Genomic DNA, 144,179 nt, shown 5'->3' on the forward strand with positions numbered 1-144,179 from the left:
TATGGGTAGATCGCCACAAGGGAAGTATGGGTAGATCACCACAAGGGAAGTATGGGTAGATCACCACAAGGGAAGTATAGGTAGATCACCACAAGGGAAGTATGGGTAGATCACCACAAGGGAAGTATGGGTAGATCACCACAAGGGAAGTATGGGTAGATCACCACAAGGGAAGTATGGGTAGATCACCACAAGGGAAGTATGGGTAGATCACCACAAGGGAAGTATGGGTAGATCACCATAAGGGAAGTATGGGTAGATCACCACAAGGGAAGTATGGGTAGATCACCACAAGGGAAGTGTGGGTAGATCACCATAAGGGAAGTATGGGTAGTTCACCACAAGGGAAATATGGGTAGATCACCACAAGGGAAGTATGTGAAGATCACCACAAGGGAAGTATGGGTAGATCACCACAAGGGAAGTATGGGTAGATCACCACAAGGGAAGTATGTGAAGATCACCACAAGGGAAGTATGGGTAGATCACCACAAGGGAAGTATGGGTAGATCACCATAAGGGAAGTATGGGTAGATTCCCACAAGGGAAGTATGGGTAGATCACCACAAGGGAAGTATGGGTAGTTCACCACAAGGGAAGTATGGGTAGATTCCCACAAGGGAAGTATGGGTAGATCACTACAAGGGAAGTATGGATCGATCACCACAAGGGAAGTATGGGTAGATCACCACAAGGCACACCCCTGAAATGTCCTCTAACCTACAAAAGTATTGAAGTTTTTGAAACCTGCAAAATGTTCACATTCATACAAGGGTGTCACTATATTCTGCATGCATCTCGAAAATTTTGTTAAACAGTTGAGGACAAAAACAGCTCAGCAAGATTTTGAACTGTATTTTTATGTTTTCAGTGGCTGAGAAAAACCACAACATTAAAATTGCATGCCGCGATTTGCTGTGTATGAGATGGCCGAAAACCCCTTTGGGGAAAGTCCCATCCGGCTCTATAGACCTTTATCACGGTTTAGCCATCTTGATTTTACTCAATTCCAAATCATTGTAACCAAACTGAGGCTAGGCGAAACAAGAGCTTGGCGCCATAATTGCGCGAAGAATATTAGCATTCATTACTTTTATTGGAAACAGGGAACATGGCCAAGATGGTGACAGCGTGATAAAGGTCTATTGTTATGGCAACCAAGTTTGTAAACTCCATACTTTAGCAATTTTATTGAATGAATGTGTAACAATAAAAAAAACCCGAAACATTGCTATTTAACTATTAAGCCTATGACATTTCAATTTGGAATATTGATTTTGATGATGCACCTCACAACAAGGGAAGTATGTGAAGATCACCACAAGGGAAGTATGGGTAGATCACAACAAGGGAAGTATGTGAAGATCACCACAAGAGAAGTATGGGTAGATCACCACAAGGGAAGTATGGGTAGATCACCACAAGGGAAGTACGGGTAGTTCACCACAAGGGAAGTATGTGAAGATCACCACAAGGGAATATGGGTAGATCACCACATGGGAAGTATGGGTAGATCACCACAAGGGAAGTATGGGTAGATCACCACATGGGAAGTATGGGTAGATCACCACATGGGAAGTATGGGTAGATCACCACATGGGAAGTGTGGGTAGATCACCACAAGGGAAGTGTGGGTAGATCACCACAAGGGAAGTATGGGTAGATCACCACAAGGGAAGTGTGGGTAGATCACCACAAGGGAAGTATGGGTAGATCACCACAAGGGAAGTATGGGTAGATCACCACAAGGGAAGTGTGGGTAGATCACCACAAGGGAGCTATGGGTAGATCACCACAAGGGAAGTATGGGTAGATCACCACAAGGGAAATATGGGTAGATCACCACAAGGGAAGTACGGGTAGATCGCCACAAGGGAAGTATGGGTAGATCACCACAAGGGAAGTATGGGTGTGCACTGTCCTATTAAAAGTATTCTAAAAATTAAACCAACTCCTGTTCTGTAGATTTCTTTCCAGGGTTTCATCGTTGATAGCTTGAGGCATGGTGGTAGACTCACTGTAAGCGCAGAAACACTCTCCGTCTGGATGTAGCTCATACCTAGTTGATGAAAAAAACAAATACAAAGTAATATTTAAAAAGCCGTACAAAGAAAACATCAAAATAATTTGAAGGAGCGTGGATGGCCGCTATTATTGCCCAGTTTTGTTCCTTAAATACTTCTGATGTCAACCTACAATGTGATTTCACCGTTACTCCCTTATTTTAGGCATTTCAAATCAATCCAAGTACTCTAATCCTTGCAGGGCTAGAGTTCTTCTCACAAGATTTTTCCAGTTTGTGAAATATTCTGGACTCAAATATTTGAAATTTGGACTAATCATTCTGCATTGAACCAAGGTAACCAGAATGCTTTTGTTTGTTGTTCATCTTTGGGTTAAGCCCTGCGTGCAAATGAATTAAGGCATTCTAAATGGTTTTATCGTTTAAAAAGATTTGTGAATTTAATCTGAAGTCAAGTTCTTATAAGAACAGATGACTTAGGGGTTCGGTGGCAAAGTGGAAACCCTACAATTGTCTCTAGTCAGTATGTGAGGAACTATTTATCGTACCTTGATGGTATTGTAATTCATGTCTCTAGTCCATCATGTACATCAGTCTCTTATACTGGTGACATCAGAGCGCTTGGGCATGGTGAGATCTGCATGGATCATGTGGGTTTGCTTCTTCTCTCTGTTTGAAGGGTGATTCAGCAAGCAGTGGTCAGTGGATGCCAGGGTTGGGATGGCACATCAGGAAGGGCTGATGAAGCTTCATGAGATTGAGGGCACCACTGATGAAGACCATCTCAAGATTTCATATTGTCACTGATACGTACTGATCTATGAGAGAAAGCAATGAGTTAATTACATGTGTGTAAGGGTTACATAAGGTGTGTTCGACTACTAATCCAAAACTAACAATGCAGGAGGTTCACAGACTCTGTGCATCAAACTACTCACAGGCTGATGTACATACCACTTGTTAACTTGTCCACTGCATTTTGGCTACTAAAACTTTGCAACCTACTTGTTTATAATGTATTTCAGGGTTGCTTTAAAACCCCATCGACCCCAACCCCCTTGACTTATGCTTGCGGTTTGCACAAATTTTGTTTCTGTACATCAAAAATAACGAAGCACACATTCTCAGCCAATCACGCACAAAGTCTCCTTTATTCTAGGCACAGAACCTCTCAGATGTAACAAATCATGAGTTTCATAAACTCTGTGCATCAAACTACTCACAGCCTGATGTAAACACCACTTCTTTACTTGATCTTTTGGCTTACTGAAAACTGTGCAGCCTACTTGATTTTAATCCTCATATTTCTTCCCTTTTCAGACGTGTAAAATTGATATTATACAAATGTGTTCGATCATCTAACAGTGTGCGAATGTAATTCAGTTTGACCAATAAATTGTCATCTCAGCAATTCGAACCCATCCCAGGCCTGTTTGCTTCTTGTTGAAAGGGCAAGGGCACCAAGACATTTTTTTCTTGGTAAACGGCACCCTATGATGAAATTGCAAATTTGTACTGGATCATTTCGATGGCACCAAGGCAATGACCAGGGGACACGGAGGCAATCGCCTTCGTTGCCTGTGGAAGTATCCTGCCTGCCATCCCGATGACTTTAACCACCAGAATTTGAGTTGAATGCCTATCAACATACCTTGCTTACACCATGGGCCCCTTGCATTCTTGTTCCTGAGTTTGCTTGGATGTCATGAGAGGTAATGAAACACAGTGGTCACGCAGTGGGAAGCTGCAGTAAGGTTTTTGGTGTCCCAAGCAGAGGGTGACAAGATCCTTTGAGATGTCGCTTGGGTTCATCTGTTATAAAGAAAAAGGCAAACAATTAAATATCTGCATCGTTTATTTGAAACCAAGCCACAACAATTATCAGTGCTACAGTCTAACAAAATGTTATGATGACAGGGCTCGAATTTCACAGCAGCCACTGACGTCGTTGCCCTTCCAAGTGGCAAAGATGTGCCTTGAAAATAACCAAACATTACGGCCAAGTTTGCCGTGCCCTTTTACCCCATGGCCTTTTAGCGCCTTGTTCACCTTTTAAATCCAAGATCCACCGCCGTCTATCGATCTGACCATGCCGCCAATTAATCCACAACATTCGGGATCAGTGGTTTTGTTTATGCTGAAATGGTTTGCACAAAAATGTTTGCACAATCAGTCGATCTACCAAGAAAAGTTTGTGCACTTGCCGATCGTCGTACAGGAATGGTTTGTGCAATTGCGTGCAGGAATAGTTTGCGAAATTTGCCAATCGTCCAGGATTGGTTTTTAAAACATTTACCCTGTGAGCATAAAATGTTTGTGCTTCGCTTCAATTTTCTTGTTTTGTAAATATCGCAAGTTTAAACATTCTTTGCCCTTGAACAATTTTCTGTTTGGCCTTGGTGCCTAGCTTTCCTTTGGCCTTGGTGTCCTTCAAAGATTGCACCTATAAGGCCAAAGTGATGAAATTCCAGGCCTGTGATGAAGAAGAGGTCATCCCCTTCTGCAGTATCCTATCAGACACTCTTAGACGCTGAAGAGTTTAAACTTAGTACTAAACTGGCCATGGTGCAGAAACATGGACCCTCCTCAAATCTGACCACAATCAACCAGAATCGTTCCACATGAGGTGTCAACGATCAATTCTCGGCATCCAGTGGTTTCACTTCGTCAACAACAATGAGGTCACCCAAAGAACATGTCTGCCCCCCCCCCCCCATCAACCAACTAATTCAACGCTGCGCTCTGCCTTCTTCGGTCATGTCGCTCGCCTTGATGACAACATCCCAGCTAAAAAAGCTCTAAGCATCTTTATCAACTCTAGGGGAGGCCTAGCACCATCTCCTGGCTGGAAGAGACCTACATGTAGAGGCCGCCCTCGATCATCCTGGGCCCAACAACTTGGCCGGAATCAACCACATGTGGCTTGAGGCTGTAGGACGTAGACACAGGAGATCGGCACGATGGACCCTTGCTGTCTCTGCGGTTGATTGATTGATTGACTCTTAGAGATATTCCTGCACACAACGTGGTACCAGTACATGTAGGTGGAGATTTCAATGCTTAAAGGAACACGTTGCCTTGGATCGGTCGAGTTGGCCTTTGAAAAGTGTTCTGTAACCGTTTGTTATAAAATGCATATGGGTGGAAAGATATTGCTAAAGTAGAATACAATGCTCTACACAAATATGCCTCGAAATTGCGTGGTTTTCTTGTTACATCGTCGACTAACACGGTCGGCCATTTTTTGGAGTCAAATTTTTGACTCCCATAAATGGTCGACAGTGTTAGTTTGCGACGTAAAAGGAAAACCGTGCAATTTTGAGATACTTGTGTGGATCACATTCTACTTTTGAAAATCTTTCTAACCATATGCATTTCATAACAAACGGTTTCAAACGCTTTTTATAGACCAACTCGTCCAACCCAAGGCAACGTGTTCCTTTAACTAGGTGGAGAAGATGTCCTACACTCTTTCCACCCATCAACAAACCGGAACAGCACATACCTAGTGGACTTTGTAAATATAAGTTCAACCTTGTTGCATCAAACACTCAATTCAAGAAATCAAGCAGGAAATTATGGACCTCACAACAAAGTTTAACTCAGTTTACGTGCTCCAAAAGCCAAAACAAGCATAGCACGCTCCCTGAATTTCAAAGCACTCAGCCAGGGCCCAATTTCATAGAGCTGCTTAAGCACAAAATTTTGCTTTTTAAGCAAAAAATTCATTGCTTAGTAAAATCAGATTACCAGCCAAGACTCCACTCAATTGTTATGCTAAGTAACAACAGCTAAATACTAGTCATAAGCAATGTGTATGGCATGAAATTTTGGCCAGTAACATGTGTAAAATAAGCGAGCTATTTTCGTGCTTAAGCAAACTTTTTGCTTAAGCAGCTCTATGAAATTGGCCCCAGGACAAGCATTTACAAGATTTGTACACAATCCGAGTATCCAACTTCTTCGACACACTGATTCAAGAGGCCGATACCATGTCAAACCAAGAGCCAGGCCTGATACTTCACGTCCCCTAGTCATTGCCTTGGTGCCCTTAAAATGCTCCAGTACAAACTTGCAATTTCATCATAGGGTGCCCTATACCAAGAAGAAAATGCCCTGGTGCCTTTGCCCTTTCAAAAGAGAAGCATGCAGCCCTGAAGAGCAGTACATGACCTTCTCCAAACATCCTGTGCAAAGGCAGTGAAGGACAGGCCTGATACTTCACGGAGGCAACGAAGGCGATTGCCTCCGTGCCCCTGATCACTGCTTTGGTGCCTTTGAAATGCTGCGGTAGAAATCCTGTGAATGTAATTTTAAATTTATATAAATACTAACTGAGTCAACTCAGACTACTTTCTAATTCTTACCTTCGGTTGACCCAAAACAGCGGCCAGCCAGCGACCCAGTCTTCCCCTGGCAGTGAAGTCTGAGAACCAGATCCTCTATCAGAGTTGTTATCATCTAAAATAAAAAACATTACATTTATGTAAAATAATAAGGAAAAGTTTCCGTATGGCGCCACCACTTTTTCACTTGATATGAAATAATATAGTATATAATTTACCTCAATGAGATATCCCTTTTTGTAAAAATGAGTGAAAAAATGGTGGCGCCATACGGAAAGTTATCCAATAATAATTATAAATTACTGGGCTAGAAACATACACTGACTGCAGGCACGTGGCCAGTGATTTTAGTGTTTGGCCAGTACCTGACAAGGGCTGCAGTCTAATGTTTTTAAATTGAGTCCTATAAATAATATTGGAAAAGTTTCCGTACCCTGCCTCCACTTTATAATTTATAATTTGCCCTAAAAGTAAAATTTGATTTCCTTTGTGAAAAATTTTTGACAGGATACAGAGAGTTTTCTATACAGCATAATATCAATTCAAAGACAATTTTAAAAATCATTGACTTTGATAGCCCTGGTAGGACGTCAGTCAGTGCCACTGCCACCCTGGGTATCAAGCTTCTTTACAATGCGAAAACAAATTTGACTCAAACTTGGTTTGTCCAAGCAGCAACACCAGTGCGCCCTCTAGTTCATAATATAACTCTATAAAAATAACAAATAACAAAATTAACAAACAAGGACCTCCCTCTCAAACTTTTCAAAAAGTCTGAATGAGCAACATGTTATTTATTTTACTTGGCCTAATAAATTCCAAAATATCATTCTTTTTCATCGTCTGTCCGACTGACCATTGACTGATTCATCAATTGATTTACAATACAGGACTCGTTCAAACAAGAGCAAAAACGAGGAATAATTTATCTTGACAGCAACTTTGACAGCTCGCATTTCCAGGGTTCGATCGAGCAACAAGGGCACGAGGTTGCAACTTCCTTGACCGCTGTTTTGACCCCCTCAAAAATATATCAAAACATTTGTGGCACCGAACAAAATAATTAACACAGAATTTAACATATTGTTATATCAGAAATAAACAAAACAAACTTACCATAATGTTCTCCAATATGGAATGAACTGCATTGTGTATGTTGGTCACATAATGTGATTCTGAAACGTTTTGAGTTGTCCGAGCCGTGAAAATTTTCAACTCATGTGATTTTGGACCGCTCAGCGCCATCTTGCGAACTGGCCGCGATTCACACATCTTTGAATTAAATACATACGCCGACCATAATCAAGTTCCCCTACTGTTTTAAATTTTTTCTTAAGTCTTTGAGACATTTTTTTGTGCAAGAAATAGAAAAAATATGCAATTTCTTTTTAATGTTTGATTGTTTACATCAAATTTGACAGCAAAGACTTCAGGCGAAAACAAAATCTCCAGATGGCGGAGTGATATTTTTTTCTAAAATGTTGGCACGTAATACGAATTTAATTTTTTTCGTCGCACATGTGTTGTTATTATCATTTTTTTAATACTTGAAGTAATGTTTACTAAATTATTGGAATAGTGAAATTGTGATTCCTAACTAATCATGCCTTAGATAAAATATTGTAGTTCACAGGTGACAATTTACATATTTTTCTTCTTTATTATTTATTTTTGTACAATTTATTTTACTGCAGTATAAAAAAGTGACTTTTGATTATGCTGCTGTATACCAGTTCCTACATAATAGAGCTATAGAGTGTCCGTGACAACCAGTGAAATAAAAGGTGACTGCATGCTCTATTCCGTCATCCCTATGTTCCGAATCCCCTGGTATAATTATCCAAGGGTTCCGGGATTTGTATTGGGAGGAATGCACTATAGGTGTGTCGGAATATAGGGATGTCGAAACTTATTGGTGCCGGAACCAAATAAAAGATTAAATTAATTCATAATTTGTTTATGTTACAGTTTCACATCGAGGTTTGTAAAGAATAACGGGGTGAATACACGTTTAGCAGGCCTGTAACAGTGTACTCAATTCCAGAGTTCCGAAAATGACAAGTCACAGACAATTACTCGGTGGGATTCGAACAGTTCATTATTGTTTATAAAACAATAGAGGAGGCCAGTTCACTGGCAGTGTATGGGCACTAGTTCGGTTTTTATTTCCCCCTTTAGAAAATAGTTGTACATACAGACCTCAGAGTCACTAGAATAAACCCTTACAATTATGTGACTAAGGTTGCAGAAGAACAAAGAGCAAGTTGCTTGGGCCTACTATATGATGATTTCTATCTGCAGTTATTTATAACATATCTATAGTGCATTGCATGACATGCAAATTGCTTATTATTACTTGTACATAATGTCATTTAAAATTTATGGCAAAACTTTGCAAATTATTACTTTGAAACCCGTTTTCTACACTGAGATTATTAATATCAAAAAGACTTAGGCCTGTAAACATGTATAAAGAGTCCGACTAAAACGACTGATTAATTAATATCGTTTAAATAAGACGGAGATATTTTTGTGCTCAAAACAAGTTTTTGGTATCAGTGCCCACTCATAAAGCACAGACTTGATAAGCACGGAAAAGTGTTGTTTGACAGAAAACAGGTCACCAGCCAAAACTACATTACACTGTTGTGACTGGTACCTCAATCAATTTATGCTTAGCAAAGAAATTTGTCAAGCGGTATTTTTTGCTTAACAGCTTTATGAAATTTGGCCCATCTCAGCCTTTATGTCGAAAAAGTTAATGTTTGAGCCCTGTGAGAACTTGGCTTATGAAACTTTTCATAGCGCCCTCTATTGTCAAATAGGTCTTCTATTTAATGTGTTCACAGTGTTTATAATCACCTTGAAAACACAAACAAATATTTAACCCCTCCTCCAAGTTTGTTATATTTTATAAGTTACGATTCTCCTTAACTATTTTCTGAAAATGGCAAGCCTTTTACTCTTTCCGGGAATACTAATCCTTCCCTTGAACTAACCTTGTGCCATATTTTGCCCTTTTTCGGCACATTGGCACTTGACAATCGCCACTCGATCTTTTTGCAGATATGGGCCTAATTTCATAGAGCTGCCTATTGCAAGTACCTAAGCACAGAAACATTGTGCTCTCCGGAATAAGGTTACCAGCAAAAGTATCATGTCATACAGTGTACAATTTGCGACCTCCTCATTTCAATTTTTGTGTAAGCAATCTTTTTTTGGAACTTGGCCTATGAAAATGTTCATAGCGCCCTCTATTGTCAAACTATTGTGTCGACACTGTTTAGCACCTCAAAAACACAAACCAAAATTTAACCCCTCCTCCAAGTTTGTTTTAGTTACGATTCTACTTAACTACCTGAAAACGGCAAGCCTTTTAACCTTTCCGGTAATAGGCCCTACTAATCATTCCTTTGCACTAACCTAAAGCCATTTTGCCCTTTTTCGGCACATTGGCACTTGCGATCGCCAAACGGTCTGTACTGCAGATCTAGGCCTAATTTCATGGAGTTGCCTAACCACGTAGGCCTACCTAAGCACAGACACATTTATGTGCTTAACCAGAATAAGGTTACCAGCCAAAGTATCATGTCATGTGTACAATTTGTGACCTGCTCATTCCAATATTTGTTAAGCAATCTTTTCTGCCTATTTGAAATTGTGGGCCCTGCAGCCGATTTCACGAAACGCTAGGATTAATCCTATCTCGCGTTAGGACGAGCAACCCTCCCTTACTTAGGATGGGTTCAACTCGTCCTAACGTATTGGATGGCAGAACTGAACTCGTCCTAATTCCTAAGATTAATCCTAAGTTAGGAAGAGTTTGGTGAAATCGACGGCAGGTCTATAGCCGGGGAAAAGGAATGTTGAAACCGTCACGGGTTCCAAAAAAGATAATAATGCTAAGTCATTTGATTGACATTATAAATGGCTATAAAGTTTTATGTAGCTTATTTTTGTCGTAACTAATTAAGCAGGTGGCAGTAGATTATTATGTCCAATCCCCTTCTGATATAGCGCCCTCTTTTGAAGCATCCTCCTAAAGCCATAAAAGTTTCCCTTTATTAGGGGACAGAGTGGACAGATTTCCCTGGTACACCGGTATGATCGTAACATGGAGTATAGTACATGTAGGATGGCATCATTAGACAACAGGTTATGAATAATTCTCACTGACAAACTTATTATTTCAATTCAACTTTGGTTTCATTACAATAAAAAAACGACAGTTCGTGTGATAATATTGGTACTTATTTATTTGTTAATGATGATGTAGCTGAAAAGCAAACTTGAAATAACACAGCAAAGTTTTCCCGTTCCTTCAAGACTAGCAGCTCCAGATCGACGAGGAAGGCGAATAACTGTGCAGAGAACAAAATTAATGTGGTCAACAAAAAGAAAGATTATCCGTTGTCGTTACTGGTGTAAAAAAAAAATTTGTCCCGAGGGATTCTGCCCCCTTAATTGTGTATCTGCAGGTGTTTTCATCGCCATGGGACTCCCCGAGACATGTGGGAGTGGGGACTATACTTGGGTCTGCAGTCTTCAATATCCTCGTCATTATAGGCCTATTTATGCGGTTTATTTAATGGACAGGTAAAAAAAACCTTAGGTACTGGACACCTTTGACAATTTCTAAAGACCAATTCCCACTTGTTTTCCAAACATTATACGACATTAAAATAAACATCTGTGAAATTGCTGCTCAATTGGATATCAAATTTAAAAACTTTAATACATACCAGGTTTAGTTGTCATCATTATTCCATATTTTGATATCATTGATTGCGTGGTCGTTGGAACATTTGCTGCAAAAATGTAGACAGAAATCAGAGTTAATTGAGTTTCGTTTAAATTTTCGTAATTAGTTCCTGTATGGTCGTGTAGTCCTCTCCATTGATGGTAAACAAAGTGTGCCAAATGTTAGCAAATTAATTTAGCAAATTAATCATGTTAAAGGCACTTGACACTTTTGGTAGTTGTCAAAGACCAGTCTTCTCACTTGGTGTATCTCAATGATGCACAAAATAACAAATCTGTGAAAATGTGAGCTCAATTGGTCGCCGAAGTTGCGAGATAATAATGGAAGAATAAAACACCCTTTTCACACGAAGTTGTGTGCTTTCAGATGCTTGATTTTGTGACCTCAAAATCTAATTTTGAGTCATCGAAATCGAATTCTTGGAAAAGTACTTCTTTCTCAAAAAATACTTCAGAGGGAGCCGTTTCTCACAATGTTTTATACCACCAACAGCTCCCCATTTTTTGTATACCAAGTAATTTTTTATGCTAACAACTATTTTGAGTATTAAAAGAAATTGTGACCAAATTCAACAGTTTTTGTCTATCTGGCCATAGCCACTCCAGAGCTGTCTATATTGTCAAGTATCTACCAAGGTGAGTCTGGTGCATTTCAAACTTGTATACAAACTTCAAAACAATGCATGAACTTCGTGAGGCTTAATTAAAACAAAAGGTAATCAGAATGGTGAAATTACACACTGTTTTCATTAATTTGATTTTGGGGGTTGAACAAAGAATTGACTAGAATTGAAATTTACCCGGTCAGTTTCCTTTGTGGTTTATATGATAACTGTTTTAATTACAAACATTTAAGACTTGAATAATTCTATATGACATCAGCTGTGGGAATGTAAAAAGTAACTTTGTTGGAGAAAAAAAAAAAACATTGAGAAATGCAATCTGATAACAGCGTTTTATTTGGGGCGTCGTCTAAATGTATAATGGGGTCTAAAAGTTTCTTGGGACCTCTCTCATAACGGTAAATAAGATTTAAATAAAAACAAAGCCTTATCTTACCAGTAGTTGTGTAAAAGGTGAACATTGATACATCCCCATTTCCGTATTGGTTTCTTCCATAAATACTCAACTCATAGGTCGTGTTTGGCCTCAGGTCACGTATGATGTAACTGTAAGATCTTTCGTCACCACGGACACGTACCACTTCTCTCAGAGGGGTGTAGTGTGAGAACACTATCCTCTTTGCCGTCCCTCTCATCTGCCAGGAAAGGAATTTTTTATCGCTCTTGTGTCTTTGGTTTGTACACAAATTATTAGAAAATGAGGGATTTTGGACACTAGGTGGCAGCAGACATATCAGGATACAATTCACATGACGTCATCGCAGAATAACCTTGTAGGGGCCAGTCAATTGCTCATCCAATCTCTATTGCCAGATAGAGATCACTTGGGCCATCCAAGTGTGTAACAGAAGTTTGAATATTTTGGGGGAAAAAATCAATCGAGCATTTAAAAGAAGAAATAAAATAACCAAAAACAAAAGAACTTTAATAATTATTATGAAATGCAAACACTTGCCTCTATCCACCATCCTCTGAACATGATGACGTAAGCACTGATTGGTACCTTCTGATTGGACGAAGATGTTCCTGGTTGCCATGACAATGTATAAGCGTGGCGTTTACGACCCATAGCTTGGCTTGTCACTGTTGGGGCTACAGGTCGACCTGCAACACAATATTAATGAAATAAGTCAAATTCTCTATGATATTTTTGTCATGGCGAAAATTAGTTCGTTCAAATTTTGAATCTTGTTTTCTAAATTAAGCCAATTGCAAATGTGAGACTTTTGGGGTCGATTGCAGGAGACTTACATCTATTTTTTTTGCAGTTGTGACTTGAAGAAGCTCAGAACTATGGCCCTTTTTGAATCCACGGCTTCGGCTTCAGGCTCCGTCCTCTCGTCTGAAGCCCTGAGCACGAATGCAAAGCACGTGCAATTGTCAAAACAACCGCGGGCCATACTAGCCTGACCCGAGTTGGAAGCCGCAGCCGTGGTTTCGAAAAGGGTATACGTAAACAAGGTATTTTGATCTTATGACTGCTGCCGCCTAGCGTTCCAAAGTCTCCCATTATTTATTTATTTATTTACTTCCTCAAAACCTCCAAAAATGGAGAAGATAAAAAGATTAATGAAAATTACATCAAATACCCATTATAAGGGACATAATTAACACGTAAATAAAGAAACAGGTTAACCCCGACACTCTAGGACGACCCCAGACCATCTTTGAAGATTACATTGAAGGTCTTACCATGTAATTCAACAGTCGTTTGTGATGTGCCCATCATGTTTGACGCAACACAAGAGTAGTTGCCATAGTCGGTGTCTGGCATCACTTTCACTAATACATAACTTGGAATACAAACAGGCAAACAGTTCCATCATTACTACAAATTCAAATTACTATTGGCAAACTTTCATTTTCTGTCAGTATATTATGGGCCAAGTTTTATAGAGTTGAATAAGCAGAAATGTTGTGCTTAACAATTTGTGCTTGGAATGCAAGTGACATGACACTTTTGGCTGTTAAACTTGTTCTGGTAAAGCATTGTTTTTGTCGTGCTTATTAGCTACTTTCTGTCTGTGCTCAAGCAGTATGATATTGGGCCCAGGATCTTGGTCAGTCTTGACCATAAGGGTTGTTTAAAATAGGTCACTTGAGAACGCTGGGTGGCAGCAGAATTACCAGTCAAATTTCAATTGTTTACAAGCCAAATGACATAGGGCCTACAAATAACAATGGATCTACCTGGTAAGTCTGCTGCCACCTAGCGTCCAAAAAGTCCCCCATTAGTGTATTAAAATAAAAGCAATGCGTAATTATTACTCGGCAGATTGCATCCCGTTGCGGAGAATTCCCCTGCCGTTATTTTGCAGTACCACCTTGTTCCTCTTCCAGACTATTTCGGCTTTTGGGACGGCTTTGACGTTACATCTTATTGTTACATAGTCATCTCGACCTGCCCTGATCGTGGGGGTTGGGGACACGACCACAGGTTTGTCTACAAAAGAATGAAAATTCAAGACGAACGTCACCGCTTGTTAATTTTTGTACGGGGTTAACTATAGAGATATGTATAATATTGTTATTAAGCTTAGTATCGTAATGGATTGGCCATCCTAGCCCAAATGTGACAATGAACATGTGACGCCCGCAATAAGCACAATTTGTACAAACCTAATGTCACAAAAGAGAAGCTAGTGAGATTTCAAAATATTATATCAGAGAGCAGAAAAACGTCAAATTCTATCATCAAGTATAGAGCTACTTATATAGATCCTCTTTAAGTAGCTCTACGAAATTGGGCCCGTTATGTCATAAGATTCAAGGTCACTCGTGAGACGTGTACTAAATTCAAATCCTTGAGATACAAGTCTACAATTTCATAGACTATTGCTCTTTTATCAATGCTTATCCTGGTAATTAGCATTCACCATATGCAGGGTTTTCAGTCTCCCTTCACGATGGAGGCAATTAAAGGCAGTGGACACTATTGGTAATTACTCAAAATAATTATTAGCATAAAACCTTATACTTGATAACGAGTAATGGGGAGCCGTTGACATAGTATAAAACATTGTGGGAAACGGCTCCCTCTGAAGTGAAGTAGTTTTTAAGAAAGAAGTAATTTTCCACGAATTTGATTTCGAGACCTCAAGTTTAGAATTTGAGGTCTCGAAATCAAGCATGTGAAAGCACACAACTTCGTGTGACAAGGGTGTTTTTTTTTTCTTTCATAGTTATCTCGCAACTCCGACGACCAATCGAGCTCACATTTTTACAGGTTTGTTATTTTATGCATATGTTGAGATACAGCAAGTGGGAAGACTGGTCTTTGACATTTACCAATAATGTCCACTGGCTTTAAAGGCAGTGGACACTATTGGTAATTACTCAAAATAATTATTCGCATAAAACCTTTCTTGGTGACCAGTAATGTGGAGAGGCTGATGGTATAAAACATTGTGAGAAATGGCTCCCTCTGAAGTGCTGTAGTTTCCGAGAAAGAAGTAATTTTCCACGAATTTGATTTCGAGACCTCAGATTTAGAACTTGAGGTCTCGCACACAACTTCGTGTGACAAGGTTGTTTTTTTCTTTCATTATTATCTCGCAAGTTCGATGACCGATTGAACTCAAATTTCCACAGGTTAGTTATTTTATGCATATGTTGAGATACACCAACTGTGAAGGCTAGTCTTTGACAATTACCAATAGTGTCCACTGCCTTTAAATAAATGTGATATCACATTGTGTAAGCATAATTATTTTGTTGTGCTGAGTAGCTCTATGAAATTGGGCCCCGTTCTGCAATGTCAAGGTCACGCAGGAGACGTGTTCTTCTTTAAGATCATTGTGAAGTCTACATCTTCATCGACTTGGGTATTTCAAATGCGTCTTGGTCATTAGCATTCACCATATGCAAGGTTATCATCAGACCCTTGACGATGGGGGCAAAATGTGATATCACATCTGGATTATCTACGACTAGCAAAACAGATCAATTTCTAATATATTGGCTCTACATTATACATCACAAGTTCGTTTTGCATGGATGCTTACGGGTGTATTAAAGGCACTGGACACATTTGGGAATATTGTCAAAGACCAGTATTCTCACTTGGTGTATCCCAGCTTTATGTATACATTAACAGATCTGTTAAAATTTGGCTAAATATTGGTCATCGAAGTTGCAAGGAAATAAACAAAGGAAAAACACCATTGTTTCACAATAATGTGTTCTTTCAGATGCCTGAAAGAGGGGCTTCAGGTCTGAAGTGTTTTTCAGATTCAAATATTTTAGTGAGAAATTACCTCTTTCTCAAAAACTACGTTACTTCAGAGGGAGCCGTTTCTCTCAATGTTTTATACTATCAACAGCTCTCAAATGCTAATTACCAAGTTGTTTATGCTAACACCTATATTATTTTGGGTACCAAAGAATGTAGAAGCCTTTAAACAGAAAGTGTTATTCCATATAGTGTGTTGACCGTTGATGGAGTTTGGCAGACAACCTGCTCTATAGAAACCTTTTATTCCAATTCCTACAAATGTTTGAATGAGATGTGCTTAATGATCTAATATTCGTTGCAGTGGGCACCGCAACACGCGCCTAACTGAACTGCACTGACAGATTAAAGCTGCAAATATTATTGTTACTTTTGTAAAAAAAAACAAAAAAAAAAAACAGCCACAATCATTAGTACACATTTTTGTTACAAATACACAAAATGATACACAACATAATATTAAGTAACTCTGTGAAGATAATACCCGTTATCCAATATAGATGTAAATCGTAGACATTGGTACAAACATTATGTTTGAATGTCCAATGTCCAATATCGAAGCAACATTGGTATTCAATGTAAAACCTATTTGAATCACCAATGTCCAAATGAGATGTACAAGGTAAACATCCACTTTACAAACCTCTTTGCATGTTCAGTGTCCAATATCGAAAATTGACGTGTACAAACATATTTGAATGGCCGATGTCCAGTAACGAAAAAGCAACATTGATATTCGATGTAAAAACCCAAATGAATGTCCGACATCCAATACCACGCTAACTTTACTGCCATTTGCAGATCTTGTGTTCGACAAACTCAACAGTGATCGTTTAAAATTGATATATTTAAAATAATAACATTGAAATAACTACTACCAGTTGTTTTCAAATTGTTGTTCACAAAATGGATACGAACAATAATTTCAGGCTACAGGTAAGCAGTGAGTTTATAAATCTTTCAAGGAGCTTGGCCGTGGTCCAAAACAAGTTTGAAGTGGATTTATCTAGATAACTAGCTGCTACTGCTTGTTCTTTACAAACAAACCCCTCAGTCCCAGCCATAAAGGTGTCATAAGACAGTGACGTATGGCAGTGTCATCCTAAGGGAGCATGAATACACGTCTCAACTCCGAGCAGCTACCATGATTTGCAAGTCTTCACTACCGTCCAGAGGCGTCAAAACCCCCGCACAGGGTGTCGCTACCGAGGTACGTGGCACGGTAAGATCTGTCGTAATGAGTGCTTTTCCCAACCCACCTGTCAGTCTTGGATATGAATATTATTTGTCAATGTCAAGATTAACAAATGACGGATAAATGTTTTACATGGATCCAAGCGATTAAAAATAGATGCTCAGTGCTCCTCACCAATTTATCATACAGTATTAGCAAGCAACCTAAGGGAGGCAGTGCTTGACACAATTTCACAGAGAAATTTCTGGATCTGGATTTCTACATTTCTGGATCTGGATATGTTATACTCCGATAGAAACGGATACCCGAATCGCATCAGAGTTTTATTACCTGACCAATGACCTAGTGGAGATGTCTAAATAAAGTGTGCTTTAATTGCTGTCTTAAAGGCTTTATAATCTTTCAAATCTAGGATATTGTGGGGGAGTCCATTCCAGTGTGGTATAGTCCCTGTGAAAAAAGTGTTGGCGTAAATTGTTGTCCTGGCTTGAAGTTGCATGAGTGAGAGTGGATGGGTTCTTCTAGTTTGGCGTGTTGCTTGGTTTAATGAGGTGGGTTTCGAAACCCACCTCACAGGTTATATCGACGAGGTTGTGTAGGATGTGAAACATCATAGAGAGCCTTGTAATTTGAGACGACACCCCTCAAGCTGGTGCCAGTTGAGTTTGGTAATCATTTCTGAGACACTATAGCCTCCCTTGAGTAGTTGTTGAAACATAGTCTCGCTGCGGCTCGCTGAATCATATTAAGTGTATGTTTTCCTTCTTGGGTTTTGGGGTACCATGCATTTAGTTATAACTCTGAAAAATAATGGCAATAACAACTTTTTGCTGGAAGCCTACAGCAGCTTTCGATAGTTTAAGCATTTTGAGAAATATTTCACTTCGAAGTAATGTGGTTATGCAAAAATATACAAAATATACGAGAAGTGTTACTGGATCAGTAGGTGTTGTTATTGTTGTTGGTGGTGTTTTTATATATACATTTGGGTGTTAAAATTGACACCAGTGGTGTTGTCACATATAGATACCGCAGACTAAGAATCAGAGTAAACATATTAAAGTGTTTAAATAACACCAATACGATTTTGTTGTAGAAATTGTTGGTACTTGATTATCCTTTGTCGGTATTGTGACAACACACATGGTGTCAATTTAACACCCCAATTTTTTTGCAGTGTAATCATCAGTATATATATATTAAATACAATTAAATAGTCAACTACACGATTGCCCGATTCAAATCATGGTTATGGTTATGATTATGCAAAACTGTGCGGAATCGTTACGTCGTCTATAACAGTGTGGCCTAAAGCAAATTGTGACGTCATACTTACACTGAACCACAACCTCCACTGATAACTCTACGTCGCCAACCCCGTTTGAAGCCGTGCAGTTATACGTCCCAGCGTCTCCAGCACTTACGTTACGTAACGACACCGTATCGCCCCACAAACCCAGCCTCCCATTGGACGAATTGCCATCCACGCGCTCCCACGTGACATTGGGCTCTGGGGAGCCTGTTGCGTTGCAAAACAAAATGGCGTCCGATGTGGAGTTGAAGTAGCGCCGGTTTGGGTCTGATGGGATGAAATATGGAGACGAGCTTGGGTCGATGGTGAAGATATTCGGTAGACCTGAAGATAATAAAAATAGTTGTTTCTTATAATAGTGCGCATATCCGTCACTCAGTGACGCTCAAGGCGCTTGAACATACAGTACTTTCCTGCAAGGAATGTGGGACTATGAGACCACGTAGCATCATGTAATGGTTAACAAAGTGCTGTGGCGCAATATGCTGCCAACCAAACTAGTAACACCTGGGGCGAACCCCTTCTCATTTCGACAAATGCACTGTTTTTTTGGTGTGGGTGTTATACTACACACGGGACTAACGGCCTTACGTCCCATCTGAAGGACGAATCAGCATGGTTAACCTACACTCTGCTGATCGGGACAGCCCCGAGTTTGAATACGGTTTGTTCTATACCGGAGATATACCCTCTAAATGTGCAAGATTGAAAAACACCAGTTTTAGTTGTCCCTCAAATGGCTCTTTAAAGACACTGGACACTATTGGTAATTGTCAAAGACCAGTCATCTCACTTGGTGTATCTCAACATATGCACAAAATAACAAACCTGTGAAAATTTGAGCTCAATCGGTCATCGAACTTCCGAGATAATAATGAGAGAAAAAATACCCTTGTCACACGAAGTTGTGTGCGTTTAGATGGTTGATTTCGAGACCTCAAGTTCTAAACTTGAGGTCTCGAGATCAAATTCGTGGAAAATTACTTCTCTCTCGAAAACTATGGCACTTCAGAGGGAGCCATTTCTCACAATGTTTTATACCATCAACCTCTCCCCATTACTGGTCACCAAGAAAGGTTTTATGCTAATAACTATTTTGAGTGATTACCAATAGTGTCCACTGCCTTTAAAAAGAGTGGTAGTTATTTCACTCTTTTAGAGGGGTTTCACTCCACGACAGAAATGTGAAAAAAAATCACTCAAAAGAATGCAAACTTCAATAAAAAAAAAGTGGAAGACCACTCGAAAAAGATTTTCCCTGATATGGCTCTTCAAAGAGTGCCTTTTCACTCTTTTGCATTTAGAGAGTTAGAGAGTTAATAATTGAGTAATCGTGAACCTACGGGAGTTTCAAGCGCTCACTCGTCCGTCAACAAGACCTACATATGACAGCATTTTTTTCTTTCTAAAGAGAGATTGTCATTCATCTTTTAGTATCCGGGAATTTCATGAATTATTTGGGACTACCTTTGTAAAAGATTCAAAAGCTAGTCCGTATATCCTATGACGCCTTTAAAAAGTAATTATTTAACGAGCTCTAATAGAGAGGGACATTTTGTTTCGGCCAGGAGATTGCAATTTCGGGGGGGGGGGGGATATCGCAGAACATTGTTCCTCAAAGGGGGGGGGTGTGTTTCTGTTAATTACTTGCAACAGTATTTACGCAAAAAGTATGAATTAAAATTATTTGCCAGTCTCAAAAATTATCATAGAAAACGCCTAGCTATGTTCACAACATCAAAACAATACTCACAGACGTTTTCTGGAACGGTTATAAGACAGTTTATAAATCTGCATTTTAAAGACACTGGACACCTTAGGTAATTGTCAAAGACCACTTGGTGTATCTCAACATAATTTTATGCACAACAAAACAAACCTGCGAAAGTTTGAACACAATTGGTTGTCGAAGTTGCGAGATAATAACGGAAGAAGAAAAAACAGCCTTGTCACACAAAGTTGTGTGCTTTCAGATGCTTGATTTCGGGACCTCAAAATCTAATTCTGAGGTCTCGAAATCAAATTCAAAGTTTTTAGTGGGAAATTACTTCTTTCTCAAAAACTACGTGTCTTCCGAGGGAGCCGTTTCTCATAATGTGTCAACAACTCTTCATTGCTTGTTACCAAGGAAGTTTTTATGCCATCAGTTATTTGTTTGTAATTACCATTAATGTTCAGTGCCTCAACAGATTTGTTCAAAGTCACTGGACAATATTGGTAATTACTGAAAACTAATTGCTAGCATAAAAACTTACTTGGTATAACAAGCAATGAAGAGTTGTTGGTAGTTACAACACTTTTTATTGGCTTCTTCTAATCCACTCTGACAAAGAGTATGACGTTAGTGCCACACTTCGCGACGGAGAAACTGGTTACCCTCCAAAAGTCCATCAAGTTTACACTGTTGTGACTGGTGCCCAACCCATTTTTTGCTTAGCTTAGAAATGTGCTAAGCAGTTCGCAGTTTGTTCTGCTTATCAGCTTTATGAAATCGGATCCTCCCACTTACTTGGTACCTCCAGTCTGATGATCCTCTCGATGGTTGAGGTTCTAGATAGTACTTGGCACTTGTAATCACCGGCATCAGACTTGACGACTCCCTCAATACGGATACTAAAGGTAGAGTTTACTCTCTTCAGTTTGAAGCGTCTACCGCGTAGATATGATGTCTCCATATGACTCAATGCTATGAATACAACAAAACAGTAATGTTGAGTTATTAGGCCCTATCATAAGCCATTTTGAGATACCATAGCTGACACTATCATTATTTGGTTGTATAGGTAAATCTGTCTGTATACACCTTAAAGGCAGTGGACACTATTGGTAATTACTCAAAATAATTATTAGCATAAAACCTTATACTTGATAACGAGTAATGGGGGAGCCGTTGGTATAGTATAAAACATTGTGAAAAACGGCTCCCTCTGAAGTAACGGTTTTTTTTAAGAGAGAAGGAATTTTCCACGAATTTGAGTTCGAGACCTCAGAATTAGATTAGATTTTGAGGTCTCGAAATCAAGCATCCGAAAGCACACAACTTAGTGTGACAAGGTTTATTTTCTTCTTTCATTATTATCTCGAAACTTCGACGACGAATTGATTTCAATCTTTCACTGCTTCGTTATTTTGAGCATAATGTTGAGGAGATACACCGTCCAGTAGGCCTACTGGTAAAGTACTAAAACGCTTTATAGCTTTTAGAAATAAGGCCGAGGTGAGCATGACCATTGATCCAGTGGTACACCTGATCCAAATTGAAATGGAAACCTGGTAAACCATTAGGGGTCTATGTAGGTTATGCCTATACACGAAATTGGGTCCACCCCAATTTATTTTCATATAAAGCTATGTAACAAAACAGTCTCTCAGATAAAAAATACTACGAGTTTTGGTAAATGCTTTAATACACAACCAAAGGGAATTAAATAAAACTGAACAATTCTCTCATCCCCAAATCATCTGTCACGCTATAATTCTCCGCATAATCGCCCAACTGTACAGTTATAAACACCCTAGCCCTATATAGAACTCTTTCTCTGTACACAGGAACAGAGTCCTACGTATTGAGGCCCGTTTCTGGGGCGGAAAAATTTCACAGCTTCATAACTTAAATCTTACTTGCAACAAGCCATTAATTTCAACAGATTCACATTCCATGGCGGCATACAATTTTCTGCGGTGGGTTTTGGTCCTCATATTTTCCTCACAAATCCGTCATTTTCGTGAAATAATGCAGCTTCCAACGCTAAAAAAATTCCCGTTTCGATCGTTTTCTCACAGTGTTGTCTGTTGTCGTGCGTACGCGATATACATTCGCGTGCAAGACGCATGATGCAAGCTTAGACGCATGAATTCTTGGTCACCGTATCTTGACTGCACAGCGTTAACAACACAATTCAAAATTTGCGCGTTGTGCGTCTTGCGTACACACGGCAGACTGTGAGAGTACGAACAAAAATTGGAATTCCTTAACGTTGGGAGCTGCATTTTTTCATGAAAATGACGGGTTTGTGAAGAATATATGACGATCAAAACCCACCGCAGAAAAACATATGCTGCCATTGAATATGAATCTGTTGAAATTGGTACTTTCTTGCAGGTAAGATTTGAGTTATGAAGCTGTGAAAGTTGTCCGCCCCAGAAATGTACCCTGATGTCCAGGACGTCACTGTAGTACAAAACGAAAGTGTGAGGCCGCCAGGGCTATAAACACCCAGTACCGGTGTGCGCACTAACCGTACGGTTCGCCACACGCAAACAGAGCCCGTAAAACGACTCTCACACCCCGGACCAAAACCTCGAGCGTCGAGCTCGAGGGACCGGTGTTCTGCACTGATTACAACCGGGCGCTCTCCGTGTCAAAACCTAATGAGTCGGAATACAGTGTTCTCGGTTGACACATTCTCTGAGGATTTTCCACTTTTTTTCATCTGCAGACCCAAAACTGCCATCGACTTTAAATATTTTTCTTGTTTATATAAAGATTCGAATGAGGTAAAAAACGGAGTCACCCTAGGACCCGATGCAACGTGAACATATTAAAATTATTGCAAAACCTAATGAGTCGAAATACAGTGTTCTCAATAGATTTATTCCCGGATGATTTCCCCCTTTTTTAGACCACAATCTGCCATCGACTTTTAATATTGTTCTTGTTTATATAAAGATTAGAATGAGGCAAACAACGGAGTCACCCTTGGATCCGATGCAACGTGAACATGAATTATTGCAAAACCTACTGAGTCGAAATACAGTCAGTCATCAATGGATTTATTCCCTGATGATTTTTCCTTTTTTTTTTTTTTTTTGGCAGACCTTTTTAGAGCAAAAACTGCCATCAACTTTTAATATTATTCTTGTTTATTTAAAGATTAGAATGAGGAGAATGAGGTAAAAAATGGGGTCACCCTAGGACCCGATGCAACAAGCAAAACATGAATTCCTGCAAAACTTAATGAGTCGAATACAGTGTTCTCAATGGATTTATTCCCGAATGATTTTCCCCTTTTTTATTTGCAGACCCCAAAACTGCCATCAACTTTTAATATAACAACGAGTGGAATGACGTAAACATGGGGTCACTCTGCAACCGAACGTTCCCAAACCTAATTGTATATTTTGCCTTTAACAATGATTAAACACACAAAAATAAGCATAAGTTTGTTCCAATTTAACACAAGAGTTTTTGCTATGTGAATACTATGACTTACTTTTTCCCTGTCTCTTCCATGACACGTCCTTGTTTCCTAGATTGACTATTTCACATTCCAATAGAGCCGTACTGCCCTCCTCTGCAACCAGCAACTCAGAATCTAAGTTGTTAAAATAAGTTTCATTTGGAGCTGAGAAGAAAACAGAAAAATGAGAAATGTATAATGTTTTATAGCTGCAACGGGGCGCCACCACTCATGAAATGGGGGTAATTTCTCACAAATAGATTAGGCATCTGAAAGCTCACAAAAGTAATGCATCGCGTGTATTTTGCTCTTGCATTATATTCTCTTGCAACTTCGATGACCAATATCGAGTCAAACTTTTCACAGATTTGTTATTTGATGCATAGAGATACACCAATTGACAATAAACAAACGTGTGCAGTTCCTTTAAACAACACAACTGATAAAAAGTAAACAGTTGAACCACACCAGCCAGCGACTTGCGCAAGCTAAGAATTACGTAAGACAATGGAAGTTACCTGATAAGTCTGCCGCCACCTTGTGTTACAAAGTCTCCCTTTAATCAATGGTAAATGTATTCTTTACTAGTTTAATCAAAAGTGTCCAGTGCCTTTAAGATCGTTGATGGATCCAAGATGTCTTACCTCGAGTAGTAGTCATCTGCCGAAGACACTTCTGCATATCGCCGCCCGGGTTGGCACTGTTCCTCACCCTGAGTCGAAGCATCTCCATACATTTCTGCACCCGCTCCGTCAGTGAAAATGTAGTAGAGCCTATGACGATGTCTTGCCTCTTGGCTGCTGTAATAACTACAACCAAAAAAATATTATTATGAAACTTTGGAGATAATATCAACAACATTAATAACAGGTTTTGTATAGCGAAATTTCGCTCTAGATCACGGGTTCGAGTCCCAGTCGTGACACCTGTGTCCGCAAGGCATTTAACCATTGATTTGTCCTTCGCATGGAACGTAAAGCCGTTGGTCTCGTGTGTTGTGTAACGCACGTAAAAGAACCCAGTGCAGTTATCGAAAAGAGAAGCAGCCCACCCCGGTGTTCCTGTCTCAGAATTCATAACTTCAATAACCTATCTTTCTGTAAAAATGTATATATAAGCGTCTTTGTAGTTACTTGCGCTATATAATACTTCGACATTATTGTTACAGTCGTTTGACCAGTTCTGGATCACTTTTTGAATTCACATTGTTTTTTGTTGCAATCTCTTTGATATCTTAAACAAAAAAGTTTATCAGTTTACCTAAACATGACATAAAACTCACCAAGTATTCACTGACAAAAAAAGGTTAGTTCTTTTGAAGAGGCTTTAAGAAAAGTATTGTCACCTGTTTGACCAGTTCAGGATCAGTTGAATCTATTCTGAATCAGTAGAGTGCCCTTTATTGCAAACCCATACTCCCATTCATAAAACTGTCTCTCAAGGACACAAAACTTCAGAGTGTGTTGGCATGGACTTGGACTTCATTTGTTTAGTGAATGTCATGCAAGTGTCTTCAATAGCAGCGCAAAAACCCAGTGACAAAACCACAAAACAACAGCAAAGGCAAATGAAAAAGTGAAGCGAACCTAAAAAGCATTATCGACCCCTCCAAGTTTAAATTTCTCAAAAAAAAAAAAAATTTAAAAGAATTTGTTGAAGTAATGTTTCTCAAAATCATCTGAATAAACTTTCTACTGCAGTAGTATGATTTTACCATACTTAGTAAGTTAGTGCGGCACCATTTGACGCAATGAGATGTTGAGTGATCCCGAACTGGTCAAGGGTAAGTTGCCCCCCTAAAGAAGATTTTGGTAACTTCGTCTCCTCAAAAAAACAAGGTGTCTGCACAGTATTTACAGGAATGTTTTTTTACACATTTTTATCATTTTACATAAATATTTTTTGCCCCGGCACTCCAATTCTAAAGGTAAGAAGTTTTAACAGTGTTTTTCAACCAACATTTTTACACAAAAAAATGATAAATTTCGCAGACAACCTTCAGGAAAACAGCCATAATTTATTTGCTGATGATGTTTGGCACCTTATTTTGGGTTTGTTGGTTTAATGGGTGTTAATCTTCACATTTATCAACAGAAATTGGTAATAATGAGAAGTGATATAACTATTTGGTTATTGCAAAGTTGAAGTGATCCCGAACTGGTCAATGATCCCGAACTGGTCAAATGACTGTATTATAAAATCATAGCGCTTAGCAACAAGAGTCAATGAAAAACAACAAAAAACATTTTAAGGGCAACTGGAAGCAGGTGAGTTTTTAAGTTGTTTTTGAATGACGAAACAGTGTCAAGTGATCTGATGTGGGATGGTATAATCTTCCAGAATTTCGGACCATCAGTTGTGAAGGGTTTGTCAGTTCAATCAGGGTTTGAGGTGAAGCATGAAATTAATAAAACTCTATATTTACATGGTGAAACTAATGGTCTATGAAATGAGAACATTGGCACTATGTTTGACCTCCTGAAAACACGCAAAATGGTCCCAAGTTGTAGCCAATCAATTTAACATCAATTTTTCGCCTAAATGGCAGTGAAAGTTCACCTCATTTTAATGAGCAGTCACTCTTTTTCAGAAATAAAAGCCCCTGGAACTATAATTTTTGCAATTTGTTTCCGAGCAAACCTCAAGCTTCTCTATATACGAATAGTCCAGGGCCCAATTTCAGAAACCGAAAATTATTGCTTAACAACTCTCTGCTAAGCAGAAATGAGCAGAATACTAATTACAAATGGTACATGTTGTTTGGCTGGTAACCTTATTCTTGTCAGCATACTTTGGCTAATGCTTAGCATCATTTTGTGCTTAAGCAGCTCTATGAAATTGGGCCTCTCTTATTTATAATTACAAAAATACCTCCACGCTGAATCAGAGAACAAGTAACTGTAAAGCCACAATTTATACCTCATAAAAAACACAAGGCTGAGAAAGAGTTATGTCCATGTCAAAGTGTCGCTCCACCCCCTCAGAAAAAAAAAGAAGAAGAAGAAGAAGAAGAAAATACTTTGTGACGCACGAAGTGTCCTCAACCATGCACTAAAAAGGTGTTAGTCGGGGGTGGCAGTCCAAAGACGATAATAACCAATGATTTAGGTGTAGTTCAACATGGCTTGATTATGATAAATTAATTTGTTTGATTTGTGGTCAATCTTTGTATAAATGAATAAATTAGAAGGAAGTATATTTTATGTCTGAGAAGACAATCAGTGTGACGTTTGACTGGTAACTAAGTTGTTCATATAAAAGCTATACGAACCATACCTTCTGCTGTTCGGCAAACTCTCCTTTACAATCACTAGGTAAAAAGTATCGTCTACAAAAAGTTAGTTAAAGATACTGAACCTTTTGTGTAAGCTTTATAAGCAATAAAGGTATGGTGGAGATTCACATTGGTATACAACCCTGTTAATTATTCAGTTGCAGACCAGGAAAGACAAGCATCGAAACGTCGAGTTGTAAACCATCGGTTATTTTCACAAAAACTCAAAAATATATTATTTTCATGTCATTTTGATACCACAAATTGAGATCAGATCAACATCTCCCTTGATTGGTTGCTCTGTTTCCAACAAATTCAACACTATTTTTAATATTTGTGTAAGGTTGTTACAAAATTAATAGGTTTAGCCTTGGTTTTGATAGATGTAAATTTGCACCGGGGAGAATAATATTCATTTTACCTATAAACACCGATGTATGTATAAGTAAGGTATATCTCAGTACTTTCCTGAGTTCTGTGAAAAAAATTATCTGAAATATAAACTGTTTTGGTTATGCATTATTTGGCTTTCCATTATAGTTTTCCAACCTTGGTTGGCAAAGACATGGGCTTTCACATTGTATAATAGAAAGGACATGACTGACTGTATGATATGGTAATCACTGTTTTCATTGCTTCTTATGAGCTTCATTTCAACTTTAACAACTTAAGAGGTGCGATAATATAATGTTTACCTGCATCTATAGATCCACCTATTTGCATGAATAAAATGCATACATAATGAGCTTATGCGTAAACTTTGAGTCCACAAATCATATCATTGCATGAATAAATGCATGCATAATAAGCTTTGAGTCCACCAATCATATCGCTGTATTATAACTTTGAGTCCACCAATTTGCATGAGTTACTGCATAAATTAATTTAACTTTAAGTCCACCAATCATATCGCCATATTTTCACGAATAAATGCATAAATTAAGCTTACGTACACTCGTACTTGGAGTCCACCAATCATATCACCCCAAACGCGCCCCTTTGTAATAGATGTGGTTTTACCGCAGGCGTATCAAGGGTAGAAATGTTATGCAAATATTTTTTAGGGAAGTGTGACAGGGTTTCCCGGTCAAGTTTTCTATAATCTATATCAGTTATGTATAGTAAACAATTGGTGTGGAGGAAGTACAAGTGTTAGATTTGGCGCCTTGACGTATACATTTCATTCTGCTAAAGGGGGTATAATCAAAACAACAAATATTGAGTATGAGACGAGAAAAGGATGGGGCCATGTTCAGTCCACTGATCAACTGTAATTATTCGGTGACTAATTCGGGTTTTAGCCTACAGACTCGTAAATTACAAATGCTAACCAACCACAGAGCAACATTTCATAGAGGTGCTTAAACACAAACAGTAGCCTAAGCACAACACATTTTTGCTTACTAGAATAAAGTTTGCAGACAAAATACCATATCACATGTACGAACAGTTTGTGACTGGTATCCTGCTCATTTCTGCTCAGCAGAAATTGTTAAGCAATATTTTCTGTTCAGGCAGCTCTATGAAATAATTGATCTCGTTAACTATTTTTTTGGGGGGGAGCAGTCATTTATATGTAGGTTGGGACAATAAAGCTGAACGTCTTTACATTACTCGATTTTGTTTTCTTTTCTGAACTTCAAGCTTACTCGCCACAGGTTGAGTAACAATCTGAGTGTTCTTTAAGACACAGAACCATGCGGAGTAAACACGTGCATTAAGGGGAGCAAATAGACAAGATTCAAAATCAAACAGTATAATCCTCTACAATTTATATGAATGGGAAAACCCCTTTAACGTATTCAGTTTAAGTATAGGCCTTGCTTGACCACTGCCATAAAGAGGATGTCCAGTAAACCACGCCTATTCCTGACACCCCTCAATGAAAGTACACGGCTGTTTCTCCCTTTGGGAATATTAGGAACTCAGTTAAACTTTATGCAGACTGCAAATGAACTGACCAGGCTGTGTTAATTACATAGACAGACCTAGAATGGCCCCTGCTGTCCTCAGTCAGTGCAATTGTGTGTGTAATTTAACCTCTGACACGATTTTTTTATTTACTGAATAGTTGCGCTTTTTAATAATTAAGACGCTCTGTATCAGAAATAAATGTCACAACTTTGTAATTCACACGACGAAAAGTAAGCTTAACTAATAGTTTACAAAATAATGCGTTAAAAAACCCGATTAAATTCTTGTGATTGCCCCAAAAAACGCAATCATTATTTTGTGTAATCACAACAATTAAAGGAATATTACAAAATTGAAAAAAAAAACACGTCTAAAGATCACAGATTTTTCATAAAACTTTACACGGTCAATGATAATGATAGTAGACAACATCCCTTGAAATATTCGTGTCTGAAATGACGTATTTGATGAGAAATATATAACTGCAAAAATTTATAAAACTAATTTCCCATTCGAGTTTATCGCTCAGTGAGCGTTTTATTCGTATGACCCATACAGATGACCGATCGATCTCCTCATACTCCTACAGTTTTGCCAGTTTATATACTTGGTGGATTACATTCATAGAGCTATAATGATTACATATAGTGCTTATTGCCACCAAATGTTTTATTAAAAAAAAGAAATTATGTAATGTTCCTTTTAGTAACGAAAGTATAAAAAAAGCATACTCACAAATGTATGTTTACCAGAATAAGGTATCAGCCAAAGTACCACATTATTTTAAACAATTTGTGATTGTATCCGGCTCATTTCTGCTTAGCAGAAATCTGTCAAGGAATTTTGTCAGCATAAGCAGCTCTATAAAATTGTGTCCATCCAGGGCTCTGTTAGATTCAAACGGTTAGATAAATTCTAAAAGTCAATGGAAGAGAATTTCTACTTACTTATAGGCACTGTAATAGTGATTAACATCGTAAGGAGAAGCACTCTCTGATGATCCATGTGTCTTGCCTCGAAGAACTAACGGCTCAACAATGAAACAATATAAGATTGTTACGCTTGATATCATGCACTTCACACGAGCTCTTTACAACATCATACCCACGAAGGTTATGTAGGAGTGATGAAAACCAACGGTATTAATAGCTGGGGTTGATGAGATATGAGTGTCGCAATGGGGTTAAGTGTATTGCAATTGACGGTATGTATACTTCTCTCCACAGCGCGAAAGTGTCATGGTGTGGGTGGGGGAGACTTCGACTTCGCGTTTCACTAGAGCCCTTCTGGCGCGTTCTGATAACGACACAGCTATATAAACCCCTTTGTCTGGTGAGCCCCTTACCATGTCAGGTATAGTGAAGATCTATTACTCTCTTGTTTTATTCATAGGACAATAGCGGGACAATCAATCGCAACACCCTGATGACATGGGATGTCCTTTCCCTGCGTGTTAAACCCATTCAGCCTTCACTGACAACTTAAGGGGTTTAATAGCCGGGCTGAACTGCAATAATGGATGAGTCAAGATTTAAAGTGACGTTGGAAGTCAAAATACCTTTATCACGGTGTTGCCATCTTGATTTTTTCTCCATTCCAACTCATTGTAACCAAACTGAGGCTGGACGAAATAATAGTCTGGTGCCATGTTTGTGCTATGAAGCATTGTGGGAACAGGGAACATGACCAAGATGGTGACAGCGTGATAAAAGTCTATAGTTCGCGTTTGTTCATCGATTTCGGATGGGAGGCCGTTCGAATCGGACCACGTGTCAATGGATGTTATGCATTGACGTCATCACGCCGCCATTTTAGAGGTAAAACAATGATGACACAATGGAAAACGCATGATCTTTGTGTGCGCGACGCACAAGGTGGGCCAATGAGCAAACTTCTTTTTATCCGCAATGATAAAGACAGGGACTTGTTTTACAGACAGTGATTTCATTGGATACAATGATTTCATTTGACAAACTTGCAATGACGTAAGATTAATATCTGTGTTTGATTGGTCAGAGATGGTGTCTGACGGCTGCATCATTAAGTGCGGTCGATCGTCTGCATGCAGCGTGCATAATGTGTATACATGTACGTAGGATTTGACTGCGAATCTCAATGTGAAAAGAGTGCAAGGTTGAATGTGCTTTTTGAAGGGGATGGTATTTGGCGTAATTCACGAGCCTCGAAGTGTGACGTAAGATGTTCAGTCTATTGAGCAATCTTCTTTTGACCGCTGGCTGAGGGCACCATATTAAAATTATTGATATTATGCAATATAAGGACTAGAATGTATAGTCATGATGTAAGACTAAAATATTAACATCACCACAACACCACCACCACCACCAAAAACAGCAGCAGCACAAACAACAGCAACAATTTACAACAATATTTCTAAACCAGTTTGTAAGTTACGGTTGTACAAAAGGGGTTCGAGTTCAAACGACAACTCGAGGTGAAAGCAATTTCCTGTATTCAAGGGTGCCCTTACCAAGGAGAAAATTGCTATTGTTTAGCATACAGGCCTGCAAGATGTGATTACCATTGAGCACCAAACACGCTCAAAAAACAAATAGCAAATGTATTTTAGGTGTTTGGAGAGAAGGTCGGGGTGGGTGGTTCATGCTCTGGTGGTATCGTCGTTCAACACCTCCTAATTCTATAATATTTCTGGAATTGGAACGCGGCATTTAAAATGCAACTACAACAGGTATGACTGTTTTCATATGACCCCGAGTCAGCGCTTTGAAGGTTAACTTTAACTTAAAAGTTTGTTAAGCACTCTTTAAACTGATGGCAATAATAAACATACTTGGTTAGAAGTACAGAATATTCAGATAGTGTAAAGCATTTTGAGAATATTCGAAGAAATTTGGTTATAGAAGGACAAAATTTCTTCGAATATTCTCAAAATGCTTTTCGTCTTCTATAACAAAATTTCTTCGAATATTCTCAAAATGCTTAACACAAAAGCAGGACAGTTCCTTTTTTTTTTTTTTTTTTTTTTTTTTTTTTTTAGAACTGAGAAGTCTCCCGAAATCAGAAAACTACTCCTCGGTAGTATCAGGCAAGACAGTTCTCTAAAGAGCAAACTCTACCTGGCAAGTATAGACACACACATGGTGTTACCGAAAACCAAATATAATATATTGATTCCTTATATGCAATGCCTCAAATCCCATGTAAAATATATGGTAAAACATATTTATTGGTCCCAGTCTGTTTCATGATCTGAGAATAACTTGATATCCTAAAGGGGTTCATAAACCCAGACGATTTCTCGTTATAAATTCACTGAATCTGTGTGAGTTATAATCTTAGCTCCCTCTCGGTGCCTATGCATCCATATGGTATCCATCACTCCACCCTTTCATCGCCTGCAAAATAGCGCCAAGGCATGATTCGTATACGGTCATTTTGCATAAATAAGTAATTGCTGTTCTTGAGCGCAATTCGTCTCTAGTCTAAAAATGTGTCAAGAAAAAGGGACTGTTTTAATACATTGCTTTTATGCAGCCGCCTTGGAGCGTGTTTTATGACATGTGATTATAATGGCGAGGTTTGATTGGTTGCTTTGCATTTCATAGCTTTAAAGGCAGTGGACACTATTGGTAATTACTCAAAATATTTATTAGCATAAAACCTTTTTTGGCGACGAGTAATTGGAAGAGGTTGATGGTATAAAACATTGTGAGAAACGGCTCCCTCTGAAATAAATGTATTGAAATGAAATGAATGAAGTGCCTTAGTTTTCAAGAAAGAAGTAATTTTCACGAATCAACCATCTAAGCTCACACAACTTCGTTTGACAAGGGTGTTTTTGCTTTCATTATTATCTCGCAAGTTTAATGACCGATTGAGCTCAAATTTTCACAGGTTTATTATTTTATGGATACGTTGAGATGCACCAACCGTAAAGGCTAGTCTTTGACAATTACCGATAGTGTCCACTGCCTTTAAAGGGAAGGTATCACTCCAAAAATTAATGACCAAAAAGGCACTGGACACTATTGGTAGTTACTCGAAATAATGGTTAGCATTACAAACGTACTTTGTACAGAGCAAAGGAGAGCTGTTGATAGTATAAAACATTGTGAGAAACAGCTCCATCTGAAGTAACGCAGTTTTTGAGAAAGAAGTATAATTTCTCTCTAAAATATAATGAATTGAATTCGAGACCTCAGCTGACGTCTCGAATTCAAACATCTGAAAGCACCTTTGCGACGAGGGTGTTTTTTGATACATTGTTCTCTCGCAACTTCGACGACCAATTGAGTTATTTAAATGCTGAAATACACCAAGTGAGAAGACTGGCCTTTGACAATTACCAAAGGGGACCAGTGCCTTTAAAAACTGACTTGGTATGATAACTGGAGAGCAGTTGATATTATAAAACACGTTTAGAAACTTGAAGTAATGCAGTTTTAAGAGAAAAAAGGGTAAAATATTTCCAAAGAAATTTGAATCTGAGAAAGGCTTCAGGCATCAGAAAGCACAGCACAGCACATAATCTATCCAAGATTCAATTAGTGAGAAATTACCCCGACTTACTTCAGAGGGAGCTGTTTCTCACAATGGTTTATACTGTCAGCTCCCCATTACTCGTTACCAAGTAAGTTTTTATGCTTTTTGAGTGATTACCAATAGTGTCCAGTGCCTTTAAATGGTATTCAGTGAAATAACTCAGTGGCTGTTATGACGTCATGAAGGGATCACATGACAAGATTCTCGTTCAGATTAATGACTTTAAGTACATCTGGATGACATCCGTTTCTTGGTAAAAGCAAACTTAACCGTATGACCTTAGAATATAATCACAAATTTATGGCTAAGGGCGTTTTTATTTTCATTTTAAAATCCCGTCTTTTTTATAAAAAGTCATTCATCGGGCTCCTTGTCTGCACTTTATAATTAACTTAGAGGTCACCAAACTGTATTTTGAAACACCATTTTGTCAATTAGTACCCGAGAAAAAGCAAAACAACACGTTTTAAAGTCAATACATTTAAACAAAACCATCTTATCAGCTTAATGATTAGTTTGCTCTAAATGTAAGAGAACTAATATGAAATCCACTGTTAGAGACAACAACACTAATAACTGCTTTTTACAAATCTGTTTAGTTTTGAATGGTGTACCAAACCAACAAAACTATCTCATCACTTAATAATTAGTTTGCTATACTGTAAGAGTACCCAAACTTGGGAATTAACATTAAATCGACTGTTATTTTAGAGACAACAACACTAATTACTTCATTGTACAAATTCAATTGGCTTTGAATGATGTTCCAGCCAACAAAACCATATTATCTGCCCACTTATAGTTTGCTATAACTGTATGGGAAACCCAAACTATAACTGTATGGGAAACCCAAACTATAACTGTATGGGAAACCCAAACTATGGAATTAACATTGAACTGAGAGATTATCAAACCAACAAAACCATCTCATCAACTTAATGATTAGTTTGCTATAACTGTAGGAGTACTCAAACTAGGGAATTAACATTGAATTGACTGTTATTTTAGAGACAACCCTACCAATTAATAATAATAATAATAATTACTGCATTTACAAACCCAATTCAATTGGCTTTCTGTCATTAACTACAGAGAATGGGTATTCATCTTGCCATTTTCAAGGACAAAATGAGTATTAATACAATGACCCATACAAGTCTATTCCATGAGCCATGACGAAAACTCCATTGAAGCTTTTCTCTTAAAGGCATGCACTGGACACATTTGGTAATGGGAGGCTTTTGGGACGCTTGGTGGAAGCAGAACTACCAGGTAAAATCCATTGTTCTCGGTCACGTGCGCACGCTCAGAACTACGTAAACAATGGAAATCTACCTGGTAAGTCTGCTGCCACCTAGCGTCCCAAAGTCTCCCATTGGTAAAGACTAGTATTCTAACTTGGTGTATCCCAACATTTGCATAAAATAACAAACCTGTAAACATTTGGGCTCAATTGGTCATCGAAGTTGCAAGAGAATAAGAAAAGAAAAAACACCCTTGTTGCACAAAATTAGTGTGCTTTCAGCGTCTCAAAAAGGCTTCAGGCCTGAAGTCTTTTAATTGAATGAGAAATTACCTCTTTCTCAAAAACTACGTTTCTTCAGAGGGAGCCGTTTCTCACAATGTTTTCTATCAACAGCTCTCCATTGCTCGTGTATACCAAGTAAGTTTTCATGCAAACAATTCTTTTGAGTAATTACCAATAGTGCCTTTAACTTAGGTACTGATGATCATTAGAGAAAAGTCGTAAACGAAATAGCTATTAATGCATTTTGTCAGTGACAATAGACAGTTAAAATTAATGTGCAGACAATGCTAATTTTCGTGTCGACCAAAGAGGATACATCCCCAAAGGCTAATGACAATACAAAATACAAATAAAAGTTAGTTTGTCGAAGGGAGCGTGAAGGGATGAGCAAAATGCAGCCAGAAAATCCTGTATGGATGTGTTTATGACGACAGTGTATTTAAACCTCCGTTTCAGTATTAGAACTTGGTCAATGATTTCCCCAAGAGCGAACTTATTGATTTTGAAGGAAACAAGTTGAAGAAAAAACGGCGGAGTAAACAATTGTTTACAAACGGTCTTCAAAGTAACTAGGTAATTGACCACCTGATAGAGAAGCTGGCGTGACTCATGTTACATTTTTCTTGAAGAGAAACTCAACAGATCGGCGCTGTTAGTCTGTGTTAATGCCATCAGCTCTTTCATTTGAGGCAACATTACAAGTCTCAATAATGTCAAGACTTTTGAATAATTTTCCTGCTGTTTTGGTAGGTGTTTGCATCATCTATGTAGTCACAGCTAATTGTCCACCCAAGTGGAAAAGCTGGAGTGACTCATGTTACATTTTTCTTGAAGAGAAACTCAACAGATCAGAGGCTGGGAGAGTTTGTGGACGACCGCAGAGTAACTTGGTGGTCCCAAGTACCAAGGACGAAAATGACATGATACATAAATGGCAGCAGGATTGCGTTGATACCGAGTGCGGTCTGTGGGTTGGATGTAGATTTGCGACAGATTGGGGTGTGAAATGTGCAGACAAAACATATATGGATTCACCAGTAAGGATTGTCTTTCTGTCTCGTCAAAGCAGATGCCTCTTCATGTCATTGATTAATGGTGGAAACTGGCAAGTTGCGGATCATTGCAGTGATGACAAATTTGTCATATGTGAGATGCCGCATCAAGTTCACCATATCTACTCTCTCAGGATGGGTGAAGACGGTGGCTTTAAACGGCAGTGTCTGCTCGGCCATGAGATCAAGAGTGTAACGGTTAACGGAGTCATTGAGTGTGGTAAGGCGTGCTGGGCGGAGCCACGATGCCGCTCCTTCAACCTTCGGCAGGGAGGTCCAGACAAGATCTGTCAACTCAACAACGCCACGATCCTCGAGTCCAAGGATGGTGTTGTAGTTTATGGCGAGTGTAACTACTTTGAACTGTAAAATAGTGGCCTGACGTTTCAACCCTAGCAGAGTCTTTCTCGAAGGCAAAATGACAACACAACTAACAGGAAAATTGTTATTAATTTTGGTTTTTACCAATACACCGATGTGTGTTAGCACTGTATACTCAATACTTTCCCCAAGTTCTGTGAAAAAAAGATCACATGCATGTTACTCGGGTGGGATTCAAACCCACGACCCTTGCAATTCTAGAGCAGCGTCTTACCAGCTAGACTACCGAGGTTGCCCGGTAGCTAGAGGCAGTTTGAATCCAATGTTTTTGGCAGCGTGTACCGCAACGATATAAGAGATGTTAAATCGGGGATAAAGAATATTAGTTTTATAAAAAGGTTTGACCTCCTCTAGTACTCTGAACACAAACAGCAATGAAACAACATTGTGTACAACACTTGAAATTACGTACAAGTTTAATATTCAACGAGAATTATGAACGTCAAATAATCAATTTCCTTTTTGCAATTCAGAAGAAAACACTTAAGATTTGTTATATTCAACACTTGATGAACAAAACTTGACAACAATAAGGATGAAGCTTGCACAAAATCTTAATCCAAAATCTTTTTGTAGGGAAAGTATACCTTTGCTTATTTTTAAACCACTCGGTTGTTTTAATCATATAGAAATGTAGATGTATACAATAAAACTAACCTTTGAAATGTTCATTTCAAATGCTGCTAGCATTTTTTGAGATAATTGGAATACACATTTTGAAAAAGTACATATTTTCAAGTGAAATGATTCTCAAAATACTTTATATTATTGAAAGTTGCTATTCTTCTAAACAAGAAAGTTTTTACCGCCACTAATTTTAAGAGCGATTACCAAGCAGATACACTCCCTTTAAGATCTGTTGACAATTTTATTAGCATCGTTTTTGGTGTCAGAATAGCGGGCTCTTGCACTGAACTCAACAAAGGTTCCCAAGTGCTTGAGAGTTTGGGTTCCTATGTAATGCTGTTCAAAGTGCTCGGGTCAACGGAATAACATTTAACCACAACTTGCTTCTCTACATCATGAGTATCTGATGGGGTTAAGATGTATTTACTTTACCCCATTATTTATCAGTAGTTTTGACGCTTATCACAGTTCTTGGGTCCATGGAATGACATTTAACCATCACTTGCTTCTCTACATCCAGATGTTTTAATGAGTATCTGATGGGGTTAAGATGTATTTACTTTACCCCCATTTGTTATCATAGTTTGGATGCTTATCACAGTGCTTGGGTCCATGGAATGACATTTAACCATCACTTGCTTCTCTACATCCAGATGTTTTAATGAGTATCTGATGGGGTTAAGATGTATTCACTTTAACCCCATTTATTATCATAGTTTGGATGCTTATCACAGTGTTGGGTCCATGGAACGACATTTAACCATAACTTGCTTCTCTACATCCAGGTGTTTGTCCACTAATGTGGCTACCAAGAACCTGTGTGAAGCTGAAAATTCTTGTTGCTGTAAACACCATTTGCTGAAGTTGCATTTTGTTCACAGCCACTTTAACATCCCTCTTGTTAGGAGCAAGTTTGAGTATATACCACGGTTAACTTAAGGTTGACTATTTGGACATGAACTCAGGCTGGTCAACCTGTGGTGGACCATTTGCGACCAGCCTCAGGACCATGGTTTCTTCTGTGGTCTTGATAGCCTGTTCCATGCTAACATGCGTAAAGCACAGAGCGGAACCAGTGACACTATAGCGAAAAGGCAGAAGGCAATAGAGTGTTATATGCTGTGGTACCGATGGTTGTAGATGGTTGTTTAGGCTTCCAAACGAGTCGTATGAGTGAGTGCGCACTGCGCATTTAGGTTGCTGGTCGGTAGTCAACTAAATATGGGCACTGGAACTTGCTCCAGGCTGTAATTCTATTCAACTTCCTCTTAACCATTTCAAATGTTCCACGACTGGCCACTTCTGCAAAAGTCCACAGAGTTTTAACCAATACTCCAAATATTCATCAAACATTCTTTGGACAAAGAAATTCTCAACTCACATCCGACTCTTGAACTGCAGTAAGTTACCTCCTGGAGAATCAACAGCATTGATCTGTATTACCCCCTGGGGAGGGAATGCTCATCAGGTCAGAAGTCTGTTGAACTCTGACATGAGACTGGATTTCTTTATTGCCTCCCAGGTCCGTGCTGCGTAATGGAACCTGAAAAAGGAGAATGGATAATGTTTACTTTGCTTGATGAATAATTTATTAATGTTATTTTTTCGTCAACCTTTGCACGTCAACCTTATTCTAGAAGTCAAAATATTTGGAAAATAAACCAAGGGCCACTGATTTTCTGTTTCAGAAAAGTGCAAAATCTGTAAAAAAAAACATGAACTCTGTTTCAGACATAATAAATTCTGTTTCTGTAATAGATTTAAGGGTTGTAAATGATAATTGTGCAGGGAAAAAACTTTTTAACGAAAACAATAAAGATTCAGATAGTAATTTTTTGTTCTAATCAACGGCCAATTCAGTTCCGGAGTTGGCAATCATTTTTACTTCAATGCACAGGCTCATTGACTGATCCCTGCAAAAAAACAAGAACTGAAATCCATTTTACCGTTTCAAAGAGCAGATTTTGCGAATTCCGCCCGTTTTCCGTGATTGCGGAAAATCATTGGCCCTAAACATCCGGTGTCAACTGCACTCCTACTACTCACCAGTTCTTTTCTGTGAGTGAAGTGTGTGTCAGAGACGTTCGAGCAGCTCCATAAATCTGGTTCCGGAATGCCTTGGTTAAGAGTTCTACACTTGGATGGCCTTGATAGGAGACCGGTAACAGACTCAGCAGAATAGAATGGTCTGGAATAGCAAGCAGTAATACAGATTTATATGACACAAATTTACAAATCTGAAACAAATTACACCCACTGCTGCTTCGAATGGGGGACTTTGGAACGGTAGGTGGCAACAGACCTACCAGGTAACTACTAGTTTTGAGCATGGTTTTTTTTACCTGGTAAAGGCCGAGCCACACTGCAGCGATAAAGAAAACGATAACGATCACGACGCAAAGGGAACGCATTTGGCCTTAAGTCTGCTGCCAAAGTCCCCCATGGCAACAAGCTGAGAGAATGAAATTATCCAAGAGAATATTTGAATTAGCTAAAAATGGTTAAAGGAACACGTTGCCTTGGATCGGACGAGTTGGTCTATAAAAAGCGTTTGAAACCGTTTGTTATGAAATGTATATGGTTAGAAAGATGTTTTAAAAGTAGAATATATTGATCCACACAAGTATCACTCACAATTGCACGGTGATCTTTTTACGTCGCAAACTATCATGGTCGGCCATTTATGGGAGTCAATATTTTGACTCCCATAAATGGCCGACCGGTTATTGGACGAGGTAAAAAAAAACCACGCAATTTCGAGGCATATTTGTGTAGATTATTGTATTCTACTTTTACATCATCTTTCTAACCATATGCATTTTATAACAAACGGTCACAAAACGCTTTTCAAAGACCAACTCGACCGATCCAAGGCAACGTGTTCCTTTAATGTTTTGACATTTTGACTCTAACAAAGTCTTCATTGAAAGCTGGATGACAACATATCGCAGATAAATAGATATATTGGTGAAACAGAAACAGTCAAAAACAAGCAGAGAGAGAAGCAGAAAGCACACAGAAAAAACAATGGATGAACAATGAAGAGGGAGCCAATGAGCGGGGCTGGTTTATTACCAAAAAGAGTTCAGAACCAACACTACTCAAAAAAGATATATGAATAGAAAGTTTAAAATCCTTCCTTAGTCCCCAGAAGAACCGATTCTTCTTATGATTATTAAAGGATTTGGGTACTCTTTCAAAATGTCCATAGATTTACATTAAACTTACAGGGTTTGAAGATAATGATAGTGGAAAGCTTCCTTTCAAAAATTACTAACTGAGGTGCTGTAGTTTTTGTGAAATGAGTAAAACAATGTCATGAAAATATGTTCGTAAATGCTTAAAATAATTTTCACGACATTGTTTTACTCATTTCCTAAAAACTACAGCACCTCAGCTTGTCATATTTTCAGGGAAGCTTTCTACTATCATTATCTTCAAACTGTGTAAGTTTAGTGTAAATCTGTGGACATTGTGTTTTTTGTCCTACACCCTTTAACCCTTTGCGTGCTGCGGGCGCAAATTTGCGCCCGCAACGTTTATTCCCTCACTGCTGCAGGCGCATATTTGCGCCCATCACAACGTGCTATTTGTTTGCACACAATCAAGCTTTCTTTTGACCCCTGACATCCATCCGGGTACTTTTCTATACACTTTGATACACAGAGAACATGTTACGAACGAATACGCGACACTTTTTCATGAAAAAATCTTGTATTTTCTGAGTTTTTCGGTGACTGTTTTCACCGTCAAACAAAATGGAGTAACAATGGACGCCGCAGGCAGCATTCTGGAAGATTTTCGCGGATTCTAGCTTTGGAAAATAAGAGTCTAAGGATGTTTTGGGAGACGATAGAGATGATAATACTTGAGTGGGGTTATGTCTGTTGACATTGGGCCAGATAACGGACACATATCTATGGAAGATGGGGCCGAATCTGACAATAGCGATGGCAGCTTTCCTATGCAAGAAGGGAAACAGGATAGAACTGTCCATGGTGTTGGGGACATCTTTCGCTGTGCTTTGGAAGTGTGTACTTAATAAATTATGTACTCGAATTCAATTCTGTTTGAACTAACTGGTTGTCCGTATTATACTCTACATTTATCTTATTTTGCATTTTGCAATAAAATAATTCCTTCACACAGAAAAATGCTTTCGAGTACAGATGTGTGTAATTTTAATGATTGTGCAAAAAGATTCCAGCGGGCAGGGAATAGTGTGTGTAATGAATGGTAGCATGCAAAGGGTTAAAGAGAATAGGTTGGAGAAACCTTTAGTTTTGGCAACACCCTTACCTTCCGATGACGAGTTCTCTGCAGGTGTCTTATCAAATCTTGGTAGCACAAACAAATTCACATCCAGTGGTAGATTCTTTCTGTTTAGACCTGGTAGGAGCTTTGTGTGAGCTACTGACGCTGTTCCTATATTTGACAACATCAGAAGAATTGTTCATTATCAACTTATTTCAAGTAATAAAACTAAAGCCCGGTTCATACTTCATGCGAATGCGAATTTGACGTGAATTTGATGTCACAACCCTCCCTTCGTAGCTATATTTGCAAGTGAGTTGGGCAGAGTTGAACTGCTGCAAATTTTTAGTTGCGAATTTGTGACGTCAACATTCGCTTCGCATTCCCAGGAAGTATGAACCGAGCTTAAGGATGCCTCATAAGTGAACTTAATCACTGCAGCTCGCAAGCCCGAGGAAACTTGTAAGCAAAGGTGCTTGCTGTGTGAACCAGAAACCCTTGGGTTAACCCCTAGTTTACCGTGATAAGTGTTCCTAATCATAATTGCTTCGTAAAAAATTGTAAGGTAGTACATCATGCTCTACAAACCAGGCTCCTAGTGGGTGATACCCATGCCTACATCCTTGTGGACTGTGAAGAAGGTAACCCTGTTTCAGCCCCAGGAGTAAGTGGCAAGGTTGTTTTTTCTTTCTTCATTTTCTCCCAACTCCGATGACCAATTGAGCTCAAATTTTCACAGGTTTGTTATTTAATGCATATGTTGAAATAAACCAAGTGAGAAGACTGGTCTTTGACAATTACCAATAGTGTACCTTCCCTTTAAGCACAACAAAGTAGCTAAGCATAACAAAATTATGCTTATCAGAATAAGTTTACCAGCCAAATTACCATCTCACATGCATTATCTGTGGCTAGTATCCTGCTTATTTTTGCTTAATAACAAAAATTGTTTAAGCAAAAGCAGCTCTTTGAAATTGGGCCCAGATTTGATAGAACCATACCTTGGAGAGTAAGTTTTGAATCTTTGAAGAGTTTGGCTATACTTTCCTGCATTGACTGAACAGCTGTCACTTGGAAGTCTTCTTGCCTTGCTTTGTTCAACACAAACACTGATGCAATAAAAAAAAAAAGTAGGAACTTATTAAGTACAAGGCATCTTACCACCATATCCCTTAGAAGGACTTCAACCATATAATTCCTATTAATTTTGTTTTACCCTTACACCGATGTATGTAAATACAATATACTAACTACTTTCCCCAGGTCTTTGAACAAGATTACATGCGTCTTTTATTTTTATTGAGTGGGATTCGAACCCACGACCTTTGCAATTCTAGAGCAGTGTCTAACCAACTAGACCACCAAGATTGTCTGGCAGCTAGAGGCAGTTCGAATCCTTATTTGAACTGTCTCCTAATTCAAACTGCATCTAGCTATCGGGCAATTTCGTTGGTTCATATGGAACGTTCTGGCGGTCCAGCAGAACGGTGCAATACATATCCAGAACAAGTAAAGTGAAAAGTACCAACCTATTTCAACCAAACAATCCTTCTATTGTGATACACCCCTGTAAAACAATGGTACCTACCAACATTTGGGAAGAAGTCTTCTGTTTCCTCGTTATTGGAACCTTCCAATGCTGGGCTAGGGCTAGGAGTAGGGGGTTTCAACATTTCAGCTCGTTTGAGGAACTCTACCAGATTAATGTCCAGAAACCAATCTTGAACAATGAGGACGACGTGACACACCGTCAAAAGAAATGAGGCAAGCTGAAGAGACTGCAAAATAAAGACATGAGGAATATAATTGTAGCAGAAGTCATGTATTTTTTTTACTATTTGAATCCTACATTGATATTTTTCTTGCATCAAAGGCACTGAACACCTTTGGTAATTGTCAAAGACCAGTATTCTCACAAAGTCATTAACGTAAAGCACAAACAAATAGCCACAGTTTGTAACAATATTACACAATAAATTATTATTCAAAAAAGGTGTTGAATTTGTTGAATACAAAGCAATCACTATGGCTGGCCTGATACTTCACGTAGGCAATTAAGGGGATTGCCTCCCTGCTCCATGGTCATTGCCTTTGGTGCCCTTGAGATGCTCCAGCAGAAATTTACAAATTCCTTATTCCCTTTACCAAGGAGAAATGCCTTGGTGCCCTTGTCCCTTCAAAAACGAAGCATACAGGCTTCAGACCTGAATGTTGTTATTACAGTTATCTGAAAGCACACAAATTTGTGCAACAAGGGTGTTTTTTTTTCTTTCATTATTTTCTTGCAACTTCATCGACCAATTGAATCAAAATTTTGTTATTTTATGCATATGTTGGGATACACAAAGTGAGAATACTGGTCTTTGACAATTACCAAAGGTGTCCAGCCGTTGATTTCTCCAAACTCTTCCTAGCTTTGGATTAATCTTAGGACTTGGGACAAGTTAAGGTCCGAATCCATAGACCCTAGGATGCATTGAACCCATTCTAAGTTAGGACAAAGTACTCATCCTAACTGGAGATAGTGTTTCGTGAAATCGGCAGCAGTGCCTTTAAAAAATTTGTGTAGTTACCTGTATTTCATTGCAGTTTTCAGCCGATGTCACGTCTGGCGGCAGACTCTTCTCATGGCTCATTAAGCTGTCCATTACTGAAGAGCTGAGTACCGGTTGCGTATCCAGAATCATTACTCTTTCATTGGTAACATAGAAGTCAATACCAGTAGTCTGGTGCATAGACTGGTTCCTGATCTCTCTAGTTTGTGGCTTGAAGATATAGGGACTGGAAATTAAATGAAAACATTTCAAAAGAGTCAAAGGCCATGTCTGTAACGGTGACTTCAGCTACAGCTACAGCAACAATCGCGGCCAAACTGCTTGGGCCAACCATTTCCAACGTTACATAAAACCACTCCATGTCCACTTTCCCCTGACAAGAAACTTTCTCTCTACAGTCCTTCGTTCAACATTAACCATAACGCAGAATACTGTGCAGTCCGTGCAATGCAATCCGTGCAATCAGAACCAGCATTGAAAGGGGGCAGGGGGGAGGGGAACGAGATATGGCTGGGATTTGTAGATTAGTAGCACGCCTGGAAGTGTTGAAGAGTAGGCAGACGAGCACTATCTAGCAGTAGCTGTAGCCGCAGTGGTTGTTTCGGACACGGCCTAATGTGGGCACTACATGTACCTTGCTGTTTTGTTTGTGTTTTAGCATCTTTTGGTGGCGTGTCGCAGCAGAGACTTTGTATGTACGGTAATTAATATAACAATGAACATTTAAGAGATATACCTTTTATTGTCACTGACACTACTTCCAGCCAGTATGGACATCAGAGTGGACTTCCCACTACCTTGTAACCCCAGTACACCAACTACTAGAAAATCAGTGTGGTCAAGTAACATCTAGGAGAGGAAAGAATATAGGATTTGTTAAAAATAACAAATTTACACACAACATAATTCTTACCACTACCAGGGCAACTAAAAATTTAGTGGAAAACATACACAAGACTGCAGGGCTTTTTACTGGACCAGAGAATTTCTTACATGACTGAAATCAAAATGAGAACACTGTCTACACAGTTTCACAACTGAGCTGTTTTTGGTTTTTGGAACAAGCACTTGGAGAAGATTGATTTATACTACTTTTCTAATACGGGTAATAACTTTAATACTCAACAGAAGTGAAAGATATGTATTTGTATTGATCAGTTTAAATTAAAAATGCATTGAGGTGTTATTATTTAACAGACAGCTTGACTTGTACAGTCAAAAGTTTACTGGCCCCGACTCTCAAATAACTGGGCTCAGGGCTGCTGTCCAATGTTAAAGGGACCTGTTGCCTTGGATCGGGCGAGTTGGTCTATGAAAATTGTTTGTTATAAAATGCATATTGTTAGAAACATGTTTTAAAGGTAGAATAAAACGATCCACGAAAGAGGGAATCACCTTTAGGGGACACAACTATTTCAAATATCAAGTAATGAACCACAAGGGAAACTGACTTTATGAAAGTAAGTTTTTACCTCCATGCCATTGTCACACCACTGCAGGTTATCATCCACTAGTTTCACACTTTGCTTCATGTCTGGTGGTGCCGTCAGTCGATTGTGGACAGGAACTGTAGGTAATAATAATGATAATAATTGACCATCACCGTGAGGTCCTTATGCGCTGCAGTATTTTCCTCCACGGTAGTAGAATAAAGAAAGATAGTTCTCTAAGAACAGATTTTATCTGGCAAGTCGATACACACATGGTGTTACCGCAAACCAAATGTGGAGTTAAACATGCTGAACGTAGTACTGACGTATGAGACCTGGGGTCGATTTCACAAAGAGTTAGGACTTGTCTTATCTCAAGTTAGGACGAGTAGCTCGTCCTAACTCAGGATTAATCTTAAGGTCTGCATGCTACAGTGAAGGGTTGGGACTCGTCCTAAGTCCTAAGATTAGTCTTAAGTTAGGAAGAGTTTTGCGAAATCGACGACTTATCATTTTACAAAGCACCATAGCTATAGCGCAATATGCAGCTAATCAAACCAGGAACACCAGGGCCAACCCCCTTCTCCTTTCAATAAGTGCACTGGGTTCTTTTACATATACACTCACAACACACAGGACCTACGGCTTTACAAACCATCTTATTGCTTAAGACACAAACGCTACAACTAGGTTTGGTGCTCTTATTCACTCGACCGCGACACTTTCAGCAATAACAAAGATTAGTTACATGGTCAGAAAAGGAGACAAAATTTGGTAAAAGAGAAATATGTGGACACTATTGGTAATTACTCAAAATAATTATCATCATAAAACCTTTCTAGATTACGAGTAATGGGGAGAGGTTGATGGTATAAAACATTGTGAGAAACAGCTTCCTCTGAGGTGACGTAGTTTTCGAGAAAGAAGTCATTTTTCATGCATTTGATTTCGAGACCTCAAGTTTAGAATTTAAGGTCTCGAAATCAAGCATCAGAAAGCACACAACTTCGTGTGACAAGGGTGTTTTTTCTTTCATTATTATCTCGCAAACTCAACGACCGATTGAGCTCAAATTTTCACAGGTTTGTTATTTTATGCATATATGTTGAAATACACCTAGTGAGAAGACTGGTCTTTGACAATATTACCAATAGTGTCCACTGTCTTTAAAGTATCCTTGTATTGCTTAGCAGAAAAAGGTTAACAGCAAAAATTACATATAGGTCCTAGGTTGTGTATTTCTACTTACCCTCTATGGTAAACACTGGGGTCGCACTGGACTGTCCAAGTGGTCTTGTCACCTGACCCGCAGGCTTTGAAGCTGCAGAGTAACTACCAGCACCAGACTGTCCTGCATCTCCCTGTGACGGGGACGATGCGTATATTGCCGTGGTAACAGGAGATTGATAGTTCATTGATGAGGAGTTGGCTTGTGGGAAAGTTGGAATGGGTTTATAGGGAGTACATTCACTGGGCCGAGCTTTGATTTTAAACTGAGGAGTAGACTTTGCAGGCTCACCTGTTTGGGATGAAAGGCTAGCACCCCCTGGTTCTGGTGATGAGCCATACAAATCTGATTTACTCTGCAAAAAAAAAAGAATTATTTTTTTTAATAATTTGGTTTTGACCATACACCAAATATGTAAGCACTGTAAATACTCAGTACTTTCCTGAGTTCGGTGAAAACAATCATAGGCATATTCATCATGGGAATTGAACCCATGATCTTTTTGAAATTCTAGAGCAGTGTCGTACCAACTAGACAACTGAGTTTGCCCAGTAGCTAGAGGCAGTACAAAAAAAGAAATCCTACATATATTTTAGCAGTAGGTATGGCAACAATTTAACATTATATTGATTAAAGGAACACGTTGCCTTGGATAAGACGAGTTGGTCTATAAAAAGCATTTATGGGAGTCAATACATTGACTCCAATAAATGGCCGAGCGTGTTATTGGACGAGGTAAAAAGAAAACCATGCAATTTCGAGGCATATATGTGTAGATCATTGTATTCTACTTTTACAACATCTTTCCAACCACATGCATTTTATAACAAACGGTTACAAAACGCTTTTCAAAGACCAACTCGACCGATCCAAGGCAACGTGTTCCTTTAATGTTCTTCTTACCTGTGGTTGAGATGCAGTAGATTTGGCAAGAATTATTGTTGGCTTACTCAGCTGAGGAGAACTTGTCTCATCTCTTAGATCTTCCTGCGTCTTAAGGAAACAGAAAAAGTCCAGACATAAGTCCTCCTTATATAATTCTCCATTTGAGGATGTCATGATCCTCAGTTGCTGTCCTAAATACAGTCCAGCCTACCTTCTTATGACAGGGATCGAAAAATTCACAAGACAAGGCTTGAACTTTGTAGCTCAAAATGTTTACCAGGCTAGAATTTATTTCACAATTGACCAGAATCTTCATTAAGAAAGAGCTTTTGATACAGTTTAACTTGTTTTGATTTTAATACACAACGGATTTGTATTTTGTACCCGCAACTCAAAGTCAACATTTGGACATTATTCCTATCAGTTAAAAATATGAGGCAGCGACCCCTATTCTGCCACTATTCAATGGTAGACTTTAGAACGCTAGGTGGCAGCAGACTTACCAGGTAAATTTCCATTGCTTACATAGTTCCGACCATGCGCACATTACCGAGAACAATGGATTTTACCTGGTAAGTCTGCTGCCACCAAGCGTCCCAAATGTCTCCCATTGAAAAATGTATAACTGCTGGACATACAGTTGCATCTGGTCAGGAGTTTACTGGCAAAGGCTAAAACATTGAAAATCACTGGCCCCAGGCAGTGTCGAATACAGACCCTTACAGCCTTAGTGTAGTTTATGGAAGAGATCTAAAGATTGGAATGAGTTTATGGAAGAGATCCAAAGATTGGAATGAGATATCATTGCTGACCTTTGACCTGCCTCTTCTCCTGCGTCGTCTTGCTCCCCCAGTGCTACTCCCACTAGCTCCGCCCACAATTCCTCCTGGTACTTTTGATGACATGCTTTCACTTGGTCATCAGATCGTTTGGTCATCCAATCACTTGAATACCAATAAGACGCAGTTCTAGAACTGTCAAATAATAGAAAGGCTATTATTGTTGTTACATGGCCACAATTTTTTATTAATTTTGTTTTATTTATTACAAAAAAATCTTATAACCTGAATGCTAAACAGTAAAAATTTAAATGAAAATATTGTGTTTATTGTGGTCTCGGATCTAAAGAGCTACACGTACTTTATCATTAGTAGATAAATAGAAAACTTACTTTAAAACAGCCCGAGAGGTTTGCCAAGTTGTATAATTTTATTGTATTATACTTAAAATCCCAATTTATAATAAGGTATAAAAGTTAATTAATTAAATTAAAAAGAAAAATATTAATTAATACAAACAATTAATATCACACTGACTGAATATAATGTGTGTTATAATTACTTCAGTAATATTATTTAATAAATAAAAAGAAATATTAATAGGCCTATAAAGAAATATTTAAAAATAAAAGTTATTGATATTTATTACATGTCACATTTGCGCTCTCTCATTGTCTCAAGAGTACTACTATTGCCACTATAGTACTAAAACTAATAGTAATAAATGATACGATTCGATTCGATAACGATTGATTGATGTTTATTGTTTACTTGCATGCATGTGCAGGCAGTGAACACTACTAACCATAACAACCGATAACTTGAACTTGTGAAGTTGTGTCATGGTGTGTGATACTTTAGTTAGTACTACTCAGCATGCTCAGTACTACTCCCTACTCTCTTCCTTGATCTATGCTAGGCCCTAGCCAGAGTTCAGTACAGTATACACCAGTAAGTAACACTACACTACACAGTAGAGTAGTTACAGTGACGGTGAGTGATACTGATACGGTGATATGTGACCGACAGATTATAAACAGTCAGTTATGGATGGTGTAATTTATAAAAAAAAGTTTTAAATAATGAACAAAACTATAAAAAAAAATGTCAATTATACTCTACAGCTATATAGTTTATATAAGCCTTGACCAAATCTACTCATACACTCACCGTAATATGTAGGGATAATCCAAGAAGCTTGAAGAGTGTGCGCTATATTTTCAAGATTCATTGACTTTTACACGGACTTGACGAAGGGACAACTCTTGAGGGCGCTTTTCTTCTTTCGATTCGGAGTAACCGAGCGAGTATTCGAAATTTCACGGTACGGTGGTTTTGTGGCTGAGTGATAGGGGCCTATACCTACCTGTAGCCTTATATCGATTCTCACAGAAAGAAAATGAGTACACAATTAAGGGTTTTGATAATTAACACAAACATTGAGTTTGAAGGCTGTCAGAAATGGCTACATATGAGATACATACACACGTCTTCTGCAAACGGACCGTTATAAAAACAAGTTGATTCCTCCGTAATTAATAGACCCCGCCCTCGCACTCTTGATCTGCTCTGCCAACAAATCAATTAGTCTATTATATCTTTGCCGAGCGAGACGTCAACTAGGTCAAGGCAACCGTACAGGACTGACAAATTGGTAAGTCAAAGTTTTAATTTTAGTGACACCCTGTTGTTTTATCTGTAATACGAATGATTGGACACCCATTTTTTTTTTTACCTGTGATTTTTGTATTGTCAAGCAATGTAAAAAAAAATTGCAACACTTGAATTGTCTAGACATTATTCAGTGCTTATTTACCCCGCCAACAACACCTGTTTCAGAAGGATTATGCGTAATAAATTATCTGTTTTATTTAGTAATTAATATGACATGTGGGCCTATATGACCACAAGTTATAAGGCATATACAACAAAGATAAATTAACACCGGTCTAAAAACATTTGACAACGTTATTATTATTTAGTCTTACTCTATCTGCTTGCCTCCGGCCCCGCAAAAAACTCTAATTTTGCGCTAAATTGATTATTGGCTCTAAATTAAATAGAACCGGTTTTTAGAATAGGCTATACTCTCAAAATAGTTATGTATTTGAAACGTTTCTTACCTTTATTTAAGTGTGTCATATTCCACACAGACAGTAGAAGAAGCTAGGCAAGAGTTATCAATTACCGTAATTTGCCCTATGTGAAGTAATTCCCAGTCATTTTAGTTTCGTAAATTTAGACGACGCCGCATAAATCCACAATCCTCTTCCATTGAATTTCAGCTGCAAAAGTAACAACGCGCGTGCACGGGGGAAAAACGTCTGCACTGTGTGGCGGGCGAATCACTGAGGGATGCGGTTTATTTTGTATTAAGGTCCAATGCAAGACATCGAAAACTTATTCATCCGCTCGTAAAATTTCACAATTTTAGTGACTTTAAAATAAGTTTGTGAAATAAATCTTGCATAAATTTGTTCATTGGAAATATTTTGATCAGAAAACTACAAAATAATTTTTTCTCAATGTTCACTAAAAATGGCCTACATTACTACGCAGGTAAAATACCGCATGACACTTGACTGCCATTGGTCAAAGTTGTTGTGACAGACTTTTCGTTTGTGTGCATTACAAGCAGCTCATTTTTTTAGCAGACGATAAAATCTCATTATGGACAAAAGAAGCGGGAAGCACTTTTGCATGTTGTTTATCCATCATGCACTTGGATGATTGACACTTACTATAGTAATTTGCATACTTGGCACGCGAGTATAATGGCGGTGTCGGTGACCTGTGTGTAGCCAATCACAGCTGGCCTAGGCCAGTACTATTACACCACTGTGTAATAATGAGATGGGCGAACCCGAAAATGACATTAGATTTTATCTTCATTGTAAATCTTATGAATTGTATAAAATTGAGTTTGCTTTGCACAACGAATAGATAACCTAATAGCTTCAGTGTGCTTCAAGTTCATGTGCCGATTTCGTACTAACTAAAGCACGCATGCTATATCCCTGTTTGAATGATAAATTCCAAGTATAGTGATGATTTGCTAAACAAACATGGAGGAAGGAATTCAACTACTTTGATGGGTATTGTTGTGAAGTGTGCACCGATTGAAGAACTATAATAATGATTGCAGTGGATGAGAGCTGAAACTAGGGCCTATTTTCATAGAGCTGCTAAGCACAAAAATAATTTGCTTAGCATGAAATTCCGTTCTTATAAAAACTTGATTACCAACCAAAATTTCCATTTGTTGCATTTTGCTTTTTTTTAGCTGTTGTTTGCTAAATCCTGAAAAATCACGTGGTAATTTGGTTGGTAATTCAGTTTTTATCAATGTAAAAAAGTTCATGCTAAGCAAATTGATGTGCTTAGCAGTATAGTGATGATTTGCTAAACAAACATGGAAGAAGGAATTCAACTACTTTGATGGGTATTGTTGTAAAGTGTGCACCGATTGAAGAACTATAATAATTATTGCAGTGGATGAGAGCTGAAACTAGGGCCTATTTTCATAGAGCTGCTAAGCACACAAATAATTTGCTTAGCATGAAATTCCGTTCTTATAAAAACTTGATTACCAACCAAAATTTCCATTTGTTGCATTTTGCTTTTTTTAGCTGTTGTTTGCTAAATCCTGAAAAATCACGTGGTAATTTGGTTGGTAATCCAGTTTTTATCAAGGTAAAAAAGTTCATGCCAAGCAAATTGATGTGCTTAGCAGCTCTAGGAAATTGGGCCACGGGCGAATTTTTATTTCTATGTGACTATGGGTGTGGCACTAGTCACAACAATGCAAATTGGCTAATAACCATTTTCCTGCTAAGCAATATGCTAAGCAATTTGTTGTGCTTACACAGGCCTTATTAAATAGGGCTCTTTTTCTGCAGAAATGATTACAGAGGATCAGGAATCAACATGAGCAGAGGTTTAGCTCAGATTTCACACAACAAAATAGTAAGACCCGGAGGTCACTGCATGACTTTCTGGAAAAGAAATTGAAATCAAGCCAATGTAAAAAATAATGCTGTAGAGGGAGTTACACAAACAAATACTTGTAAGGTCATGTCACACACAACTTCACACGTTTCAAATATTGTTCTCTCATGAATGGAGGCATTGGAGTAGAACTTGTGGCCCGGATTATTGACTATTATTGCTTTTCAGTAAAAAATTAATACGTTTGCACATAGACTTGCTATCATGGTCTCAAGTTTAGCCCTTTTATATGACCCTTCCTCTGTGCTGTATCATAACACGAAAGTGCAAGGCAGCCAGCAGGGCTAGTCTCCACTTATACTCTTTGCAAGCTATTCCCCAAGGTTATGTTTTTGTGTTTGTGCGAAATCCATGAAACTTGAATCAGCTCTCGTAAGTATACTGGCTGTGTCACACCATAATATCAAAGAATACGCCGAAAAAAGGGTGGAAAATGAGCGAAACAAACCAACCAGCTATTATGGTACCTGAGGCGGACATGGTCTTGCCGAAAAATGGTGACACAACAAACACCACCAAGCAAGGAGAGAATTCTACCGAGAGAAATTACCCGTCCAAGGTTACCTTCGCTAAAATGAACCGTGTAGAGCGTCGGGAGTACGGCTGTTGTGGCCGAGAGAAATGCGGTGGTCCTGCGTTGGTTGTCGTAGCGTTGGTAGTAGCATCTATTGCGCTGCTGTTCGGGTTTATTGGACTTGCCAATACAGGCAATATTTACGTTGATGTTAAAAATGAAATGACAGTTCAACAAACAGGTTAGTGCAAGTTTTGCAATTTTTTTAACAGTCTAAACAATCGATATATTTGTTTCAATTCTCATTTGTCATACCTATAAACGCAGATTCATTTATAGCACTAATCTCTGCTTTTCCCTGTATTATATAGGTACAGGGCCTATGCAATACTTTTCCATATTAAGGAATTAATTTGTTAGGCATGTTAAACCTCTCATTTTTTTCATGTTTTTTTTTTTTTTTTTTTTTTGGGGGGGGGGGGGGGTTAAGTTTAATTTGTAATAGTTATTTGTTTTAATTAAATTCCGTAAGCAAAACTCCGTGTGGAATCTTTAGAAGTTCCATGATGTTTGATTTTAAAAGCCCTTTGTGTGCAATCTCTGTTAATTAATTTAATCTCCATAGTTCCAGTAGCGGCTGAAATACCAGAAACCACCGATCGAGTTTGGACATTTGCTATTGGAGATTACAGTAATAGACTCGAATACGTGTAAGTTTTGTGACCATAGAGTACAATACTTGTATAATTTTATTGCGGTTAATTTGATTGTGTTGAGTAAAACTTGAAAGTGCTGATTCAAGTCGTTGTGCGTTTGGTCCAAAGACAATTTCGAGATTAATCACATTATTGTTAAATCATCCAATTTATATGCATTTAACAATAATTTAGGACAAATAGATTCGCTTGCTTTCCTTTGAAAAAACTTCTATAGCACAATATGATTGCTAAAAGTTAACAAGCTATACGCTATTATGCCATTTGAAACTATATTGTTTCTTCAAATTAATTATTGTTTCTTCAAGTTATTTGTATACTTTTACCGTTATAATTCTTTGTTTTACTACAGCGAACCTGAGAGTGGCCAGGTCAAAGGCTACAACATTGATGTCGTTAACGCAGGTTAGAAGTACCTCGATTGGATTTTGAAGGGTTAGGCTGGCAGAAATTACAGTTGCAATTGTACGATGGATAAAACACTCTAGACTTAGCAAATGTCGTAGCCATCATATCCCCTGCCGCCAACTCGTATACAGACTTGGCTCAAGTGTCAATTCCGTGTGAGTCCCTTTATTTTCAGTCTCATCACCTGACGTCAGAAAACTTTTGCCCGGCCGGCATCCCCAAACCTGTGCCACAGCTTTTTGTTTGCTAGTACGCTTTGGGACACCTCACACAACAAAATACTGATGATTACTGAATATTATATAGTACAATGACTATAACATTGTAAATAATCAATTCATTGTTGACGTGTTTACAGTTTGTAAGATTGCTAAAAAGAGCTGCCGACTAGATTGGGATGACTACAACCGATGCTGGGAATCTATAGGAGAGGAAATCGAGAAACAGGGAGGTGGTATTGGGCTTCTGGGAAGGTGGTATGATGCATGCACAGGTACAGTTATTTATTTTATCAAAGGCTTTGGACACCTTCGAGTGGGACTTAAAACCGTTGGTCCCGTGCGTTGTGTAAAATGCACTTAAAACATACCAGTAACACTAATCGCTAAGAGAATGGGTTCGCCCTGGTGTTCCTGGTAGTGGCTGTTGAATGCGCCGTAGAACATTGTACCCTTATTAGGTGCTTTATAATTGGGTCTCAGAATTTCACAACTTCGAAAACCTTTCTTTCTTTAAAAAAAAGTATCTTAGCACCTTGTATACCTTGTTGGTAGATCGTGCGCTATACAAGACGTCGGTATTATTGTCACAATGTCAAAGACAGTATAGACTAACTTTATGTATCCCAAACTATATGCATAAAATAACAAAAAAATTAATCTGTGAAATTTTGTGCTCAAATTGGTAGAGCGTTAAACAGTGACAGCAAACATTTACCCTTACACATTTTGTTTAAAAAAAAAATTAAATTTCCAGTACATAACAAAAAACAGTCTTGTGGAGGCGCAATATCCTACTTGTGTTTGGAAAGACTAAGAAAGAAGAAACAAAACAGAACAAACAAACTTATTTAATTCATGATTAATTAACTTTGATTGACTTTTGTTTTTACTGTCCACTCAGGATGGCCAGTTACATATCGCCGTTTGCGCACTTTCTCGTTCACCGAGGCGCACGCTAAGAAACACCTCGCCGTGTTCATGGTGAAGTCTGGTACCCCACAGAGCGACTTCAACTGGCGTAACATCACCGGAAAGACCATCGGTCTTTTACGCTACTATATTGAAGATGAAGATTGCATACAAAGCCTGACAGAAGTCGTGGTAAATATTATTTTAAGTTACAAAATATGTATACTATAAATGTAACCAATATCAATGGCTTAGCCCCTCATGGTCATTCATTCTCCCTGTCACTCGTCCTGTGCCCAATTTCATGGAGCTGCTTAAGCAAAAACAAACACCTTGCTTAAAAGTAAAATTAGATTACCGGCGCGGATTGATGATTCAAATCAGTTGTTATGCAAAGTAAACAACAGCTAAATACCAGTCACAAACAATGTTTATGGTATGACATTTTTGCCAGTAACATGTGTTAAATAAGCACTTTTTTTCCATAGGAAACATTTAAACATCTCAGCCTAAAGCTCATTAAAGGCAGTGGTCACTATTAGTAATTGTAAAAGACAAGCCTTCACAGTTGGTGTATCTCAACATATGCATAAAATAACAAACCTGTGAAAATTTGAGCTCAATCGGTCATCGAACTTGCGAGATAATAATGAAAGAAAAAAACACCCTTGTCATACGAAGTTGTGTGCGTTTAGATGGTTGATTTCGAGACCTCAAGTTCTAAACCTGAGGTCTCGAAATCAAATTCGTGAAAAAATTTCTTCTTTCTCGAAAACTATGGCACTTCAGAGGGAGCCGTTTCTCGCAATGTTTTATACCATCAACCTCTCCCCATTACTCGTCACCAAGAAAGGTTTTATGCTAATAAATATTTTGAGTAATTACCAATAGTGTCCACTGCCTTTAATGATGTAGCCAACAAACGTCACCAAGCAAGACTAAAATTTTGATTCACCGAATTGTAATTGTAATCCTTTGTCTCAATGCATATGCATGTCTTTTAATAGCGACCACATGCCTATATCAAGCTTTGCTTCTAAAATAAATTTCTCTGATCCTTTTTTATAGGGCCTGACGGAGGGAAGAGTTATTAACTTTTTAACTCAGCAGGATTTACTCTCAGCAGTAAACAATGGCGAGGTGGGTACATTTATGAACATATGAACAATAATATTACTGCAGAGGTAGTCTTTGATTCGAGGCTATATCCTCATTTTTAGATTTGTGATGTTCTCAGTTGAACATTCTCAAACAGCATGTGTGTATCTACTTGCCAGGTAAATAATGTTCTTTTGAGAACTTGTCTTGCTTTATTCTACTACCGCGGAGTAGTTTTTCGGAATTCGAAAGGCTTCTCGGTTCTGAAAAGAGCTGTCCTGTTTCTTTACTACCTGGGCGGAATGTAGCAAATTGGCCGGGACTGGATTAGGTTTAGTGGGTCGTTATTAATTATCATCACTACCGCGCCGGGTAATATTATTGGTCTCATTACGTTCGACTAGCTGCTTGCTTTAGGCAGAAGACTGATAACAAAATAACAAGTAGTGTTTTCATTGCAGGTGGATGCTGTTTTCATCAGTGAATTCCTGGGCGTAAAAAATAACCTAAAGCTAGCCTCAGATCGCATCGATGGGTGCGCCTTGCAGGGATACAGCATGATGATGAGGAAGGATAATACGTTAGCGACATGGTGGAATCCCGCCCTCAACGCCCTGATTGCATCAACAGAGTATCGGGAAATATGCAACGGACTGGAAGACGAGTCTATTCATGGTAAGGTTTCACTGTTTTGGATTTTTTTTTACACCGAAGCGCCAAGGGGTTCAACCCCTGCAAAATACTGTCTTGAGATGAGATACGTTTACCCTTTTCGGAATAATCTTTCAATAGGGAACATGTGCATAACTAACGTAGTTTCATCTCAATTGGAACCGTTCACTTCTTATTTTTGGATTTATTTGGTGGTAAGTCTTTCAAATGATTTTGTTGTAGTTGTAATAAATGGTTTTCGTACGCCAAAAAAAAAAATATACATATATATAGATATATAATAATAATTGACTTTCTAGGTCTTCTTGATCAAAATCAGTGGATTCTGTAATTTTTATCATTTTATTCGAATTATTTCCGTTATTCTTAAGTTTAAAGGAACACGTTGCCTTGGATCGGTCGAGTTGGTCTTTGAAAAGCGTTATGTAACCGTTTGTTATAAAATCGGTATGGTTAGAAAAATGTTGTAAAAGTAGAATACAATGATCTACACAAATATGCCTCGAAATTGCACGGTTTTCGTTTTAACCTGTCGACAAACACGGTCGCCATTTATGGGGGTCAAAAATTTGACTCCCATAAATGGCCAACCGTGTTAGTTCGCGACGTAAAATGAAAACCGTGCAATTTTGAGTGATACTTGTGCGGATCATTATATTCTACTTTTAAAACATCTTTCTAACAATATGCATTTCATAACAAAATGGTTTCAAACGTTTTTCATAGACCAACTCGTCCGATCCAAGGCAACGTGTTCCTTTAAAATAAAGAATTTTAATTTCCTCAACATAATTCTATAATGCAGGCATACCTTTAATCTGCGGGTAAAATTTCATAAAACTGCTCAACAGAAATGTCTACTCTGCTTAACGACCAGTCATAAACTGTACACGTGGTTTGGCTGGTAACCACAAGTTTACATCTTTCAGTCTTTGTTTTGTATTCTTTTCAGGCAGCATACCAGGACCATCAGCCAAGGCGGTTTGCATCGGCTTTTGAGTGACCGCTGGGCTAGAGTGGATCAAACGAATCTTCAAAACAAATACTTCAATGCAGAAAAAATGAAATATAATATTGTTCTAATTATGCCTAAGAAGTACAGTTTGATGCACTCTGCTTTTTCTGTACCTAAATATTATGATATTTTTGACTTAAAGTATTATGTATATTTGTGTAAAGCTTTGTGTAGCATTTTATTCATTATCATTACTGGTGTTTTTTTTCCGTTAGAAGCCAATTTTTGATTGATCGACTCATTGGAATGAATAGCAGGAACTATTGAAATACATAGTATAATCTTTGTACAAATAAACACATCTAGTTAATGATAATATATCGCACACCTCACCTTTTGAGTTGTTTCTTTTTCTTCATGTTATTAAATTCAATGAGTGACGTTATTTGTTTTATTTGCCGAGAATAAAATTATTTTTAATGTATAGGCTGAACGGAATAACATTATGTTTAAGCTGTACACCTAAAGGATTCTTTGCAGAGCGCCAAATAAAAACAATTGTGGACTTTTATAACTATTAAAAAATCGTCAGCATGGAAACTTTCTTTTTGGTAAACGAGCAAAGGAGAGCTGTTGATAGTATCAGACATTTGGGGAAACGGCTCCCTGCCCTCCTCGTAGTTTAGATTTAGACTAGTCTTGAAGTCAAGACGGTAATTGTTAAGCGCGGTGTGTAGTTACAGCGCGGTGTAGCTGCGGGGACGATACACACACCCTCGATCCCAGTATGTGTGTGTGAGAGTCAGTCGCAGTTAGAGCTGCCTCGCGCTACCTACGACTGTTGCATGTGTAACATCGCACTGTGACTGTTGCATGAAAGGCAGACAAATAGGCAGCGCCTAACGACTTGTCATCAAGTCTAGATTTAGACAAAAGCGTGATTTCTCACTCAAAATAAAAAATATTGAAATTCTTCAAGCCTTAATCCTTTTATAGGCGTCTGAAAGCGTACAGATTAATGTGCAACAAGTCCCAACATTTCCACATATTTTTTTGTTTTTGTATTTCTACTTCAATAGTACTCGGCAAAGTCCCATGATGGGATATCACGCCAATAATGTATGCATAGGCCTATTCTGTGTTACGTTAGGCCTATTATTATGCTACTGATGTGCAAACTCCATTTGGTGGATGTCCAGCATAGGGCGCAGACGCGAAGTAGGCAACAAGAATTTTTTAGTGAAGAGTCCCAGCATTTTAGTGAAGACTAGTATTCTCTCTTGGATCACCAAGTGAAAATACTGGTCTTTGAAAAGTAATAAACGTGTCTAGTGCGAGAAAATGCATTTATTGTCAGTTTGGTGAAATTACCATTACATTTAGTTATAAATAAAACAGCTCTGAAATAAATGTTATTTTAATTCCGTATAGCACAACACAGTGACAGATACAGTCTGCACATTTTAATAGACCCAGCATAATGCAACCCGTATATTTATTATCCGATTGTACAGATAGACACCAGCACAATAGAAAATAACACAGTATTATTTGTCTGTTTGCCCGTTAAGTAGCTTCAATGACTACTGTTAACCCGGCTTGGTTTCAACATTCCTAGTTTTATTGTTGTTGGTTTCGTTTCATGCTGGTTGCAAGTCGCCTGTAAAAAAAAATAATATACGCATTAAAAACACGCTATGAAATACATGCAATATAACAACATGACCACGGCGATTATTCCGTGCCATAAGCTATCACTGATATCTTGAGTTGAGAAAAGCTACTCCAAAACAATTTTATAAACGCGACTACAAAATAATATACAGACAGGCAATGGACACCTTTGGTCATTGTCAAAGACCAGTATTCCCACTTGGTGTATCCCATGCAACTTATGCATCAATAAAAACACAACTGTGAAAATTTGGGATATTGGTCATCGAATGTGCAAGAGAACAATGATAGAAAACCCTTGTTGAATTTTGGTTGTGCTTTCATATGCATAATAAAAGGCTTCATGCCTGAAGTCTTTGAACGAGAAATTACTTCTTTCCTAATAGATGTTAAATTTGCTTCGGGGATATAGAATACAAATTTTTGTTTTTTACCCATACAACGATGTGTGTTAGCCCATAGCCGTAGAGCTATGTATATTGACAGCACTGTATACTTTAGTACTCTCCTGATTCCTTTAAATTACTTCTTTCTTGAAAACTACGTTACTTCAGAGGGAGCCGTTTCTCACAATATTGTATACTATAACAGCTTTCCATCACTCGTTACCAAGTAACTTTTTATGCTAATTGCATAATTTTGAGTAATTACTAAAATTAAATGTGTCCAGTGCCTTTAATAACCTGTTTTCTCAGGGCTACATGAGCACATCACCAGTCATTTATCTATTAATAACAATGTAGTCTCGTTTACCGAGCGAAGTCCAATGCACTAAAATATTTTCACATTAGTTGTTTACAGTCTTACCCCCGCCACTGTGCTTTGACTCACACGGCGTAACAGTGAGTCAGTACCGAACCAGTCTAGCGTGCCGTTAACAAAATAACATTATTTGAATACGCCCATTCATACACTCGCGTCCTTTGAAAAAGAGCGTTACTATTGGTGTATTGCTTACTGTGTGTGTACGTGTAGGTCCCTGCCTTGCAAATTGTGTCCGATTGGTACTGGTTGACACAGGAATAAAGTGCTCCCCTTTGCAATTATAAAGTGCTGGTTTGGGTGGAATATTTCTTGAAAGGTAAGTGTTGTTTTGTAAACCTAATTGTATCGTAAGTTAGCAGGTGGTTTTTCATACGTAAATTGCGGATAGTGAAGGTACGTGTCCTGAAATGAATTTTACTTGGTGTGTGGTCGGTACTTTTGATGGGTGCATTTTGTCACAGGGTGGGGACGTGCAATATTGAGTGTATCCACTCTAGTGTGGCAAATTCTAAAAATTCTATTTGAAATTTGATCACGGATCTTAAAAGCTCCATGTTTTGATCTATGATTGATTGATCACTTTGTTGAATATTACTTTATTGGTGTAACTCAACATTGAAGTAATCCACGGGTTGACAATTGCCAAAAACCGCTGTGTATAACTTCCTGATTGACTATCCAAACTATATTTATTACATTATCTGTAATATCTAAATTCATTGGTTTTTATTGTATTTCTACCTCCATGGTTAGCTAAAACCATTTCAGCTTAAACTTGAAAAAATTTGAAAACTTGGAAAACGTTGCTGCCACCACTTTTTCATTCGTTGAAACAAAGCAGTATTTAATTTACCCAAAATGAGATATTCCTTTTGTAAAAATGAGTGAAAAAGTGATGCCAGGCAGGATACGCCGGAAATATTTACCAAACTTTCTCTCCGTGCACGAGGGAATGTGTGTTGTCCAACAACTTTCAAAGAAATAATTGCGAACGAACTTTTGAAGATAATTTGCCGTTATACTACTTATTGCCATAGATTTTGAACTTAAGGTGAAGATGAAAGAAGAAAAAAAAGTGACAAATCAAAATTGTACACCTTGGGATAATAAGTTAAAAGTAATGCAAACCATTTTAATCTAGATTGCATCCACTTTACAAATTGTTTAAAAACAAATCACTATTTCTTTTGCAAATACAGTGTAAAAATATCTGTCATTACAATTTTGATGAGGTATTCCTCAGTCGATTACAGGCAAAACAAAACAAACAAAAAACAATTTCGGAGTTTGATGTGGCTGATTCAAGTTTGACCCCATGGGGGAAACAAATCCACTCTCCTCCCGTTATATTTGACCTGAGCGTTTGTTTAGTGTAAAAACATTCCGGTGATACTGATGTCCAAGAAGAAAGCAGACCATCATCAATTCCGAACGTGGTGTATTGAATTTCAGTCAAACAAGTTCATGAATGCAAAGTACACATGTTTGCCATGTCCTTTCAGGATCACCGTAGGTTTCCGTCAGACCTACTCATACACAATTAGGCCAAGGTTGCTTTTCTTTTATTATCATTTTTTGAATGGACTGTTTGTTCTGAATCAATATGGTGTTATTATTATTACAATGAAAAATCGACTGCTGCTAATATTTTCATAACACTGTGCTGTCATGATCAGCCCATCAGTCATACTTCATTGAGAACGAACTATTATATAAATCAGTTCACATACCTTTGATATGACTGTTGTATACAGAGTTATTGACTCATAATAACAATATGAATGCTAATTATGATCTAAGCGAAATGCATTGTGTGCCGAGGAATAATGTGGGTTGTTTTATTATGACGGTTGATGACGTAAATCTGACTATGTGTTTATTTGTCATCGAAGTTGCAATGAGAATGCATGAAAACCTTGCTTCAATAAAATTATGTGTGTGTTTTCAGATGCCTGAGAAAGTCTATAGGCCTGAAGTCTTTCTCGGACTCAAATTTGACTGAGAAATTGCATGTTCCTCAAAAATTACGATACGTCGGGTTACCATTGTGTCAACAGCTCTCCGTTTCTCGTTACCAAGTTTGTATGCTATAAATAGCCTTTTGTTTTGACTGAGTATAATTAGCAAACGTGTCCAGACCCTTGTTTTGTAAAATTGTACAATGAAGGGGAGTTCAGGGCTGTATGCTTCGTTTTTTAAAGGGCAAGGGCACCAAGGCATTTTCTTCTTGGTAAAGGGCACCCTATGATGAAATTGCAAATTTGTACTGGAGCATTTCAAGGGCACCGAGGCAATGACCAGGGGACACGCAGGCAATCGCCTTCGTTGCCTCCGTGAAGTATCAGGCCTGAGAGTTTTTCTGTCACAAACACAAACGTTTGAAACATTTTGAATAATTTTACTATTCCCACAAAATTTTGGCACATTAGAAACGAATGAAAATTATACTGATGCACACTTCAGAAACAATAGTGGCCATGAATGGGTTGAACGGTGGGCGCAATTCATGTACTTATTTGGTTTGAAACAATCTATTTTGATTTCACACTTTTCTGCACTTAGGGTGCATTAAAACGCACTCAAATTTTAGGAATGTCCAAAAAACAACACTGATAATATATCCTTGGTTTTGAGCGGTAATACGAGTCCAACCTCCTGGTTGCTGTCAGGGGACCAACGGGCAATTGGAGCTGACAGACGGCCTTGACATTGGGCCCTGTTCCCCTCTCCCTCGGTACTACTCTTGCTTTGTTCATCAACCCATAAGCATCTGGAAAAGCTGTTGAGCATAAATCAAATAAACTGTTCTATTGATGGATTGCCATCTGATTATGTCGATTTGACCCTTTTAGTCTCACTGCCCTCGTAAAATACCTGCCAGCTGAACTGTGTTTTGAACTTGTAAATGCGTAAAGAAGTTGAACTACCTGTCTTACGTTCGTATAGAGACCGTCCAGATTTAAAATATCAAATACTTTAAAGGGAAAACTATATACACATCAGCTTTCAATGGCATTAAAACATTTTAACAATAGTTGCACTTTGAAGTTCTCTGGTTATGGAAAATGATATCGAATCAATCAATATCAATCAAACAGTTTCCACAGTATCAAAATCACAACCAAAATCAAATCAAATCAAATGTAAATTGGAAATTAAGAAACAAGTTAATATGTTTGATCAGGTATTTTCATGAGTAATAAGCATAGACATTCATGAAACTGTGGAGGGACCCATTAAGAAGCAAGGTTATGGTTCCCTGAGCAAGCTTGTGCATTGAGCCGATAATTATTTTGAATAATTTAGTTTGAATCTTAGAAACATTTGCTGTCGGATATGATTATCAGATTGTGTGCTCCAATTACTTCCTCATTGGACGTATTAAACTGCTCGAGATTTTCGGTGATATCCTCCCTAAACGCACGGCACATGTTGAATGAAATTTTCATAGTATAAAAACCTTTTATTATAATATCCGCATTAAAGACAGTGGACACACATGGCAATTGTCAAAGACCAGTCTTCTCACTTGGCGTATCTCAACATGCATAAAATAACAAACCTGTGAAAAGTTGAACTCAATCGGTCGTCGAAGTTGCGAGTCAGATAATAATGAAAGAAAACAAAACACCCTTCTCACACGAGGTTGTGTGCTTTCTGATATGCTTGATTTCGAGACCTCAAATTCTAAACTTGAGGTCTCGAAATCCAATTCGTGCAAAATTACTTCTTTCTCGAAAACTACGTCACTTCAGAGGGAGCTGTTTCTCACAATGTTTTATACTGTCAACCTCTCCCCATACTCGTTACCAAGTGAGGTTGTATGCTGATAATTATTTTAAGTAATTACCAATAGTGTCCACTGCCTTTAATCAAATTACAGTCAAACGGTTGCAACAACAAAATTGTGTATACTTTGCCTCGTGATGTTTTAAATTTGAAACTTTGCAATATTGAGAAGTAACTTTTTTAAGTGTGGAAAAGTCACTTGAGAAAACTTATTTTGCAAGGAGTGTTGCCTCAGAGAACAAATGTTATGTTTTGCTTTTTCTGTTTTTGAGTTGAGGAATAATAATATTTGACCTAACACGAGGTGACATTTCCGGCTGTTCCGTGTACTCTATTGACTATTCTGTATGCAACTCGCTTCCCAAGCAGTCTTTTATTGACTCGGTCTGGGGACGTGTTATTCCGGGTTTGATAAAGCCTTTTGTGAATCGAAATTTGACTGACAATAGAGATTTTCAAATGGCCTCGAGCATTCCACAAACTACAATAAGTGTTCACTGAACACCAGATATAGTTTGAACGGGAATGAGATTTCAAAAACTTAATAGGATCAAAGTGTCAACCGCCATTTTATTTTGGGAGTAAACGGGAGTTATGCCCTCCTTGCAGTAGGGTGGGTGAAGGAAGTTGCAGTGATATCCACACTCTAGAAACTCCGGGTGAAAATTAATCCGGTTAGGGATTTTAGGGGTCATGGGGTGGATTTCACGAAGAGTTAAGACTATCTCGGACTCATACTTACTTAGGACTAGCCTGGAGTTTTAAATATTTCCTAGACTAGTCCTGACCTAAGTTGGGAGTCCTAACTATTTATTTAAATCGAGCCCTGACCCTTGATGGGTCAGTGTGTGACCAGGAATGCACATATTATGTGCCGAACAACGAGAAATCATTGTCAAACCGACGCAGAATCCAAGTTGAACTCCATGCTTTGCGGTACAGCTCTGGAATGGCGACCGTATATCGGCTATCCATGAGACCCGGTTCAGTGTGTAATATCGAAATGGCTTAGCGACTTAGCGTTAGGCCCTATTATCATATCAGTATACACATAGCAACATTGCTATCATGAAACTTTGTTCATGATAAAAATGAAGATAGGCATATACACCATACAACAGCGACTGTGTACCTCTCTACCAAAAACTCTCATGACCCACAAAAAACCCGTAAGCATAAAAACTTTCTAAGCACAGGCAAATCTTGACTTTCAGAAACTAGTCAACAAATTCCAACTTGCGCCCCGATTATAAAAACTTCTGTTTTTCCATACAAACAAGTTTGACTTTGGGAAGTGAGGTTTTATGGGTGTGGGTTGGGCCTGCGGAAAATGACCGAGGGCTGGCTGGGTGGCAGGGTAAAGTCAAAGTATATAAAGAAAACAAAACAAACTTAAGCATCATTATCGTTACCTAATGCATTGACAAATTTGGTGTTCCTGCAGGACACCAACGAAGTATTTGCATAACGTCTGCATGCAGTTCATAAGTTCATGAATTCCACCGTGAAGTTCCTATATAGGCTTGTCGCTGCCTCAATCCACAACATTAATAACTTCTAAAAACTTGCATACTTAACATTTATAGCCTCTAAAGTGGGCCTATATCCATAACTTTCTGTATAGATGGAGCATGCATTTAAGTTGTTATGGACTTGTGAATGGGACTGGAAAACACGATTGTTACATCAAGAGTTTTAAAGAACAGATGTGAATTCGTGTTTTATTCCAGACACAGGGCAAATTTACTTAGGTCGTTTTGGACAATGGGTTTGGACCGCGTTGCCACATTGCATTGTACCGTTATAAATTTAAAGGCACTGGACACTGTTTTGGTTACTAATTCAAAGTAATTGTTAGCATAAAAACTTACTTGGTATAAGGAGCAATGGGGAGCTGTTGGTAGTATAAAACATTGTGGGAAACAGCTCCGTATCTAACAGTAAAACTTAGTTTTTGAAAAGAGGAAAATTTCTCGCTAAAATAATAAAAGACTTCACCCAGTTATTATTTGCATCACAAAGTAATGCAACAAGGGTGTTTTTTCATTCATTTATTTTCCTGCAACAATGATGACCAAGTCCATTTTCTTTTTACAGTATTGTTTTTTTGTTGTTGCAAATGTTGGGATGTGAAAATACTGGTCTTTGACAATATTATCAAACATGTACATACAGTGCCTTTAATATAGCTACCATCAACCATAGAGGCAAGCAGACATCGGAAGCGATGTGCTCAACTTTGTACACTATTTGAAGAACTAGATGAAATAGATAAACAAAGTTCAAAGTCAACTTTTGGAAAAAAGAAGCGAAGCGCGCGTACCTGGGAGATAACTAGGTATTAATTTTATTGTTCATTTAAAGGTTAAGTTATTTTTTATTTACCTTTCCTGTAATAATTTGGTGGTCTGTCCGCTGTTGGTTTGGACAATAAATCAATATTTATTTGTTATTTATAAAATATTTGTTGATAACATTTATTGTTAACAATTATTAAAGACCATAACGGGTATAACAAATAACACGTTTCGCGAGCCGGGAGTTTGTCTCAGTCCGGCTTTATTCTCACCGATTTTTGAAATTTTTTAACTTTTATGACATTCAAAATTATTGTTGCCCTTTTTGAAAATTCACATGATAGCTAGGCCTACATGCACGACGTGCACAAAGTGTTTCCTTAAAAAAATAGGTTAGAATTTGAAAAATAATTTCTGCGGCAGCAGTAGTTTCCGTCGGTCGCAGTGCGCTTCAATTCCACCAAATTAATAGCTGGAATAATTTAATATATTCCAGCTGTTAATTAAAATTAACTGTTCGCAAACAAGCCCTTACGTAAAAATAATCATATTTCAATAATATTTTTTTTTAAAACCCACCCTAAAAATGCCAGTAATGCCCAAAGGATTTGAGCTTGTCCAAAGGTCACAAACAAAAAGGCATAGTGGCTCTTGCACATTCCTTGAATTCCATTCATTCAATGACGATTTGTGTACACAGGCTGTGGTTTTTTGTTATACCTTACGCATGCGTGGTTGGCACAGCATAATTGAAAAAATAACAGGTGTAGATCGTGGTGTTTTGTCAGCGCGTCATTACTGACTATAATTTTGCCGAATCTTACAACGAAATACCCATGTTTTGAGGGTTTTCTGTTGACTAACAAGCTGAATCTTCGCAATAGGAGTTGATTAGGAAGCAAGGAGAGTCTTTATCAGTGGTATGTTGTTGTATAATTTGTGAATAAATGATGAATTTTACCACCTTTTTATCAGTGATGTTTTAATTTTGGTGGTACGTGTGGTATGGGTTGTATGCTCGACTTTCTGGCCCGCTGGGCGAGGCGTTGCCAGGGACCAAAGTTGCGCTGGCAGACGGTCGAGTTGTGTATTTTGTAATTTGATGCGGTCACCAACAAATTAGCACGATATAATGCATTGACAAGGGTTGGGCCGTTTTAGGAAGATTGTATGTATCCTGCCACCACTTTAGTATTCGTTATGAATAGTGTTTCATGGTTTATCATTATATATAGTGAGATATTGTCAAATCAAAATGAGTGAAAAAGTGGTGGCAGGATTCAGAAATATTTCTGGAAAAGTTTCCGTATGGCGCCACCACTTTTTCATTCGAAATAAAATAATATAGTATCTAATTTACCTGATTGATATATCCCTTTTTGTAAAAATGAGTGAAAAGGTGGTGGCGCCATACGGAAAGTTATCCATATTTCTAATTAGCAAATCAATACCTTTTTTGATCATTGATAGCTGCAAATCAAAATGGGCAACAATCTTTTTGAGATGTTAATTTTTTGTTCTGATTCTTGTTCACATAAAAGTAGTTAATTTATCTGGGTGGAAGAATTTCAGGGCCCAATTTGCCTGTAAAGCACAAAAACTTGCTAAGCACAGAAAAAGGTTGGCAGCCAGAAGTTTTCATGCTGTGACTGGTGTTTGCTTAGCAAATGAATTATTTTGTCAAGCAGTTTTTTCTGCTTTATGGAATTGGGCCCAGTTGAAGTCTATAGTCAATATTATTGGGCAATGGGCAATAGGAATTCGGATTGAAATAAATCAAGATGATTGATAACCAATTCTATGTATTCTTTCTTGTGTTTTTCCCGACCACAGATTTGCGTAGAAACCATCTGCCAAGATGACTGCGATGTTTAAAAACGCCGCCAGCACCGTGCTGAACAAAATCAGCAAAGAGTCGCTGAAATGTGGCCTCTGCCAAAACTTCTACTTCAAGCCCAAAATCATGGACTGCGTCCATACCTTCTGCGAAGATTGCCTCGTGAAATACCGCAACATGAAGTATCCCAAGAATACGCGGATCCCGTGTCCGGTGTGCGGCGACGAGACGGAATTGCCAATCGGCGGGATTGCTGGGTTGAAGTCTAACCTTCACTTGAGCGGAGTTGTCGAGGAGATGGTTCTGCACGATCAGCTACTCGGTGCCAAGGGTAAGAAGTTGGAGTGCGGCGGGTGTGATGAGAATAAAGAAGCCATCGCGAGATGTATGGACTGCGATCACTTCCTGTGTCAAGGGTGCGTCGAGGCCCACAAGCGCTTCGCCATGATCAAGAATCATTCCATCGCAACGTTGGACGAGCTGCGAACCGGGAAGATTGAGTTGAAGAGTCCGGCCCGTAAGAAGGCACCAGAGTGTGAGAATCATCCAGGCGAGAAGATCCGCTGCTTCTGTGAGACATGCAGCGAGTTGATCTGTCTGGAATGCGCCTTCTTGGGACACGCCCGCCCCCAGCATGAATCTGTCAGCATCAGGGAGGCCGCCAATCGACGCCGTCAGAGCATGAGAGACTTCTTGCCAAAAACTGAAGAGGTAAACTTACACACGTTCCTTTTCTCTTAAAAAAGTTTATTCCTCCCCAAAATAAGCCTAAAATAACAACTGTTCCCAAGCATTACTCCTAGAACTCTGAGAGGTTCGTTCCGCTATCGTCCCTGCAAACAATCAATAGCAGGGAGCGAACCTCATAGTTCTAGGAGTACCCACACATGACCTTTTGTATGAAAACATTAATTTCCCTCCCAAAACATGCACTACCATGCCCGATGCTTTATTTTTCTTCTTGTTGAAAAAACTCATAATTTATTATAAAGACACTTTTAATGAGTTACATGTACCTCTTTATATTCGTCAAGCTGATTCTGTTTTATTTTGGTTCATTCTATGTTTTGTTTGAAATTGCCTCATATATTTATTGTAACTTTTTCATATTTTGTTTTGCACATAGAAGCTCCATATTTTGTGTCTCTTATTATTGTTCAATTTTTGCTATTCTTGTTAAAAGATGTTCTTAATTAATGAAACCTAAATGCTGTTCCTTTTTATAAAAATCTTTCTCTTCTGGCTTTTGTCCTTTTACTTAATTCCTATCTTTTTAAACCTTGTGTGGAGTTGGTCTTCTTTTTATTGTCAATGTTCACTATTTAATGTCTTGGTTAAATGCTATATATTTTCGTTTAATGTTTAACTTACTGTAAAATATTTGTATATATAATCCTATTGTAGGCCTATTTTGTTATTTAATTGTAAGAACACATATATCCAGTTTACCGGTAACCTGTGAGATTTGATTTGTTAAAACAAAACAAGAATGGAAGTTCTCTTTCTAAAAGTAAAATATACTATTTTGTTACGTATAATAATTCACACAAGACGTAGCCTACTTTCATGAAATTGTTTTACCACTTTCTAAAAAAACTACAGGACATCAGCTTTCAACTATAACTAGCTTTTTACCATGTAAATTTAATGTATGTATGTGGACGTTCATGATGTGTTTCGTGTCATACAAAAAGTACATGAATCCTTTAGCCATCTTGTTTACAATATATTTGGAATTAATCAATTATTGTTTGAATGGTTGCAGGTTGTTAACGAGTTCCAGCAGGTGCAGAAGGGATTGAACACAGTCAAGAATGATCTGAAGATCAATGCCAGTGATGCTAGAAAGAGTATCCAAGAACTGGTGGCTTCTAAGATCTCTGAGCTCAGAAAGAAAGAAAAGGTAAAGAAGACAAGATAGCTTAAAGTATTTAGCATGAACAAGTAAAGCTTTTTAGTGTTAGAAGAGTCTACTTAATGAGGAAAGATAGAAAAGGTAAAGCACTAAGACAAGAAAGGAAAGGTATTGAGCAAGAACAAGTAAAGCTTTTTAGTTATAAAAGACTAGAAAGGTTAGAGTATTCGGAAAACAGTCTGTATTCAAAGTAAATTGTACTGAGTTTTAAAAAGAGAAGCAAATTGTTATCAAGGAACGAAAGGTTAAGTATAAAAAGTAAAGTCAAGTTAGAAAGATGACAAGAACAATCCTAAAGAATAAGAAAGTGAGTTGTTAAATTAGAACAGTAATGTTAAGAACTACAAACTACACATTTTCCTCATTACCAAAAGGAAAATTGCTGTGCCCTTTCAAGAGCGTTTCTCCTGTTTGTGCTAATACATCGGCGCCTTAGAGCAAACTTTGATTTTGGCATTTTTGGATTTTATAAATTTCTTTTGATTGATTGATTGATTGATTGATTGATTGATTGAAGAGCGAAGGGCAAGGCCTGCTACTCAAAATAACTGCTACGGCAAAACCTCAATTAATAATGCTTCATTTGTGTTGTTTTCCTTTAGTCCTTACTGGATGAGATTGACCATACTGAGAAGCAGAGAGCCCAGACAATGCAGCAGAGCGATCAGAAAGTAACATCCTTCATCGGTAAGGCTCGTCACTCCTTGGAGGTTGCCCGTAACGCCATCGAGACCGCCACGGACTCTGACTTCCTCTCGCTCCATCCAACGGTGGAGAGAGACCTCCAGAATCTGACGGAAAAGAGCCCACCACAGGTAAGCAAGTTCTGGAGACTCGAAAAAGTCATTCCTGTTCTGGCTAGATTTGTGGACAAGTCATTCATGTTGGACACATTGTTGCCATGGTTGACCTTGCCGGGCGGTCCAGCCCAGAAATGTTTTCGCCCAGTAGCCCAGTATACTCTGAGCAAAATACCTTGTGGTTCCCAGCACACCTAGGTCAAAATTCTAGGTGAACCTAGTTAAACTGTGTTTAACTGGAACTAGTTAAAAACCAGTTGATAAACTAGTTAAACACAGTTAAAACCAGTTGGTTTAATATGAAAAAATGGACAGACACCAACCAACTGGTTTATCATTTAAACCTAGTTGAACACAGTGAAACCTAGTCCAAACCAGTTGGTTAATATGGAAAATGGACGAGTTTGGTCACTATCCAGTTGAACCAGTTGACCCCAGTTAACTGGGTTCAACTGCAACTTTGACCTGGGCAGACTTCCCCCAGATTGCACTTAAGTAATGATGGCTCCCCATAATCAATTATGAATAATGTTATTGGACCGTTCGTCCATGGTGGACTAAATTGGATTTAGAGCCCACCTCTGAAATTGGTCTAGCTTGCTATAGCTAGGCTGCTGGCTCCAAACTGCTCTCCAATACTTCCTCATCAATCTATTAATCTCCTAACAACAGGTGCACCAGAAGCTCTCGTTCCTGAAGTTTACCGGTCTGGCAAAGGAAGCCGCCGACAACGTAACTCTTGGCCAGGTCGTCAAGAGAGGAGAGTGGGACATGATGGCAACGTTTGGAAAGGAAGGAACCATGGAGGGTGAATTTAAGTGGGCGAGAGGCATCACTGCTTGCCCTAATGGAGATATCGCTGTGGCCGATCGTAACAACAACCGTGTTGCGATTAGTTCGAGCGAAGGCAATCACAAAGTGAGCATCCCAGCTCAAAGTGGTAAGCATCCCTCAAGATATTTTTGGTGTTGTTATTTTTCTGTGACTTTGTTTGTAAAACTATAAATCAAAGGCGACAACTCAGGACATAACGTTCAGTTCTATTGAGTTATGCCTACTAATTTCAAATTCACGTCAAATTCGCATCGCATTCGCAGGAAGTATGAACCGAGCTTAAGACACCAGAATGTTAATTCCAAGGTGTTGGTTCGAATCCTGCTCTTGTCAGTTTTTTATTTATTCAACCGCAAACTATTTTGTCTCTACAGCACGTAATGTTGCCTCCGATTCCAAGAATCGTCTGGTCGTGATTGACCGCTCTGGATTGGCCACCGTTTACAACGGTGACCGCAAGCAAGTCCTGCAGTTCCCAGTGGCTCCTAGTGAGCAGGGAACCGTGGATCCTCGTTGCGTTGCTATCGACAAGGAAGATCGAATCTACATTGGTAAGTTGAGACGCAGCTTTTATGCACTTGTCAGTTTTCTGGTCCTTCTTTGGCAGTTCAACCTCCAAAATTTAACTCAGTTTAACTCTAACCACCAAAACCTTCAAAAGCCATCAACAAATTGCCCATCAAAAAGCCCATTTCAAAATGAACGGCAATACAACCTTACTTGGTTTGAAGTGCAGCTGTTTCAGATACTATTAAGCATTCTGGGAAGTATTTTACTTCGAAGGAATGTGGTCATTTAAAAAGATGTCTAGTTTTTCGCCCAAAAAGTTGAATCCGATAAATTTTACTGTCAGAAAATATTCTCGGATTGTGTTCCTATAAATAATTTTATCTGCCTTAAATATAATGCGTGGGATAAATGCAATATCTCAAAAAAAGCTAACATCTTTTGAAATTGTTACCGTTTTGTTTTACTGTATAGTATCTACATTTTTATTGGATTGAAGAATCAAACTGTGCCCAAAACAAAAGATAAACTTTGCCTTTAAAAGGATTTTTTAAATTATTTTTTATTTATAGGTGACTTCACTCGTCAGTTGATCAGTATCCACAGCCCAATCGACGGCAAAGTCGAACGCATCATCCAGGTCAACATGAAACCAGAGTTCATCTGCGTCACCGGTAAGAACCTCATCCTCATGAGTAATGCCGACGAGGGCAAGGTTGTCGCCGTCGACCCATGGGGCGCTAAGGGTAACGAGGCCTTCGGTTTTGAGACCGTCTTCGAAGGAGAGAAGATGAAGCCTGCCGGAATCGCCATCGATGGTAACGACGAGATTTACATTTCCGGATACATGGGATACATCAACACTGGACAGATCCATCACTACACCGCACGCGGGAAGCATATTAAGTGTATTGCTGATAAGCAGTACATGCCGCAGGGTATCTGCTTTAACACGAAAGGAATGCTCATTATGGCTAATTATCATTCCGTTCGGATCTTTAACATGTCATAGATTGTTCCCTTCATGCTCTAGTGTTTTAGGCACTCGCAATGTTTGAAACTGGGTTTGCTTCTCAAACCAAATCAAAGGAAAACTTACGCTGAACTCAAACGAGATGTAATTTCATAGAGCTGCTTTCAGCAGGATTGCCGTTTAACTTCTTAAGCAGTTTTTGTACGATTCTGTGGTTTGACTGTTAAGGGGAAAAATATTAACGGCCGTTAAGCAGCTCTATAAAATTAGACCCATAACTTTACAAATAATTATAAGTACTATTTAGGCATTTATCTGTCTAACCATTCCAGCACTTTTAACAGTTTTAACATGTTCTGTATTCTACTATTCTTCAGTCACCAAATCTTCCAAGTTTTCAGTTAGTTTAGATAAAATTTCAATTTTATTCCGAAGTTTGAATTGTCAATGGACAGCAGCTTTTGTATTCATTTTCCGTGTTATTCAGTAATTGAGAATTTGGAGAAGTGGGAAGGAAATGCTGTAAAAGAAAACTGGACATGCAACATTGAAGGGAGACAAAATTAAGGAATGTACAAAACTATGTTAGCCCATCCAGTATGGGGTAAACATTGTACACAGACAAAACGGAAAGAATATTCAAGTTTGGTAATTTAAAAGCTAAATAATATCTTTTTTTTTAGTTTTGAAATTGAGGCCAGTTTTCAAGAATTTGCCGGACAGTATTTGAAAAAGTCTGAAAGGTTTTTGCTAGATTCTTCAGAGTTGCTACACAGGAAAGCATTGGTGAAAAGTTATACAGATTTAATTTCAGAGTGTAATATTTTTTAATTTGATAACTATAAATTTTCCCGAGAAATATTCCGTCTGAAATACTGTGCTAAGATTGACTTCTCCAGTACTCAGTTATGTATCAATTTAATCAAAATGTGAACCAAATTTAAACAGGCACAGTGCAGTAAAATTTAAGCTGAAAGGATTGAAGGATTGTGACACTGATGTCTGATTGCGTTTAGTAACTTGAGCGACACAGGGAAGTTGCGGCTATTTTTGTAGTAGTCGTGGGGGCATGATTAACTGAGTAGTTTAAAAACGGTTATCGCGACTCGACTAAGCAATCACTTGTCGCAGTAGTTGCCTAGCCCAGGCCGAGTGGATAATAACCCTATCTCTAGCCAGTATTAAAACCAAAACTAATGTAGGAAAACTTTCAAAAGTCTCCAGACGATCGTTGGAAATTTGAAATACCGATTCCGAATCAACTTCACACAGAATAATTTCTGCAGGATGCTTATTACTATTAGCATCTTTACATGGAGCAGTCCTTCAGTAACAATTTACAAACCTTTTCGAGGTCCTTACAAAAGTATGACCCTATCTTTAAAGTAGGGGATGGAATGAGTTTGCCCTTCCAAAAGTTAATGATGTATCATCATTCCAATTGTGTATAAATTTCGTAATTTGTAATCAGAGATTTCCGATTTAGTAGGCAGAATGCCACTTTAACCAAATGGGATCTTTTTAAAATAATATGTAGTGCACCTTTAAGGGGTCGTTCGAAACAGTAGTTATATTGTACAGTGTGTGTTTACTATTGGGATTAGGTACAATGCTGCTATGTTTTATCGCTGTAGCTTTACTCTAAGAATGTATATTGTATATGTAGCACATTATAAGAATTCATTTTTTTTTAACGGAAACAATGTAGGCTTAGTGGTAGATTAAAATTAACCCTCCAAAAACCCAGTTTCATGAAAAAATTCTTACCAGTGAGAAAAAATTACCTGCTTAAATTGCCCTGTCACAACCAGTTTCCTGCTTTGCTTTGAAGACATGTTTTAAACAATTCTCTGCTCACCACAGTGGATGATACTGAATAGTCAAACAGTAGGAGGGTTGACTGTGTACTGTGTAGATGAATTCACCACATCTTATATTAAAGGCTGGCATAGTTTATCATTCAAACCCATATTGGACGTTATTGAATAGTCGGACAGTAGGAGGGTTAACTTTAAATTTTATCTACACTGTTTGCATGTATACTTTTAACAGTCAAATAACTCGTTAGTTTCTTTGTAATCCTAATTATTGTACTTCGCTATTTTGGACAGGTCTTTTTGGGCTACTATTATAATCACGATTTGTATTTTTGTTTCTTTGGATATTATTTTTTTCTTACAAACTGTCACGTAATCATACCAAAAGGTACTTGGTCACATTATCGTTATGGTTTATTCTGATTAAAATAACTGATATTTTTATTAACACTTTTTAGACCGTACTAAAGTGATCAACGTTTATTGTACTTTTTTTAAAGGAACCCTAGACTGGTTTCCAGTCCCTCTTCATATCTAAGGGTATTCAGTGTTACAAATTCAATGGTTAGATTTGATGAGATTTTAGCATGTAAAAAAAACGTAATTTTTGTTGAGGTAGCTTGTGTAAAAAAAGTGCACCTTTTCAAAAGTTTGAATGAGTGTCTCTAATTTTCATTTCATTTTTACAATGTTTATGCCGCATAAAATTTCTCACCGTCTTATCATAACAACTGTTGTATACTATGGGCCACTATTTTGCATATTATAATTATATTTTTTAACAAATTCTCGTGGTGATTGGGTTCAGTATCTAAAATATATTTTAACAAATCACTCTTTATTCTTTTATTTAACACGATAACTGTTTAACAAAAAAATCATAGTACTTTACAACAAGAAGCATACATAAAAATGTAATAAAAACATTTGAGTTGTGTAGTTGTGTGATCAGCTTAATCACTAATATACAATAAAGAATTATCTGCTGTTATGTAAAAAAAAAGTCAAGATTAATATTACTTGTATTCAGATTTCCTAGAAATATCTTTAGGAGTTATTAAAAACTTAAAGCGACTGGACGCCATTGGTACTTGTCAAAGACCAGTCTTTTCACTTGGTGTATCTCAACATATACATAAAATAACAAACCTTTGAAAACTTGAGCTCAATTGGTCGTTGAAGTTGCGAGATAATTTTAAAAGAAAAAACACCCTTGTCACATGAAGTTGTGTGCTTTCAGATGCTTGATTTCGAGACCTCAAATTCTAAATCTGAGGTCTCGAAGTCAAATTGGGGAAAGAAATACTTCTTTCTCGAAAACTACTTCACTTCAGAGGGAGCCTTTTCCCACAATGTTTTATACTATCAACCTCTCCCCATTACTTGTTTACCAAGTAAGGTTTTATGCTAAAATTATTTTGAGTAATTACCAATAGCGTCCACTGCCTTTAAAGCTAGTCCTACATTTGTAGATGTCAGGACGAGTAACACATCCTAATGCCTAACTTGAGATAAGACTAGTCTCAACTCTTTGTGCAACCCACACCTGGACAGCTTTGGTATGTCAAAGACCAGTCTTCTTACTTGGTGTATCTCATGATATGCTCAATTGGTCATCGAATTGGAAGAGAATAATAAAAGAAAAGACGCCCAAACATTTGAATGAGAAATTACCTCTCTTAAAAACGTCAGAGGGCATGCCGGTTCTCACATTGTTTTATACTATCAACTGCTCTCAAATGCGCGTATACCAAGTAAAGTAGTTTTTGTGCTAAAAGTTATGTTGAGTTGTTACCAAGTGTTCAGTGCCATTAAGTCTTATTCTCGTATACATTTATGTTCTTTCCAATGTACTCATTGAGTTACCAGACTTATACTGTGTTTGCCCCGGCAACCTCAATCAAAACAAATATCACTTTTACGTGAGTAAAACTTAAATAAAAACCTTAAAAGGGGATCAGATTGGACTGCAGCGCACAACAACTAAATCAGACCAACAAAATTAGTTTATTACAAAATTAAAAAAATAGTGGACTGAAAAGCAAATTCAGTATAAACTAAAACAAAACAAGTCTGGCCAATCTTGGGGTTTCGGTCCCTACTTAACTGCGTGGTTTTGTTCGGGGGAATAATTCTCTGGGGTTTTCCTCCTACATCTAAAACTGAAATTTCGTCATTGTCTTCAGTCTTCTCGTTTGGCTCTAATAAGAGCATTGAACATATGGGCAGTTCCACGTCATGGACATTACGTTTTGAGACATTTTTAGAACTTTGTTGGTCAGTTAAACACACCAAGTAGCTTTGATTTATAGTTTTGTGCTTGATACTAGTATCTTGTGTCCTAGTAAGTCAAATGATACTATGTATTTGGAAAAGTTCAAATTAATTAAGGAGTCAGAGCACAGCTAACGAGCGTCATGGACATTACGAAAAACGGAAGTGGGTTTTGGGTACAACACACTCAATTCCAAAACTCTGTGAAGTTAAAGTTCAAAATTTTTAGAATACCTTTTTATTTGCTAAACAGGGAAGTAGTTAACATGAACATTGATAATATTTTTAAGAAAACCTGTCAACTTTCTTGTTACACATCTTAATAGAGCGTCATGGACATTACATTTTGGGTTATTTTTAGCGTCATGGACATTACGTCAAACTTGTAAAATGATGCATCATGCTTTTACCCTGAATTTGTAAACCCATGTGCTGCCTTGCTCTTAATATGGGTTTTAAACTATAATGAATGTCCCTATCTTAATGTTTAACCTCTTCCAAACATTTTTAAGAACCAAACCTCCCCCAGAATCTCACTTAAACCCCGCCCCTCGGTAAGTCCCCTTTTTGCACTTTCCGTCCACATCCAACCAGGCTGGCTTCTGCCTTGGAGTAGTTATGATAGACCAGAGATGTAGGTATACATGAAGTAACCTTTTTTTCTAATTATCTTTAACATAATTCCCTTTTATGTGTTTCTCACATGGTAATTGTTCATCTTGAGTAATATACTGAACATCTTGCGTCAACATTTTATGACGACAGTATATGGAAATTAAACATTAAAGGTTTCTGTAATTTTCAAAGTTGATCTGGATACTGCTATGTTCAAGACTGGGTGAACAATTCCCAGAAGATCAGTTAAAATGAGTTGGGAGGACTTCTTGGGAGGAACAGGTCAAACATAGATGCTTCCTTAGTTTTCCAAATACGAGACGGTCATTGAGGTCATCCTCTACACGTTCCACCTAGATTGACCTGCAAAACAAGAACAGAGAACAACAAATGAAGGAAAGATTGGCTGCATAGGGCTTTGTTTATCACAATCATGTTTCCATGGTTTGTCTTGTTTTCTCTCTATACTTTTTCTGCCTCTCTACTCAAGTCTTAGCCATTCTGAAATTATGTAAAAATAAAAAATTACTTTATGTATGACGTCTTTGTATCCAAGCTATCCGTAGATGTGTACAAATCTGCACTACGCCTAGGCCTTGAGAAGTCCTCTTTGATGATAAAGTCTGTTTATAATGCCCTACATTCATCTAAACATGTCTCACCAACAGTTCACATACATTTCAATGTCACTTGAATGTTTTTAGGAAAGAACAGTTCCATGAGAAAACTCACCTGAAAATCTCGGATGTGAGCTGTCAGTTTGTAGAATCTGTGCACGATGTTGCCACTAAACGCGCTGCTAAAAAAAAGCTCGAAACCAAATTTCTGATGAGGTCTATGACAAATGTTCTCTTTGACTTGTCCAGGTTTACCTACAGTAGGTCCAATTGATAAATTGCAGCATTTACCTTCAAAAAGGTAAGTTTCATGTGACATGTAATGTCCATGACGTAATGTCCATGACGCTAAATGTAATGTCCATGACGCTCATTAGCACAGTTGTAATTAATTTTTTATGAATTTTCTTGCATTATAGGATTAGCCCCTAAAAACTAGCTTTGCGCATGAAGTCTCATGAAAATATCTCTTACTGGCTTTAGAATATAAAACTAAACACCATATAATGTCATGGACATTACATTTCATAATTGGTAATTAAGGGCTAATTAAAACGAGTGGCAGCACCCTGTGAATAAATTGACAATGAAGTTTCTTTAAAATTGTGAATACTTACCACCAGTTATATGTTTTAAGCCAAGAATAATTGAAATATCATCTAAAATGTAACCAGGAGAGCATTTTAGACAATTGTGCCAATCATTTCCCAAAAATCATGAATTTGGCTCAAAAAAAACTTTTTTAATAAACGATGAAAAACATGGAAAACCAAGGAAAAAAAATGAAACAAACATAGATTTGAAATCACTGGGTATCACTCTTTCTTGCTACTTTAAATTTAAATCCACAAATTTGACTTCAATTTTTTGGGCCGAGGACACTTTTTGGTGGAATTGCCCATATGTATAAAAAATTTAATAAAAACTAGGTCAAACTAAACCATCATCCACAAGACAGAACATGAGTCGGTAGAGATCAAGAATGCCTTTGCACTTGAGCTGCTGAGGCCATGAACGAACCAGCGACTTCGGCTACAGCTATGGCTTGATCAAGCGCGATCGCATTTTCTTCAGCACTGGAAAGATGTTGCGCACCACGACATGTTTGTCTGTCGGCCATAACATTTTAGCGTTAGTCATCTTGTTTGGTTTTCGCCAAAAACAGTATAGCGTTTGTCGTCTTGTTCTGCCGCCATTCCGCATCAGTGTAAACCGAACCAAATAGACTGGTTCCTCTCTTGCGCAATGGATACTAGCCTTCATTACTGTTGTTGGATACATGGAACATGTTCATGTCACCCGCATCTGCAGAAAGAAGTCGCATACCGTGACTTGTTTGTCTTTCACCCAAAACAGTATAGCGTTTGTCATCTTGTTCTGCCACCATTGCACATCAGTGTAACCAAATCAAACAGACTGGTTCCTTTCTGTGCAATGAATAATACCACTGATTCCAGGTATTGGATATCGGGGGAACATTTCCACGCTACCACGTGATCCGCATCTGCGGAAAGAAGTGGTATACATTGTACCTTGATTTTGTTTTCCTTTCACCCAAAACAGTCTAGCATCCGTCATCTTGTTCTGCCGCCATTCCACATCAGTGTAACCGAACCTTGGTGAATAGACTGGTTCCTTGATTGTGCAATGGATACTAGCATTCAATACTGTTGTCGGATATGGGGAACATGTCCACCTCACCACGTTATCCGCATCTCAGAATTCAGTGCCATACTGGCGCCTTTCTTGACTTTGTTTTTAGCGCACTGGGTGACGCGTTCATGCAGCTCGGCTGCGCTATAACCTAGTAAGCTTCTTAAGTCACATACAAACTGGTAGACGAATCTCTTGCCATGAACCTTAGCTATCATATCACCATCGTAATAATACCTGTAAAAATGGAAATGGAGGTGTTTGTTACATACGCAAAGAGTGGCTGTCAAAAAAAGGGCTTGGATTTTCATACTGAGTTCTAACACAGCGCTTTACACTTGTGACCTTGAGCAAGACACTTAACTACATGCTTCTCTCAACTCAGGGGTAAATGGGTACCTGTGAGGGCAGAGATGATTCTTATGGTTGTTTTAGCCGAGTAGCGCATTTGTAGCACAGGCTGTATACTCCCCAGGGAGCTGAGATGGTTTAAGGAATGAATTAAGGCCCAGTGACCAGGGGTAATAATGTGAAGCAGACAGGGGGCAGACCAGGGGTAAAGCAAGCATAGTGTGAAATCCTGTCATTATTCCCCAGGGTTGCAGCATAGTGTGAAAAGGCTCACTTTTAATATACATATAGTAACTATTTCTGAGAAATGCTAGGTGCCGTTGGGCGCCACTTTATATTTACCTGAGTGCTCTGCTTAATTTCTCGTAATTCATTGATGGTTTGTTTTTGCGTTCTCCCCACCGTTGGGCTACGAGCTCCGGATGCTTCAGCTTGAACTCTCCTTGTGTGCCGACCCACGAGATGCAATCCAGCATTCTGGTATCTGTCAATAGTTCTAAGAGGAACTGCCACAACTGGATCTGCCCGTTATTACCTGAAATGTAAACAAATATTTGGTTTAAAGGAACGTCGAAGAATTGGTAAAAAGCAAAAATCGTGAAGATCACAGATTTACATAGAACTTACACGGTCTAAAGATGATGATAGTAGAAAATATTCCTTGAAATATTTCTGTCTGAAATTTTATATTTGATGAGAAATAAATGATCAAATTTTTGCGTTTTAAGTTTATCGCTCAGTAAGCGTTTTATTCGTTTTTGTTTTGGCATCGATGCAATGCAAAATTTGTAATCGGTTGTTCACTATTCTCTCGTGACCCAGATGGCCGATCGATCTCTTTTACAGGTTTGTCGGTTTATGTATATGGTGGATGACTACACTGCCAGCAACTTTTTAGTTAGCAAAACCAGTTCTGTAATTTTCCTTTAACATTTTAAAGGAAATTTGGATCTGGATAAATATTGTCAATGCTCTATTAGACCAATCCAGTAGGCTCCGCTCACGACGCACGTGTGAGCAAGAACATGTGGGGCTCTCCAATGCCTTTCTGCACAACTCCGCCAAGCAGGCCAAGCATACGCGCACGCATGTCTGACCTTGTGATTGCGTTGTGATTGGTCAATACGCAATGGGGCGGAGCTTAATGGATCGGTCTATTAGTGAAGAAAGTCTGAAAATTTGAGCACTGGCTTACCCGTTCTGTTCCCATGACAGTTAAGTTTGTCATCTGATCCAAATCCTGTGATACGAAGGGGACGTTCCGGCGGCTTTCGAACCTCTTTTTGATCTGAAATGTTAACATTAAAATATCTTAAGGTGTGCTTAAAGGCATGTGTCTGAACAAGTTTAAGGGAATCCCCAAAAAATTTGCAAATATTAGTTTAAAAGTAAAGTGTACCTTTGTATTTTGGAACTGTGCGTTTGTTTGAATCTTGTATACAAATGTAGATGTACACAACAAAACATTACTAACGTGTGACAGTTTCATTTCAAAAGGTTTATTCATGGGTGCCAGTCAGAACCCGTTCAACCTGTAACGTCCGTATAGCCAGGGATCACTCAAGCTTATGATACAACCTGGGAAGCGGCATGCAGCCAAGGGGACGCAACTTTTAATTTTGTTCCAAATTCAAATAATCATCTCAAAACATATCTGTTTGCGAACACAATAGCCTTCAACTTTTGGTTGTCTAGTGTCATTGTGTATTAGCAAAGTTCTTGTTTTTTTGCGCCAGGAGAGTCATTATTGACAGACATGGCCCACTGGAATCATTATTATTATTATTATTACTACTAATAATATTTTTTACTCACAGTTTTTAAGAATTTCCAAGTGGGACCACATAAGCTCGACATTTGGTACCTTGGGCAACTGAGCGATGAAAAACCTCTTGGTTAATTGACACAATTCCTCTCCATTAAGCTGCAGCTCCTTCGGCATTGTACATGTGTCCACAGTGAACTCCTTCGTGGCCCAATAGAACCAATGAATAGTCTGGTCCTTCGTCCAGTCTTTAGGAGCTGATGGTTGAAGTGTGAATAGCAATGAGGGTTAATAAGTCAGGGGAAAAGACTTTAAAGTAGCTTTAGGCCCAACCTCAATTCCAGGGGTCACTGATCTCACTGCACCTATTTTGTTTCCAGTCTTGAAGAAACAAATACACAACTCTGAGAACAAACGCCCCCCCCCCCTTTGATAAGTGGAATTGTCCAGTCTAGGATATCAAGGGCATTCAACTTGCTCCGGGCATTGCGAATGAGAAAAACAATTAAATACATAACATCGACCATACCTAGGAAAGAACTATAAATAAATAGTAAACTTGACAGTACAACTAGGTATAAATCTCTTATTGTGGGCTTGTTTTTCTGATAGCACTGTTGCGTCTGATCTGCACTCCAGCAACAATCAAGCACCCTTGGCCTAACGTCTTCACTTAAGGATCCTGTCGAGTAATCAACGTTAACGTAAACAGCTCTGAAAAGAGCCAGTGTGGTCTTGACATTTCAAAAAGAATACTCTGCTTGTCTATAAGAGAATGCCACAGACAATACTACTATGGTGGGGTAACACAATAAAGGAGGTGGCATAAATCTTAACAACTGAAATATTCTGCAATCTATACTCTATACTCGGTCATTTAAAGGCAAGTGGACACTATTGGTAATTACTCAAAATAATTATAAGCATAAAACCTTCTTGGTAACGAGTAATGGGGAGCTGTTGACAAAACATTGTGAGAAACGGCTCCCTCTGAGGTAACGTAGTTTTCGAGAAAGTACCGGTAGTAACTTTCCACGAATTTGATTTTGAGACCTAAAAATTTGTTTTGAGGTCTTGAAATCAAGTACCTGAAAGCACACAACTTGCGACAAGGGTTTTTTTCTTCCATTATTATCTCGCATCTTCGATGCCCCAAAGAGCTCAAATATTCACAGGTTTGTTATTTTATGCATATGTTGAGATACACCAAGTGAGAAGACTGGTCTTTGACAATTTGCCAATAGTGTCCAGTGTCTTTAAGAATGCCAACTCACCGAGGGGTATTCCTTGCTTCTCTTGTTCCTCCTTGTAGCTGTTACACACAACCCATTTACATCCCGTCCCATCTTCCACCTGTACCGGAGCTGGTGAAATCACAAAGAGAACATGAAAACTCATCAGTTAAAAGGTTGAAACAAATTCTTAAAAAACACACCATATACATACAAATTAAAAAGTCTAAGCCAGACCTTAGTAGCACAAACAAGGCACTGGACCCTGTTGGTTATTATTTAGAATAAAAAAACACATAAATACTGACTTGGTAACAAGCTGTTGATAGCATAAAACATCGTGAGAACCGGCTCCCTCTGAAGTAATGTAGTTTTTGAGAAAAAGGTTATTTCTCACTCAAGTAATCAAAAACTTCAGGCCTCATATTTCTGTTGCAAGTTCGACGACCAATAAAGTCCAAATTTTCACAAGTCTACATGTGTGTGTATTATCTTATACATAATGCTGGGACACACCAAGTGAGATTACTGGTCTTTGACAATTACCAAAAGTGTCTGGTGCCTTTAAAAGATTAAAACAAATTATTTAAAAAAAAACACAGCCAGCGACTTAAAAATAGAGTTTCAAGACCATAATTAACACAAAACAGTGGTAGACTTGAATGGTGTTTGAAGCTTTGCATGGTGTGGAGAATAAGAGTAACTATAAATAGAAATATGAACAGTACACTTGCGGGTACAACCATGAATAAAATCTCTTTTGAAGGAGTGGTGGCTCTGAAATGAGCCGGTCTGGTATTTACGATTCAAACGGTATACCCTGCTTTACTATACTCTAGACGAGCAGAGTATACTGTTTCAAACAGTGATACCAAACTGGCTCTTTTCAGAGCCAACACTTCCTCAAAAGAGACTTTACCGTTCATATTTATACTTATAGATCCCCTCAGTGGTAGACTAATATTTTACTAGTAGAAAAATTCATACCTGCTCGCTGCTCAATTGCAACTTCAACTGTGATGGGTTTTATGACATCGACAATGTTAATTCGAGGTTTCACTCCTGCGCAGAAATTTAAAAACAATTTCAAAATTAAAGTTGCAAGTGTGACTGAATTGTGTCTGGTGCAGTGACTTGCTTCGATACACACAGAATGCTCTAGTGATTCTTGTCATGCTCGTAGACCTTTTGTCTTTGCCTCCCCCTTTACAGACCGGGAATTTCATCTCTAAAAGGGCGAGGCCATTTTAATTTTGCAAAGGGCACTTACACTGGTAAATCAATGGGAAACTTTTGAAGGGGCACTTAGGTCAAGACCAGGGCACAATTTCATAGAGCTGCTAAGCACAAAAATTTGCTTAGCATGACATTTCTTCCTTGATAAAAACAGAATTTCCAACAAAATTTCCACATGATTTTCAGGATAAGCAAACAACAGCTGAATACCAGTAACAAGAAAAAACGCAACAAATGGAATTTTTTTTGGTAATCCTGTTTTTATCAAGGAAGAAATTTCATGCTAAGCAAATTTTTGTGCTTAGCAGCTCTATGAAATTGGGCCCAGGGGACCAAGGAGGCCATGGTTGCCCCTTCCCTCCAACCCCCCTTAGACTGGGCCCTTGTCTTTATCCACTAGGACATAGACATGTACCTGCTACTCAGATCCAGTGATTCCATTGGATACAATGATGTTGGATAAACGTGCACAGTGACATGAGCTTTCCTAGATGCCCCCAGCAAACAGTACACTGCTGACACATCAGCAATAGAATTTGACTGTGTATCTATGTGAAATGAATGTAGGTCAAAAGTGAATATACACACTGGTTTGGAGGCAGGTCTCTGGCGTTATTCACGAGCCTCGAACTGTGACGTCAGATGTTCAGGCCACAACCCTCCCCCCTCCCCCAAACTTTGTCTCCTTCTTCATTGTTCATCCCTTGCTTTTTTCTGTCTGCTCTTGACTGCTTATATTATTATATTATTATACCTTCAAGAAAACTCTACTAGGGTCGAAACGTCCGTCCAATAACTATTTGTTGTATGTATAATTTCGCCAACAGTACTATCATTTAGCCTTTGAGAAAGACTCTACTAAGATCGAAGCGTCTGGCTAGTTGTATGTATAACTTCACTTCATGTTCTTCAAACTCCAAACTAATCAATTAGGATAGTTCAGGGCTCAATTTCAAAAAGCCTGTAAGCGCAAAGTCTTGCTAAGTACAGAAATCTTGCCTAAAGGGAAGGTACACGTTTGGTAATTACTCAAAAAAAATATTAACTTAAAAACTGACTTGGTGACAAGCGTTGGAGAGCTGTTGGTAGTGTAAAATATTTTTGGAAACGACTCTCTCTAAAGTAACGTAGTTTTTGAGAAATATGTAATTTCTCACTAAAATAATTTTAACTAGAAGTCTTTTATTCCTATATTATGAAAGCACACAAATTCGTCCAATAAGGGTGTTTTTTCTTTCATCATTTTCTCCCAACTTCGATGACCAATTGAGCCCAAATTTTCACAGGCTTGTTATTTTATGCTTATGTTAGGATACACTGAGTGAGAACACTGGTCTTCGACAATTACCAAACGTGTTGCCTAAAACAGAAATAGGTTTCTAGCCAAAATTGCATTAAGTTTACATTAACAATATTGTTTAATGTTTACCTTGTGCTGATATGACCTGTACACTGAACTGCAATACTCCCTTGGCAGTGACTCCCTGCTCGACCAAACTCTTCTCTTCACATAACTACAAAACAAAAGAATTATGAAGTCAGGTTCCCTGCTGTAAACCAAGATAACGGAGAGGAACGCCATTGCCTCTGCGTTAACCTGGGCCTGGCTTTGAGACATCCGTCGCCGTCGGGGGCGTGATGTAGAATAACAAATATTAGCACCTAAAATCATGGTGTCAGTGCAAAAACATTGATATCTTGCATGAAAAATTTCTCAGAAGTACCTGCATAAAACAAGTACGCGCAGTAGAGGCAACATTTACTGTGGGAGATAAAAAATTTAAGCCAAATCAAGAAATAATATTTTAAAACTGAGGCGAGAATATTGAAATACTAAGAATGTTTACCAATGTACTGTTTTGTAAGTAGATCTCATGGTCTTTCAGGCTGCATTGTAACCGTTGCTCCAGGGCCTTCTTCAGGTTTATCAAAGGCTCCGCTATGTCCATCATGTGAGATACAACATTCTGCGACGTTTTGGGCGATTCCCCACTGAAAGACAAAAACAAGGGAACAAATTAGACAACTTTAACTTCTGATTTAACAATCAGAACCTACAAACATGCTTACACCATCGAAATGTTTATAACATTTTATCATTTAGCGTTCTAGTGAATACATTATTAACTCAAGTGAACTAAAGCCTGGTTCGTACTTCCTGCGAATGTTTCGAGCTAAGCAAAGTTGTTGCGAATTTGTGACATAAAAATTTGTATACAATACAATACAATACAATGGGTTTTTATATAGCGCCATTTCATTTAGACCACAGCGCTTTAAACGAACAATAGCAATGCAGATAATACAACAAATGAATAATAAAGCAATAAACAGACACTAAGGAAAAAGATGTTTTTTAAGTGCTTTCTTGAAAATAGGCAGTGAAATTGAGGTGCGTATTGTGATGGGAAGATGGTTCCACAGTCCTGGAGCGGCTAAGGAAAATGATTTAGATGCAGCGGATTGAAGAGATTTGCTGCTCGGTTTATTTTCAGCAAGACGGGTTTTGTCTGATGCTGAGCGAAGCCCAGCCCTAGTTTGAATGTGAAAAGAAAAACAAGATGAAAGATATGTATCACATTTGTATTTGCAGTAGTTTAGAAACAGGTTTCAGATTAGAATAGAGAGAACGTTTCGAAGCATCCAAAAATTGTATGGATGCTGTCACTCATTCTCTAGTGCCATTATTTGTGAACAGCGCCCTGCACTGTTCAAAGTTTACCATACCATAATAAAGGTAGTGTTTTTCCCTCTTGTTTTATCTCCATAGCGGTAAGGACATGATCATCTTGCTGAGGCTGATCAGGTTGGTCTGGTTCAACATGTAACAGCTCCTCTACAACATCTAACCCGACGTCGTCCATGACTGCAAACTCTCTCACTAAAACAAATAATTGGTAATCAATAATGCAATACATATTTTCAATGGAATTTCAGGAAAGATGTTGCGTAACCTTTTATTCACAAATTTTTACCAAAATTCAAACAGATCTCATTGAGTAGATATTAATAAGTTACTAAAATTTCATAACAAACTAAAAAGTGGTGGCAGGATACAGAATTTCTTCTTCGTTATCATGAATCCTTTACTAAGTCTAATTAATACTACAAACACTTTAGGGGGGTGGGTGGGGCTACGAGGAATTTTCTTTTATCCTCACCACACGAAATATATATTGACAAACCTGAAACCTGTGTTAACTATTTGGTTTTGGGAATATTTCCGTAAAATTAAAACCTGCCACTACCTTTAATCATTTCACTTGTCCAGCAGAAAATCATGAGTTAATCCCATTTATTTATTTTTTTAGATTATTATAAAATTATAATTTGATTTATTTTTTAAATTTAAAGCCATTGGACCCTTTCGGTTCAGGAAAAAAAATAAAAGTTCACAGATTTACAAATAACTTACAGGGTTTACAGAAGGCAATGGTGAAATACTTCTCTTGAAATATTATTCCATGAAATGCTTTACTTTTTGAGAAGACAGCAAAACAATATAAATTCTCATTAACGAGAATTATGGATTTATTTTAAACACATGTCATGACACGGCAAAACGCGCGGAAACAAGGGTGGGTTTTTCCGTTGTTTTCTCCCGACTCCGATGACCGATTGAGCCTAAACTTTCACAGGTTTGTTATTTGATATAGAAGTTGTGGTACACAAAGTGTGGGCCTTGGACAACACAGTTTACCGAATGGGTCCAATGGCTTTAACTTAAACAAAATACAAATGAAAAAAGTTGTGTTGTGGGATACAGAAACTTCTCTGTGCAGTAATTGTGGTGGTGCACACAGACAGTTCAATTCTTCATGGCTGGTCCCCCCCCCCCCCCAACCAGAGACCCAGAGCATGAGCAGAGGTTGAGCAGAGGTGGAGTGTCATCAATCCTCCCCGCCTACCCCCTCTCAGAGTGCAGTCAGACTATGTCCATACTCTATGCTCTGTCCAGCATGTGGGCGAGAGTGGAGTATCAGTAGAGGTCAACTTTTTTAACAACCTAAATTAATGGAAATCCTGCATTCATGACTTGATATTCACACTTTACAACTAATTAACACACTAACATGATAATCAAGCACTCATACAGCAATGATGATCACACTTACCTGTTGTTCAAGAAGAGATTTCGGCAAATTTTGACTGAAACTACAGCAGAATGGAAGCGTTTATTTACTGACAAAACGGAAGAAAAACAAAGGCTGGTTGATGAAACCGGATATGCCAAAAATTACATTTTTAATTTGTTTCAAGATTATTATTTTTTATACAACTCCAAATATTTTCTTGTTGCAATATAATATAAAACTCGAATTTATGATGATACGCTCCTAAATTGTAATTAACTATACTTTTATTAATAAAACAACAGCTTTAAAGTTATACATTTTGACCAAGCCTCCAAATTGCCGCCATCTTTGAGTTTGCCTGCAAAGTTTTTTTTATTCTTGAGATAAACGGGCGGTAAATACGTCAGTATTTGTCATTTGCCGAAGAAATCGTTTAAAAATATTGTATGGAGGCATCAAGATGAACTTAGAGCTTCTAGGTAATTATTTATGTATTTTTTCGTCTTTGGATATGTGTAGAAAGTAAACGTTTTGTGTTTGTTTTTTAGTGCGCGTACAGGTCTAAATACGGGCAATACACTAGTCTGTCAACAGAGGGCGCCATTCCACATTACCGGTCAACAGCCTAAAAAAGAAATGTTTTTATCACTCCTATTCAAACCCTTGCTTGCAAGCTGCAATGTCCCTATTTTTGATGGCTGCAATATTACATGTACTGCATATATACCTTAGAAAAGTATTTTTACCGGGTGTCCCGCCACCATTTTATATTTATTTCACTTTGTTGAAGTTTATTTTTAAAAAATCCGAACAAAACTTCCCAACAAAACAAAAGCCGGAAAAGGGTTTTTAATCTGTCAATTGAAAACAATGATGGACGTTGGAATAATTTAATTTCCCTTTCTTTATAATTATTTACATACTGACAGAAGTCTAGAATTAAATAATTTTAACCACAATAAAAATGAAAATTGAAGCCCACATTTCATTGGTTGGACATTGAATTGACGGATGATGCGGCACAGACTGTACTCTCTGGCACACTAATCGGATACTTTCTGTTTGGTGCCACCACTTTTTCTCTAAGTCTTACAAAAAGGGATAGCTCGTTGAGGTAGATTAGATACTATATTATTTCATATCGAATGGAAAAGTGGTGGCACCAAACAAACCTTTCCCTTTAAGCCCTTGCCCAACGAAAGAGCAAAAAAAAAAAAAGAACTCTTAATCTTTTACTTGTCCTCACCAGCAAAACCAATCACATTTTGATTGTGTAGATAGATCAATCATAATTGAATGAATAAACAAGTGGCAGTCGACCAAGTATCATGTTTTTGAATGCAAACTTTTAAAAAAATGTCGTTGTAAAATATTTGCTTGCGGTTTTCCCCAAGATATACATCTTTCATCAGGTGTAACTTTACCTCTTAATTTTTAATTACATGGATTATTAGATATAGATAACCTTGTCCATGTTAATCGGAACATAGCATTGCATTGGAAACAGGTTAACTAGTACCCTAATTCAAGTTATTTAATACACAGAAATCAGTACCCTAGTCAACTCGTACCCGAGTTAACCAAGTTGTACCCATTTATTAATATCTAGTGTTTTTATTTTTACCTGTTAACTTTCAGAGTCCTTTGGCCAGAACTTTCCAGAGGTAAGTTGAAATAAATATTGATGAGTTAGGTCTAAATGTGTGGTTTGAATGATAGATAGGCCTAGACTATACCAGCCTGCAATATGAGACCTTAACTACACAGTGTGCCTTCACATGGTGCGTTCGATTAGCTTACCCAGGGGCCGATTTCACAAAGCAATACAATTCATCGCAAGACAAATTTTCAGTATCACCATAGTGATTTGTATTGTGACATCACACTTCACTAAGCAACTGCGATTGATTTGCAGTTACGATCAATTTTAGATCTTTGTGAAATCGGCCCCAGGTCGACTGCCGGTGCCTGTGGCTCAATATGCTTCTTTGTGTTAGAAAGGGCAAGGGCACCAAGGCATTTTCTCCTTGATAAACGAAACCCTATTTAAGGAAACTGTAAATTTCTACTTGAGCATTTCAAGGTCACCAAGGCAATGACCAGGGGGTACGGAGGCAATCGACCTCGTTGGCTCCATAAAGTATCAGGCCTGACCTTGTTGATAAATTCTGTGGTATGCATTATTTTGTTTTTATTTAGGAAAGTGATGGCACCCTCGACTGTATCAGCATGGCGTTAACATGCGCATTTAACAAGAGAGGTACGTTACTAGCCGTAGGCTGCAACGACGGCCGTGTGGTCATCTGGGACTTCTTGACCAGAGGCATCGCTAAGATCATCAGCGCACACGTTCATCCAGTCTGCTCCGTCAGGTTGGTGGTCTACCATTTTTTACACGATCAGTTAACCTCAGTTCATATTTTGCCGCAGGGCTCGCCCTTAAAGGCACTGGACACCTTGGGTAAATGTCAAAGACCAGTCTTCTCACTTGGTGAATCTCAACATTTGTATGCACAAAAAAAATAACAAACCTGTGTAAATTTGAACTCAATTGGTCGTCGAGGTTGCGAGAGAATAACGGAAGAATAAACACCCGTATCGCATGAAGTTGTGTGCTTTCATACTTGATTTCGAGACCTGACGCGTGAGGTCTCAAAATCAATTTGTATATTTCACTGAGAAATGACTTCTTTCTGAAAAATTAAGTAACTTCAGAGGGAGCCGTTTCTCACAATGTCTAATACTATCAACAGCTCTCCATTGCATGGTACCAACTCAGTTTTTATGCTTGCAATTATTTTGAGTAATTACCAGTAGGGTCCAGTGCTGTTAACACCTACCTACTTGTCTAAATGTTCATGAAATGAACATGAAATTAGTATGAGCCTTAACGAGAAATTTAAATATTTGTGTTGTTATTAAATTGTTTTATAGTTGGAGTCGGGATGGACGTAAACTCCTCAGCGCTTCTACGGACAACATGATATCGATTTGGGACGTCTTGACCGGTGACTGCGATCAGAGGTATCGGTTCCCGTCACCCGTCCTCAAAGTTCAGTTCCACCCTCGGCAACAGTGAGTAATCTTGAACAATGTACTGCGGAATTCTGCGTTTACGATCAGTGTTGTAGCCACGATGGGCGGTGCTGGGAGGGCCTGCCCAGCAACCGCTTTCACAAAACGCTAGGATTAATCCTATCTAGAATTAGGACAGGTGACTCATCCTAACTTAGGATGGGTTCAATGCGTCCTACGTCTATGATTACAGAACTTAACCTGCCTAAGTCCTAAGATTAATCCTTAGTTAAGAAGAGTTTGGTGAAATCGACGGCAGGGCTCACACTTTTTGCCCAGCACTCTACATTGCAAAATACATTGTGCTGACCAGCACAGGTTTCAAAATATTGTCCACTTTGCATTGATCTGAGATACAGCTACTTGTAAGGATAAGGAGCATCAAAAGTCACAGGGAAAGAACACAGTCAATAATCCATTCAACTTGTTGCATTGCCCCATAACTCGAAACAGTTCGGAAACCTGCCCCAAGCGCTCCGAGATTTCAGAATATCATTAAATTTAATTTATGTTTTGATTTTTTTCAAGTGCTAAGATTCTTGTCTGCCCGATGAAGCATGCTCCGATCGTTCTCAACATTGATGGGAGCTACTCCGTTATCCCTACAGATGATGATGTAAGTATAAATAGTCAACCCTCCTACTGTCTAACCATTCAATATTGAAGCGCGTAACTTTTGACCTACATTTTTTAACATAGAGATGCACATTCAAATGTCACTGCATGTTTATCCAATGATAATAAAAATAATAATAATACACGGTTTTTATATAGCGCTTTTCACAGGATGTCTCAAAGCGCTTCCGACATTATTACCCCTGGTCACTGTAAACCATCTCAGCTCCCTGGGAGGTATACAGCCTGTGCGACAATTATATGCGCTACTCGGCTAAACCAATCACAAGAACCATCTCTGCCCTCACAGGTACCCATTTACCCCTGGGTAGAGAGAAGCAATTATAGTTAAGTGTCCTGCTCAGGGACACAAGTGTCACGACCAGGATCTGAACCCACACTCTGCTGAACCGAAGCATCAGAGCTTGAGTTCGGTGCTCTTATCCACTCGGCCACGACACCCCAATGATATCATTGTGTCCAATAAAATCACTTGGATCTGAGTAGCAGGTGCCTTTCTTTATCATTGCGGATAAAGACAGGGGCCCAGTCTACCCTCAAGTTACTTCTATGCACAGTTGAGCCACCCCACAAAACCCTTGCAGTTGAATGGTTATGAATGGTTTGTCAACTCACTGGCCAGTGACATACAGAGTACATGTAGGAGGAACAATGAAGATGAAATATTGAACTACATGTAGGGTGTCATGACCAAGAGCATTGAATTCTTGTTCTGGTGGTTTAAAGACAGTGGACACTATTGGTAATTGTCAAAGACTAGGCTTCACAGTTGGTGTATCTCAACATATGCATAAGATAAACAAACCTGTGAAAATTTGAGCTCAATCAACGTCGTCGAAGCTGTGAGATAATAATGAAAGAAAAAAACACTCTTGTCACATGAAGTTGTGTTTAGATGGTTGTTTTCGAGACCTCAAGTTCTAAACTTGAGGTCTCAAAAACTATGTCATTTCAGAGGGGGCTGTTTCTCACAATGTTTTATACTATCAACCTCTCTCCATTACTAGTAATCAAGAAAGGTTTTATGATGATAATTATTTGAGTAATTACCAATAGTGTCCACTGCCTTTAAGTCATCAAAGTGTTCAAATCCCTGTCATGACACTTGTCTCCTTGAGAAAGATGCTACATAATTGCCCCATTCTCTTCACCCAGGGGTATAAATGGGTACGATAGATGCCTGGGTACCTGCAAGGGAAGAGGTTGATATTGTGTATGAAAAAGCCACTGGAGTGCCACAGCAGTTCCAGAAAAAGAAAGCTGAGAAAGATTAAAGGGATGGTATTGACTCAAAGCGCATTGAGACGGTTTTTGTGAAATGCCCTAACTAATAACTACTTGTTGTTTTCATTATTATTACTAAAGGAACACGTTGCCTTGGATCGGTCGAGTTGGTCTTTGAAAAGCGTTTGTAACCGTTTTTTATAAAATGCATATGGGTAGAAAGATGTTGTAAAAGTAGAATACAATGATCCACACAAACATGCCTCGAAATTGCGTGGTTTTCCTTTTACCTCGTCGACTAACACGTCGGCCATTTATGGGGGTCAAAATTTTGACTCCCATAAATGGCCGACCATGTTAGTTCGCACAGTAGAAGGAAAACCACGCAATTTCGAGGCATGTTTGTGTGGATCATTGTATTCTACTTTTAAAACATCTTTCCAACCATATGCATTTTATAAAAAACGCAAACGCTTTTGTTTTGACCAACTCGTCCAATCCAAGGAAACGTGTTCCTTTAACTAATTTATTAATTTGTTTTTCTTCAGTTTGATCTGAATATAGTGGCATCGTTCGACAGACGAGGGCGTTATATCTATTCAGGAAACGCCAAAGGCAAGGTGAGTTGTCAAATAATAAATTTTAAAAAGCTAGACAGACAAAAACAAACAAACAAACAAACAAGCAAACAAAAGGACATACCAAGATAAGACATGACAGCTACTCTGACACAAGATACATAAATAAAGATCACTGAAAGTACAACAAATTCATAATTAGCAAAAAGATGGCAGAACAGTTTAAGCAGACGTAATACAAAATAAATATCTGAGAAGGATTGCGAAATGGATGTGAATGAATTACGTAGGAGGGGAAGCTAAGATGCATATTGGGAGATAAGGTCACGTTTTAAAGAAGACTTAAAAAGACTCACGGACCGCTGTGATCTTTTGTGTTCATCATTGATAATTACCAAACAGGTCCAGCCGCCGATTTGACCAAACTCTTGCCTACTTAGGATTAATCTTATTGACTTTGGACAAGTTCAGTTCCGTATACGAAGCCATTAGGAGGCATTGAACCTGTCCTAAAGCCTGATTCATACTTCCTGCGAATGTGAGGCGAATGTTGATGTCACAAATTCGCAACGAAAAATTTACAGCACTTCAACTCTGCTCAACTCACTTGTGAATATCACTGTAAAAGGAATGTTGTGACGTCAAATTGATGTCAAATTCGCTCCGCATTCGCAAGAAGTATGAGCCGGACTTTAGTTACAGGATGAGTCACTTGTCCTAACTCGAGATAGGATTGATCCTAGTGGTTAAAGACTTAGTACAAGTTCAATTCCGTATCCGAAGACATTAGGATGCATTGAACCCATCCTAAGTTAGGACGGGGTACTCGTCCTAACTCGAGATAGAATTAATCGTAGCGTTTCGTGAATTCCGCTGCAGTGCCTTTAAAGACATTTTTCCCCCTGTTTCCCTGCAGGTTCTTGTAGTGTCAACAGATAATTTCAAGTTAGTCGCCTCTTTTAAAGTGACGACAGGAGCCAGTAATACGACGGCTATCAAATCCATTGAGTTTGCAAGGAGGGGAAAGTAAGTATAGAGTAGGATTCTGCTAACTTGTGAAATACACTTCATGTAAGCATGTAATTCCTTGCCTTTGTAAGCACAGTTTTTTTGCTTACAGTAAGCAGAGCCATAAAAGTAGGATTTGAAACTTTGCATGGTGGAAATATGATATAGAAAGGTTTGCAGAAACACCATGTAAGCTTTCTCCAGAAGACGATCTGAGCATACTGATTGAAACGCCGAGTTGAAACCAACGGATCTTTTCAGAACCACCCCAACTCATTAGAGATAGTCATCACACCCATGTACATGGTGTTTCCGCAAACCTTTCTATAACAGAGCCATAAAATTGGGCCCTGGTTACTAATAGTGCAACCTTGGTAAATAAACCCTAACCCCCATTAGTGTCCCTCCACATACCCTGCCAAATACAACAGAATGCAACAAGGGATTTTGTTGCATTGTGCAGGCATGTTGTTTGTGATTTGACTGATCAGGGGCGTTTGCCCTGCTATACGCTACAGTATGCCACATAAAGTGTAGTTGGTGAAGTGGCTTATATGTGGGACCATGAACTCTGCCAAATAAAAACAAACTTGGCTGCCAACGAAAACAAAATGCAACACCAATATGAAGTCACTTGCCTGCTGAATTAAGCAAATTCAGTCAAAGAATGACATCTGAGTTGACTGCCAAATGCAACAGATTACAACAACTGTTACTTTTTGTTGCAAATTGTTGCATAGCATAGTAAGGGCTAAATTAAAGTTGTACAAACAGCTACAGCTTTTGTATTTAATAGTTTTCTAGTGAATACTGCTGATCGTATAATCCGTGTTTATGAAAGCGGAGAGGTCCTTGCGTGTGGGAAATGCTTGTAGTAGAATACAAAAGCAAGACAAGTACTCAAAAGGACACACTCTACCCAACAAGTAGATATACACATGGTGTTGCCGCAAACCAGTACAGCTTTTGCATACTTTATATTTCCAGCTGTTTCTTAGTGAATACTGCGGATCGTATAATCCGTGTTTATGAGAGTGGAGAAGTTCTTGCGTGCGGGAAAGACGGTGAACCGGAGCCCATCCAGAAACTTCAAGATCTCGTTAACAGAACACCTTGGAAGAAATGCTGCTTCTCGGGAGATGGAGAATACATTGTTGCTGGTAAGCTAAGAATACATTCTTGTGTTTAGCAGTTGCTTAAGTCCCCATCTCACCAAACTCATTCTCAAAAAAATGTAGCCGAACAGGCTTAAACTGAGTGCAAAGGGAGTGGATATTGTTGCTGGTTAGAGAAGAATAATTTCTTGTGTTTGCGTCTGCGGCTGTTACTGAAGCCCCCAGTACACGACACTACGCTGTGAAAAAAATGTAGTCGTATGGGCTTAAACTGTTTGAAACAGAGTGGGTGTAGTAGCAAATCCTTACGAACTTCCTGGACGGGCTAGTATGGGTTTGATCAGAAATGTTAGTGCAGATCTTTGAGCCTGCTAGAAAATCTTGGGCGACCATCCCGTCCTGCAATCAGACTGAATGGCAGCGGATTTGAAATGAGAAGGATATACTACAAACAGAATTGCCATATATGGATTGTACTAGGGATGTACTATAGGCACTTTCCGCCCAATGTTTTAAGTTCTAGCCAGACTAAACCCAGTTGGTACAACTAATTTGTTAACTCTGAGGTCGTTGGCTGGAATCCTGTTTCACCCAGCCAGTTTCCATTGTAGATAGTTGCTAAATTTTCCTCTAAATCTGGCATTTCATTTTAGGGTCTGCTCGACAGCATGCCCTGTACATCTGGGAGAAGAAATACGGAAACTTAGTCAAGATCCTACATGGTACGAGAGGAGAGCTCCTATTGGACGTTGTGTGGCATCCGGTTCGACCAATCATAGCCTCTGTCTCAAGCGGAGTCGTTTCTGTTTGGGCTCAAAACCAAGTGGTACGTACACAATTTAAGAATAATAATAGTAATTGTTTTTTTTTTATATCGCACTTTTCACACCCAAAGGGCTTCTCAAAGCGCTTCCAACATTATTACCCCAGGTCACTGGGCCATTTAATTCATTCCTTAAACCATCTTAACTCCCTGGGGCGTATGCAGCCTGTGCTAAAAATATGTGCTACTCAGCTAAATCAATCACAAGAACCATCCCTGCCCTCACACGCACCCATTTACCTGGGTGGAGAGAAGCAATTATAGTTAAGTGTCTTGCTCAGGGACACAGGTTTTACGACCGGGATTCAAACCCACACCCTGGTGAACAGAAACAACAGAGCTTGAGTTCTGTGCAACAATCCGCTTGGTCATGATGATGTGTTTATGAATGTTTTTAAAAATGATTCAGGAGTTTTTTTCTGCAAAAATGAAAAAATAGAACATGTACAGTTTCGTGTATTGGCAACTTTTCTCTTAAATTTGAGCAGAAAGTTTAACGAAGAAATTGTCAGTTGAAGTTGAGAATTTTTTTTTATTGACCTCTGAGTGTTGCCTCTGCAAAGATCTTTTCTTTTTGGACTTGACGTTTCTATCAGCACATTCTACCCATTTTCTGAAAACGTAAAGATTCAAATATCACTTCTTTCGCTTTCATTTGCAGGAGAATTGGAGCGCCTACGCCCCAGACTTCAAAGAGCTGGATGAGAACGTTGAGTACGAAGAACGAGAGAGTGAATTCGATATCGAAGATGAGGATAAATCTGTGGTAGATCCCGTCGGTAAGTTATAATTTTTCTCTGAAAGGGTTCAAGTAGCGTTTGTTTATGACAAAGGAGCTTATTACAAAATTGTAACCGTTTTTGGAAACGGATTTTACTGTTTGTTTTTTTCTAATGATTTCTTTTTAAAATCTTTTGTGGTGTTTAGATGTAGCAGTAGAGGATGAAGAGGTAGACGTTCTTGCCGTTGAACCGATCGCAGCTTTCCTAAGCAGGTACATACTTTTCTTTGCTTAGCAAGTTTTTGTGCTTTTATAGGCTTCATGAAATTGGGACCTTTATGTGTTTTTCAACCACTCAAATCCAATAATTTTTAGCGCTGCTTGAGAAACAAATCTTGCTCCGAAAATGTCTGCTCAGAATCAACAATACTGTAGATTGAAAACCAGCCACTAACTGTACACATAGTTTGGCTGGTAACATTCTCAACAAAAGAAAGGTCCAAACTCTGAAGAGGTTCAGGCGGTGGCCCGGAAACTTTTTTTAGAGCCGCTAGAGAAATAAATCTTACTCTGGAAATTTCTGCTGGAAATGGTCAATAGATTGGGAACCAGTCACAAGCTGTGCACATGACATGTTAGTTTGGCTGGTTAAATTCTCCAAAAAAAAAAAGACGGTCCCAACTCTGAAGAGGTGGCAATCTAGTTCACCGGATCCAACCTCTGGTGTTGTCAGCAGCAGAGTGTGGGTTCGATAGTCGGTCATGCCTTTTGTGCACTTGAGCAAGGTACTTAACTATAATTGCTTTGTAAAAAATTGGGAATGTATCGCATGTTGCTCTACCAGCCAGGCTCCTAGTGGATGATACCCATGCCTACATCTTGCGGAGATTGCGAACAAAAGGCTAGAAAGCTCAGTTGGTAAAGACTCATTAATTCAGAGGTTGATGGTTTGATTGACACTCTAGTCAATTTTTCTTTGATCAACCCCCAAATCATTTTTCTTTTATACTGTCATGATCATACTGTAATGCAACCCTATAAAGTAAATAGAAATATGTATAAGTCTGTTTATTGTTTACATGTTGGCAGTGATGAAGAAGCAGAGGATGAAAAAGCTCTCCTGTATCTTCCCATCTCACCAGAGGTCGATGAACCCGAGGAGCCTACGTGGGCACCAACATCAGACCCGGTAAGATCATACTACCTTTATATCAATAGGATTTGAAACTTTGCATGGTGGAAGTAGGAGAGGTTTTCGGTAACCCCATGTGAATATCTCTTTTTGAGTAGTGTTGGTTCTGAAAAGAACCGGTGGTTAACATCTCATCATTTCATTCAGTTTGCTCTAAGTCTTAAGTGTCAAGTAATAAAGTCTGTAAGATCGATCAAGGACAAGAGTTGGGTTTGAAATTTTGCATGGTGGAAGTATAACTGAGAGAGGTTTGGGGTAACACCATGTGAATACCTCTTTTGAGTAGTGTTGGTGCTAACAAGAACTGGAAATTAATGACTCCAGGACTCATACTGATCAAAACCATTTTCGTTTTCCCTGAAACTTTAGACGGATGAACCTCCGCAGGCGGAAACCCAGAAGAGAGCAGCCCCCAAAGAATCTTCCCTCCTTTCCCCCAAGAAGAAGAAAGTAAAAGTTGTTGATATAGAGCTCCACGGAGACACCCCAGACGGTGAGAGGATCTTAATATCCACCTTGGTATTCCAACATTCTTGGATGAGATTTCTTCTGTTTTAACTGGAAATCTGTTTTTCTGGAACCCCCGTCGTCCACAGGTGTCTGTTGGTCTTTTCCAAACCTAGGCTTCATCTTGGGCTTTGGTTTCCATAGTCAATGTTTCAGTTAGTGTGTATTCTGAGAGGTACTTCATTAATACCCCGTTCACACAGCTCTATGACCTTGCGAAGACCATGCCCAATTTCATAGCGCTGCTAAGCACACAAATTTGCTAAGCATGAAATTTCTTTCTCGATAAAAACAGGACTACCAACCAAATTTCCACTTGTTGCATATTGCTTGTTACTGGTATTCAGCTGTTGTTTGCTTACACTGAACATCACTTGCAAATTTGGTTGGTAATCCTGTTTTTATCAATGAAGAAATGTCATGCTAAGCAAATGTTTGTGCTTAGCAGCTCTATGAAACTGGGCCCTTACAAAGACCATGCCGATCACCCCATTCTCAAAAACTTATCATGATGGGACACAATCGATTTGTCAAATTAAAGACTCCACACTACTCTGCTGCTTCTAAGTCAAAAGTGTTGCCGACTCGCTGCCACTACGATCACACATAGACTAATGCCGATCAAGCACTTATTCCTACTGTGAATGGTTGCTAATTGGGCTGCGTTTTTAATTACGACTACAGAGATCTCACTACGATACATGACATCTCGCGATTCCAACATTCTCTCACAACCCATCTCTTCAGATTAGCCTGTAAAGATATCGGGTGAAATTTTCTTCATGTTCATGACCAGCGCCTTTGAATGTCACACAGATAAAGTGTACTTTACAAATGCTGTGTTATTATTACTGTTATTATTATTATTACCATGGTGCTTGTACGATAATGGCGTTCCCACTACTATTTTCCCGCTTATTGTTGGGAATATTGAGTTTGGGCCTGCCAATATGTTTCTTGTAACTCCTCTGTTCTTTAAGACTAGTTTATCTTTTTGTATCTTTGTAGAACTCCATCCCCTCCTGTCCAACAAGAGCGACGGGAAGACAAAACGAAGAGGTCCACCTCCTGGAAAGCAAAAAGGAACGAGCGACGGCAGACGAGGAAAATCAAAACACAGGAGAATTCACGACGATTGAAGTAAGAAAAAACTCCTACAACACTTTGACATCTCTCGGTAAAAATGGCCTTTCCATTGGGTTCCCTAAGATCCCAAAGACCTTGTATAATAAAGATGGCTTTTCCATTGGGTTCCCAATGATTCCCATAAACCCTGTATAATATAATTGACTTTTCCATTGGGTTCCCCATTTTTCCTATAGACCCTGTATCATAGACCGACTTTTCCACTTGATGTTCCTGATACTTCCCATAGACCCTGTATGACTGAAGTTTCCATTGGGTTCCTTCATAAACATTCAACAGTACATGTGTATACCATAATGCTGATATTGTTTACAGAGAAATAGAGACTAGTTTTGATTGTATCAATATTGGAACCCACTGTTTGTTTCAATCCTATTTTGGGTATGTTCAGACAGCGTACTAAGTTAGACCTGAACCGGTTTTACTGCTATTAGCAGCAGGGCGTTGTGGTAAAAATAAAACCCCCTTGCGTTCAGACAGCACTGAGTTAAACCCGATACGGTTTATCTTTGGTTTTAAGAGGTCAAAGAAAACGCGACCCCGTTACTCTAACATCCTGTTTATTGGCCTGTTCATTGGTCACCGTGTGTTTACATAATGGTTACCGAGGTCAATGGGTCGTCTGTTGTGAGTTAAACCGGATGTGGTCTTTTTTATTCTGTCCACACAGTGTTAAAAGATAAACCCGAAGCGGTCTAAAGATAAACCCCCTCCCTGGATGGTTTATCTTTTGTGGGTTGAACTCGATTTGGACTAACTTTAGAACCGTTAAGACACACAGAGTTGAACTCGATCGGGTTGAACCATGAGTTAAACCGACTTTAGTACCATGTCTGAACGACCTCATAGTGGTATACATGTACCACTAAACTAACCTGTGAACATTTCATTTCAAAAGGTGTTTACATCGCATGTTTGAAAAGGCACTGGACACTAGTGGTAATTACTCAAAATAATGGTTAGCATTAAATATTAATTGGTAATGAGCAATGGAGAGCTGTTGGTAGTGTTAAACATTGTGAGAAACAACTCCCTCTGAAGTAATGTAGTTTTTGAGAAAGAGGTAGGTTCTCACTCAAATAAATATTAAAAGACTTCAGGCCTGAAGCTTTTATTAAGCATCTGAAAGCACACAATTTTTGTGCAACAAGGGTCTTTTTACTTTCATAGTTCTTTTGCACCTTCGATGACCATATGAGCCCAAATTTTCACAGAATTGTTATTTTATGCATGTTTGGTAATTGTCAAAGACCAGTTTCTCACTTGGTGTCCAGTGCTTTAAATAATGGCCTTGTGATCCCCTCGCACAATCCACCAATCAGAATGGATAAACTATGGATATTTATGAATGTTTTATTAAGTACTAAGCAACAATCAATGTAGTGGTGCATGTACTGTGCTTTCCCCTGAAAAACAAGCCCTGCTTTGATCGTTAAAATTAATATTTTGTACATAGTGTGTAAATATTTCAGTAAATTAAGCATACATTGAAAAGATGTTTCCGCACAGTGAATATTTTGTAGCATTCAACCGCTTGCAATAAATGCTTGTATGGCAAAACAAAATATTTCTGCTGTTTTGCCTTCCCAAAGTTCCCCCGACGAAAAGAAGTGTTTAGTGTCAAATTTTGTAAAGCCTGTAAGCACAAAAACTTGCACAGAACTGCAATGCTTAGCAGTAATATTCCCAGACATAATTCCAATAAGTTTACACTTTTTGGACTGGTGCCCACTCATTTTGTGCTTAGCAAAGAAATTAGCTAAGAAGCATTTTCTAAGACGAGCTTGAAGACTTTTTAAAAGATGGTGAAATAATGTAGCACGAATATTCATCAAATATGTGAACACAGTTCGTTCAATATTTTGTTTTGTAAAAGTTGCGAAACTAAGTTTACAATAAATCTGACGGAAGTTTAAATTGACTGTTAGCTTGTGTTATTTTATAATCGCCATGGAAACTAATCCTGGAATTTGAAGATGTGAATGATGACAATATATTATAATTCAAGGGGAAATGAATGTGAAACTTGAAACAATTCTTACAAAAGAATATGAACTTTATTTACAAATATACAACAACGAAAATAGTCTAAGTAGCAAGCCCTTGCAGAATTGCAAGTTCTGAAAAGAATCTACAAGTTAAAAAAATAGAAAAAAAATCAAATTCTGCATACGGACACAATACTTCTGTTCATTTAAAGTTTTTTTTGCAAGTTAAGATAATATCAAAATTTGCTTTAGCACGTGATTGGGATTGTAATAAATAATGCATTACAAGGTGTTTATGTTGGTTCACAACACCCTCCGTCAATAGTGGTTCATTCGCCAAATGTTAGCTTTAAAAACACAAGAGGACCAGTCAAAAATACTGTTGAAGAGGTCCGACTGGCTAGTTCGTTGGATAAGTCAAGGAAAACTTAAATCTACACGAAGATTGGGGCGACTTTGTACCTTTAATTTAAAAACTTATCTTGTAAAAGTACCACCAAAGTCTCTTCATGTAGCACAAGTAAAAAAAATACCACTAACCCGTTTTTGTTTTAATCTTGTAATCATCCTTCATAAATACCCCAGACTGTTTCTCTACTCCTATTGGTGGAGAGCGCGTCACATGGGGATGTTTAAAGGGTTGATAATGACCAGTGTTGATAATGACAGCGCGCAAGACTATCATGCGGAATGCAATTCATAGCATTTAGTAGTAACAGCTAAGCGCGCAATTTATTTCTAAGCGCGCGCGCGTACATACAACCCACGCGCAACAGACTCTTCACAAAGATTTTGAAAACAATATTTCAAACCTCTAATTTTCAACTGTCAATGGTGACTGTAAATGTATTGTTTTTAACATTTTTTTCACAAAAGGGCATATATATGAATGGGAATAAGAGAGTGGTGTAAAAAGCTTTAAAAAACCTAGCAGGGTCGTTGCCGTGTGATAAAAGGCCCTCGCCCCACATGGGACGACCCTGCCGGATTTAAGCGGCCGTGTAAGAACTCATCGTTACCCTTTTATTTCCTTATTAATAATATTTCATTGACCACTAAAGCTTCTTTATTATTGGAGACTTGGCCGTATAGATTTTTCAGAAAGAGGAGGAATGCCTTTGCTTTTTTACTTTGTCAATAAGAAAAGAACCAGACTTAGAATTTGCTGGCTTTGCAGAGCTAAGAAGTCTCATACAAAAAAATAAGTGAAAATTTAATCGATTTACTTAACCTTAAATAATGTCCAATAAGATGTAGATTCATGGCTATCTCAAAAGCAGAAGCTATTTTGACATCAAATGGTTTTTACTTAGCGATGTTCCTTAGCAGGGAACCACCATCAAGCAATGCACAACTACCGGTAGTCTTTTCAGCTGGTAGCCGATATCTGCTAAGCTTTTGCCTAGCACAATTGCAAGCTTAGCAGATTTTATCCAAGAGTTTCATCTTCAGTCTTTATACACCGATTCCCACATGCAGTTCAATTTCTGCTCGACGTAATAATCAAAGACGCGACATTTCTTGCAAGTTTTTATTCCGCAACGATAGCTAACAGTCTTCCCGGCTGAGTCTCTCCCACGACAGTACTTCAGCCCACAGGGGTACCAGCCAATGCAGATTGGTAACCGACAGACACATGGCTGGTCGGTTTCTTTCACGGTATCACAACGAGGTGTGGTGGACATTGGGAATTGGTGGGCAGCTTCAAGCAGCGACGTGTAGGTCTGGTTGTTGCCTGTAAACAAACAAAAACAAGTACCAAAGTGTAAAGGTCATGTTAGTACAGAATAGGTCTGCTGACCAAATGCCAGTTAAAACACCCTAGAACCAGTTACAATTCTTTTCAAATAGTCCAGCTGGCTAGTTAAGTTTGAAAAGCTTCCCATGACGGACCAACAAGTGAAAGAGCCCAATTTCATGGCTCCGCTTACATGCAAGCGCCAAAATTCTGTGCTAGCTGTGTAAACGTAGAATGGCTAGTAATGTTGAGTACGCACGCAGACAAGCCAACATTCCTAGCTTAACTGAAATAAGCTTGACCTAAGCACAGAATTCCTTGCTTCCACAAGCGCTGATTCTTTGCTTACAGTAAGCAGAGCAATGAAATTGGGCCCATGGCCTGCTGGCAGTCACTAAAAAATTTACGGGCAAACCCTGTGATGCTTCTTCAAAGTTTTTCCATAGTGGTGACTTTTCCAAAACTAAAATGGCTTTGCCCTCATGAAGATTAGTGTCGATTAGTTTGGGTTTTACTGAGACGAATCACAACTTACCTGCAGACCACGCCTTGAGATCCGACTCCCTGCTAAAGATCAACGTCTCCGCCTTGGAACACATGTTGAATACATACGGGCTGATACTCTTGGCAAGGTCAAGGTTCACTCCAAGGGTCATGATAAGTCTCTCCTGACCTTTGTCCTCTTCCGGATTCCGTATTGTGCCAGGATTTTTCTGTCAAAAAACACAACAAATAAACAATGTGTAAGCAGGGGCCATTTTCATGAAGCCCATCTAAAACTTGCTTAGCACAGCTTGACAGAAACCAGCAGCCTCGCACAAAAGAAGTAATCTCGTGAGAGCATTCTGCGACTGATTATACCCTGTTCATACAGCTCTACGACCTTCTACGACCCTCTACGACCCTCACCCCGACGATCTCAAAAAATTATCAAGTCGGGGCACGATTGCTGTAAAAATCCAGCAGTTTGTCAAATTAGAGACTACATCATGTGCATCACGACAGATCTGCTGGCCATGACCCGGCTCTTTTTTTTTTGTGCATGTTTAAAATAAGTGTGGGGAGAGAATTCAGCTGCCCGGCTCGGGAGATCCCACCCCGCCCACACCATGCTCATGGAGATCAGATGATTCTGAAATAACTCGACTGAGGGTACAAAGTGACTCAGCTGATAGTCACTTCGTACCCTGCCCACGGTACGAAGTGACCAATTTGGTTATGGTATGAAGTCTTTGGAAGGTACGAAGTGCCGAAGGTACATATGTACAAAGTTTCCAGGGTACGCCAAAGGTACTGTCTGACATCCATTAGAGCTAGGTACTAGTGTATTATGCTATCACGATATTAACTACTTGACCACAAGCCAACAGTTCACTGGAGCTCCATCTATTTATTCTGACTTACCTGGCGAAGTTTGGACATGGCATCAGCGGTAATGAACTCAGACTTGAGGAATTTGAAAACGAAGCACATTGATTGATGCTGTTTGTCATCGAGTCTCTCCTCTTCACCCAGTACTGTCATCTTGAAGATCTGCACCTCCTGAAATTGTGTAAGTTTAGAAGATGATTATTTAAAAGTCACTGCCTCATCTCAAGCATGAGCTCTTCCTACTTCCTAAGTTCCTGCAAATTTGAATGCGAAGTGAATATTGACTATTAAAGACACAATGCTTGTGACACTCGTGACACTGCAGCTCAACTGCTGCAAATTATTTGTTTGGAGTTTGTGACGTCAGTATTCGCTTTGTGTTTGCATTCGCAGGAAGTATGAACCAAGCTTACTTGAATACTGCTGGTGAGTGGGGTGGGGGGGGATGGTACTCCACGACTTACAGTGGAACGAATGTCATAAGTCATATCATTATCATAGTTCTACCTGGGGGGGGGGGGAGTTAGTGTCTTGTTGAAAACAGAAGTGCATTATCACTTTCAAATGTTCACTGATAAAAATATGTTGGTTGGTTTTATGCATATCCTGGCAGACAGTCAACATTAACAATCCTGGGGTAAAGTGTCAACTCATCCACTATGGTCATTTTCCATAATTTTATAATATTAATAGGCCTATAATTAATGAAGTATAAACATAATAAATAATAAAAACCAAGTTCATGATGATTTGAATCTGTTGTTAATTTTATTTTTACCAAGTTTCAAAGCAAAACAAAATCCTGTTCTTTCAATGAACTCGTCGGGAGTAAATATAATGAAGCATTGACCATCATTATTCAACAAACAATAAGGTACAGTATTCCTGCCAACAATCTTACCGACTTGAAGTCAATTCGCATTTTCAGGTAAGTTCCATCCAATTTCTGAAATTCCAGACTGATCGTATTTTTGTCCGGTTCGCCAGTTAACGTCTCTTGTATAAGATCGCCACCTTTGTTTTTTACGTTGATTACAAGTTGAGATGATACTATATTAACACAGATAAAAATTAAGGTAATTTTTGTCATAACATCACAAATTATAGGCTTTAAATTTGACGTTTTGTTAGGCTTGTTGAAAAAAGACGTCCTTCTGTTGGCCGCCATTTTGGATTTTAAACTAACTATTTTGGGACTGTAGAGGGCGTAAAGCTCTGGGTAATTTCATTTTACAAACAGGTGTTCATTTTCTCCCCCTCTACCTATGAAACTTTTTGAATAAATGAAATCAAACAAGCCGATGTCATATATCAAATAATTAGAACTGAATATTACGTTTTAGTTAAATTACTTTCATTTAATTCACTTAAAACACTTGTTTTCCTATAACAAGGACGTAAGTTGCGTACAATATAGATCAATGGTGTTTTCTCCCCCATTAATAATGGAATGATCTCCCCTGTACTGTCCTTTCGCAATCAATCTTCACGAAGGTGCACCGTTCTCTTCCCGAGCTAAGGCCAAATCCGGCGACGTGTACCCTTTTTGAGGAACCATCCAAAATTTCTTTTGGCATAAAAAGGTAGCCAAATACCCCTTTTATCCGAAATGGCGTCTCAATCTGAACTTGCCTGTATCTACAGTGCCCTCATCCTTCATGATGATGATGTTGCCATCACGGTAAGTTTCCATTTTAATTTTGTGCATTGGGCCTGTGTTCCCGCTGAATCGATTGTTACAGTTTTAATTTGATTTGTTGTCTATGCTTATGAATTAGGGATTAATTGAAGGTTGTCTTTAAATGTTCATCAACTTCATTGTTGTATCATTTGGTATTAATTATATATAAAGGTGTCGTTCAGCTAGGTTTTGTTATTTTTGTCTGCACACATTTTTTGGTACCGTTACAAATTCAAACAGCGCCCTCAACGGCATTTTCCGAAAATGTGGATCATGAATTCCTTGACCATGTGCCACTTTGATTATTATTTTTGATAGAGATTTTTCATTTCTTCATCCTTATTCTTTTGAGGTTTGATCAAACTAAGGAAGATAAAAAAACACTGCTGAGTTTCGCACATACAGTTTTCAAGTTTCATGCATTTTTACTGTCTTTGGTTGAAAACGTTGTTCGGGGCAACCACTTAATCATTCATTATCACCAAAGAAACATCGATTTATTTTGTTTTAAATTTAAAAGATGCTGTTCTGTTTTCACAATAAACAGGGAAAAAAGTAGGGTTGGATACGTACAGTATCCGTCTTGGACAAAATCATGCCACCACCATGTCTTTAATTTTTACTGTTACTTTAATTTTACTTTAATTTTTACAGCACAACCCACCAACCCGATCATTACCACGCAGTGAAAACCGAGTCTTCGCACTGTTATACCCTAAGTAATAATACACAATTTATTTTTTTCTGTATCTAGGCCGACAAGATCAACACCTTGGTCAAGGCAGCCGGAGTGACCGTTGAGCCTTTCTGGCCAGGCCTCTTCGCTAAGGCTCTTGAGGGACATAGCGTGGGCTCTCTGCTCTCCAGTGTTGGAAGCCCATCAGCCGGACCTGCTGCCGGCGGCAGCGCTGCCGCAGCACCCGCAGAGGATGGTAAGTCTCAAGTACAGCAGGCTTTGATATAATCCACGGCACTCGCAGCAGCTGCTGTAGTGCGGCTTGGCAAGGTTCTGTAGAATGATCACAGAATACATGATTTTGTTATTGTCAAACTGCCCTCTTGTGACTAGTTTTGGTAAGTTTTCTTATGTGTCCACTTGGGCTGAGTTCTTGGCCCAACAGGTGCGATACTTCATAGAGGCAATGAAGGCGATTGCCTCCATGCCCCCTTGTCATTGCCTTGGTGTCTTTGAAATGCCCCAGTAGAAATTAACAATTTCTTCATAGAGTGCCCTTTACCAACGAGAAAATGCCTTGGTGCCCTTGCCTTCTCAAAAAAACGAAGCATACAGGCCTTGCCCAAGTTCACTGTTCTCAAAGCCCAAACGATGAGAAATAACCCGAGAACAATTCACTCGGAAGAAGATCACACACCACATTTCAGCATGGATCAGTATCTGAGAAATAATGTAAGATATAGACCAATGAGAAACATCTCAAAAACTAACTTCATCCTTTTGTTCAGCCCTCCCCACATCTCGCAGCAGCCCTGGGTGTGATTTCACAAAGAGTTAAGACGATACACGTCCTAACTTAGGACCAGCCATATGTTTTTAATATCTCCTCGGACTAGTCCTACTAGTCTTAACTCTTTATAAAATCGACCCCAGTCCTTAACAAAATGGGCTGTGGGAAAAGCAACTCGATTTTGAAAAGCCCTTCATAAATTAATTTTAACCATCTTTTTTTTTTTATGATCAGCTGCTGAGAAGAAAGAGGAAAAGAAGGTGGAGGAAGAGGAAGAGTCCGATGATGATATGGGATTCGGTAAGATCAAAACATCCTTAAGCCAGGTTCATTCCTGTGAATGTGAAGCGAATTTTATGTCATGTGGCTGTTTTAATAATAATCATCATAGGACATTTGTGAAGCGCCTAATACGAAAAGACTCTAAGCGCATTAATAGAACAATAAAATATACAACTAACACAGCTCAATTGTTATGTGTTATGCGCTGCGAACTTGTGGCGTCAAAATTCTTATCGCATTCACCTTCTAAGGAACAATGAACAGGGCTGTACAATTTTAAATCTTTATTACTAAAAGAATTGTTAATTTTTTCACAAGAAATTGGAACTGGAGTTTTTAAAGTCTTAAAGGCACTGCACACCTTTGGTAATTGCCGAGGACCAGTATTCTCACTTGGTGTATCCCAACAATTGTGTCAAATATTAAACCTGGCTGCCGCTTCCCAGGTTGTATCGTAATTTGGGTGTGATCCCTGGCTACACGGCAGTTAACGGTTGTATGGCTTCTGACTGGCACCCCCGAACAAAGATATTGACAAAATAGGGACACCGCCAATATAGGGCTAGATAGCTCAGTTGGTAGAGCGCCGGCACGTTAATCCGGAGGTCGTTGGTTCGAATCCCACTCTAGTCAATTCCTTGTTCAACCCCCAAAATATCAAACCTGTGAATATTGGTTATCGGAGTTACACATTTTATTAAAGGATGCATTGTAAAAGGAAGGTTTTTTATTACCTGTTTCTTTAAAACTACGTTACTTTAGAGGGTGTTGTTTCTCCCAGTGTTTTATACTATCAACAGGTCTGGATTGCACGGAAACAAATGTGTCCAGTGCGTTTAGTTACATATCAACCGCATAATTTTATAGGCCTACTAATCTAGGCTCGCTGACTTTTATTTATATTTTATTAACCCAAACTATTTTTAATTTTTCTGTCATTTTATTTTAGGTCTCTTCGACTAAGAGATGCTGGCCAGTTCTTCACGATCCAGGTAGTCTCACCTCGTCAACAGAGGGCGCTTGACTAGTTTAGTTTACAAGCGTAGCTTTGCAGATACTAACTGGAAATCGATTGAAGATGCAATAAAAAGGAAAAGAACATTTTTAAAAAGAAAATAAATTTGTCATTTCTGTTTTCTTTCTGAGTGAAAAATAATGAAATCTGCCGCCCCCCCCCCCCCCGACTTTTTTTCTGAGGTTTTGTTACTTTCGCTCTTTTTTGTGTGTTTTTGTTATTGAAAAATAATTAACAATGGACATTTTTTTAAGGCATTGGACACTATTGGGAATTACTCAAAATAATCAGAGCATAAAAACTGACTTGATAACGAGCAATGGAGAACTGTTGATAGTTTAAAACTGTGACAAACGGCTCCCTCGGAAGAAACTTAATTATTTCGAAATATATATTGATGTCTTGTATTAGAAAAAGGCTGGTGTCAAGGGAAATCTGTCCTTCGGAGAGGATGGTCCAAAAGAGGGCGCTATTGGAAGAAGTTTGTAAACGGTTTGCCGGGGGGGGGGACACCGAATCTCCTGCTACACTGGTGTGTGTGGTAGGCGGTCGGCAGGAGATGCCCCGCCCTCCTATTATGACAGCAAACTGTTTTGATTCTCCTACAGCCCCGTAATAGTTTCCTAATTATGGGTGACGATCTCCGGCGTATTATTTTTTGGGGGGACACCGGTATCTGGCGTTATTCACGAGCCTCGAGTGTGACGTCAAAGTTAATTGCCTTTTTTGAAAAAATAAATGACCTCTAAAGAGGTAGACGCATGGTGGCGCGCTTTATTGTAGACCGATTATTAAAGGCACTTACTCTTACTTGGTGTATTCCAACAATGTGTAAATAAAATAACAATATTGCTCGTCACAGTTGCAAGAATAATGGAAACAAAAAACATCCTTGTCGCCTCATCACGAGGTCTCGAATTCAATTCAAAGTAAAATGTCAGTGAGAAATTGCTTCTTTTTTTATAAAAAAAAACCAATAAGCTTCAGAGGGAGCCGTTTCTCGCACAAACTATTTCTCCATAGTTTGTTACCAAATAACTTTTGATGCTAATAATTTATTATTATGAGTAGTTAACAACTGTGTACATGCCTTTAAACCACAGATTTGATGTGACATAAACGCAGAGAAAATCGAAGACAATCGACCGTCATTACATGCATTGATAGTTATTGTTATCGGACTGGTTGGTCCATTGTCTGCGTTTTTTGACCGAGGTCACTATAACACAGCATTGTTATTCTATGTGTATGTAACAAAATATTATTGGGTGATTATTAAATGGCATTATATAGCTTGGTTATTTTCGGACTGAAATGAAGTACAAGCATAAATTATAGCGTTCATGGGGGATTGTGATTTTAGAGGTAATTAAAGGCAGTGGACACTATTGGTAATTGTCAAAGACTAGCCTTCACAGTTGGTGTATCTCAGCATGCCTAAAATAACAAACCTGTGAAAATTTGAGCTCAATCGGTCATCGAACTTGCGAGATAATAATGAAAGAAAAAATACCCTTGTCACACGAAGTTGTGTGCGTTTAGATGGTTGATTTCGAGACCTCAAGTTCTAAACTTGAGGTCTCGAAATCAAATTTGTGGAAAATTACTTGCTTGTTTCTCGAAAACTATGGCACTACAGAGGGAGCCGTTTCTCACAATGTTTTATACCATCAAGCTCTCCCCGTTACTCGTCACCAAGAAAGGTTTTACGCTGATAATTATTTTGAGTAATTACCAATAGTGTCCACTGCCTTTAAACATTTCAAGGTCTTTATACGGAAATGAGTCATATCAATTGCTAGTAGATTGTGGAAACGCATAATGTGAGTTGGGTTTTGTTTTACACAATCTTGGCCTTTCGAAAGTACAGTGACAGGAAGCTAAGAGCCTCCGCCCCCTTCCCTCCTCTCCCTTGATGTTGGTCCTCTGTCTAAGGTTTCTAGTGTCTTCCCAAAGCATTCAACAAACCATAGCTGGTCCTTCACACTGCACACATATTTAACATAGGCTTCAATACAGGTCAAACTAATGTTATGTAGCTAGGAAAAGGTATGGCTCTCTGAAAAAAGAAGTCGCATTCGAGAAAATTGTATTTTTTGTTATCATTAAAAAAAAAGGCAAACTAATCGCTGAATTATCCCCCTTTTAAACCCCTGTCTTTGAAAGCCTTTTAAAATAAATCGCGAAACTGGAGCTGATAGTAATTTCGGTTGTTAACAACCAAAATAAACAAAATGGTTTTTTTCTTCTTCTTCTTAGTAACTTTTTTTTTCTCCTGACCTTTCCATTCGCACAATGGAATTTAAAAACATTTTTTTACATGTTTGTTGTTTCATGTCAGTGTTGCCTTACCACACCCTATTATAATAAGTGCACCTTCGCGGCGACTATTTTTGTCATCTCTATCAATCCTGTTTATTACCTTAGTAACTCATCGAGGGATAGTTGCAGTAGGCCTACTGGCAGATGATATTTCTCTTGGGGGAAATGTGTGCTGCCCGTTGTTTAGATGATCTTCCCGTCAAGGGAACTCGGCAAACGTCCACAAAATAAAGGGATATAAACACAGGCCTGTGTATGCATCGTCTTAGAGAGGGCAAGAGCACCATTGCATTTTTTCATTGGTAAGGAAATTATGCTACTGGAGCATTTCAAGGGCACCAAGGCAATGACCAGGGGGGCATCGAGGCAATTGCCTTCGTTGCCTACGTGAAAAAGGATCATGCCTTTAATTGAACACCAAGTTGACAACAGCCACAATCTCTAATAATCATTTAGTACACCCCAGTCTCCAAAATACTATTGGGATTAAGCTTTAAAGCAGTGGAAACCATCAGGTAATTAATCAAAATAATAATTAACATAAAACCATACTTGGTAATGAGTAAAGGAGAGCTGTTGACAGTATAAAACATTGCGAGAAACGGCTCCCTCTGAAGTGACGTAGTTTTCGAGAAAGAGGTAATTTTCCACGAATTTGATTTCGAGACCTCAGATTTGGAATTTGAGGTCTCGAAATCAACATCTGAAAGCACACAACTTCGTGTGACAAGGGTGTTTTTTTCTCTTGTTATTATCTCACAACTTCGATGACCAATTGAGTTAAAATTTTCACAGGTTTTTTATTTTTAGCATTCGTTGAGATACACCAAGTGAGAAGACTGTCTTTGACAATTACCAATAGTGTCCAGTGTCTTTAAACACCGAGTTGGCAACAGCCAATTCTCTTGTAACCCTTTTAGCCCATCGCGCCACATCACCAAGTCTCCAAAACATCATGGGGATGAAGTTTTAACCTCTCGTGGAATCGTAAAGCCCGTGTTGTCTTATTCCCTCCTCCATGACTGAATGTTTCTAACCTCTTCAAATCAGTGGTGAATAATTGCTGTGACATTATTGCAATGTGAACGTGTGAGCCATGAAAACGACAAGCCAGACCAGACCAGACCAGACAAGACTTATCTCGTAACGCATCGCATCGAATGAAACAACAACGCCAGGTATTCCAACCATGTTGAACGATATGCTAAACTTCCACTAGTCCGTTGTTGCAACAGATCGAGGGAATTGCATCAAACAAGTTGTAATTGTTTTCTTCATTGATGACAATTGATGACAATACACTTGAAAATTTGAAACATACTCATCAGTATTAGCACCTACCTTTTTAAAATTTTACAAATGGATTTTGTATAAAATATACATTCAAGTAAATTCTTCATTGATCACCAATAAACTTGAAACGTAGGCCTATATTAATCAAGCGGCCCCGTACCTAAACATTTTTTGGGGAAAAAGATTTTGTACATAAATTATGTGTATGCCTTTAAAGGGCCTATCTGTGTAATTTCTTCCTTGATCACCAATACACCTATGGACACTTCAAACATATTCATCAGAGGACCTCATCCTTAAAAAAAAAAAAAAAAAAAACTGTTCAGTAACGCACCTAAAATCATTTACAAGAAAAATTTACATTGGATGGTGTCGCTTGGCCTGCTGGACAATTATTCTGTTCTTCGAATAATTGTTGTTCCTCTTTAGCGGTAAAATTATTGCAATTTCGTCAGGATATGTTTAGAATGTGGCGGTATAAGAAGATGTTTATGCAAACGAAATCCACGGTTTTTTCAACTACATGGGGACTATACCCAAACCAGAACTCATGGACCCAACTTCATAGAGCTGAGCACAAAAAAATGCTCAGCACAACAACGCTTACTAAGGTTACCAGCCAATGTCCAAAATGTACCATTTGTGACTGGTATCCTGCTTATTTCTGCTTAGCAGAGAGTTGATAAGCAACATTCCTGCTTTAAAGCATGTATATGAGCCATTATGTTCGCGCGTCCTCGATCAAAAAGAGGAACAGGGACTTGCACAAGTTTACGAAATATGTGACCGTTTATTATCTCAACTGCCCCGCCACACGTGCACGTAGATTAACAATTCGCCTTCATGCAATGGTAGTCCATTACGGTCTCGCGCAACCTTCGCATTGGTCTTCCAAATAATCAAGTATTCAAAACAAGCCTGGCTGGATAAAATCACATGCATCTCGTGTGAACATCACTGTGGATGAACGTACCTCCGTGCTAGGTTAACCATAGAGCAAGAGGTCTGAAAGTAGGACATTGGACTGCCTGTGTTTTGGTTTCTAAAAAGAACGACCCGACAAATCAAACGCATCTTGGTCATATCAATCTCATCTTGAGAGGTTGCGACATTGTAGCATACACCACACTACAAGGCGGTAAGCTATGATGACTCGTTGTACATTGTATTATTTAGCTAGCACACCGTTTTTAAAAAATTTGTAGGAAAATGTCCGTTTCCTGCCACCACTTTTCCATTCGTCATGAAATAAATTGGTATCTAAATAACTCGATGAGTTATTATTCTTTTAGGGTAAAATGGGTGAAAATAAATGGTGCTGGCATGATACGGAAATCTTTACGACCTGAAATGCTTTCGATCACAAGTAATAGTCGACTTTTACTTGGCTGTGTTTGCTTAACCCTGGAGGCCTATAACAGTAAGCTCAACGATTAGCAAAAATGACAGTTAATACGTTTTTGACTATCGTGTGTGATCATTTGCATATAGCTCCATTGTGTTTACACGTGTATAATATGAGGACAGATCGAAGTATTCGGGAAATGTGCCATTATGATGCAAGCATGGAGTTTTGCATGTAGTCATAGTTTGGCATGCGGAAGTTATTTTGGCTATAGACCGTAGTGAAATACATGAAGCTTACCGCCTTGTACATTCCATGGCGTCTTTAGGTGGCAAGACACTGTCTTGTATAATTGGGAAAGTTTACACTGTATGTCACAATTTCCACGCAAAATGCAATAAGTTATATAATAAAAAAACATATCAGCTGCATCAAGGCCAGTTTTCAGTTATTTTATAATCTTATCTCAATATAGTGCGCGTACAACTTTGCGTGCAACGTGCAAAAAGTTTGCTTGGTCATTAATTTGTTATGCAAGGTATATTAAGTACGAGGCTTACTCCTTTACATAACATACGGTTTACAATTTGCTGTGGAGCAATAACAAAAACAATTACAAACATTATTATAGACATAAGTAATACTTTATGTTGAAACATAAATTTTTTATTTTATTGGCACTGCTGTTGTAGATAAACAGGGACTGCATTGTGAAATAATATGTTGTATTCCATTATTTTAGACATGTTCTGTTGAGACAATAATTACTATGAGTGTGTATTCATGCAAACAGCTTTTCAATCCAGATGGTAGAGTCATTATAAACTATTTAATATTGTTATTTATGTCTACTGTGAAGTAATGTGGTTATGAAAAAAAGGATATTAATTATTTATCGCCCACGAATTTTATTCAAACTGCCAGAAAAGTTTATCAGCTTTTGTATTCCACCCACGGGTTATACTCTTACATGCGTTGATATAACCCGCTCTGGTTTTTAGAAAATATCTTTAAAAATTCCACATCCTAGGCCTTTATTATCACAAGTTAGTTTTATTGTATAGGATTAAAACAGTGGACTGATTCCAACAACGAAGGTATACGTTATATTTGGTAGGAATGTTCAGTTTGTGGCGTGTCATGCCTCAAGGGTTAAGCGCACCGAAATTAAACTCTGATGTTTCCAAATCAGCAGAGTGTGGGTTCGAGTCTCAGTCGTGATACTGGTCCCAGTCGGGACACCCGTGTCCTTTAGCATGACACTTTACCATGATGATTCGTCCTTCGGATGGGACGTAAAACCGTGGGTTCCGTGTGTTTCGTAAAAAGAGCCCAGACCAATTGCGAAAAGAGAAGGGGTTCGTCAATCCAGTGTTCCAGGGTTTGATTGACTGCATAAATGCGCCACAGCACATTGATAATCATAATACATGATGCTATATGTAAAAGTTGGTATCATTTTAGTCCCAGATCCTTGCAGGAAAGTACTGCATGTAAAAACGCACTGAGCGTCACTGAGTGATGGATTGAGCGCTATAATAAGAAGCCACTATTATTATATCGGCTTGAACGTGTACATTACCATCATCTTATACATGACCATCTTATACATGGTTTTTGCAGATGGTATCGGCAATGGCAACGTTCAATTAAAGCGTGCCACTGTGTTAATAACGCGGAACCTTGAGGAAAATTTAAGGCATAGTGTGTGGTATATTACGAGGTAATTTGCCAATGTGGTGGGGATATTATATTATTATAATAAGTATCACACGGGATGCCATATTGCATGAGCGGCCTCCTGTATTTGAAAGTCAGATAACACGAGCGCGGGGAAGTATGAGTATACAGTGCTTATACGCCAGTATAAGGGGAAACCGAACAACATTCTTTATCACTGATGCAAATGTTACATTATTTTAAAGGCCCTACAGCCGATTTCACGAAACACTACGATTAATCCTAACTCGAGTTAGGACGAGTAACCCGTCCTTATAACTTAGGATGGGTTCAATGCGTCCAAACGTCTTCGGATACGGAACTGAACCCGTCCTAAGTCCTAAGATTAATCCTAAGTTAGGAAGAGTTTGGTGAAATCGACGGCTGGACACGGTTTTGTAATTGTCAAAGACCAGTATTCTCACTTGGTGTATCCCAACATTATACGTAACAAACTTCTTTAGCTCAATATTGGTCATTGAGTTTGCAACAGAATAATGAGAGACCCTTGTTACACAACTTTGTGTGTGCTTTCAGATGCATAACAAAAGTCTTATACTTTTTTTGATTGAGTAATATTATAACCTCTTTCTCAAAAACTACGTTATTTCAAAGGGAGCCGTTTCTTACAATGTTTTGTTTTATACTATCAACAGCTCTCCATTGCTCGTTACCAAGTAAGTTTGTGTGCTAACAATTATTTTGAGTAACCAATAGTGTCCAGTGCCTTTAAGCGTAAAACATAATATTCTTTATCCACAATGCAAATTTAACATCTATTGAATACTAGCTTTGTTTGCTACCGACTGCGTCAAGTGGTTAACGCAGCAGTTTAAACCTGTACGACTGAGATGATTATATCCATTGTTTAGGTGATAAAAATAGCAGTTGCAAAGAAACAATTATAAAATTTTATTTGTAATTTGTTTTTTCGGCACGATATATTCCACCACCTAGCCATACACATTATTTAAAGCCATTGGACCCTTTCGGTAAACAGTATTGTCCAAGGCCCACACTTCGTGTATCACAACTTCTATATCAATAATAACAAACCTGTGAAAATTTGGGCTGAATCGGTCATCGGAGTCGGGAGAAAATAACGGGAAAACCCACCCTTGTATCCGCGCGGTTCGCCGTGTCATGACAAATGTTTAAAATAAATCCGTAATTCTCGTTAACGAGAATTGATATTGTTTTACTGTTTTCTCAAAAAGTATAGCATTTCATGGAATAATATTTCAAGAGAAGTATTTCGCCACTACCTTCTGTAAACCCTGTAAGTTATTTGTAAATCTGTGAACTTTTTTTTTTTTGTGTACCGAAAGGGTCCAATGGCTTTAAATTATGTTTGAAACAAACAACTGAATGCAACGCTAAACAGTAGGCATTATGATTCTATACACCATGTGGGTTCATTTACACAGTCTTCCGGGAATCACAGTTTTTGTTTATGACACAATATGATTTGTTTCATATACAAGTGTGGAAGAGTTTCCTTATTTATATAAAAATATTCACAGGAATAGTGATGTCGGTAAATAAAATGAGATGGGTGGACTTTAAAGAAGGTGGACCACTTTAAAGGCACTGAACACTATTGGTAATTAACTCAAAATAATTGTTAGCATAAAAACCTTACTTAGTAAAGAGCAATGGAGAGCTGTTAATAGTCTAATAAAACATTGTGAAGAACGGCCTGGTTTCTTTTTGTAAAAAAAGGTAATTTCTCACTAAAATATTTAAAGTCACCTGGAAGTGGTATTTTTTCAAAATAAAGCTTTTGTCACTAATAATAAATGTGTTTTGATGAGTGGAATGTGAATAAACAGTTAACTAAGGTTTAAAAAAAATCAGTTCTTATGTTATTTACAAATTTAAGAGTAGACCCCGACCCGAGAGGGCGCTGTTCGTGACGTCAATCGAGGCAGACTTTGCCTGTAATGCGTAGAGTAAACACAATTGCAAAGTACATGTACGGACCAAGTCGTGAGTTTGCACGTTTAAAAAAAAAACAGTTTTTGTTTTTTTCCGGCAATGCCGACCAGGTGTATTGCTGCTGAATGCAGAAAAACACTTTTCGAATGTACTAACTCACGACTTGGACGTACATGTACTTTGCACGTGTGTTTACTCTACGCATTGCAGGCAAAGTCTGCCTCGATTGACGTCACAAAAGGGGTAGGCGGAGTCAGCCCCCCAAACAAGTTGTTATATTTTTTAAACATATAAATCGTGACAAACAATTACTAAAAAAAATTGTTTTATTGTTCGTAAGCATATACTTTTATGTTTGAAAGATAACAAATCTATTTCCAGGTGAATTAAAGACTTCTGGCCTGAAGCCCTTTTAGGCATCTGAGAGCATACAAATTCTTTTCACATTTAATAATTTTTCTTCTAGCCCCATACCGAGTGTCACTTGTAGCCTTGTTTTCGGCGAGCTTACAAATACATTGTTTTTATTTTTTATGTTTACCCCAATTCCACAATGCTGTTAATTTGATCTCAATTCATTACCAATCGTTTAAAAAAACCTGCCCCTCATCATTCACAATTTGTTTGTCTTTATTATTCTCTTACTTGCATCCACCCCGAAATCAGCCACCTATAGCGAAAACAAGTTGTTGCCAAGCCGACCGTCTTGAACGACGAAAACAACCTTCCATTAACGAAGCCACTTTGTCCTGTCTGAATACTCCCAATCATCACTTTTTATTTTCTCTCTAGTATAAATGATTTTAATTAAACACTCAGCAAGCACCTTGGCGTTATTTGCTAAAAGCTCACTTACTCTCACTCAAGTTGTTCTAGTAAAAGACCTTAAAGGCACTGGACATCTTTGGTTTTGTCAAAGACCAGTCTTTTCACTTGGTGTATCTCAACATTTTGTACGTACAAAAAAACAAACCTGTGAAAATTTTATTCAATTGATCGTCGAAGTTGTGAGATAATAATGGAAGATAAAAACACCCTTGTCACACAAGTTGTGTGCTTTTAGATGCTTGATTTCGAGACCTCAGCTGATGTTACGAATTCAATTCAAATGTTTTAGTGAGAAATATTTTTCTTTCTAAAAAAAACTACGAGCCGTTTCTCACAAAATGTTTTACTATCAACAACTCTCCATTGCTACGTTACCAAGTACGTTTTTATGCTAACAATTTTTGTTTTGAGTAATTACCAATAGTGTCCAGTACCTTTAAGGGAAACGGGTGTTATTCATATTATTTTAAAAGGAAATTACTTCCAGTGTTTTGGATAAAATCACGTGGGAATGCATTGCGTGTCAAAATACCATGTGGAGTTTTTACCACAAGAACGGGAGCAGAATGATCAGAAAAAGTGCAAATTTTTTAAAGACAGTGGACACTATTGGTAAATACTCAAAATAATTATTGGCATAAAACCTCACTTGGTAACGAGTAATGGGGAGAGTATAAAACATTGTGAGAAATTTTCCACGAGTTTGATTTCGAGACCTAAGATTTAGAATTTTGAGGTCACGAAATCAAGCATCTGAAAGCACACAACTTCGTGTGACCTGGATGTTTTTTCTTTCATTATTATCTCGCAACTTCAACGAGCAATTTGAGCTCCAGTTTTCACAGGTTTTTAATTTTATGTATATGTTAAGATACATCAAGTGAGAAGACTGGTTTTTGACAATTACCAGTAGTGTCCACTGTCTTTAATAGGAAATTATTTCCAGTGTTTAGGATAAAAATCACGTGGGAATGCGTTGCGTGTCAAAATACCATGTGGAGTTTTTACCACGAGAACGGGAGCAGAATGATCAGAAAAAGTGCAAATCTTTTCAAATTGGATTTAATATTATTTATCAGTCACTAGAAGTCCCCTCGGTCGAGTAAAGCTAAAGTAGTCATCCAGTGAGCCGATGTTCTAATTTCCACCCTGGGACCATTTTCATAGAGCTCCTAAGCACAAACATTTGCTTAGCATGAAATTTTTGCCTCGATTTGCTGTTTCTATCAATGAAGAAATTTCATGCTAAGCAAATGTTGTTGCTTTAGCAGCTCTATGAAATTGGGCCCAGGCAGAACTTAAAAAGCTTTAAAAAGTTTTTTTTTCAGAACTGAGAAGTCCACCGAATTCCGAAAAAAATTCTATGGTAGTAGAATAATATACAGGTAGACAAATTCACAAAAGAACTTACTCTATCTGGCAGCAGGTAGTGGACACATGGTGTTACCGCAAACCAAATGTTGGTCATGATTGACATTACGTTTAACTTGTTTATGAAGTAAAAGTGCTATCCACACGACAACAATTTAACTGGGGTCCCTCGCTTAATTTTTAGCATGGTTGTTAAGGGTAGCAATGTTTGACACAATCATGCAAGAGAACTTGGACAGTTGGAAAAAAGTTGTCCTTTCACACGAGGTACTTTATAAAAAAAAAAAATACAACCATGCTACAATTTAGCAAGGGACCCTCGCTAAGCTGCTCTTGTGTGAAAGGGGCTCAAGTCTTTCAATCTGGTACTGTGCAAAATGGCGAATGGGTAACTTTAGTATAGGTTTTCCCCATCAAATTCGGCAAATGATGTACATGTATGTCATCTACTTCTGATGGCCATTTTGTGTATGCGCTCAGGGCTTTAGACGGGAGAACGGATCCTGTAGCCGAATCCAAAGCCGAAGCCGTGGATTCGAAAGGGCCTATGACTACTTTAAAGACATCCTCCAAACATATTCGAATTCCAGTCAAGACACGTGCCTTTGGGCAAGGCACTTAACCTAAATTGATTCGTAAAACATTAAAATCATGTGCATTCTGCTCTACCAGCCAGGCTCCTAGTGAACGGTACCCTGGCCTATCCTTAAGGCAAAGTTTCAAAACATATTGGCCAAAATAAATAATAAAATTAATTGCTGTCTGTTTTGCAGTGGGGCAGGCCGTACTTTTGTGTCGTTGCCGAGCGGTTAAGAGCACCGATTTTAATCTCTGGTGTTTCTAATCAGCAGGAGTGTGGGTTCGAATTTCCAGCCATGACACTTGTGTCTTTAAGCAAGAAACATAGCCAGTGCTTCGTCCTTCGGATGGGACGTAAAGCCGTTGGTCCCATGTGTTGTGTAACGTGTAAAAGAACACAGTGCACTTATCGAAAAGAGAAGGGGTTCGCACCGGTGTTTCTGGCTGTGGCTGCTGTGGGCTGTGGGCACCTTGTAAACTCTTAGGTGCTATATACATAATTGGGTCTCAGAATATTCATCACTGCAAAAACCTTTCTTTCTGAAAGTTTGTATAATACTCAGCACCCCTGAGTACCTTGTTTGGTAGATACGTGCGTTGTATTTTAGACTTCGATTTGTATTATTATTATTTTGTAAAACTCACGGCTGTGACGTTGAAAAGGAAAGGCAAACTAATGCTGCTGAGATTTCAAGAAACTGACAAAACAATGAGTCATTGAATCAGTAATTCTTAGCCTTCGAGAAAGGCTCTGCAAGGGTCGAAACGCCAGGCCATTACATATTTTTTGTGCAAAATAATGAGTCAGTATTGTTTTGCCTGAAGCGACGTCAGGGTTTCAGCCGTGCTCATCCACTGTAACCAGTGAGAAAGCCCGCGGGTGACTGACATGTACACCTCTACGTTCAATAATTCATTACCAAGTGTCTGAAATATCTTTGAAGTTGTGTTATTGAATTATAGTCAAGTTTGGAATGATATGACTAACTCAAATCTTGATGTTTATAGTTGTAATATACATTTACAAAGTGATTTACGATTACTAATGTCATTTTTGTAACAATGGGAGACTTTGAAACGCCAGGTGGCAGCAGACTTACCAGGTAAATTTCCATTGTTTACGTAGTTCTGAGCGTGCGCACATTACCGAGAACAATGGATTTTACCTGGCAAGTCTGCTGCCACCAAGCGTCCCGAAAGTCTCCCATTGTCTTTTGTTGTCTTCGGTTAACCAGTCTCGCTTGTTCTCGTATTCGCTCGTTTGAATAATAATTGTTCTCGAGAATTCAAGAAGTATTTTTGTGAAAGGGGTTATTTTTTTACTCAAATAATTATTAAAAGCCTCAATTTGGCATTTGAAACCACAAATTTGTGCATCTAAGGGTGTTTTTTCTTTCATTATTCTCTTGCAACTTCAACGACCAAATTAGCCCCAATTTTCACAGGTTTGTTATTTAACGCATCTGTTGGGATACACCAAGTGAGAAGACTGGTCTTTGAAAATTACCAATAGTGTTCCTGCCTGTGTCTTTAAAAGAGATGCAGTAGGCCCTGCAGTTTCATTCTAATTGAGCTTCAAATTCAATCTTGGAAATCATTACGTTCATTATTCTCTTGCAACTTCGATGACCAAAATGAACCAAAATTGTCGTAGGTATTTTATTTCATGTCTAATGTTGGGATACACTATACTTGTCTATGACATTTACTAAAGGTGTCCAGTGCCTTTATTGAATATATTCAAAAATATTGTACTTTCATTATTTAAAGGCAGTGGGCACTATTGGTAATTACTAAAAAATAATTATTGGCATAAAACCTTACCTGGTGACGAGTAATGGGGAGAGGTTGATGGTATAAAACATTGTGAGAAACGGCTCCCTCTGAAGTGCCATATTTTTAGAGAAAGACGTAATTTTCCACGAATTAGATTTCGAGACCTCAATTTTAGAACTTGAGGTCTCGAAATCAACTATCTAAACGCACACAACTTCGTGTGACAAGGGTGTTTTTTCTTTCATTATTATCTCGCAATTTCGATGACCGATTGAGTTTAAATTTTCACAGGTTTGTTATTTTATGTATATGTTGAGATACACCAACTGTGAAGGCTAGTCTTTGACAATTACCAATAGTGTCCACTGCCTTTAAAAATACTACAGAATAATCATAGCAGAACGCCATATGCAATGTCCCTCCGTTGCTATCAATCAATTCGTAAACGCTAGACGAATCTCCACGAACTTAATTTAAATGTCATTCATCCCATTCTCTTGAGAAAAACTGCACCTATACATCCACCTTTTTCATATAATTTCCTCTCAATCCCGTCCTTGTTATTCCTTTTATTATTTTAATCGATCCATGAATGACAGGGGACTGGAGAGAATCCAATTAGTTTCACCATAAATTATGACCAATGAATGTGTGTTTGTCATTTAAATTACCTATAGCCGGATGATGGCTTTGTGTTGCGAGGGAGTGAGTTGTTGGCAGTGATTGACCCGTGCTTTGGGAACTTTTGACGGCGTGTCTGTGACGCGAGGATGGTCTTGACGACCTACAGGCAATCAAGCAGTCCTGCCGGCACGGCGGAGGCCGACCTTATTGAAGTTGGTAAGTGCAATTTCCATGGGATTTAATTTCCGTTGTTTCTTTATTCATCGTGATTTGTTACGAGCTGAAAGAGTTCCCGGAACCCGTGGGCGCCAGCCCTTTTCACACGAGACTTATTTAGCAGTGGTACCTTGCTTGATTTTAACATGGTTGTAGAATTACACTTCGTGTGAATGGAAAGCAATCTCTGCCTAAGGTTTCTCGGGAAATAACTCTCAAAATGTGCTTTTCTTTATGAGCATCTAAACATTGCTGTCTTACCGACGAGGTGCATTGTTAAGAAAGTTCGCAACCATGCTCAAATTTTAGCAAGGGACCCTTGCTAAAATTGCTGTCGTGTGAAAGGATCGTAAACAGAGTCGGCTGCGGGCAGACAGGGTGCTCTGGCAGTTGTGGAACTACTGCATTCCTTGGTCCGACTCGGGACACTTCTATTAAAAGACGAAAGCCATCCATATAAGTAGAAGAGAAAAGGTATTTCAACACACCAAAGCAAACCTGGAATCTGGTACTCGGTAATGAGTTCTGCAATGGCGAGTGGGTAGTTCCGAAACCACGGCTTCGGCTTTGGGTTCGGCCCAGGCTAGCTTGGCCCCGCGGTTGTTTTGACAATAATGCTCGTGCCTTGCGTATACGCGCTCAGGGCTTCAGACGAAAGAACGAAGCCTGAAGCTGAATCTAGAGCCGAAGCCGTGGATTCGAAAATTGGCCCAGTAAAAGGAGGTATATATTTGTGTGTGTTATCTATACTTCTTATGACTACTTTAAAACATTTTTCCATCAACCATTATTTGAGTGCCAGACATGACACGTGTGCCCTTGAGCAAGGCACTTAACCTTAATTGCTTCGTAAAACATTGAACATTGAATTCATTCTGCTCTACCAGACATGCTCCTAGTGGATGATATCCATGCATACATCCTTATAGACCGTGAAGGGGGTAACCCTGTTTCAGCCCCGGGGGTAGAGTGCAACGTGCCTCTGGTGTCAGCAGCAGAGTGTGAGTGTGCATTCTGGTTATGACATTTTTTGCCCTTGAGCAAGGCACTTAACCTAATATAATTATTACCTCGTATAAAACTGTGAAGGTAGTGCATTTTGCTATACCACCCAGGATCCTAGTATGGGGGTAACCCTGTTTCAGCCCAAGGAGTAGGTGGCTCCTAGTGGATGATACCCATGCCTACATCCTTACAGACTGGGAAGGGGGTAACCCTGTTTCAGTCCAAGGAGTAGGTGGCTTCTAGTGGATGATACCCAAGGCTACATCCTTATGGACTATGAAGGGGGGGGGTAACCCTGTTTCAGCCCCAGGAGTAGGTGGCCTCTAGTGGATGATACCCATGCCTACATCCTTATGGACTATGAAGGGGGGGGGGGGGTAACCCTGTTTCAGCCCCAGGAGTAGGTGGCCTCTAGTGGATGATACCTATGCCTACATCCTTACCGACTGTAACCCTGAATGGGTCATGTGAAAACAATCACATGCGTATGCCTATAAGCCTGTTTAAAGTAACACGTTGCCTTGGATCGGACGAGTTGGTGTATAAAAAGTGTTTGAAACCGTTTGTTATGAAATGCATATGGTTAGAAAGATATTTTAAAAGTAGAATATAATGATCCACACAAGTATCAATCAAAATTGCACGGTTTTCTTTTTACGTCGCGAACTATCACGGTCGGCCATTTATGGGAGTCAAAATGTTGACTCCCATAAATGGCCGACCGTGTTATTGGACGAGGTAAAAAGAAAACCACGCAATTTCGAGGCATATTTGTGTAGATCATTGTATTCTACTTTTACAACATCTTTCTAACCATATGCATTTTATAACAAACGGTTACAAAACGCTTTTCAAAGACCAACTCGACCGATCCAAGGCAACGTGTTCCTTTAAGGTATGACGGACGTGATAGGAGTGTACTGTTTGGTTTGGTTGTATGTACACACAAATTTGCTCAAACCTTTTGTAGCATTGTGTCCGTCATATCTCAAAAAGGGCTTATTACTCGGGTTGGATACAAAGTACTGAGTATTTACTGACACAATCGGTGTAAGAGTAAAAAAACAAAAAATGTTCATTGTTTAATCCCGATGAAAATGTAAAATGACTATAACATATTAATAGAAAGACAAGTTTTCAAAAAACAAATTTGCACAGCAAAGTATACACTTGGTTTTACCACCAACTGAATAAGCTGTTCGTTAATTAATTGTCTTCCAACGCTACTAAATCAATATCGTATCTCCCATTATTGGCTTCACATTGCAATAACTGTGGTGACATGTGTTTATTATTGATAAATTCTATATAACCATCCTTTGATCCGGGAAACAGCCAACAGTGTCTGGAATGTTATGTCTTCTTCGAAAAATAAATTAATTCATCACCATTAATTTAGTAAACAAGAATTAAATACGACGCAACAAACGTTGTTCAAAATGTCTTCAAGTTCGGCTCTCACTATAAAAATAGCAACCGACAACTAAATGTTTTTGGAGCGATTTTAAAGGTATAGGCTCGTATACATTTTTGTTTGACGTTATGAGTTATATGTAAAATATAACTTACATAATAGTTTTTCACTGAGCGCGGGACAGTACTGAGTTTACAGTACTAGTAATACACATCGGTGTATTTTGGGTAAAACAAAAATTAATATATTTTGAAACTATTCTAGTTTGCTTGTGATTCGTTTGAAATGAATCATAGATAAATTGGTCAAATACAAATATTATAATTTGTGTTTTCTTATAGATAACAACTCGATTTTGTTCAACTCCATTGATCAAACATAAACAAACGTGCCTGTGTATGATACGAAACGTTCCAAAGTACGGAATTGTAAAAGTAATTTATAGCTCACTTATCCAAGCCTTATTGATAATATTCCTTATCAATCTGCCCTACATCGTTTTTAGAAAGTTATTTTAAATTATATCTCAGTAGATTTCACTGTTCAAACTCACAGTGTGTTTTGAATTGTGAGCCGCACAGTGCAGTGTTTTTGAGACACTCCTGTTTTGTTAGAACCTGCTAGAAACAAACATACACAACAATGGAAGCAAACGTTACAATAAGAAGCGGGCTGAAACTCAGCAGAAAACCAAGTAAGTACGGAAAATGTGTTTATAAATGCCAGCTTTTGACCCTAAAAACATTATTTTAGTCAATTTTACTTGGCCACAATTTAATTTTATTTCTTACCATCTCAACTCCCCGGGGTGGATTTCACAAAGAGTTAAGACTAGTCTTATCTTGAGGTAGGACGAGTTACTTGCTAACTTAAAGTGTTTATATATGCCAGCTTTTGACCCTAAAAACATTATTCTAGTCAATTTTATTTGGCCATATATTAATTTTATTTATTTCCATCTCAACTCCCCGGGGTGAATTTCACAAAGAGTTAAGACTAGTCTTATCTTGAGGTAGGACGAGTTACTTGCTAACTTAAAGTGTTTATATATGCCAGCTTTTGACCCTAAAACATTATTTTAGTCAATTTTACTTAGCCATATATTTTATTTCTTACCATCTCAACTCCCCGGGGTGGATTTCACAAAGAGTTAAGACTAGTCTCATCTTGAGGTAGGACGAATTACTCGTCTAAATTAAAGTGTTTATATATGCCAGCTTTTGACCCTAAAAACATTATTTTAGTCAATTTTACTTGGCCATTAGATTAATTTTATTTCTTACCATCTCAACTCCCCGGGGTGGATTTCACAAAGAGTTAAGACTAGTCTTATCTTGAAGTTGGACGAGTTACTCGTCAAACTTAAAGTGTTTATATATGCCAGCTTTTGACCCTAAAAACACTATTTTAGTCAATTTTACTTGGCCATATATTTTATTGCTTACCATCTCAACTCCCCGGTGTGGATTTCACAAAGAGTTAAGACTAGTCTTATCTTGAGGTTGGACGAGTTACTCGTCCTAACTTACGACTAGCCTTTAAGTGTATTAAAGATACTGGACACTATTTGTATTTTTCAAAATACCAGTCTTCTCACATGATGTATCTCAACATCTGCACAAAATAACAAACTTGTTGGAAATTTGACCTCATATAATTGGTCGTCGAAGTTGCGAGATTATAATGGAATAAAAAACACCCTTGTCACATGAAGTTGTGTGCTTTCAGATGTTTTATTTCGAGACCTCAAAATATAATTCTCTCGCAACTTCGATGACCGATTGAGCTCAGATTTTCACAGGTTTGTTATTTTATGCATATGTTGCGATACACCAAATGAGAAGACAGGTCTTTGACAATTAGTGCTCAGTGTCCTACTAAATTATATGCAAGTATATCATACATAATTTTGGATTTGTAAAAACGAATCTTTTAATTCATGATCTTCAACAATTCAGATGAACTTATTTAATGATGTGAGAGTTAATTAAAAGGCAGCTCGATATTTTTAGACATGGTCACCAGTCTGACGAAGCTCCTAGCTCAGGAGTGAAACGTAACTACTCAATTATAAGTAAAGTAACAATGTAATAATGTGGTTTTATTCAGACTGGCAGTGTTCTGGCAGTGTGAAGCCCGGTTCATACTTCCTGCGAATGCGAATGCGAAGCGAATGTCGACGTCACAAATTATAATAATAATAATATCGAAGTCTTATATAGCGCACGTATCTACCAAACAAGGTACTCAAGGCGCTGAGTATATACAAACTTTCAGAAATATAGGTAATTGCAGTGATGAATTCTGAGACCCAATTATTTAGCACCTTTTAAGGGTTTACAAGGTGCCACGGCGCATTAAGCAGCCACAACCAGGAACACCGGGGCGAACCCCTTCTCTTTTCGATAAGTGCACTGGGTTCTTTTACATGCGTTACACAACACATGGGACCAACGGCTTTACGTTCCATCCGAAGGACGAAGCAATGGTTAAGTGTCTTGCTCAAGGACACAGTGTCACGGCTGGGGATTCGAACCCACACTCTGCTGATCAGAAACACCAGAGTTTGAATTCGGTGCTCTTAACCGCTCGGCCACGCCACGACACTTCGCAACGAATAATTCGCAGCAGGGCAACTCTGTTCGACTCACTTGCGAGTATCGCTGCAAAAGGAGGGTTGTGACGTCAAATTCGCTTCGCATTAGCATAGTATGAACCGGGCTTTATGTAGATCAAACCGATGGCATGTAGGTGAAAAACACGAGTGCAGAAGCTCGTTAAATACCCCATTATTATTAATATTATTACTAATACCATTTTTACCAAGGCTATGCATTTTTTTAAATTAGTTTTACTGGGTCTCAACAATGATAATTAATAACTCCCTCTCTGCTATCCTGCTTGAATTGTTTTTTTATTAAAATATATTGTTTCCCCTTGACTTATATGCGGGTACGTACCTATACCACGCCCTTGACGCATGGCCTGTTGCTGGCAATGAGCAAGTTCTAGTGTGCACCATGAACTAAGGTTAAAGGAACACGTTGCCTTGGATCGGTCGAGTTGGTCTTTGAAAAGCGTTTGTAACCGTTTGTTATAAAATGCACATGGGTAGAAAGATGTTGTAAAAGTAGAATACAATGATCCACACAAACATGCCTCAAAATTGCGTGGTTTTCCTTTTACCTCGTCGACTAACACGTCGGCCATTTATGGGGGTCAAAATTTTGACTCCCATAAATGGCCGACCATGTTAGTTCGCACAGTAGAAGGAAAACCACGCAATTTCGAGGCAAACTTGTGTGGATCATTGTATTCTACTTTTAAAACATCTTTCCAACCATATGCATTTTATAAAAAACGGTTACAAACGCTTTTGTTTTGACCAACTCGTCCGATCCAAGGCAACGTGTTCCTTTAACTATATTTTTGACTCGAACCAAGGCTATAGTCTATACCATTGGTTGACTACTGTGTGTGGTGCAACCATTGGAACCATCATGGAAGAATATTCTGTGACTTAAACTATTTCCCCCAAACTGTGTACTTTGTCAGAATGATGTTTGGTCTCATTTATAACTACTCTGCGAAATTTGTAAGCATATTTTATAGTCCTTGCAACATTTATATAATATATAAATGTTGCAAGGACTATAAAATATGCTTATAAATATGCTTATTATATAATTATTAAGTGGTGTATAAATCAATCAAAATCTTCTTAAGCGTTTACATAAGCAAATTGACTGTTTGTTGCTGAAAGTGGCCGGGAAAACATAATAATATTAACAGCAAGTATTAATGTCTGGCGCCTAGCCACCGTTACTAGAATTGAGTGTAAGTCTGCGTTAGTCTGGTGCTAGACATACCCGCTTTGATCGTATTGATTTTCACTGAGGATAACTACCCCAAATGACTGCACCGTTTAATATGCTCCATACATAATACATAGTGAGTCACTGTTTCTGTACACATGGAATCTCTTGAGAAACTTCTAGAATGGCATCAAATGAATTTCGAAATATACGGCCCAACGATTGTGACACATCAGAGCAGATGTTTTAACAACAAGAATTTAAAATAAAATTCAAAAAGAAAAATGCGCATGTTCAACTAAATAAAATGCCTCTCATAATTAGTTTTTATTTTAAACAAAATAAAAAAAATGTGTTACATTGTTACCAAAAATAGCGATTTTTTTCTTGATTTGCACTTATGGCTTTCCATAGTTTTCAAAACTGGCTAGGCAAAAACTCGGGCTGTGACGTTGCAAAAGAAGGGTCTATTGCATAGAGTTATATATAACTCTATGGTCTATTGAGAGATAACGACATATAGGGACAAGTTCTCGGTTGTCACGTGGTTGCTGGGCGCCATTTTGTTCTCCAAATGAGCGCAACGGGCAGTAGATCCAATCATCTTTTTAAAGAAACTTGGTCATAAATGGATGGTACAATTTTGGTTATTGGAAGAGCACATTCATTACAATCATGTACTATCAAGAAACATATTGTCATAAATTAATGGTGCATTATTTCATTCCAGTCCTCTAAATACCAGTAAACATTGGTTTATCGTTGGTTATTGGGATAGTTTGTTCATTCCAATCCTCTAGTTTTCAAGAAACATATCATAAAGGGATGGTTTATCGTTGGTTATTGGGATAGTTTGTTCATTCCAATCCTCTAGTTTTCAAGAAACATATCATAAAGGGATGATACATCGTTGGTTATTGGAAGAGTACATTCATTCCAATCCTCTAGTTTTCAAGAACCATATCATAAAGGGATGGTTCATCGTTGGTTATTGGAAGAGTACATTCATTCCAATCCTCTAGTTTTCAAGAAACATATCATAAAGGGATGGTTTATCGTTGGTTATTGGAAGAGTACATTAATTCCAATCCTCTAGTTTTCAAGAAACATATCATAAAGGGATGGTTTATCGTTGGTTATTGAAAGAGTACATTAATTCCAATCCTCTAGCTTTCAAGAAACATATCATAAAGGGATGGTTCATCATTGGTTAATGGAAGAGTATACATTCATTCCAATCCTCTAGCTTTCAAGAAACATATCATAAAGGGATGGTTCATCATTGGTTATTGGAAGAGTACATTCATTCCAATCCTCTAGTTTTCAAGAAACATATCATAAAGGGATGATACATCGTTGGTTATTGGAAGAGTACATTCATTCCAATCCTCTAGTTTTCAAGAAACATATCATAAAGGGATGGTACATCGTTGGTTATTGGAAGAGTACATTCATTCCAATCCTCTAGCTTTCAAGAAACATATCATAAAGGGATGGTTCATCGTTGGTTATTGGAAGAGTACATTCATTCCAATCCTCTAGTTTTCAAGAAACATATCATAAAGGGATGGTACATCGTTGGTTATTGGAAGAGTACATTAATTCCAATCCTCTAGCTTTCAAGAAACATATCATAAAGGGATGGTTCATCGTTGGTTATTGGGATAGTTTGTTCATTCCAATCCTCTAGTTTTCAAGAAACATATCATAAAGGGATGGTACATCGTTGGTTATTGGAAGAGTACATTAATTCCAATCCTCTAGCTTTCAAGAAACATATCATAAAGGGATGGTTCATCGTTGGTTATTGGAAGAGTACATTCATTCCAATCCTCTAGTTTTCAAGAAACATATCATAAAGGGATGGTACATCATTGGTTATTGGAAGAGTACATTCATTCCAATCCTCTAGCTTTCAAGAAACATATCATAAAGGGATGGTACATCGTTGGTTATTGGAAGAGTACATTCATTCCAATCCTCTAGTTTTCAAGAACCATATCATAAAGGGATGGTTCATCATTGGTTATTGGAAGAATACATTAATTCCAATCCTTTAGTTTTCAAGAAATGTCATAAAGGTTAGTACATCTTTGGTACATCCATTTCAACCCTCACATGTAATTGGAAAGGCAGTCTTTTCAAGTTGAACTGTCAGTTTAGTTTGTATCATATCTACATGTCGTTGGTTCGAGTCCCACTCTAGTCAATTCTTTGGGTGCGTCCGTTTAGCTTCCCTGGGTGGACCCGGTCTGCCCCGGTACGTTCGTATAGCTTTGACGGGGCTCACCCGGGTCAGCCCCAAGTGCCCTGCTTGTGGAGTGGGTCACTTGGGGTGACCTGAGGTGCATGCCGTCACCACGAGGGGGCGAGTGTGGTCGTTCGATTAGCTCTTGTCAGGGGCTCACCCGAATGAGCACTGCGGGGTAGACCCAGGGAAGCTAAACGAACGCACCCAGTGTTGAACCCCAAGAATGTGACTCGTTACGACCGTCACAGTTGAGTGTATATTCGAATCTACACTTTCATCAAGACATGACGTCACAGAAACAGTTTACCACACTGGAGTCACTCCTTCAAAACTACCTTTTTTTCTGGCATGTTCTGGAAACTGGATAATTATAATAAATTAAACCGTTCATAAATCCAGTTATCATAACCCTAAGCTTCATGCTCTATATATATTATGTTAATTTCGTGTATTTTATTCATTGGATTCAGTTCCACGTGTCCCTTTATCGATAAGATGTACGTGACTGGTGGCTGGTATAAACGCCGGGTGCAAATGTCAATACCACTGGATTAGTTCCGTGTGTAAAACTCTAAATCCTTTTTTCTTTTTCTTTTTTTCTACCCCCCCCCCCCCCCACTCTCTCCCTTTTTGATGTAATTTCCTCTTTGATGCCCGCTTGACAAGCGTCAAATGCACTCCGTGGTCATGAAATATATAAGCCAATAATCTAACATTACATTTAGCGGGCACGTTGAGGGTAATCACACTGTGTCGTTAAAGGCAATGCATTTTATTACCTTTTTATTTTATTACCTTTTTTTGTTAAAGACCCTGGACAAATTATTTGTAATTGCACAAAATAATTTTCAGCATAAAAACTTACTTGGTAACAAGCAACGAAGAGCTGTTGATAGTATAAAACAATGTGAGTAACGGCTCCCCTCTGAAGTACCGTAGTTTTTGAAAAAGAAGTAATTTTCTACTAAAATATTTGAATTTGATTTCGAGACCCCAGAAGGGTTCCGCAATCAAGCATCTGACAGCACACAGCTTCGTGTGGTATGGGTGTTCATTAACTGTAATACAATACGAAAGTGTAAGGCCGGCAGGGCTACTTCAGAGGGAGCTGTTACTCACAATGTTTTACACTATCAACCTCTCCCCATTATACTCGTCACCAAGTAGGGTTTTATGCGAATAATTATTTTTAATAATTACCAATAGTGTCCACTGCCTTTAAACAAGATTATACGACGGCGGAATTAATTATGTCATTCTGATGGATTAAACGTGAGATGAGTTGTATAATTTCCCCCACAACCCACTTTATTAAGGGATTAAAGTTTGGTAATTGAAAACCATTACTCTATATCAATCATTTTCATATAACCATACAACTCACCTGTAAAAAAACACATTTCAAATTGAGGTAGCGTTCATGAGTACAACACATGGGAAGCAATATAGTCTCGTGTAGGATTAGGAAAGTTTTGGATAAAAAGTGAAACCTTTCTCCACAACCGCAGTACTTCGAAGTGTAACGTTTTTCTCAAAAACGTTTTCAGACTCAAACCTGCTTCACTTTTCACCAAGTAAGTGTTTTTTTGTGTGTTTTTTTACCCATACACCGATGTGTGTTAGCACTGTATACTCAGTACTCTCCAGAGTCCTGTGAAACAAATTTCATATGCAAGTTACTCGGGTGGGATTCGAACCCACGACCCTTGCAATTCTAGAGCAGTGTCTTACCAACTAGACTACCGAGGTTGCCCGGCCGGTAGCGATAGAGGCAGTTCGGATCCTATGTTTTGGCAGCGGGTACCGCAACGATATGAGTAAAGTGTTCATTGCAATTGTTTTTATTTCAGAGTTATGCCAAAACGTATACGGATTGTTCAAGCATTCGTCATCATCATCATCATCCATCATCCACTATATAATTATTGTTTCACGCTGTGACGGGGTTCATGGTGTCTTGTCCAACCGAGGGAGCAAATGGCACCCGAGGCGAAGCCCGCCGAAGGTGCCATTTGCCCCAAAGCAAATGGGGGCTCGTTACCGAGTCAGTTTTTATGATATTAATTATTTTGAGTAATTGTCAATAGTGTCCAATGCCTTTGGATTTCACCAAACTCTTCCTAATTTGGGATTAATCTTAGGACTTAGGACGGGTTCAGTTCCGTATCCAAATACGTAGGACGCATTGAACTCATCCCAAGTTAGTACGGGTTACTCGTCCTAATTCGAGATTGGATTGATCCTAGCGTTTCGTGAAATCGGCTGCAGGTACTTTAAGATGCAAACAAATCTATAGCAGAACTGTTTCAGACAAGCAAATCTCAAGGCGCTATTTGAAATACACTGCATTATTTATGACGTCTCTGTTCGTGTTGCGACTCGAAAGTTGGGTTCGGGCATAAATGACAACTGAAAACTTACTCCGCATAAAATCAAAGCGCCCGACCAACCTTTATGAATTTGATGGAATTGAATACTTAGTAACACAGATTATTAGTCCTAGTTTTAATTTAGAGCATGACGTGGATTCGAGTAGATAATGAACAGGGCCCCTTCCACATGACAGCAATTTAGCAGGGGTCCTTTGCTTAATTAATCTTTATATTATTACACTTCGTCGGTGGACTGTCAAAAAGTCCCTAAATAGTGAAATCTTCTCAAATTTCCTGTCATTTATGGGCAGTATTCACACGACAGTAATTTAGCAGGTGTCCTTTGCTTAATCTTAGCATGTTTGTACATTTTTAGCAATTATTGTTCTTCGTGTGTAGACTACTTTTAAACATTAAAATGTCCCTAGTGATTTCTTCTCAAATTTCCTGTCTATTACGGGCAGTATTCACACGACAGTAATTTAGCAGGTGTCCTTTGCTTAATCTTAGCATGTTTGTAAATTTTATCAATTATTGTTCTTCGTGTGTAGACTGTTTTTAAACATTAAAATGTCCCTAGTGATTTCTTCTCAAATTTCCTGTCTATTACGGGCAGTGTTCACACGACAGTAATTTAGCAGGTGTCCTTTGCTTAATCTTAGCATGTTTGTAAATTTTTAGCAATTATTGTTCTTCGTGTGTAGACTACTTTTAAACATTAAAATGTCCTTGGTGATTTCTTCTCAAATTTCCTGGCTATATACGGGCAGTATTCACACGACAGTAATTTAGCAGGTGTCCTTTGCTTAATCTTAGCATGTTTGTAAATCGTTAGCAATCGTGTGTGGACTGTCCAATGTCCCTATTAGTGAAATCCTATACAATTTTGCTGTCCTTTATGTACAGTATAATAATTGCTGTCCTTTCACATGATTTGTACATTAATTTTAACAACCATGCTAAAAATAAGCACGGGACCCTTGTTAACTTGTTGGCTGAAAAAGGGGCTCAAGTTGTCGTGCGTCTGCTACACTGCAATTAGAGATTTCTAGAGAGCCTTTCTTCGTGTAAATGTTTACCCTCTTGCTACATTACGCATCCTTAGTCAGATTTTCCACGTAACGGAAGTATGTTTCCATCCACATTAGTAAGAGCAGACGATAAGAACTGCCCAACGAAAAATATTCCCGCCATAATCGTGTTGCCATAGCAACCATTGCCGTGGCACACAGACACCTGTTGCATAATTTTTGTGTCCTGCTTTGACATCGCTAGCAGATAATCGAAGTCAGCCCCTTATGCCAAAGGGTCGGGTAAACAAACCAGTTTGTGGATAACGATTTCCGTTGCCAATCCAGAACAAAATAAATATTTATTAAAATTTTTATTTTGATTCATTTTTTTTTTTTTTTTTTTTTTGCAACTTTGCGAATACAGGGCGCCCTGCATGACCGTACGACGGACATGATCAATTATGGATGGTTAGGAAAGAAACTAGAAAGTAAATAGTAAGTCTTGCAGGTACGACTGTGCGACTGTACGGCACCTAAATGTAGCCCGAGTCCTAAATGTAGCCTGACCTAAATGTAGCCCCAAACATGTACATATGACCATGTGTAATGTTTTTTTTTTTTTTTTCTTTTTCTTTTTTTTTAAGTTTTTTTTTTAAACTCTTTCTCGGGTTTCATTTTGTAATCCACGTTCTTACAGTCATTGCTTTTTTGGTATTTTTATTGATTTAACTCCGCATACATTCCTGAACTCAGCGTGTTTTTTAGTTTTTTGTTTTTTTTAATCATAGGCCCATAATTTTTTTCATTTTTTTTACTAACTATATTACTTTATTGCTAATTGCTGAATGTTAATCACATTCAATTAAGCCTGTGGGGCACGAAAGGTGGTTCAATTCAATTTAACTCTATTCAATAAGCATTTATTTCGGCAATGCCAGAAGGGTTAAACTTAGGGGTGGGTGAAGCCTTGACTATTTATTTTACCCTTTATAACCTAACCACAAAGACAAGGGAGAAAAAAGAGAGACGAACACATAGGTTTACCAACAAATGATAAAAATGAAATAAAATAGCAGACTCGTTACTGGAACGCATATCGTATGACGCCATCTTGGAAATCCAAACCATTACGATAAACTAGACTTGACTGGGGAAAAGAGACTGGCCTCCTAGTTAATATAATGTTAATGAGGTACCTTATTCGTACAGTGAACACGACACAGGTTGTGGCACCTCCATAGACTTCGTATTGATTTCATTTTAAAGCTGGTGACTCGATGTCTGCTTATAGAGAATCTTGCTTACAGATTCTACCAGTGAAATTAGCAGGGTACCAATCCTTATTCTGTAATGCGTAAGTTTGTTACGCTTAGCTGCTTGTTAATATGCTTAAAGATAGTGGACACTATTGGTCATTACTCAAAATAATTATTAGCATAAAACCTTTCTTGATTACGAGTAATGGGGAGAGGTTGATGGTATAAAACATTTTGAGAAAAGGCTCTCTCTGAAGTGCCATTATAGTTTTCGAGAAAGAAGTCATTTTCCACGAATTTGACTTCGAGACCTCAGCATTAGAACTTGAGGTCTCGAAATCAACCATCTAAACGCACACAACTTCGTGTGACAAGGGTGTTTTTTTCTTTCATTATTATCTCGCACGTTCGATGACCAACTGAGCTCAAATTTTCACAGGTTTGTTATTTTATGCATATGTTGAGATACACCAACTGTGAAAGCTAGTCTTTGACAATTACCAATAGTGTCCACTGCCTTTAAAGCAGTTCTATTATGCTGACCTTCCGGTGCTACTGCACACAAATGAATGACGTCACAATGCAAATCTATGGCGAACGCCCAAGATGGCCGTCTAACTTTCTTGCTAAAAAAAACTGTGAAATACGATAACACTAACTTCAGTAAGCACGAGTTGCTAACCATTAAGCAGCGCTTTTAAATAGAGAAGGGCCAAATTTCATAAAGCTGTTTAGCAAAAACTTCGTTGGGCATCAGGCACAACAATGTAAACTCCTTGTTTCTGTTAAGCAATATTTTGTTGTGCTTAGCACGTTTTTGTTTTTACAGGCTTTATGCAAGTGGGCAAATGTGTTTATTTGCAACCTCTCTCCCATTTTACGTTGTAAAGTGCAACCCCCTCCCCCCACTACGTGTTTGGGAACAGATACTTCCGAACCCCCTGGCCGGGGAAATGGTTATGCTGAAAGCATAGACAGTTGGCCATGTGTCTCGTTGTGGCTGATTTCGAGTGCTAAGGGCATTGAACGTGGTTATCATGAGGAAAGCTCTCTAATGGAATATGTTATCAGCCTGCTGGAATAATCAGAACGGGATAAGATTTCCAGAAAGGTCTCTTTTTTATATTATTTAAAGGAGAGTTGCAGTCCGCTCTTTTTCATATTTTGAATAACGGTTGTTCATATTAAATAACAAGAAATGTTGTGAACTAACAATCAGTTTGTCATAAACAAATTGTTATCCCGTCTTTGCTTTTTGTTATAACATATCGACGTTTAACCCGAACTGTTTCGACCGGAAAATGACTGTCTTTCCAAATTGGAAGGATAACATGATGTGTATTAAACACAGCTGAAAGCATGTTATCTTTCAAATAAAAAATGTCAATTCAATAACAAAATTCATTTCAGTAACACAATTGCAAATGGATCAAAACGTTGTACTCGATAATTATACATTTTCCAGAATAACCTATGAATGTGACCAACATCTATTTACAAAATGCACAAATGAGACAGTTAAAGGAATCAGATACAGTTTGAAACGTGACTTAAATAACTATTGAAGTCCGAGAATATACTCTAAAAAGTGTAGATTCGTGATTACAATAAGCTCGTACATTCTATGCACGAATCTACACTTTCTTGTCCAGTCTCCTTTCCTGAAACCCTCATAAGCTTCGATGACAATATCTTCGAATTGATTCAAAGTTAATCAACTGCAATGACGTCTTGATCAGAAACGAGTAGGTATTGCGAGCAGGTGTTGTGTAGCCTTTACTCAAGCCGTTATATCACCCAGTTTAATTACGGCTCAAAAACTAATCAAAAAACGGTCTACGATGTTGCAATTATGAAACATTGTTGTGTAGCCTTTATTGAAGCCGTTATATCATCCAGTTTAATTACGGCTCAAAAACTAATCAAAAAATCGACCCACGATCTTGCAATTATGAACCGTTGTCACAAGTAGAGGTAATTTCAACCGGGTTCGTATGATGGTATAATTACACCAACCTTAATTGTGTTCTTTGTTAAGACTTTGGAAAGTGGTGGTTTAAACGCGTCCATCACAATGTTTCATTAAAATGTGTTCGGACGTACAGAAAGATGTTTTGATCTCTCACTTTCATGGTGACGTTTTTGGGGGGTAGGCCTACTTCGTTAGGAATGAACGGATACTCAAAGGACACATTTGGTAAGTGTCAAAGACCAGTCTCACCTGGTGTGTCCCATCATAATGCATGACATATAACAAATCTGTGAAAATTGGCTCAATTGGTCATCGAAGTTGCGAGAGAATAATTAAGAAGAAAAAAACCCACATTTTTTTGCACAAATTTGTGTACTTTTGGATGCCCGATAAAAGGCTTCAGCTGAAGTCTTTTAAAATTTGAATGAGAAATTACCTCTTTCTCAAAAATTACGTCACTCCATGGAACTATTTATCACAATGTTATACAAAGCAATGTAGGCCTATGTGCCATTTGTGATACCACCTAATAACGACCTTAAACTTTGGAGAAAAAACTTGTACAAGTTTTTGTCGCCACACATAATTATACCATGACACTTAGCGAACCATATTGGGTGCGTTCGATATTAGCTACCTGGATTGGCACCGCGGTGCTCACGCGGGCAAGTTGCACTCGGGTGAGCCCCTGACAACTTAGACTTGACTCAAGTCCCAATCCCGTGCCATCCCCAGAAAACTACTGTTTTGTGATGCTCCGCATTCCAAAACCTGTTCCGCATGCGGAACATCCACATTTTCACGGCGAGCGCGCACTGTACTGTATGCTACGGGGTTGTTTCATAGTAAGTTGAGGTAACAGCTAGGGACCTCTCACACGAGAATGGGACTTGAATCAAGTCTACTGACAACTTAGAGCTATTATCGAACGATCACACTCGCCCTCTCGTGGTGTTGTCATGCACATCGGGTCACCCCAAGTGACCCACTCCACAAGCAGGGAACGGGGGGCTGAAATGTTTTATACTATCAACTGCTCCCCGTTACTCGTTACCAGTTATGCTAATACTTGTTTTGAGTATTTACCAATACTGTCCACTACCTTTAAGTTATTTTTGTTGCTCATTTGCTTTTCTCTCGGTGTTATGTATAGCGTATATTATTGTTTTGTTTTGTCTGCCCTGCACTGTACCGTGGCCATCTCTGGTGTTGGCCATGATAAATGATCTGGGCTTAAAGGAAAGAATTGTTAGCATAAAACATAACTTGGTAACGAGTAATGGTGAGAGGTTGGTAGAATAAAACATTATGAGAAACGGCTCCCTCGGGAGTGCCATAGTTTTCGAGAAGGAAGTAATCGCACACAACTTCGTGTGACAAGGTTGTTTTTCCTTTCATTATTATCTCACAACTTCGATGACCAATTGAGCTCAAATTTTCACAGGTTTGTTATTTTATGCATATGTTGAGATGCACCAATTGAGAAGACTAGTCTTTGACAATTACCAATAGTGCCTTAGTGGCTTTAAGTGTGTTTCTTTAACATCCTTTGCCTATTTATAATTGATTTGTCTATATTATTGATGTGCTCAATGATGCGAGTGGGTTTTGGTGATTTTAAAGGGTGACGGGCACAGCCTAATAAGGCAGCATTCAAAAGAAAATCGTGCCGGTGGGCGGGTGATCAGCAAAATCGAGTATAGATTAAGATTGAAACCAGGCATGTAACACAGCCTATACAACTTCGCGTGCTTTTTTTACCCCCATACTGCGTTCAGACGGAGACCTCGCCACACGTTCATTCGTGTCAGGTAATACTCTAATGTTTTTCTTGCGTTTTTGTCACTTGTTTTCTTAGTTGGTTTACGGTGACACCATGTATTTCGGCAGGTAGATTGTTGGTCCTTAAAGACACTGGACACTATTGGTAATTGTCAAAGACCAGTCTTTTCACTTGGTGTATCTCAACATATACATAAAATAACAAACCTGTGAGAATTTGAGCTCGATTGGTCATCGGAGTTGCGAAATAACTATGAACAAAAAAAAATACCCTTGTCACACGAAGTTGTGTACTTTCAGATACTTGATTTCGAGCCCTCAAATTCTGAACTTGAGGTCTCGAAATCAAATTCGTGGAACAATACTTCTTTCTCGAAAACTACGTCACTTCGGATGAAGCCGTTTCTCACGGTGTGTTATACTATCAACCTCTCCCAATTTATACTCGTTACCATTAATGAGGTTTATGCTGATTATTATTTTGAGTAATTATACCAATAGTGTCCACTGCCTTTAAAGACAGTGGACACTATTGGTAATTGTCAAAGACTAGCCTTTACAGTTGGTGTATCTCAACATATGCATAAAATAACAAACCTGTGAAAATTTGAGCTCAATCGGTCATCGAAGTTGCGAGATAGTAATGGAGAAAAAAAGCTTGTCACACGAAGTTGTGTGCGTTAGATGGTCGATTTCGAGACCTCCAGTTCTAAATCTGAGGTCTCGACATCAAACTCATGGAAAATTACTTCTTTCTCAAAAACTATATTACTTCAGAGGGAGCCGTTTCTCACAATGTTTTATACCATCAACCTCTCCCCATTACTCGAGGTTTTATGCCGATTATTGTTTTGAGTAGTTATACCGATAGTGTCCACTGCCTTTAAAGCCATTGGACCCTTTCGGTACAGGAAAACAAAAAAAAGTTCACAGATTTACAAATATTTACAGGGTTTACAGAAGGTAATGGTGAAAGACTTCTCTTGAAATATTAGTCCATGAAATGCTTTACTTTTTGAGAAAACGGTAAAACAATATAAATTCTCGTTAGCGAGAATTACGGATTTGTTATAAACACATGTCATGACACGGCGAAACGCGCGAAAATAGGAGTGGGTTTTCCCGTTATTTTTCTCCCAACTCCGATGTCCGATTGAGCCTAAATTTCCACAGGATTGTTATTTTATATAGAAGTTGTGATACACGAAGTGTGGGACTTGGACATACTGTTTACCGAAAGTGTATAATAGGGTTTAATGCGTAACGCAGTAAACCGATTTAACACCAGGAAATATGCATAATTATAGTCAGGTTGCACAGTCGGGGCTATAAGCGATTGGGATTGTCAGGGCGCATTCAGACGTGGTTCCATTGTTCTTTTCAACCAACCAAAGCAATGCATTTGGGGAAAGGGTGCTTGTCTTTCTGGGAACCGTCATTGAATATTCTGCCACCGAGGAGTTAAGATAGATTGTATAGTTTCGCAAAATTCCCTCCCTCCCTCCCTGGGGTTAATGGAAGGGTCAGGGTATTACGAAATACGTGGTACAGATTGATATGACTGATAATATTACAACTTACACTTAAAGCGGTAAGTTTAGGTTGTTCCTATAAACAAGAAGCTAATAGGCATTGTAGCCTGTGAGGAAGTGGTAAATTCATTTATGTGAATTGATATGGATAAATATGGTGGTAATAAAATGATGTGATTGTATATAAAGAAGTAGATTAATTTGGTACCTTCTTGGCAACTCGCTGGAAGTGGGAACCTCATTGACCCGGAGTTTTCTCCAGTCAATGAGTGCATTTATAATTATAATAATTGTAATTAGTCTGGTACCTTCTTTGGCAAATCGCCGAGAAGTGGGAACCTTTGCGGATTGGAAATTTACCGTTCGCAAAGTGAGGGATTGGGACCCTTTGCGAATTGGTCGCAAAGTGTATTATAATGGGAACTGGTATACTTCTTTATGAGTGTGGATATCACTGGATGGAATTAAATAAAGGGAAATCCCTTATATTATTATGAATGGGCGTTTTACCACCGAATTCAGAGTACGGAATAAATTAACTCTTGGCAGAGTTCACTACAACAACAAATCCTTGTGTCTGTGTATATTTATCAGGTGGTAATGGCTTTAAGAGAACTGCCTTGCTTGATATTATTCGATCGTGGAGTACATTTTTCGGAATTCTGAGTGTTCTCAGTTCTAAAAAGAACTGGCCTGCTTTTTGACTACCTAGGCGGAAGGTAGAGAATCGGCTTGGGTTATACTAATTCACTTTAACTTATAGTGGATCGTTATAAACGCGGAGTGAGTTCTTGATTGCCTCTTTTAAACCATAATTAATATTAAATACCTAAGACAGTTTCGCTATTCCAATTGGTGGATAGAGCGTCACGTGGGGGTGTTTAAAGTCACCTGGAAGTGGTATTTTTTCAAAATAAAGCTTTTGTCACTAATATATGTGTTTTGATGAGTGGAATGTGAATAAACAGTTAACTAAGGTCTTCAAAAATCAGTTCTTATGTTATTTACAAATTTAAGAGTAGACTCCTACCGAGAGGGCGCTGTTCGTGACGTCAATCGAGGCAGACTTTGCCTGTAATGCGTAGAGTAAATACAATTGCAAAGTACATGTACGGACCAAGTCGTGAGTTTGTACGTTTAAAAAATAAATCTGGGTCTTTTTCCGGCAATGCCGACCAGGTGTATTGCTGCTGAATGCAGAAAAACACTTTTTGAAATGTACCAACTCACGACTTGGACGTACATGTACTTTGCACGTGTGTTTACTATACGCATTGCAGGCAAAGTCTGCCTTGATTGACGTCACAAAAGGGGTAGGCGGAGTCAGCCCCCAAACAACTTTATATATTTTTAAACATATAAATCGTGACAAACAATTACTAAAAAAATTGTTTTATTGTTCGTAAGCATATACTCTTATGTTTGAAAGAAAAAAATATATATTTCCAGGTGACCTTAAACCTTTGATAATGACCAGTAAAAAGTGTTGAAACATGGGCGTGACACGCGAGCTTGCACCTGTGCTTAACAGACAGTTTCTTCATTCATATTGGTCGAGAG

At 38.4% G+C, this 144,179-nt stretch overlaps 9 protein-coding genes and 1 long non-coding RNA gene across 13 annotated transcripts in view; 5 read left to right on the forward strand and 5 right to left on the reverse strand.

Moving 5' to 3' along the window:
• Window positions 1–2,710: 2,710 nt before the first annotated feature.
• LOC139951263 (uncharacterized) lies at window positions 2,711–6,485 on the reverse strand. Its single transcript, XR_011787743.1, has 3 exons — window positions 6,391–6,485; window positions 3,675–3,835; window positions 2,711–2,841 (listed from the first exon to the last, which is right to left on the reverse strand). It is a non-coding gene; the product is annotated as an uncharacterized lncRNA (long non-coding RNA).
• Window positions 6,486–8,080: 1,595 nt separating this feature from the next.
• LOC139951772 (lachesin-like) lies at window positions 8,081–29,937 on the reverse strand. The gene is made up of 11 exons (XM_071950850.1): window positions 29,807–29,937; window positions 24,316–24,480; window positions 23,705–23,836; window positions 21,001–21,177; window positions 18,516–18,815; window positions 14,022–14,196; window positions 13,446–13,546; window positions 12,709–12,857; window positions 12,190–12,388; window positions 11,112–11,177; window positions 8,081–10,730 (listed from the first exon to the last, which is right to left on the reverse strand). Exons 1-11 carry the CDS (start codon window positions 29,862–29,864, stop codon window positions 10,624–10,626), a joined length of 1,629 nt encoding a protein of 542 aa, XP_071806951.1. The 5' UTR covers window positions 29,865–29,937; the 3' UTR covers window positions 8,081–10,623.
• Window positions 29,938–36,757: 6,820 nt separating this feature from the next.
• On the reverse strand, window positions 36,758–49,373 carry LOC139951702 (nonsense-mediated mRNA decay factor SMG9-like). Of its 3 annotated transcripts, XR_011787824.1 has the most exons (13): window positions 49,273–49,373; window positions 48,136–48,297; window positions 47,342–47,431; window positions 46,460–46,793; window positions 45,253–45,347; window positions 44,517–44,629; window positions 43,799–44,006; window positions 42,814–43,003; window positions 42,227–42,334; window positions 41,271–41,396; window positions 39,018–39,159; window positions 38,353–38,514; window positions 36,758–38,052 (listed from the first exon to the last, which is right to left on the reverse strand). XR_011787824.1 is itself a non-coding variant. In XM_071950728.1 (12 exons), the coding sequence occupies exons 2-12, from the start codon at window positions 48,226–48,228 to the stop codon at window positions 38,436–38,438; spliced, it is 1,572 nt and encodes a 523-aa protein (XP_071806829.1). In that variant the 5' UTR covers window positions 48,229–48,297; window positions 49,273–49,373; the 3' UTR covers window positions 36,758–38,435. The 3 variants fall into 3 exon arrangements, 2 of the variants coding, with proteins under 2 accessions (XP_071806829.1, XP_071806828.1); XM_071950728.1 differs by having other exon boundaries at window positions 36,758–38,514; window positions 47,342–47,425; XM_071950727.1 differs by having other exon boundaries at window positions 36,758–38,514.
• A 3,015-nt stretch (window positions 49,374–52,388) lies between these two features.
• On the forward strand, window positions 52,389–58,291 carry LOC139951558 (L-arginine-binding protein-like). Its single transcript, XM_071950501.1, has 8 exons — window positions 52,389–52,865; window positions 53,250–53,334; window positions 53,693–53,745; window positions 54,107–54,241; window positions 54,871–55,070; window positions 55,947–56,018; window positions 56,438–56,651; window positions 57,601–58,291. The coding sequence occupies exons 1-8, from the start codon at window positions 52,544–52,546 to the stop codon at window positions 57,645–57,647; spliced, it is 1,128 nt and encodes a 375-aa protein (XP_071806602.1). The 5' UTR covers window positions 52,389–52,543; the 3' UTR covers window positions 57,648–58,291.
• A 1,909-nt stretch (window positions 58,292–60,200) lies between these two features.
• LOC139951285 (E3 ubiquitin-protein ligase TRIM56-like) lies at window positions 60,201–76,095 on the forward strand. 2 transcript variants are annotated; one of them, XM_071950090.1, is made up of 7 exons: window positions 60,201–60,358; window positions 67,962–68,676; window positions 69,731–69,868; window positions 70,483–70,695; window positions 71,353–71,620; window positions 71,889–72,065; window positions 72,594–76,095. In XM_071950090.1, exons 2-7 carry the CDS (start codon window positions 67,987–67,989, stop codon window positions 73,031–73,033), a joined length of 1,926 nt encoding a protein of 641 aa, XP_071806191.1. In that variant the 5' UTR covers window positions 60,201–60,358; window positions 67,962–67,986; the 3' UTR covers window positions 73,034–76,095. The 2 variants fall into 2 exon arrangements, with proteins under 2 accessions (XP_071806191.1, XP_071806192.1); XM_071950091.1 differs by lacking the exon at window positions 60,201–60,358 and adding an exon at window positions 66,892–67,048.
• Window positions 76,096–76,231: 136 nt separating this feature from the next.
• LOC139951286 (GA-binding protein alpha chain-like) lies at window positions 76,232–88,779 on the reverse strand. The gene is made up of 10 exons (XM_071950092.1): window positions 88,670–88,779; window positions 87,282–87,435; window positions 86,402–86,546; window positions 85,984–86,068; window positions 84,306–84,380; window positions 83,361–83,450; window positions 82,137–82,343; window positions 81,517–81,609; window positions 80,664–80,856; window positions 76,232–80,207 (listed from the first exon to the last, which is right to left on the reverse strand). Exons 2-10 carry the CDS (start codon window positions 87,416–87,418, stop codon window positions 80,015–80,017), a joined length of 1,218 nt encoding a protein of 405 aa, XP_071806193.1. The 5' UTR covers window positions 87,419–87,435; window positions 88,670–88,779; the 3' UTR covers window positions 76,232–80,014.
• Window positions 88,780–88,978: 199 nt separating this feature from the next.
• Window positions 88,979–102,572, forward strand: LOC139951401 (retinoblastoma-binding protein 5-like). Its single transcript, XM_071950284.1, has 14 exons — window positions 88,979–89,109; window positions 90,269–90,294; window positions 90,830–91,002; window positions 91,565–91,705; window positions 92,234–92,321; window positions 94,114–94,185; window positions 95,060–95,169; window positions 96,139–96,311; window positions 96,920–97,092; window positions 97,751–97,868; window positions 98,017–98,083; window positions 98,900–98,999; window positions 99,372–99,495; window positions 100,518–102,572. Exons 1-14 carry the CDS (start codon window positions 89,091–89,093, stop codon window positions 100,646–100,648), a joined length of 1,515 nt encoding a protein of 504 aa, XP_071806385.1. The 5' UTR covers window positions 88,979–89,090; the 3' UTR covers window positions 100,649–102,572.
• Window positions 102,573–102,660: 88 nt separating this feature from the next.
• Window positions 102,661–106,911, reverse strand: LOC139951402 (out at first protein-like). Its single transcript, XM_071950285.1, has 4 exons — window positions 106,654–106,911; window positions 105,786–105,923; window positions 104,917–105,094; window positions 102,661–104,378 (listed from the first exon to the last, which is right to left on the reverse strand). Exons 1-4 carry the CDS (start codon window positions 106,840–106,842, stop codon window positions 104,092–104,094), a joined length of 792 nt encoding a protein of 263 aa, XP_071806386.1. The 5' UTR covers window positions 106,843–106,911; the 3' UTR covers window positions 102,661–104,091.
• A 295-nt stretch (window positions 106,912–107,206) lies between these two features.
• LOC139951387 (large ribosomal subunit protein P1-like) lies at window positions 107,207–110,301 on the forward strand. The gene is made up of 4 exons (XM_071950266.1): window positions 107,207–107,433; window positions 108,188–108,365; window positions 109,134–109,199; window positions 110,131–110,301. The coding sequence occupies exons 1-4, from the start codon at window positions 107,362–107,364 to the stop codon at window positions 110,142–110,144; spliced, it is 330 nt and encodes a 109-aa protein (XP_071806367.1). The 5' UTR covers window positions 107,207–107,361; the 3' UTR covers window positions 110,145–110,301.
• A 4,409-nt stretch (window positions 110,302–114,710) lies between these two features.
• The window catches only part of LOC139951748 (monocarboxylate transporter 13-like), a 49,329-nt gene continuing 19,860 nt past the window's right edge, over window positions 114,711–144,179 (forward strand). Inside the window, exons 1-2 of the mRNA XM_071950814.1 lie at window positions 114,711–114,949; window positions 124,045–124,207. Coding sequence (XP_071806915.1) covers window positions 124,138–124,207 — 70 coding nt within the window. The 5' untranslated portion in view covers window positions 114,711–114,949; window positions 124,045–124,137. The remainder of the gene's footprint in view (window positions 114,950–124,044; window positions 124,208–144,179) is intronic.

The sequence above is a fragment of the Asterias amurensis genome, chromosome 19, assembly GCF_032118995.1.
Source record: "Asterias amurensis chromosome 19, ASM3211899v1".
Lineage (NCBI taxonomy): Eukaryota > Metazoa > Echinodermata > Asteroidea > Forcipulatida > Asteriidae > Asterias > Asterias amurensis.

Excerpts from the sequence above, each read along its gene's own strand:
- LOC139951387 (XM_071950266.1), top strand. The coding sequence starts at position 107,362 with ATGGCGTCTCAATCTGAACTTGCCTGTATCTACAGTGCCCTCATCCTT. Across the intron at positions 107,434-108,187 it reads ATGATGATGTTGCCATCACG|GCCGACAAGATCAACACCTT; the intron begins GTAAGTTTCCAT and ends TTCTGTATCTAG. Across the intron at positions 108,366-109,133 it reads CGCAGCACCCGCAGAGGATG|CTGCTGAGAAGAAAGAGGAA; the intron begins GTAAGTCTCAAG and ends TTTTATGATCAG.
- LOC139951402 (XM_071950285.1), bottom strand. The coding sequence starts at position 106,842 with ATGACAAAAATTACCTTAATTTTTATCTGTGTTAATATAGTATCATCT. Across the intron at positions 105,924-106,653 it reads TGCGAATTGACTTCAAGTCG|GAGGTGCAGATCTTCAAGAT; the intron begins GTAAGATTGTTG and ends ACACAATTTCAG. Across the intron at positions 105,095-105,785 it reads CCATGTCCAAACTTCGCCAG|AAAAATCCTGGCACAATACG; the intron begins GTAAGTCAGAAT and ends GTTTTTTGACAG.
- LOC139951285 (XM_071950090.1), top strand. The coding sequence starts at position 67,987 with ATGACTGCGATGTTTAAAAACGCCGCCAGCACCGTGCTGAACAAAATC. Across the intron at positions 68,677-69,730 it reads TCTTGCCAAAAACTGAAGAG|GTTGTTAACGAGTTCCAGCA; the intron begins GTAAACTTACAC and ends GAATGGTTGCAG. Across the intron at positions 70,696-71,352 it reads CGGAAAAGAGCCCACCACAG|GTGCACCAGAAGCTCTCGTT; the intron begins GTAAGCAAGTTC and ends TCCTAACAACAG.
- LOC139951558 (XM_071950501.1), top strand. The coding sequence starts at position 52,544 with ATGAGCGAAACAAACCAACCAGCTATTATGGTACCTGAGGCGGACATG. Across the intron at positions 53,746-54,106 it reads CATTGATGTCGTTAACGCAG|TTTGTAAGATTGCTAAAAAG; the intron begins GTTAGAAGTACC and ends ACGTGTTTACAG. Across the intron at positions 54,242-54,870 it reads GTGGTATGATGCATGCACAG|GATGGCCAGTTACATATCGC; the intron begins GTACAGTTATTT and ends CTGTCCACTCAG.
- LOC139951286 (XM_071950092.1), bottom strand. The coding sequence starts at position 87,418 with ATGGACGACGTCGGGTTAGATGTTGTAGAGGAGCTGTTACATGTTGAA. Across the intron at positions 82,344-83,360 it reads GAAGCAAGGAATACCCCTCG|CTCCTAAAGACTGGACGAAG; the intron begins GTGAGTTGGCAT and ends TTCAACCATCAG. Across the intron at positions 80,208-80,663 it reads AAATTAAGCAGAGCACTCAG|GTATTATTACGATGGTGATA; the intron begins GTAAATATAAAG and ends CCATTTTTACAG.
- LOC139951401 (XM_071950284.1), top strand. Across the intron at positions 94,186-95,059 it reads CAGGAAACGCCAAAGGCAAG|GTTCTTGTAGTGTCAACAGA; the intron begins GTGAGTTGTCAA and ends GTTTCCCTGCAG. Across the intron at positions 97,869-98,016 it reads ATCTGTGGTAGATCCCGTCG|ATGTAGCAGTAGAGGATGAA; the intron begins GTAAGTTATAAT and ends TGTGGTGTTTAG.
- LOC139951702 (XM_071950727.1), bottom strand. The coding sequence starts at position 48,228 with ATGTCATCAAAAGTACCAGGAGGAATTGTGGGCGGAGCTAGTGGGAGT. Across the intron at positions 39,160-41,270 it reads AGAGAACTCGTCATCGGAAG|ACCATTCTATTCTGCTGAGT; the intron begins GTAAGGGTGTTG and ends TTGCTATTCCAG. Across the intron at positions 38,515-39,017 it reads TCACTCACAGAAAAGAACTG|GTTCCATTACGCAGCACGGA; the intron begins GTGAGTAGTAGG and ends CTCCTTTTTCAG.
- LOC139951772 (XM_071950850.1), bottom strand. The coding sequence starts at position 29,864 with ATGGATCATCAGAGAGTGCTTCTCCTTACGATGTTAATCACTATTACA. Across the intron at positions 12,389-12,708 it reads TCAGAGGATGGTGGATAGAG|ATGAGAGGGACGGCAAAGAG; the intron begins GCAAGTGTTTGC and ends CTTTCCTGGCAG. Across the intron at positions 11,178-12,189 it reads CACCTTTTACACAACTACTG|CAAATGTTCCAACGACCACG; the intron begins GTAAGATAAGGC and ends ACATTTTTGCAG.